Source organism: Aegilops tauschii, chromosome 7 (assembly GCF_002575655.3).
Source record: "Aegilops tauschii subsp. strangulata cultivar AL8/78 chromosome 7, Aet v6.0, whole genome shotgun sequence".
Lineage (NCBI taxonomy): Eukaryota > Viridiplantae > Streptophyta > Magnoliopsida > Poales > Poaceae > Aegilops > Aegilops tauschii.
The window spans coordinates 63,376,997-63,521,175 of NC_053041.3; the positions used below are offsets into that span (position 1 = coordinate 63,376,997).

At 47.0% G+C, this 144,179-nt stretch overlaps 7 protein-coding genes, 1 long non-coding RNA gene and 4 pseudogenes across 8 annotated transcripts; 4 read left to right on the forward strand and 8 right to left on the reverse strand.

Annotated features, from left to right (window-relative positions):
• Window positions 1-14,273: 14,273 nt before the first annotated feature.
• On the reverse strand, window positions 14,274-19,428 carry LOC123494838 (uncharacterized; annotated as a pseudogene).
• Window positions 19,429-30,847: 11,419 nt separating this feature from the next.
• LOC123494839 (uncharacterized) lies at window positions 30,848-31,358 on the forward strand. Its single transcript, XM_045231291.2, has one exon. It carries the CDS (start codon window positions 30,848-30,850, stop codon window positions 31,283-31,285), a length of 438 nt encoding a protein of 145 aa, XP_045087226.1. The 3' UTR covers window positions 31,286-31,358.
• A 566-nt stretch (window positions 31,359-31,924) lies between these two features.
• Window positions 31,925-35,090, reverse strand: LOC109735828 (uncharacterized; annotated as a pseudogene).
• Window positions 35,091-35,969: 879 nt separating this feature from the next.
• LOC141026819 (uncharacterized) lies at window positions 35,970-36,542 on the reverse strand. Its single transcript, XM_073503672.1, has one exon. The coding sequence runs from the start codon at window positions 36,540-36,542 to the stop codon at window positions 35,970-35,972; it is 573 nt and encodes a 190-aa protein (XP_073359773.1).
• A 1,263-nt stretch (window positions 36,543-37,805) lies between these two features.
• LOC120970053 (U4 spliceosomal RNA) lies at window positions 37,806-37,956 on the forward strand (annotated as a pseudogene).
• A 3,179-nt stretch (window positions 37,957-41,135) lies between these two features.
• Window positions 41,136-41,286, forward strand: LOC120970050 (U4 spliceosomal RNA; annotated as a pseudogene).
• Window positions 41,287-42,875: 1,589 nt separating this feature from the next.
• On the reverse strand, window positions 42,876-44,545 carry LOC123493382 (probable F-box protein At4g22030). The gene has a single exon (XM_045231292.2). It carries the CDS (start codon window positions 44,514-44,516, stop codon window positions 43,026-43,028), a length of 1,491 nt encoding a protein of 496 aa, XP_045087227.2. The 5' UTR covers window positions 44,517-44,545; the 3' UTR covers window positions 42,876-43,025.
• A 2,046-nt stretch (window positions 44,546-46,591) lies between these two features.
• LOC123493408 (polyubiquitin-like) lies at window positions 46,592-56,030 on the reverse strand. Its single transcript, XM_045231293.1, has 2 exons — window positions 55,496-56,030; window positions 46,592-46,797 (listed from the first exon to the last, which is right to left on the reverse strand). Exons 1-2 carry the CDS (start codon window positions 56,028-56,030, stop codon window positions 46,592-46,594), a joined length of 741 nt encoding a protein of 246 aa, XP_045087228.1.
• A 1,219-nt stretch (window positions 56,031-57,249) lies between these two features.
• Window positions 57,250-66,808, forward strand: LOC109735835 (sodium/calcium exchanger NCL1). The gene is made up of 7 exons (XM_020295039.4): window positions 57,250-57,632; window positions 58,940-59,131; window positions 61,381-61,562; window positions 61,682-61,827; window positions 61,914-62,181; window positions 65,972-66,271; window positions 66,383-66,808. The coding sequence occupies exons 1-7, from the start codon at window positions 57,368-57,370 to the stop codon at window positions 66,629-66,631; spliced, it is 1,602 nt and encodes a 533-aa protein (XP_020150628.1). The 5' UTR covers window positions 57,250-57,367; the 3' UTR covers window positions 66,632-66,808.
• Window positions 66,809-70,044: 3,236 nt separating this feature from the next.
• LOC120969268 (uncharacterized) lies at window positions 70,045-96,284 on the reverse strand. The gene is made up of 3 exons (XR_005763291.2): window positions 95,974-96,284; window positions 95,155-95,227; window positions 70,045-70,444 (listed from the first exon to the last, which is right to left on the reverse strand). It is a non-coding gene; the product is annotated as an uncharacterized lncRNA (long non-coding RNA).
• Window positions 96,285-102,385: 6,101 nt separating this feature from the next.
• LOC123494840 (polyubiquitin-like) lies at window positions 102,386-102,928 on the reverse strand. The gene has a single exon (XM_045231294.1). It carries the CDS (start codon window positions 102,926-102,928, stop codon window positions 102,386-102,388), a length of 543 nt encoding a protein of 180 aa, XP_045087229.1.
• A 21,183-nt stretch (window positions 102,929-124,111) lies between these two features.
• Window positions 124,112-126,113, reverse strand: LOC109735824 (coniferyl alcohol acyltransferase). The gene has a single exon (XM_020295029.4). It carries the CDS (start codon window positions 125,935-125,937, stop codon window positions 124,504-124,506), a length of 1,434 nt encoding a protein of 477 aa, XP_020150618.1. The 5' UTR covers window positions 125,938-126,113; the 3' UTR covers window positions 124,112-124,503.
• Between the last annotated feature and the right edge of the window lie 18,066 nt (window positions 126,114-144,179).

Consider the following 144,179-nt stretch of genomic DNA (forward strand, 5'->3'; position numbering starts at 1 on the left):
GGTTTATGAGCCACACATGGCGCCCCGGGTCCAGACCAAAAGCATGCTTAGCGAGGCTATGTGCCTCTTGATTGGTTTTCCGTCCTTCAAAGATGACGGAACATTGATGGAAAAGCTCCATCGTCTCTCTAATCTCCTTCACAATAATTGCATACATTCCACCAATGCCTAACTTGATCTCCTGCACCACACCCTTTGAGTCAGAGGCAACTATAACATGAGATAACGATAGATCTTGGGCAGGTGCAAGAGCCTCCCGACAAGCAAGTGCCTCGAGCGTAGTAGGATCAGTGATGCTGGTGCATCTGATCGCAGACGAGCCCAAGAAAGTGCCGTCTCCATCTCTGCACACTGCACTGAATGAGCCTTCATCGTTTGCTCTATTAACAGCCCCATCAACACGCATTTTTGCAAAGTTCTCCGGTGGCCTTATCCACCTAGGCTTCCTCACGCTGGAACGAACAACTGGAGTGTTCTTCACCACAATTGGCTTACAGTCATTGAGTTCCCGGATGTACTTCATGATGAATTGGTGGGTTGACATCGGACTCTGAAAAATGTGCTCGTGTAGGGCTTGGCGTCGAGAGAACCAGATGGCCCAGAGAGTAACCAATACTTGAGTAAACTCCGCCGACGGAAGCGTGTCCAGCAGGGAGAAGATCCAGCGTTTTGCATCTGGTTCGTTCATTTCCGATAGAACCCGAAAGATCTCCGGAGCTTGTAATGCCCAGACCGAACGAGCAACATGGCAATGCAGGAGGGAGTGTTGCCAGGAATCTGTTGCTCCACAAAGACCGCAGCTATCCACCGTCGACATATTTCGGTGATGTAACACATCCGCCGTCGGGATCGACTGTTGAGCTAGTCTCCAAAGAAAAATATTAACCTTTGACGGCACATCTACTTTCCATAGCTTGGACCACGACCTATGTTCACCTTCAGAGTTGGAAGAATCTGAACGCCCCTCCAACCAAGCTTCTCGGCTGTGTTTTGTGGTGACAAGCATGCGATACGCCGATCGGACTGAGAATACTCCGTTCTTCTCATGAGCCCAAGACCAGAAATCATCAATATGTTTTGTGCATAGAGGGATTGAGAAGATAGCCGCTACATCAGTAGGTAAAAAAACTTGCATAATAGTTTGTCGGTCCCAGGAGGCATCCGGCTGTATCAATTCACCAACTAGCTGCGGCGGGTTAGGAACCCTGCTCGTGATCGGCCTCATGTTATGGGCACGTGGCTGCCAGTTATGTTGCCATATCTCCGTGGTCTGACCGTCACCGATCCGGCGTATGAGGCCTCGTGACAAAGTGTCCCTCCCATTTAGTATAGCTGTCCACACTTGTGATGGAGAAGATCCAAGTTCGGCATGAAGAAAATCTCCCGTAGGGAAATATTTGGCCTTTAGAATCCTTGCACTTAGGGTATTTGGGACCGACAAAATTCGCCACGCCTGTCTTGCAAGAAGAGCGAGGTTAAACAGTTCAATTTCATGAAAACCAAGGCCCCCACATTGCTTGGGCCTAGTCATGGTACTCCAAGACACACAGTGTGGCTTCCTCTTGCCATCCTTGCTGCCCCACCAAAATTTCCTTATGAGAGAATTCAAGTGCTCACATAGCCTCCGGGGAAGTTTGAAACATGACATCGAGTATACCGGAATAGTCTGTGCCACTGATTTAATTAGAACTTCTTTCCCTCCCACCGAGAGAATTTTTTCGAGCCAACCTTTGACTTTGTTCCAAACTCTATCCTTCAGAAACTTGAAAGTACCATTTTTATTGTTGCCCACATCAGATGGCATTCCCAAATATCTTTCTGAAAGAGACTCATTAGTTATATTGAGTGCCTGCTTCATTTCGGTTTTGAGATTGTTTGGGCACCCCTTGCTGAAGAAAATCGATGATTCACTTTGGTTCTGAATCGATTGATGGAGAGGTAAAGTGGGGATCGATGTGTTTATAGCGTCACGGCCCACCCCACTCCCACGGGTAGGGTTAAATCTGCTGGTTCCTTCCAAGGCAAGGCGCGCGACGGCGTAAGGCGATTTTGTCTCCGGAATCAGCGCTTTCCATTTTTTAGGTTACTCTTCGTCCTCAACTCGTGATACACCGGGGTTTGGGTTGATTTTTTAAGCTGGACAGAACCTGGACCCGGACCCGACATGCATGCCGGCTTTGTTTATTCTATATCAGATATCAGATACGAACCAAGAGTTGTCACAATGTACACCAGGAGAGATTAATCAGAGCATCAAACTAGCAAGGATATATCGGTTCAAAGGGAAGACGTACCTTTGGAGACGCCCCACAAATTTATAGTGTTTTTTTTCTCGAATTTTTGGAACTTGTTTTTTCGCCTATTTATATTCATGGGATCCGTTTGTACGGCAACAGCATCAACAACCTACTTTTTTTTGCGAGGTAATAGAGTTTTATTCCATTAATATAGGATTACAGTCGCGAGGCCAAATATTTGTACTAATTTCAAAATTCTCATCCAAATGACCACGCACAAAATTAGACCTTCCTGGCCTTATCATTTCTTTTTTGCGAAAGGGCCCAATGCCATATATTAAGTATCACAATTCCTTAAAAACACACACATTAAAAGAGATTAAGAAAATACATTTAGAGCAAAGCTCAGTGCCGCCTCTGGGCCTCCGCCTCGGCGGAGCAAACTTTTTCAATCCCAGGATCTTGCAGAAGTAGAAGCCGAGAAGTCGTCGGACCAGATGCGGAGACGTCGGCCATTGAAGAAAACGCCAATAAGGTTGGGCCCGGGCTCATTGGCCTCCAGGAAAAAGGAAGGAACCCCCGCCACCTCAAGGTCCGGATCCATCTTTTACTCTTCCGCTGCATGGAGCCAGGCCTCAGACAGCGAAGGCAGCTTAACGACATCTCTACGGCGGCTTGCCAGACAGTGACTTCAGTGAGAGCATGGTGGAACGGCAACTTTCAGATTCGCCTTTGATCCCCTAAGGCGCTCGCCTCCCTTGTGATGGTTATCTCATGGGAGATATGGACGGAGCGTAATGCCAGGGTCTTCAGAAACATGGTTATACCTTCCACGGTTCTAATCAGTAAGATCAAAGCGGAGGTATCTCTTTGGGTGATAGCTGGTGCGAAGCACATGAGTGTTGTAATGCCGCGAGAGTAGACCCCTATTGTTTTTTTAGCCGCTTTGAGGCATTTGTTTCAAAAAAAAATCTTAATCAATGAAATGGCAAATCTTTTGCCTGGGCAAAAAAAAGGCAGCTTAACGATCTTGGCCTGCAGCCGAACGACAACAACGCTCACAGCAAACTCCACCACCTTCTTCACGGTGGGCTTGGGCGGCACCACCGCCGCAGACACCACCACGGGCTCCACTACAGACCCCACAATGGGTGGAGTGGCAGCCTTGGGAGGCAAAAACAACAAATTTGACCTATGGACGAAAAAAATTCACAAACTAAACTGTTGATGAAAAAATTTCACATAGCTGACCTTTTTGTGTAACGCCCGACAGTTAGGCGTCACACTAGGCTGTGCAACGCCTAATTCAAAGGCATTACACGCCTGACCAGCGTCGCGCACCGGACTGACTGAAAATTGCTAAGTCAGTGTGCAACGCCTGAGAGCTAGGCGCTGCACGATACAGTGCAGCGCCTGGCCTCTAGGCGCTGCGCTAGTGGCCACTCAAGCATATGCGTAGGGTTCGCGTTATCTGGTGCATTGGTTCGTAGCACTGAATCTCGGAATGGGTGGTGGGCTAGTTAGATTAAGCAGTACCATTACGAGCTAGTGCATGCATGGGTTCCTAGCTATGATCTATGGGGCTACTTCTGATATGTCCCTATCAAGAATTAGCTTTTTTTCTAGTTGGATCTTCTGTATCCGTGTGCTGTTGAAATACCTCGAATCAACCACGAAAAATCCGTGAAGTTTTATCTCGCACTGCACACCTAACCCCACATGCGTGAGACATATTCTTGTGTCCTTGTTCGGTATTACTACACTCTTTCCCCATCATGCAGATGTGTATACAAATGACGCAAATAATTTCTACCAAGTGTTTAAAAACAATAAGTTGTAAATCATGAATTTCTATTAGCAAGTGTCACTTGGTGAAGACACAGGAGAGAGAGATTCAGGCGCCCAAGTCGGAATTGTGGTACAGTGTGTCATGGGTTCCTGAGATTTTTGTCTGGCATTGTTGTCTCCTTGTGTGCTGTGTAAAGCTGCGGGGAACAGTGTCCTAGGGCCTCATAGGTATATCACATGTGCATGTGCCAATTAACCAATGCATACAAACTGATGGTACACGTAAACGTTTTTGGCTAGGCATAGCGGGGCACCGGCGCATATGGACTAGTGCAACGCCTAGACATTAGGCGCTGCACTATATAGTGCAGCGCCTAACTCTTAGGCGTTGCACGCTGACTTAGCAATTTTTAGGCAGCCTGAGGTGTGACGCTCGTCAGCATGTAACGCCTGTCAGTTAGGCGCTGCATAATGTAGTGTGGCGCCTAGCTGTCGGGTGTTAAACAAAAAGTCAGCGGAGTGAAAAAATTTCAATATCAGTTCACTTTGTGAATTCTTTTCGTCCATAGGTTAAATTTGTCATTTTTGCCGCCTTGGGATCATGAGGCGAAATTGATGTACACACGAAATTGTATGGCCGATGTACAGCCGACATAGACTCTACACCGTGAGATTGGTGTGGATCTAATTTACAAACGGCCTGATGGGCATAGTCGTCTTGAGTATCGTGCGAAAAGCATCGGCTGAATAGCAATGCTCATCATGAGGCTCCTCCACGATCGCAGCGTCGCCATCTGGCGGCTCCTCGAGTGTGGTGCCTGCCAAGCTCACTGTTTTCTCAACGGTGGGCGGGTTGAGTGGACTAGCATTAGAAGCAGCGGAAGAGTAAAAGATGGATCCTGCAAGTTAGTTCAACATGATCAAGCCCATGAAGGAAAGGAGGGGCAGGCGCCCTTTACCTGCATTAGAAGCAGCGGCCTCCGTGTCAGTGTCCACACATCCGTCCGCAAGGCAGAAAATGCACTAACCATTGTTACTTTAATATTTAATAATCTTGTTAGGCTTAATTCTCATCAGGCGGACATTCTTGGACTCATGGACGCCGTTCACCTGTATGCCTGGGTCAGCGATTTCGGTATTCAAGGTGAACTCAATATAAAAGCATCTCCTCCAACAACTCACATAAAAACTCCCATAATAACCACTTATTGGGACACCAATAACACTTTTCTAGTTATAGGCGATTGATGCTCCACTAGATCTCCAATAACACCCCGCACCGCTCCCCCAACCAATAACAAACCCGACATATATATGGGTCCCACTTGTCAACCTGAAATACGAGGATACACGTTGCTAGCAGTGCGGCGGTGGGGATGATGTGCAGGAGGCAGTGTGGCGTGGCGCGGGTGACCATCGATAGCAGGGGCGGTGACGTGCCGTGGTGCAAAGACGGTGGCGCCCCCCCCCCCCCCCCCCCCCCCAACTTTCCTTTTAGCTCCGCCACTGCTCTTGGGCTAGCACTAGTAGAAAAAGGGTCAAATGTCAAGCACATTAGTGCCGGTTTGCTTTTGAGCCGGCACTAATATGTACATTAGTGCCGGTTCCAACGGCTAGCCAGCCGCTTTCATTAGTACCGGTTCGTGGCCGACCTTTAGCACCGGTTCGTGCCACGGACCGGTACTAAAGTGAGTGGTGGCAGGATGTTGTCAGTCCGGGGCCCCTCCAGCACCTTTAGTACCGGTTCATGGCACGAACCGGTGCTAAAGGTCGTCCTACATAAGCCCTTCGTCCACCCGAGCTCGCTCTGTTCTTCCCCTTTCCCCTCTCCTCTCTGTTCTTCCCCTCTTCCTCTCGAGCTCATCACACATTTTGCCCAAAATTTGTCAAGATTTGAAGGCCCCCATCCATTCAAATGATCACAAAGGTTAGCAACTTTGTCCTTTCATCTCTCATTGCTAGATTAGCTCTTGCAATGCTTTGTATAGTGATTAATTTATGAGTTTAGTAATTTGGTAGAAAATATATGTGCTAGTATTTGATTTATATGCAATTTGTGGTCAAAACTAACACTTAGTTTGCATATGTAGGTGTGGTTTACTTAGTGCCTTCTAAATCTCCGTCGTAAACACAGTCGATCGCCCGCACCGTTCCGTCGCCGGCACCACCTTGTGGTGAGCCTCTTGTTCATGAATGTTTTACATTACCAAATTGATGTTTGTGTGATTTGGATATATAGTTACTCGTATAATTATCTTACCCGTACGTTGTTTGTTATACATAGTGCCATGGTTTTGATATCCGTCCCCGTCGGCCCTCGTCCTTGTTATGATTCGGATGTGGTATATTCTCTTTTAAAACTAGTTGTTGCATTTCGTGTTTATGACAAATTATGCCCATCAAGTTGACATAGATATTTTTGTCTAGGAGGTTTGTGAACCGGAAATTTCAGCCGACCCTATTGTCGAGAGGTTAAATTTAGTTGAAAGAGAAAACGAGTATTTGAAAGAAAAATTGAAAAGAATTGAGGGGGAGAAGATGGAATTGGAGTTGCATGTTGCCGATGTCGTCGATGATCACAAGATCAAGATGGAGAAAATGCGCTTGAAGATTAGAAAGATTAGAAAATATGCCATTGATAGTGAGGCTTGGTATCATTATGTTGTTGGATCAATTGTTACCTTAGTTGCGATCTTGATCGCATTTGTTGTTGCATTTAAATTCTTTAGTTAGAGAGTTATTTGTTTGTTGCATTTAAGTCTTGTATGAACTTTATGTATGAACTTGTATTAATTTGGTCTATTCGGTGTTGTGTAATGAAGATGAGCCGACAATGGATGTACGATGACCGATGCTCTCCCGAGTTCATTAATGGCGTGCAAACTTTTCTGCTTGCGGCTGAGGCAAACAAGGGGGCGGATGGTTTTATGCCTTGTCCATGTTTAGTCTGTAAGAATGATCACAATTACTCTACGTCAAGAACCATTCACGTCCACCTGTTTAAGTCTGGTTTCATGCCCCACTATAATGTTTGGACCAAGCACGGAGAAAGAGGGGTTATGATGGAAGACAATGAAGAAGAAGAGGACGGCAACAACTATCCTGGCCATGGGTTCCTTGAATACGATGATACAACAATGGGGGGAGAAGCTGAGCCGGCAATGCGGGAAGAAGCTGAAGAGGCATCAGATGAGCCCGCTGATGATCTAGGTCGGGCCATTGCCGATGCAAAGAGAAACTGGGCAAGTGATTTGGAGAAGAAGAAGTTGCAGCGCATGTTAGAGGATCACAAGAAATTGTTGTACCTGAATTGCGAAGCTGACAAGAAAAGGTTGGGCACCACACTGGAATTGCTGCAATGGAAGGCAGAGAATGGTGTATCTGACAAGGGATTTGGAAAGTTGCTGGTAATGATAAAGAATATGCTTCCAAAGGACAACGAATTGCCCGAGAGTACGTATGAAGCAAAGAAGGTTGTCTGCCCTCTAGGGTTAGAGGTGCAGAAGATACATGCATACCCTAATGACTGCATCCTCTACCGCGGTGAGTACGAGGATTTGAACGCTTGCCCGGTATGCGGTGCATTGCGCTATAAGATCAGGCGCGATGACCCTGGTGATGTCGAGGGCGAGCGCCCCAGGAAGAAGATTCCTGCCAAGGTGATGTGGTATGCTCCTATAATACCACGGTTGAAACGTTTGTTCCAAAACAAAGAGCATGCCAAGGCGATGCGATGGCACAAAGAAGACCGTAAGAAAGACGGAAAGTTGAGAGTACCCGCTGACGGGTCGCAGTGGAGAAAAATTGAGAGAAAGTACGGGAAGGAGTTTGCAGATGACGCAAGGAACGTATGGTTTGGTCTAAGCGCAGATGGCATTAATCCTTTTGGGGAGCAGAGCAGCAACCATAGCACCTGGCCTGTGACTCTATGTTTGTATAACCTTCCTCCTTGGTTGTGCATGAAGCGGAAGTTCATTATGATGCCAGTGCTCATCCAAGGCCCTAAGCAACCCGGCAACGACATTGATGTGTACCTAAGGCCATTAGTTGAAGAACTCTTACAGCTGTGGAATGGAACTGGTGTATGTGCGTGGGATGAGCACATGGGGGAAGAATTTGACCTAAAGGCCTTGCTGTTCGCGACCATCAATGATTGGCCTACTCTCAGTAACCTTTCAGGACAGACAAACAAGGGATACCCCGCATGCATGCACTGTTTGGATGATACCGACAGTATATATTTGGACAATTGTAGGAAGAATGTGTACCTGGGACATCGTCCATTTCTTCCGAGCAGGCATCCCGTAAGAAAGAAAGGCAAGCATTTCAAAGGTGAGGCGGATCACCGGACGAAGCCTCGCCACCGTACTGGTGCTGATGTACATGATATGGTCAAGGATTTGAAGGTAGTCTTTGGAAAGGGTCCTGGCGGACAACCTGTTCCGAATGACGCTGACGAACGCGCACCCATGTGGAAGAAGAAATCTATATTTTGGGACCTGCCCTATTGGAAAGATCTAGAGGTCCGCTCTGCAATCGACGTGATGCACGTGACGAAGAATCTTTGCGTGACCCTGCCTGGCTTCTTGGGCGTGTATGGGAAGACAAAAGATACACCTGAGGCACGGGAGGACCAGCAACGTCTGCATGGAAAGACGGCATACATCAGGGTCATGCCAGCTACGCTCTTACCAAAGAAGAGAAGGAAATCTTCTTTGAATGCCTGCTCAGTATTAAGGTACCGTCTGGCTTCTCGTCGAATATAAAGGGAATAATAAACATGGCAGAGAAAAAGTTCCAGAACCTAAAGTCTCATGACTGCCACGTGATTATGAGGCAACTGCTTCCGGTTGCATTGAGGGGGCTTCTACCGGATAACGTTCGATTAGCCATTGTGAAGCTATGTGCATTCCTCAATGCAATCTCTCAGAAGGTAATCGATCCAGAAATCATACCAAGGTTAGAGAATGATTTGGTGCAATGTCTTGTCAGTTTCGAGTTGGTGTTCCCACCATCCTTCTTCAACATCATGACGCACGTCCTAGTTCACCTATGCGAAGAGATTAGCGTTTTGGGTCCTGTATTTCTACACCATATGTTCCCCTTTGAGAGGTTCATGGGAGTCTTAAAGAAATATGTTCATAACCGTGCTAGGCCAGAAGGAAGCATCTCCAAGGGCCATGAAAATGAGGAGGTCATTGAGTTTTGTATTGACTTTATTCCTGACCTTAAGCCCATTGGTGTTCCCGAATCACGGCATAAGGGCAGACTGGATGGAAAAGGCACGCTAGGAGGGAATCAAAAAATATGTATGGACGGACATTCTCTCACTGAAGCACACTACACAGTTATACAGAATTCCTCCTTGGTGGCTCCGTATATGGACGAACACAAGAATTTTCTACGCTCCAAACACCCGGAGCGGTCTGATGACTGGATTACACGTGAACAAACCAGGAGTTTCGCCGGCTGGTTGCAGACACGTACCATGCATGACGCCTCTATTGAAGATGACCTGTACTCGCTGTCCCAGTTACCATCTTCGAATATAATGACTTTCAAAGGGTACGAGATAAATGGTAATACATTTTACACGATCGCCCAAGATAAGAAGAGCACCAACCAAAACAGTGGTGTCCGCTTTGATGCAACAACCAAGACGGGAAAGGATGCATATTATGGTTACATAGAGGAGATATGGGAACTTGACTATGGACGTGATTTGAAGGTTCCTTTGTTTCAGTGCAAATGGGTCAATATGACACGATATGGGGTAACGGAAGACCCGCAGTATGGAATGACAACAGTGGATCTCAACAATCTTGCGTATGCAGACGAACCATTCGTCCTAGCTAATGATGTGGCACAGGTTTTCTATGTGAAGGATATGTCTACCAAGCCGAGAAAAAGAAAAGATAAGGAAGCGAATGCATCATACGATGAGCCAAAGCGCCACATAGTTCTTTCTGGGAAGAGAAACATCGTGGGAGTGGATGACAAGACAGACATGTCAGAATATTATGAAAAGTTTGATGAAATTGCTCCATTCACAGTGAATATTGACCCGAGCATCCAGTTAAATGATGAAGATTTTCCATGGCTACGGCGCAAAGGGACATACGCGAAGAAAAAGTTTCACACCCAAAGATCTGGGATGTGATCGGATTCACTATCATCACTTTCTTCTGTGTTTCACACCCAGGAGGGAATCTCTGTAATAGTTAGGGTAGTTATGTGTTTTGGCATTTGAAACGCGAAGCAATTTTATGTGCAAACAAATTCTTTCATGCATTTACTGATTTTTTCAGCTAAATGACCCTGAAATTGAAAAGCATTTCAAATGAACTCAGAAAAGGTTGAAAGTTGGCATGGTATCATAATTTCACCCACATAGCATGTGCAAAAAAGTAGAGAGGGTTACCGCAAAAACTGGATGCACTTCGTGTATAAAATGGAGAATCTCTTTCGAAGTATCAGGATTTCGGACAAAAACTCATCCGTTACAAAGGGATTTCATTTTTTAAATAACCTAAGCATTACCAAATTGAATATAGTGATAAAACATACTAATATTAAACATAAGAAAAAAGAATCACTGAAAATCTATTTTCAAAGTTAAGTTATTCACAAACTAGTGATTCACACAAATTTCAAATAATTCAAAATGTAAACTATTCAAATTTGTAAACTACCGGCACTAACAGAAAGTTTGTAATTTTTTATACCTAAAGCAAAAATATTCCCAAAAAAACTCTAAATACAGCAAAAAACAACTCAAAAATAAATAAACCAAAAATAAATAAAGCAAAAAAAATAAGAAAATAAAAAAGCCCACCTACTGGGCCAGAGCGGCCTGCATACGACTAGAAACCCAACCTGTAGTTGGGCCAGGATGCAGGCCCGCAAGCCCAGTAGGCCCACAGGCAGAGTAGGAGAGGTAGGCCCAGAAGGCCTGGTATTGAGAGTAGCTCGATGCAGTGCCCGCGTCGGGGCTTATAAACTGGTCCTGACGCTCCTCAACTAGCGAGGTGGGACTAAACTTCTGCGTCCCTCGCCTGGCAGTGCACACCCTTTAGTACCGGGTGGTGGCACCAACCGGTACTAAAGGGTGGGCCTTTAGTATCGGTTGGTGCCACCACCCGGTACTAAAGGTGGGCGCTTCCCGCCGCTTGGCCTGGCCAAAATCGACCTTTAGTACCGGTTGGTGTCTCCAACCAGTACTAAAGGACCATCCTATATAAGAAACACTTACGAAAATTTCGTCAGTTTCCTCCCACTTCTCTCTGCTTCATCGCCGCCGCCCCATCCCGCGCCGTCTCCACCGCCGTCGCGCCGTCCCCGTCGACTCCGCGCCGCCCCTGTCCTCGTCGCGCCGTCCGCGTCGCCGGCCCGTCCCCATCCCTGCACCGGGCCCGCGTCGCCGTCGCTGTCGCCGTCGCCTCGACCTCGCCTGCGCTGTGAGCCACTGTCCCCCCTCTCCTCTCCCTCCAATCGAAGCCGCCGCGCGCGCCGCCGGCGCCGTCGCCTTGGCTCGCCGTCGCCGTCGCCTACACACACAACACATACACACACATACACACACACACACCATACACACACATACACAATTTTTGTTCTGTTTTTAGTTTTTAGTTTTTCTGTTTTTAGTTTTTAGTTTTTCTGTTATTAGTTATTAGTTATTAGTTTTTTTAGTTTTTTCTGTATTAATGTTATAGAAATGTTAGTTATATATAGAAATGTTAGTTTTTTCTGTATTAATGTTATAGAAATTATTGTTATATAGAAATGTTAAAGAAAAATTAGTTATACAATTTTAGTTATAGAAATGTTAGAAATGTTAGTTTTAGATATGGTCGATGTTTTTTTAGTTTATTATATTTTTAGTTATAAAATTTAGAATGTGCATATAAGATATCACAATCCAATCATTTAAAAAATGTTACTTTACTTTTGCGGCATATAGTATTTGTTGTCGACATGCCCGGCCCGCATCCTCGCCGTCGACCCGTTCGCGACGACGTCCTGCTTCAGAGGACCCTTGTCCGGGATTGGGCTCCGCCGGGCTGGCACTGGGAGGTGCTACCTGGAGGGGCGCGACGCTTGGTGAGGAACCCGGCCTCGGGTCCCGTCGTCGACCCTAATCTCCTTTGGTGGCGTTCGCGTGGGCCACATTCGGTGCAGAGGGAGCCGGCCCCGCCGGAGGTGGTGCGTCGTCGTGTCAGGGAGGAGGACGAGCACGTCCATCGCTACATGGCTGCTATGGACGTCAGGTTCTCCAATACCTGGCAGGTTCTTTGGGCAGATGACCGGAGATATGATCCTGTGATGGTTCCTTGTCTTTGGGCGTCCACCGCCCGCGCCCCAGGAACCGCGAGTGGCCTAGATTCTTCTATAGTATTCGATCTTTATTAGCTACCTAGCCAGTGATGTATTCGAGATTATATATTATTTGAGACGATGTATTCGAGATTATATATTATTCGATGTATTCGAGATTATATATTATTCGAGACGATGTATTCGAGATTATATATTATTCGAGACGATGCATATTATGTACTATATGATTCAGTTTTTCCTTATTGATTGCATCCATGCATTGTAATTTGAATACTAAATTGTTTTATATTTCTTCTGTATTAGTTAAATAAAAGCTATGGCGGACAATACCGGCAAAGAGGGAGAAGAGGCCATGTTCGAGATCATACGCAGCCCTAGCAGGCCAGATGATCTGAATGAAGCAAATGACGGCTCCCAATATCTGAACAATACCGGGGAGGGTGATGATAAGATATTCGATCTCGACGACCGAGCTGATGAAGTCATGAACTATGATTATGATTATGATGACGCAGACAATGATTATGATGATGAATACAATGTTGATCTTGAAATAACAAAGACTACCGACGAGGTATATTTATATAAGCAGGCATCTAGTGATCATCACATGTTTTTTTATTTGAAGATATATTAACGAATCGATCTTTCTTCTTTCAGCCCTCCAGATCGAGCAAATCTGCTTCTACAGACAGCAGGACAAAGCGCGGCCCGAGCAAAAAGTTGAAGGAGGGTGTAAAGTACAACATCGATTCCATCAAAGCTAGTGGCGAACCCCTCACGCCTAAGAACATTGCGAGCAAGTTCGTTCGTCAGTGCGGAGTTATTGTGAAGGACCAACTCCCGATCTCCATTCCAGAATGGAAAGTGCCAAAAACTAAACGCCCAGATGTTACTTGGGTCGACGACATAGCAAAACAAAAGCTTTGGAAATCTCTGATGGAACATTTCACCCTACCAGATTATTTCACTGATGCAGATGTGCAGAAAGTCAAGGACGCTGCTCTTAAGAAGATGGCAATTGCATTCAACACCCACAAGAAAACTGTATGGGCCAACTACCTCGCTGCAGAAAGGAAGACTCCAGAATTCAAGGGAACACTGGAGAAGCAAAGAGAACACTGGCCCGCTTTCGTGAAATTCAAGGAATCAAAATTATCTAAGGAACGGTCGAAAAAAACAAGGCCAATGCCGCAAAAAAGACGCAGTTCCATAGGCTGGGTCCAGGTGGCTACGCGGTGGCAATGCCTAAGTGGGATAAGTCTGAGCAAGAGATGGAGGATGCAGGGGTCACTCCGGTTACTAGGAGCTGGCCCCCCAGGTGCAGAACTTGGTTCTATGCGCAGGGGGGGCGTTGGACCCGAAGACAGGCCTGGTTTTGAAGAAGGCAAGTCTAAACGGAGCAGAACAAAAGTTACTTGACGCAATAGAAGATGCTCGAAAGGGGGTGTTCACGCCCAACAGAGAGAACGACGAGCTTACGCGCGCCCTGGGAAATCCTGAACACCCGGGAAGAACACAAGGCAAGGGTGTTATTCCCTGGTATGAGGGCTTTTCGGAATAGAACGACGACTACAGGACACGTGCAAGAAAGAAGATGGAGGAGGAGAAGAAGAGGAAGCTGGAGGAGGAGCAGAGGAAGCAGGACGCGGAACGCCTTCAAGGCCTAGAAGCAAGGCACGCGGACTTGGCACTCAAATTCCAGCAGCAGCAGCAGATCGACTCACTTAGCCAGGAAAGGGGGTCTCAGCAGCGGCAGCAGCAAGCGGATGATCATCCAGCATTGGATAGCACCGTCCCATCCATGCCGAGAAGCAGCGTTGGTTCCGCCCCGGGCGACGCTGGTAGGACTAGGGTTCCTACTAGGCCTCCGGCGTAGATTGTATGGACAATGGGGAGGAGGACGAGGGCTGGAGCGGGCGCGCCGGCGATGAGGCGCCGTCGCGGCTAGGGTTAGGTGCGGCGGCTAGGGTTCCGGCTCCTTGAGGAGCCGGGCAACAGAAGATTATAATATCTTTATTGCTTGCCTCAAACGGTGTCTTACAACTAGTATTTATAACTTTAGCCTAAGATAACTTGCCTAAGATAACTTGTGGGTCAAGCCCCTAATACTAATGCCCGGTGGGCCTCTTTCTGGTATAGACCAAACCGGTCATAACATCTCTCCCCGCCTGCGCAAATAGCTCGTCCTCGAGCTGAAAGTCTGGATAGTGTTGGCGGAATTCGTCACGCTGCTCCCAAGTAGCCTCCTCCTCCGGAAGGTCTGCCCACTAAACGAGGACGAACCAGACGCCACGACGGAGCTGCGCCTGCAACACCTTTGCCGGCTCGGGAAGAATGCGACCATCGGCGAGTGGAGGAAGCGCCGGAGGAGCCGCCGGTGGCTCGCCACGGAAAGGCTTGAGCAGCCCAACATGGAAGACGTCGTGGATGCGAGCGCGGGCTGGAAGCTGAAGACGATATGCCACCTTACCAATGCGCTCCAAGATAGGGAAGGGCCTGGCGTAGCGAGGGCCGAGCTTGCGCTTCTTGCGCGGGTCGAGTGACTGCGTAGAGCGGTGGAGGAGACGCAGCCACACCCAATCACCCACCGCGAACTCCGCCTCGCGATGATGATCGTCGTAGTAGTGCTTGGCCAGCTGCTGTGCCTGAAGGAGACGCTGACGAACCTCAGCAAGCATCTCATCACGAGTGCGGATAAGGTCACCCGCAACCTCCGTCCGAGCCGTCTCCGGGTCCACGGAAAGTATAGGCGGGGGTTGTCGACCATAGACCACCTCAAACGGCGTCGCGCGCAGGGCGGAGTGATAAGAGGTATTGTAGAAGTACTCTGCCCAAGAGAGCCAATCCACCCAAGCGCGAGGCCGATCACCTGTCACGCAACGCAAATACATGGCAATGACCTTGTTAACCACCTCGGACTGACCATCTGTGTGAGGATGGAACGCCGTACTCAGGCGGAGTTGGACACCCGCCATCCTGAAGAGATCGCGCCAGACATGGCCCGTGAACACTGGGTCCCGAGCACTGATGATCGAAGCAGGGAACCCGTGGAGACGGACGATGTCGTCGAAGAAGGCCCGGGCCACTGATGCCGCCGTGTACGGATGGCCGAGCGCGATGAAGTGGGCATACTTGGAGAAGCGGTCGACCACCGTGAGAATGACCGACTTGCCGCCCACCTTGGGAAGGCCCTCGATGAAGTCCATGGAGATATCCGCCCAAACCTGAGACGGCACCTCCAAAGGCTGAAGTAAGCCAGCCTCAGGGTCTCCGTCTTATTGCGCTGGCATGTCTGACAAGACCGAACCTAGTCGCGGACCAGGGCGCGATCGCCAAGGATGTAGAAGTCGGCGCGAAGACGATGGAGGGTTTTCTGCACACCCTCATGACCCGCCGAGTGGGCGAGCTGTAACACCTGGTGACGGAGATCATCATGCGCCGGAACAAAGATCCGGCGCCCATGGAGAAGCAGTCCGTCAGAGAAGCGCCAAGGCTCCTCCAGGTCGCCGGCCGTGAGCTGCTGCTGAAGAAGGACGGCGTCGTCGGCCGTCGCAGTGGCGCGGTGAATGTCGGCGAAGAGACCAAACGTCGGCCCGAAGCGGATGCACAGGGCCGCCCCGGCGGACTCGTCGGTGGAGGAAGCAAGGTCGGAGTCGCGACGGGACAGCGCGTCGGCCACGATGTTAAGACGGCCCGGCCGATACTCGACGGAGAAGTCAAAGTCGAAGAGCTTGCTGATCCACTGGTGTTGCGGCACGGTCGACAACCATTGGTCCAGCAAGAACTTCAGGCTGTAGTGGTCCGTGCGAATGTGGAAGGACCGTCCCCACAAGTACGGCCGCCAATGACGAACGGCCTGTACAAGGCCAATGACGAAGGGCCTGTACAAGGCCAATGAGCTCCCGCTCGTATGCTGCCAGCTTAAGATGGCGTGGAGCGAAAGGCCGGCTGAAGAAAGCGAGGGGCCCATCGCCCTGATGAAGCACGGCGCCGAACCCGGCGCCCGAGGCGTCATAGTCCACCACGAACGGGCGGTCGAAGTCGGGCATCTGGAGGACGGGGCCCGTCGTGAGGGCCCCCTTGAGGGCCTCGAACGCTGTTGTCCCCTCGTCGTCCCAGGCGAAAGCATCGCGGCGAAGCAACCGCGTGAGGGGCGCCGCGATGAGCCCGAACTCCCGGATAAATTTCCGGTAGTAGCCGGCGAGGCCGAGGAACCCACGGAGAGCCCGCGGCGAGTGAGGAGTCGGCCATGCAGAGACGGCCGCCACCTTGTCGGCGTCCATAGCCACCCCGTCGGCCGAGATGACACGGCCGAGGTAGGCGACGGTAGGTGTCCCGAACGAGCACTTCGAGCGCTTAAGGTGGAGGTGGTGCACCCGAAGCTCGTTGAAGACGATGGTGACGTGCTGGAGGTGCTCGGCCCAGGTGGCGCTGTAGATAAGAATGTCATCAAAGAAAACAAGCACAAACCGCCGTAAGTAGGGTCGAAGGACGTTGTTCATCAGGGCCTGGAAAGTCGCCGGGGCGTTGGCGAGGCCGAAGGGCATCACCAAGAGCTCGAAGTGGCCATGGTGGGTGCGAAACGCCGTCTTGGCGATGTCATCTGGATGCATGCGCACCTGATGATAGCCCGACCGGAGATCGAGCTTGGTGAAGAAGCGCGCCCCATGGAGCTCATCCAAGAGCTCGTCGACCACCGGTATAGGGAACTTGTCCTTGAGCGTGAGCGCGTTGAGGGCGCGATAGTCGATGCAGAAACGCCACGTGCCGTCCGACTTACGGACGAGAAGCACCGGCGCGGAGAAGGGCGACGTGGAGATCCGGATGATGCCTGCCGCAAGCATAAGGGCACACTGTCGCTCCAACTTATCCTTCTGCAGCTGTGGGTAGCGGTAGGGCCGAACCGCCACGGGGGTGGAGCCCGGTACAAGGTGAATATGATGGTCGTACACCTGGGCGGGTGGAAGACCCCGTGGCTCATCGAAGATGTCGCTGTGCTGCTGCAGAAGGGGATCCAGCAGGGGGTGCTCGGCCTCCTGGGACGCGGCGGCCAGCTGGAGGTGTGGCACGGCTGGCGCGGCGCCCCCAAGGCGGTCCCACCGGATGCGGCGGCCCAGCCGCCAGAACGTCATCAAGAGTGCGTCGAAGTCCCACAGGATGGGCCCGAGGGTCCGGAGAAAATCCACCCCGAGGATGAAGTCGAAGCAGCCGAGGTCGATGCCTGCACATGTAATGGAGAAGTGCTCGCCACCGATGGAGATGGGAACGTCGCGGGCGAGCGCATGGCACCGGAGGCGATCGCCGTTTGCCACCGTGATCCGCAGGCGCTCCCCGTCCGTGGTCGGCAGTGCTAGCCGACGCATAGTCGCCGCGGGCAGGAAGTTATGGGTGGAGCCAGTATCCAGCAGGGCCACCAGCCGCTCGCCATGGACCGTCACCGGTAACAACATGGTCTGCTCGCCACGGATGCCGGCAAGAGCGTGGAGGGAGACGACGCACGCCGTCGCCGTGGAATCCGCGGGCGTGTCTACGGCCGCCGCGGGTGGTGGCTCGTCGGTCGAGTCGTCCGCCTCGGTGTAGTCGACCGTCTCCAAGTAAAATAGGCGGGGGCAGACATGGGTCGGCGTGTAGGGCTCATCACAGTTGAAGCAGAGGCCTTGACGGCGACGCTCCTCCTGCTCGGCCGGTGACAACCGACGGAAGGTCCGGGTGGTGGCCGGAGGTGCGGTCGTCGTGGCTGGAGGAAGCCGGCCCGGTGATGGTGGAGTCGGCGCTGGTCGACTGGGATGGCGGCCGCCCCGGCCGGCCGGTTGCTGCAGCGCCTGAGCCCGCTGTTCGAAGGCCCGGGCGTAGTACATGGCCGTCTGGAGGTCGGGGGGATCCCGGAGCTCGACGTCCACGCGAATATGGTCCGGTAATCCACCCACAAATAACTCGGCGCGCTGAGTCGCGGAGACGCCCGGCGCATGGCATGCCAGGGCCTGGAAGCGGTCGGCGTAGTCCTGCACCGTGGATGTGAAAGGCAAGCGGCCGAGGGCCGCCAGTCGGCTCCCGCGGATAGGAGGCCCGAACCGGAGGAGACAAAGCTCCCGGAAGCGCTCCCATGGTGGCATGCCGCCCTCGTCCTGCTCGAGGGCGTAGTACCAAGTCTGCGCCGCGCCTCGGAGATGATAGGACGCGAGCCAGGTACGATCCGAAGCGAGCGTCCGCTGCCCTCGAAAGAACCGCTCGCACTGGTTGAGCCAGTTAAGGGGGTCCTCCATGCCGTCGTAAGTGGCGAAGTCCAGTTTGGCGAAGCGAGGGGGTGTCGGGCCACCGTGCCCGGGAGCTGCAGTCAACGGTAGTGCGTGTGCCGGGTCGGGGATCTCTGGGGCGTAGTTCGCCGAGCTGGAGGGACGGTCAAATCGGAGGGAGGGCATCGGGTGTTCCGGCGCCGTAGTATACACCGGGTCCGGAGACGAGCCGGCCGCCCACGCGGGAATCGGCGATGGCGAGGGCGGAAATTGCACCTGGTGAAGGGGCCGGCTAGTAGGTCGGGACGCGGGTGGTGGTGCTGTCGATGGCAGCGGCGCCTGGTGGTGCTGCTGCACCGTCGCCTGCGTCGTGGGGGCCGGCGGTGGCGCTGGGAGGAACTACTGAGGCGGGCCCCCAGCGATGCGGTGGCGGTCGGCCACGCTGGCCAAGGCGTTCCTGCGGCCGGGTAGTGCGGCAGCAGGAGCGGTGGCGGAGGCGCCCCTCCGTAGGGCGCCTGGAAGGCCGGGGTGGGCCACTGTAGCAGCGGCGGCCCATAGGCGGTGGTGGCGGCGCTCGGCGGCAGGGGCTGGTTCCCGGCGAGGTAGAGGGTGATGCCCCGGACGGCTTGGACGAGCTCTCGCAGGGTGCCCGACACCTCCTCGGGCGTAAGGAGCGGGGGCGGATCCGCCGTGGTGGTGGTTGTTGCTGGCGCAGTGGTGGTGATGGTCCCGGACATGATCGCCGTCATCGGCGAGGAGGTGGCCGGCGGCAGCGGTGGTGGGGCGGAGGTGGATGGCAGCGGCGGCGGTGATGGAGAAAGCGACATGATCGGCCTTGTGTCTCTGGATACCAAATTGGTAGGACTAGGGTTCCTACCGGGACTCCGGCGTAGATTGTATGGACAAGGGGGAGGAGGACGAGGGCTGGAGCGGGCGCGCCGGCGATGAGGCGCCGTCGCGGCTAGGGTTAGGTGCGGCGGCTAGGGTTCCGGCTCCTTGAGGTGCCGGGCAACAGAAGATTATAATATCTTTATTGCTTGCCTCAAACGGTGTCTTACAACTAGTATTTATAACTTTAGCCTAAGATAACTTGCCTAATATAACTTGCCTAAGATAACTTGCGGGTCAAGCCCCTAATACTAATGCCCGGTGGGCCTCTTTCTGGTATAGACCAAACCGGTCATAACAGACGCACTGCTGGATACATACCCTATGGATGACATCATATAGAACACTAACTGTGAGCTACACTTCAAAATGAAGAACATATCCATGAAGGTGGCGAACGCCGTTGCTTTTACAATTACCCCCGAAGCAACCTTCCATTGCGCCCCGATTCCAGTGGGCTATGCTCGTGTCTTGGTTGATGAGGTGGTGGGCCCATATTCGGGGCTAGAGCTTGACATTCCTGGAGGTGACGACGAGCAAACACTGGGAGAGGCCATACATCGTTTCATCCTATGGAAAAAGGATTGCATCATCTTTCGAAGTCCACCGACACCGCGTCTGCCGACTCCTCCTCGAAGTCCGCCACCGTGTCAGCACACTCCCGCTCCTGCAAGTCCACGAACGCGTGAGCAGACTCCTGCTTCAAGTCTGGCACAGCGTCAGGCCACTCCTCCTGTTTCAAGTCTGACACCGTGTCAGGCCACACCTCCTGCTTCAAGTCCGGCACAGCGTCAGGCCACACCTCCTGCTTCAAATCCGACACCGTGTCAGGCCACACCTCCTGCTTCAAGTCCGGCACAACGTCAGGCCACTCCTCCTGCTCCAACTAAGCCACGTCAGCCGTCTCCGCCGCCTAAGCAATCGCAGAAGAGACACGCCACAGCTATGGTGCGTAGCGGTACGAGTCGAGGTAGTCCAGAAAGTACAGGCGGTGACAAGCGATATAAATATGGTCCAAGCAGCCTCGCTCTCTTCCTCAGAGGCCTTACGACATGACCGAGGAGCAAAACGATGCAATAGTGCAGGCCGAAGTGGACGCTCATTTTCGACCGAAACCGGCAACGCCGCCGAGGGAGAAAGTGCTTGAGGAAAAGATTGACCACTTCATTCGTATGGCTAGACCACCAGCTCCCAAGCCTGTTGACTCAGACTATGAGCGCCAAATCAGGAAGGCACATCGAGCACGACTACAGAAAGAAGCGAGCTCGAGCTCGAGCCAACAAGCAGCTGTCAAAAAATGTGGGAAAACCGTTCCCCAGCTGGGAGAACAGGCGGCGCAATCGACCCCCCCCCCCCCCCCCCCCGCTTATTGTGCCAACAACACATGAGAGTACGCGCGCCCAATATTATTGTGGGCAAACCGTTTACGTTCCCGAGCTGGGCGATGTGGTAATAACCGAGGAGCATATAATGCAGGCTGAAATGCTCAAGATCACTGTTGGACAACTCCTCGAGATCGAGCCCATGTCTCTGCTTAGAGAGGAGGAAATAAAACGGAAATATGTCCGGGGCCAACCTTTGGTCGAGCCCGAGGAGGTCAAGAACCTCCCAACGAGAATGTATGAATTGCATGATTGGTACATGAAAATTACCAAGATTTCCAATCGAGAGTCCCTCATGGTGCAAGTCGAGGAAGATCATTACTTCCATAAGAAAGCTCTGGCCGTTGAGTATTCAGAACTATTTCAGTTATTCAATCAAGATGCACTCGACAAATCTATCGTCAGTTGCTATTGCCTGTAAGTGATTTCTTTCTGTAATTTAAGTCTCAAGCTAGCTCTAGTACTCATTGATTGATCATTAATTACCTGTAATTATATATCCTCACTATATATTCTTTTCTGTGGTATTATGCAGGATGAAGATGTATGAAATGGAAAAAGCTGGACGCTATGGCATTGGGTTCATTGACCCAAATACCGTTAATGAATACACATGGAAATTGGAATGGTGTAGACAAGATGTAGAGAACTGCATGCTAGAGTTCTTGAAGCGCCTCAATAGCAATGAAGATATACTACTTCCTTACAACATCGAGTGAGTCACACTGTCTTTGTACTACAAATTCTGTTTTTGCTTACTAGCTAGATGTTAATAAGTGTATAGGGTTTAGGGTTATAGTTGATTAGTGTTATGCACATGACCTCTTAATTTATACATGCAAACGTATGCGCATGCAGCTTCCACTGGATCTTGTTAGACATTAAAGTTGACGAAGGAAAAGTTGAAGTACTGGATTCACTACTTAAAAAAATAGTGACTACAGCATCGTGAAGGGGATAGTCGACAGGTTATTTCAATCATTATTAACTATATCTCGGCCTATTTAGTTCGTCATTTCCTGATATGAACTATTTTTAATAACTCCTTTATTAATTTTCTTTGCCGGCGGGTAGGGCTTGAGCAAAGTACATCAAGGTGACTCCAGGAAAATGGCGACAAAAGCTAAGTTGGTATCGACCCAAGGTAAGTAATTAAGTAGTACTAGCTAGCTAGCTACCATCTCTTTAATTCTTGTTTCAATACCATTAATTAATTAACATGCTTGATTAATTATTATCTGGTTAAATTCTATTGTCATAAAGGCCCTGAAGCAGGCGCCGGGGACTGAAGTGTGTGCATACTACGTTTGCGAGAACATTCGCATGATGGCGTCCGAAAGGAGCAGATCTGATAGACAGGACTGGGTACGTTTGCCAGAACACTATTCACAAATCTTACATGATTGTCGATATCTAGTCACACAACTAATACACATGCATATTGATCTCCTTCTTAACAGTTCAAAGAGGTGCGGGACAAGCTCCTATCAGAGGAGTGCATACGAGCACTTCAAGAGAAAATAACGGGATTTTTGCTCGACCAGGTCATAGATCCCAAAGGAGAATACTATTACCCGCTACCGCCCCCATGAACCACTTGTCATCGTGCTCCAAAGGCACCATGGCAACATGTAGGAGAAATTGTATATATATACATGTGTATGTGTGAATAATTAATGGTGGTTGTGAGACATTCGATTTTATATATATGATCGGTTCTACGAGAAAATCTATTTATATATATGCATAACGTGTACAATATGTAGTATCGTAAAATACCAGCAAACAAAAAAGAATTAAATGGAAAACACAAAATTAATGGAAAAATAAAAATTAAAACCAAACCCCCCCCCCAAACATTTAGTACCGGTTGGTGCTACCAACCGGTACTAATGGTCTACCAGCACCTGGGCCTGGCTCGTGCCACGTGGTGGCACTTTAGCGCCGGTTCGTGCTGAACCGGTACTAAAGAGGGGGCCTTTAGTCTCCACTCCATAGTGCCGGTTGCAGAACCGGCACTAAAGGCCCTTACGAACCAGTGATAAAGGCCTGTTCTGCACTAGTGTAGGTATTCACTTTAGTCTGTCAGACCCACGACAAGAGCTTGATGAGGAACAGTCTATCTCTATTGCCGGAAGCGTTTCAACCATCGATCTGCCATCCAACGGCTGCCAGAGTCGCGTACCGCTTCGTGGACTGCCGTTGCCTGTGAGCCGCTGATCTTCAGATGGACGGACCACGGCGTGTGCGTTGTGCCTAAGCTACTGAACTTTTCCTGAACCTGTCATTTTCACCTTTTTCACTTTCTGTTGCTTTCTTAAGCCGCTCCGCCTGTGGAGAGGAGGCAGATTATTGTAACTCCGGGCTGTGCCCTTGAAGCAGCTGTGTTCCGGCTTGCTAAACCTAGCTCGAGTTTCCTCCGATCTGGAATGAAAATCCTACTATTTCTCCGAGTAATTCAGCGTTCCTCTGTTTTTCTGAATTCGAGCGACAGTCCATACCTTGGGTCTGTCAAGTGGTATTCAGAGCAAGGTTCTTGACCTCGGCGGTGGCGAATTGGAGCCAGATCCGATCTGGATGCGGTCTGTAGGTGGCGGTGAGCAGCAGGGAGGCGTACGGCGGCGGTAGATCATTCGGTAGCAAGAAGGTTTGCGGCGGAGGTTTCTGAAGAACACTTCTTCAGAGTAAAATTCCACCCAACCCACCCTTCTAGTGCTACTCTCCGGTGGCGTACAGGTTGCGGCGACGGGAGATCTGGTTGGTGAGGCTTGGCTGCCGGGGTACCGGTCGTAAAATCCCTCCTCTCCCACCCAGTGAGCGGCAGCCGTAGTGCTCTACTGCGGGTTCGTCAGCATGTCAAAACCTGAAGACACTATTGATACTAGCGCTCTGGAACTGGAATCCTTGCAGTTGGACATCAAGGCACTGCGCCAAGATCGGGAAGAGGACAAGAAAGAATTCTATGAATTCACGGCGTCAGTCAACAAGAACTTTGCCAGCATCCAGCGCAACTTTCAGAAAATTCAGGCCAGTTTGCAAAAGATTACTGACAGCAATTGCATTGAACAAGATGAAGAGGAGGAAGAACCTCCATCTGCTCAAGCCAGCAATCATGCTACTCCTCAGGCTGCACCTCCAGGAAGACCCAAGCAACTGCCAAGTAATCACTTAGCAACAGACAGAGTTGCTGGTTCTGCAGTTTTAGTGGATAAGGTGACTGGCAAAGAGCTCAACTTGGATGGAACGCCGAAAGGACCCTACAGGCACCCCAATCATGCTACCAACAAACAAGAGATGCTCACTCCACAAAACCAGCAGGAAAACTGTTGCCAGACAAATGCTAACTGTTGAAGAACTACCTGAAGAAGCAGTTTTCAGAAGAGAAACTGTTAGAACCAGGCCTCATACTCCTGATGTCAGAAGGAACATCCTTTCTGTCAAACCTGCAAAACTGAACATTGCTGAATTTGAAGGAAACCATGCTGACTCTTGGATACAGAATGTTGAACAGTATTTCTCATCGGCCAGAACTCCCATTGAGCAGAGGACAGAAATTGCTGTCTCATACCTGAAAGGAGAAGCAATGCAGTGGTGGAGAGGTACTGGTTTTCTGGTACACAATATGCCCTGGCATAGATTCTGCAAACATCTGACTGAAAGATTTGCTACCACCTCAATTTGTGAGAATGTGAAAGCATTTCACCAACTGTCACAAACTGGTACTGTAACACAGTACATCACTTCCTTTGAGCAGCAAATGAACTTAATGAGAAGGGACAATCCTGCACTCCCAGATGATTACTACATGCATAGTTTCATTTCTGGGCTGCACCCTTACATCCAAAGCCACCTAGAATGTTTGGAACCAACAACTTTGCAGAAGGCAATGTGGTTTGCCAGAAGAATGGAATAATATGTGCCTCCTCCTACTACTTCCAGAATTGTTCCTTCCTTCTACAAGAAGCAGACAGTGGGGGAGCCTGCAAAACCTCATACAACAAGCAGCAATACTGCTGCCACTGTAATTCAACAAGCAAGAGAGAAGGGGATCTGCTATAAGTGCAGGGAACCTTGGTTTCCAGGACATAAACATGTTTGTAAGATGTCACAAAGAGCTCAAATCCAAGCTTTACAACAACAAACTGAAGTAAATCCTGAAGTGATATATATTATGGATGCTGACGAAGAACATTCAGAGAATGAAGAGGAAGAGTCAGACAATGCTCCACTGAAAATCTCCATGCATGCTGCCCAAGGACAACCTGAGGATAAACCTACACACACTTTCTCTCTTCTAGTACAACTTGGCAATACTACTGCCCTGGCACTAGTTGATAGTGGGAGCACAACTACATTTCTGTCACCAGAAATTGCACTAAAAGCTGGCTGTGTGATCTCACCAGTAAAACATGTGCAAGTGACTGTAGCCAATGGGGGAAAACTTGCCAGTGATTTTGCATGTTTTAAAACAGAATATTCCATACAAGGACACAACTTTTCTTCAGACTTCAGAATTCTCAAGCTGTGTGGTTATGATATGATCTTAGGGGCTGATTGGATGTATAAACACAGCCCAATCACATTTGATCTCCCTAAAAAGGAACTAACAATACAGGAGATCTCTGGACAAAGGATCACATTCCATGACGAAACACTACCCACCAGTCCTTGTACTCCTATTCTTCAAGATATGGAACATATCCTAGAAGATATGTTGTATGGAGCATTAATGTGGATGCAACCAGTACAATTGTTTGAGAACAAAGAACAACTGCATAAACCAGAGGTGAAAAAATTACTAGAAACATTCCAAGACATTTTCCAAGAATCCACAACTCTCCCTCCCAAGAGAGACTGTGACCATGCAATTAACTTGGAACCTGGAGCTCCTGTAGTCAATCAGAGAAATTACATAATGCCATACAATCAGAAAAATGCTCTAGAGAACATCATCAAGGAACTGATTGAAAAAGGAATAATAAGATTGAGCAACAGCCCATATTCTTCACCTGCTATTCTAGTAAGGAAGAGAGATATGACATGGAGATTGTGTATTGATTACAGGAAGCTCAACCTGCACACCATCAAAAACAAATACCCAATTCCTATGATTGAGGATTTGTTAGATGAACTCCATGGAGCATGTATCTTCACAAAGATTGACTTGAGAAGTGAATATCATCAAATAAGAATGAAAGAGGGAGATATTGAGAAGACTGCATTCAATACTCACATTGGATTATTTGAGTTTCTGGTTATGCCATTTGGAGTTACCAATGGACCACCAACTTTCCACCAACTAATGCACTCTGTCTTAGGGCCATTACTAAGAAAGTGTGTTATGTATTTCTTTGATGACATCCTCATTTTCAGCAAGTCATACAAGGAACACTTGGAACATTTGCAGTTAGTATTGGAAGCTTTGAGGAAGCACCAACTATATGCAAAGATTTCTAAATGCACCTTTGCTACAGACAGAGTAGAGTATTTGGGCTATGTGATTACTGCTGATGGAGTTTCTACAGACCCAGCAAAGATAGAAGCAATAGTTAAATGGCCCACTCCTGAAAATGTCACACATTTAAGGAGTTTTCTGGGACTGGCTGGTTACTACAGGAGGTTTATCAAAAACTATGGCATCACCTGTAAACCACTCTTTGAAGCATTAAAGAAGGATGGTTTCAAATGGGAAGCAGCTCAAGAAAATGCTTTCAAACAACTGAAAACACACATGACCACTGCTCCTGTGCTAGCAATGCCTGACTTCTCCATTCCTTTTGTCCTGGAAGCTGATGCTTCAGGTTATGGAATTGGAGCTGTGTTGATGCAAAGAGGGCAGCCCATTGCTTTCTTAAGCAAAGTAATTGGACCCAAAGCTGCAGGCTGGTCCACCCATGACAAAGAAGCTCTGGCAATAATTGAAGCAATCAAACAATGGAAGCACTACTTTGCTGCATCCTCAATAATCATTAGAACAGATCAACAGAGCCTGAAACATATTCAAGAGCAGAAACTCACAGAGGGAATACAACACAAGTTGCTCATCAAACTTCTAGGATATAAATTTAGAGTGGAATACAAAAAAGGAAAAGAAAACAAAGTTGCTGATGCTCTCTCTAGAGTAAAATATGTTGTTTCTACTCTCATTTCCAGTGCTGCCATTCCTGCTTGGATTACTGAGGTAGTCAAAAGCTACAAAGAAGATCCAAAATGCTCTGAATTAACTACCCAACTGGCCATTGCCCCAACAGGACACCCACCTTATACCCTTACTAGTGGAGTTCTCAGGTACAAAGGGAAAATCCTTGTTGGCAATCATACTGATCTAAGGAAATCCCTCCTAACTTCTTTCCATGCTTCTGAACTGGGAGGACACTCAGGAGAAAGAGCTACTTATCACAGGCTAAAAAACTTATTCACCTGGCCAGGAATGAGACAAAATGTGAAATCTTTTGTGCAGCAATGCCCTGTCTGTCAACTGAACAAAGCTCATCACAGTCCATACCCAGGGTTGCTGCAACCTTTGCCAGTACCTGATTTTGCTTGGACACACATCAGTATGGATTTTGTAGAAGGGCTTCCCATGTCTCACCACAAAAACCTCATCCTAGTAGTGGTGGACAGGTTTACCAAATATTCTCACTTCATAGCTATGCAACACCCCATCTCTGTTCAGACAGTAGCTCAAGCTTTCACTGATAATGTTTTTAAGTTGCATGGCCTGTCAATAGTGATTGTAACTGACAGAGATAAAATCTTCACAAGCAATTTATGGCAAAGGTTATTCACAAAGATGGGAGTTAAACTACATCTCAGCACTTCATACCATCCTCAGACTGATGGTCAGACTGAACGAGTGAACCAATGCCTGGAAAATTACTTGAGGTGCATGGCTTTCTCTCAACCAACTAAGTGGTACAAGTGGCTGTCCATGGCTGAGTGGTGGTATAATTCCAGTTTTCACACTTCTCTGAAGATGACACATTTTCAAGCTCTTTATGCAAAACCCCCACCACAAATAGCAGAACTAATGCTACCACCAGCAGAAGGAGAGGATCAACAAGCAGAAATGGACAGAGATTCCATTGCTGCTCAAAGCAAGGACAACCTCCTACGAGCCCAAGAAAGAATGAAGTTCTATGCTGATAAAAAGAGGTCTGATAGACAGTTGGAAGTTGGTGACATGGTATATGTGAAGCTGCAACCTTATAGGCACACCAGCCTGAGCATCCATAGGTTCCTCAAGCTACATTCCAAGTACTATGGCCCCTTCAAAGTTCTACAGAAAATTTGTCAAGTTGCTTACAAACTGCTGCTTCCTGATGATTGTCACTTACACCCAACTTTTCACATCAGTCAACTGAAGAAGCATATCGGACTAGATGCAGTGCCTAACCCCAAGCTGCCACTCTTGGATGATCAGGGCCACATCTTGATCAAACCTGAAGCTCTTCTGGAAAGGAAACTCATTCCACGCGTCCAAGGTGATATCAGTATTCCAGTGGTGCAATGGAGAATTAAGTGGGTCAACTTACCAGTGGAGAACGCTACATGGGAAGACGCAGCTTTCATTCAAAAGGTTTTTCCTGATTTTCAGCCTTGAGGGCAAGTCTGTTCTCATCCGGGGGGAATTGTCAGACCCACGACAAGAGCTTGATGAGGAACAGTCTATCTCTATTGCCGGAAGCGTTTCAACCATCGATCTGCCATCCAACGGCTGCCAGAGTCGCGTACCGCTTCGTGGACTGCCGTTGCCTGTGAGCCGCTGATCTTCAGATGGACGGACCACGGCGTGTGCGTTGTGCCTAAGCTACTGAACTTTTCCTGAACCTGTCGTTTTCACCTTTTTCACTTTCTGTTGCTTTCTTAAGCCGCTCTGCCTGTGGAGAGGAGGCAGATTATTGTAACTCCGGGTTGTGCCCTTGAAGCAGCCGTGTTCCGGCTTGCTAAACCTAGCTCGAGTTTCCTCCGATCTGGAATGAAAATCCTACTATTTCTCCGAGTAATTCAGCGTTTTCCTCTGTTTTTCTGAATTCGAGCGACAGTCCATACCTTGGGTCTGTCATAGTCATACATGGCACGACCGGCGACGGCGAGTTAGATCAATGGTGGTCTCTTTCGTCATGCCATAGTACCCCATGGTGTGACCACTCACTACCAGATTATCGCCATAGACCAGGCTCTCCTAGTCGACGGCAACACCCTCCTTGAACTGGATCATGTCCTTGACGCTTTCGGCGGTATCCGAGTCCTCAAACTCAAGGACAGTGGAACCGCGAGCAAACCCGTTGACAAATATTTGATACTTGTCTCGTATTTCTATGTCAATATAATTTGGTTATTGGAGTTGGAGCTGATTGGAGCTCCTGACGTTATTTTTAGCTGAGCTTTCGTGGCATTAGAAAACGCGCAGCAGCCAATCTTGCGGACTGATCCAATGGCTATCGAGCCGGCGGCCGGCGGGCGCCTATTGCTCTTGTAAAAATAACGAAGCAGCTAAGCTCACCCAATCGCACCCACCCACACCCTTGTTCTTGCAGGCCCTCAAATCCATCGCCATGGCCTCCGAATCCCCGAGATCTCCTCGTCAACATGCGCCCGCATAGCCCCTAGATCCACCACCCCGCTCTCCTATCTCGCCTCACGCAGCGCAGTCGACGCCTGACCCGCCTACGAGACTGCAGGCAGTGCTGCTCGCACGGTTTCCGGCGCTGCGGTGTTCGTCCGGCGCCTTCGGCCCCAGATCCACCTCCTCCCTTTCGCTGATTATAAGAGAACCACCTTCTGTCCGCCTCCAGCCTGTCTGGTGTAAGCAGTCCCCCTTTAGGCTAAATATATACATAGTTTGATTTACCCAAGGCGTCTATTTTGTGTCTGTCATGTTGCCACTGATATGTTATGCTTATCGTCTTGTTAACTCATTTGTGCTCTGCTATGGACTTGTGAGAAAGCAGTCTAGTCCTCAATCCTCATAAACTTTTTCATTATGTTTGTTTCTGAATGGGAATTTGGTAAAAAAAAAAACTGTCCTTTTATCCGAAATAAAGGTGAGGAAACATGTTACTAGAGGTTTTATACTATGTGCAGTTGCCTGTATATATACAACATTTCCAGAGCTTCTTATGTAAAGTATCACCCTAGTCTTTCATATATCCATTGATTTAGTAGCCATCCAATAAGGAGTGTGATCTGTTTCCTATGTGGTTATGATTTTGGTTGTAATTTTCTGCTGTAGTGCATTATAGAATATGCTCCGACCCATTTAATTTGCTGTCAGTATGGCAAGATGACCTGTAAGCACTAAGTAAATTATTTATGCATTAGGAAATAGAAATTGGCTTGCTTGAAAGCAGCTTGAGACAATTTCATAGCCGGTGCATCCTTCCTTGTAACCACTGAACTATCTTTGGGCAGGATGTACTTGTATGTATTATTGTTGGCAGCGTGGTGAACCTCCCACTGATAAATAGTTGAAGCCAACACAGAATTTATATAATCTATAGAACATCCATGTTTCTTTCTCTTTTATTTGCTGTCGTGATTTTCAGATCTTAAAATTAGTTAGATCAGGTGGATAATGATATCATTAATCTTTTGGTTTGTTTCTGAAAAGAAAAAGATATCTAACCCGTAGGTCTGTTGTGCAGTATGCAGCTCTGTCTGTCGTGTAATCAAACAGAGTTTGTGTTAAGATAGCTAGTTCATTTTTTTTGTTCCGCATTTATTATCAATGGTAACATAAACAAAGAGATTGTGAATTTTAATATTGATTTTGTATCTGTTCTTAGTCCACGGTACTACAGGTAGTAGTATCCATTCAGATATGAACAAAGATTTCTCACCAGGTCACCCTTGTTAATTAGTCTTTGTAATTAATAGTATGAACGAGATTTCTTATTCTGCAACGACAACTGTTCTCACTGGTTCTACTCTCCACCCATTGAAATTACTAATGTTTGGAATTCTCATTCAACAGATGGAGATCTTTGTTAAGACCCTCAGTGGCAACACGATCACCGTCAAGGTAGATCCATCGGACACCATCTACATTGTAATGGCGAAGATTCAGGATCAGCAGTGTCTTATGTTTGGCAGGGAGGAGCTCGAGGACCGATTGACTCTGGCCGATTACGACATTCAGGATAAATCCACTCTTCAACTTGATTTGCGCCCCCAAAGAAGGAAGATGCTAATCATACTTAAAGCATTGACTTGCAAGGACATCGCCCTTGAGGTTGAGAACTTGGACACCGTCGACAATGTCAAGGCCAAGATCCAGGTCGAGTTGAACATTCCCGTGGACCTACAAAGGCTCATCTTTGCCTCGAGACAGATGGAGGACTTCCGCACCATGGAGGAGTATGGCGTCAAGCAGCAGGACATCATTCACCTCGTGCTCCGCATCCGCGGCTGACTAAGGAGTGCTTCCCAGATTTCTTCTCAGCATGCTACAATTTGTCTAGTCGTGTAAAAACCTAGCGCACCAGTGTGTGCTACTATTTGCTACACAATCAATATGTTCGAAATGTGTATTATGTGCCATTTGTCTAATCCTGTGGTACATGCCAGTGAAAACATAAGCCAAATGCAAGAGGCCTGGTTAATGCTGTTTGAAATATTTGCCACGAGCAGTCTGTTTTCAAGATCGGACTATTTGCTACTACACGCGCTACGTTTTCCAGTATCTGTTACTCTGTTAGATTTGTAGTAACGACTAGTAATTAACAACAAGCATGGCTTGGTGAGGAACCTTGTTCAGATCAGTATGGATACATACTAGTATACTCCCTAGTCAAACGGCACATAATATACTATATAAAAAGCCAATCAAAATATACTAAACCGGAGTGGAGTTGAACACGAACAAACTCCATCCAACAACTAATGATTCTGAAATACATACGGTGAGTCGGTGACAGCCCAGCGAGAAATATCGCTTCTTAAGATGAATGCTCTTAAGATGAATGCAGGGAGAACATATCTTATCAGCCATGCATGCACCGCATACACTGCACTATCGGAAATTGCTAATTTCCCTAATACATACACCACACTATCGGAGGCGGAGCAGCAGGTGAATGGTGGACAACTTCTGGATACCACAGTCCTCCATGGTCTGACCATCCACTAGCTGTTTCCCGCCATAGATCAACCTTTGTTCGTCCACGGGAGCACCCTCCTTTTTGTGGATCATTTCCTTTACACTTTCGACGGTACTCGAGTCCTCAACATCATAGGTAGTGATTTTGCCGGTAAGCCCGTTGACAAAGATTTGGTATATTTTTCTCTTCTTTTTCGCTAATTTGGGTTGCACACCACGTACAACACGTGGCTGCTTCCTCTTTCTATCATATCGCAGATCGAGGTGAAGAGTGGATCCATCCTGAATATCGCAGTCAGCCAGAGTGCGCCTGCCTTTTAGCCCCTTCTTGCCATAGATAAGGCGCTGCTGATCCTGAATCTTCGTCATGACAACGTTGATGGTGTCCGAGGGGTCGACCATGATGGTGATCGGCTTGCCAGCGTGGGTCTGGACGGAGATCTTCATCTGTTGAATGAGAGTACAGAGCAACAGCAATTTAGAGGGGACGTACAAATAGTAGAACAATTACTAGGGAGAACAGTTGTTGCACGAGCAAGAATCTTGTTCCGACTAATCACAATGAACGATAAGCATGGCTTGGTGAGGAACATTGTTTAGATCAGTACGGACGTACTATATTGTAAGCAAAGTTAATTAAAGACTAAACCGGAGCGGAGAGAACACGAACAAAGCTCCATCCAACTACTAATGATTCTGAAAAATACGTGCTGGGACAGATCGGCGAGAGATCTCGTCTCTCAAGATGAACCCAGCCACCCAGGAAGAACAGATCTTATCAGTCATGCGCATCGCAACCTCCTCAAATTTATCCCATCGATTCATGGATGTAGCGTACTAGGTAGGGTTTAGAGATGAGAGTGAGACCAATGACGAGTTTAGGCAGAGAGATGAGAAGATCAACTGCTAGCGTACCTTGAAGTCTTGAACTCGGTGACGCCGGAGAGGAGGAAGGAACCGATGGTTAATTAGTTTGCTCGAAACGATGGATCCTGGGGATTTATATGTCACGGATAGGGCTTCTGCAGGTAAATCATCTGGGTTTCTTCCAAAGGAAGGCTCTTGACGGCGCAGAATTACCTGAATTCTGTTTTCCCTTTCGGAAGCTACAGCCAACGAAATCGTCCAGTTCAAGAATCAACGGTCGAGATGCGCTGGTGAACCGTCACCCGCTCAAATGAAGCAGATGATGTAGCCCGTGTCAGATCTCTATCCGACGGCTATGATTTAATTGCCCCTTTAGGCGCCAACTACTGTACCTCCACCCAAGAGATGCTCTGAGCGTAGCTGGGAATCTGCAACCCTACTCTGATGTCTATCTATTTTCACGATCTTCAGCTCCCTCACTTCAACGAATGGATCCTTCAACTCTTTAACGAGCTAGCCTAGCCGTGACTTGTTTTGGCTCGGATTATTCAGTATCTTTATGAGATTTGAGTATTCCGTTTGGAGGACAAACGACCCTGCTACATATGTGTGCGCCGCAAGCACTCCTTCCGTGGCAGCCAGTAGCTCTCCTTGAAGAGGATCTCCACACCTAGCCATGTATTTACAGGCTGCAAGGCCAAGGTCGCCAGCCGAGTCGCGGATGGATAACCACCTCTGCTCCTTTCTCATTTGCGCAAAAAGCTCCATCCACTGATATCGCCAAGATGCCCTCCACTGGTGGAGGCCATGGGGCATGGGCGGTAACAATCACCTTATGCATGGACCGACCGCATCCTCCATCAGCTACTCCTTTCCCCTTCATAGGGTCATGGCCATCCTTGCACTGATTTTGAGACAAAGAGCTCATGTAACTAGACGGAAAAAAAAAATCTTTGTTCTCTCTATCAATGCAATGATACGCTGTAAAGCATATTTGCGAAAAAAATTCTTTGTTATTATTGTCATTGGTGGCACTGGTTTATCATGCAACTGATCATTCCTTAGCTGCCAAATCCTCCAGATTATCGTAATCACATTCCTCCTTTCCTTCACATTAGTGAATGAATACCAAAAAATTAAGAGTACGGGGATTCTTCTGTAATTCTGTGGGCCTCTTTGCGAGTGGCGGTGTCGGGCCAAAGCATTAGAGGCAAGTCAAACAAATTTGTTCATGCTTGCTGTACTTGTTGGTTGTTTATATTTTCTACACAAAGATCTAAAATGTCTCCCAAGTTTCCTGTAAGAAATACTCCCTGTCCAATATACAACTGTGATGAATATGGTTGTCAAAATTTAGAAAAAATATGCAATGCTCTTGTGTGTTTCTGAATTTCTGAGTAAATCTGGTAATGTACGCGGACCATTACCGCAGGGTTGTGTAAATTCATGAAATACCCTCAAGCAAAATAAGAAAGCCAAGGAAGCCACTTCATGCTATGAAGACATTTAGCAGGCCAAATTTCAGCAATGCAGTAGCAAATGCTTTGATTCTTGATAACAGAGTGCTCGTAGCAAATACTTCGAACAACATTAACCCGCGCTCTTTGGCCACGTCTGCTTTTTCACTGGCACCACAGGGCGAGACAGAAAGGCACATGACGTACATTTCGACCATACTGATTGTAGCCTGTAGGTAGCAAATACGTCTGACATACTAGCGCACGCTCTTACGCAGGTTTCCGCATGGCTGGACAATTTGCAAACAGAAAGAGTCTGAAGCATACTGGGAAGAAAGTCTTGGTAGCACTCGCTAGTCAGGCGCGGAGGCGGAGCACCAGGTGAATCATGTCCTGGTGCTTGATGCCATACTCCCCCAAGGTGCGAAAGTCTTCCATCTGTTTCCCAGCAAAGATGAGCCTATGCTGGTCCACATGAATGCCCTCCTCAACCTGGATCTTATCCTTGACACTGCCGACTGTTTCCAAGTTATCGACCTCAAGAGCAAAGATCTTGGCTGTCAACGTTTTAATCAAGATTAGCATCTTCCTTCTCTGGGGCCGCAGATCAAAGTGAAGGGTGCCTCCATCCTCAATGGGGTAATCAGCCAGAGTTAATCCATCATCCAGCTCCTCCTGCCAAACATACGGCGCTGCTGATCCTGAATCTTTGCCTTGACAATGTAGATGGTGTCCCCTGGATCGACCTTGACGGTGATCGTCTTGCCCGCGAGGGTCTTGACAAAGATCTGCATCTGTTGAATGGGAGCACCAAACATCAGCAATTTTGATGGACGCATAGTAGGACCATGGGGAAAACTGTTGTTGTTGCACGAGTAAGAAACCTTGTTCACCAGATTAATTATACAAAGACTAATAAACGACGTGTGTGACTTGGTGAGGAATCTTGTTCAGGTCTGAACAGATATTAGCTGTAGCAGTCTGGCAGTGTGGGCCTAAGAATATATACAAAATCAATATGAACATCCAAACTATCTTTATTTATACTCCCATCGATATATACAAAATCAATATGGAGGTTTGCCGGGGCAAAATGCTTAGAGACACCTCTAGGTGACCCAGGCTGGGATAGTGCACTGTCTCTCTTTTTTGGATGCTTCGGCATCAAAACTTTTGTAATCCACCATGATCACTTGATCATGAACGTTTTTTGTCGCCCTCTATCTTCTTAATATATTAAGGCGAGCAATTGCTGGGTTTTTTTTAAAAAAAAAGGGATGCATCAGCTATAAAATTGTCTCAGGCCACTCTCAAGCAAGCTACATTAACAGGTTTTACCAATGCCAACTTCTCATTTGCCAATGCACAGATACTGTACTCAGTACTTACAAATCATCTTCTCATGCTAACTGGTAGAACCAGGGGTCCTACCGGACCTGCTCCGGAGGTTGTAGGGGAAGGATGGAGTGGGACGGGGCGATGATCGGGCGCGCCGGCGGCGGGGCACCGTCGCGTCGGAGGGAGATGGCGGCGGCGGCTAGGGTTCCGGCTCCTCTGGGAGCCGGGCAATAGGGATAATAATATTCTTATTGCTTAATCTGAAAAAGAGTCTTACAACATATATTTATAACCTAGATAACTTGCACACGAATTAACCTAAGATAACTTGTGGGCTAAGATTGCCCGGTGGGCCTTCTACGGCCATAAGCCAGGCCGGTCATAACATCTCTCCCCGCCTGCACAAACAACTCGTCCTCGAGCTGAAAGTCTGGATAGTGTTGGCGGAACTCATCACGCTGCTCCCAAGTGGCCTCGTCCTCCGGAAGTCCAGCCCACTGAATCAGCACGTACCACACCCCGCGACGGAGCTGAGCCTTCAAGACCTTCTCCGGGCCCGGAAGGATGCGCCCATCGAAGGTCGGAGGGAGCGCTGGAGGGGTCGCAGGTGGCTCCCCACGGTAAGGCTTCAGCAGCCCCACATGGAAGACGTTGTGGATGCGGGCCCCGGCAGGAAGCTGAAGGCGGTAGGCCACCTTCCCGATGCGCTCCAAAACAGCAAAGGGCCCCACGTAACGAGGGCCCAGCTTGCGCTTCGCGTGTGGGTCCAGTGACTGCGTAGAGCGGTGAAGAAGACGCAGCCACACCCAATCACCCACGGCGTACTCCGCCTCGCGATGGTGGTCGTCGTAGTAGTGTTTGGCCAGCTGCTGGGCCTGAAGAAGACGTTGCCGAACTTCGGCCAACATGTCGTCACGGCGCCGTAGAAGCTCACCGGCCACCTCCGTCCGAGCAGTCGTAGGATCCACCGGAAGGATGGGCGGTGGCGGCCGGCCATAGACCACCTCAAAAGGAGTGGCGCGCAGGGCGGAGTGGTAGGAGGTGTTGTAGCAGTACTCCGCTCAGGAGAGCCAATCGACCCAAGCGCGAGGACGATCACCTGTGACACAACGCAAAATACATGGCAATCACCTTGTTGACGACCTCGGACTGGCCGTCCGTCTGAGGATGGAATGCTGTGCTCAGGCGGAGTTTCACGCCCGCCAACCGGAAGAGATCGCACCAAACATGACCGGTGAACACTGGGCAGCGGAAGCGTGGTGGGCCCATAACCCACAGGTCCCAGGATCGAAACCTGGCTCTAATACCAAATTGGTAGAACCAGGGGTCCTACCGGACCTGCTCCGGAGGTTGTAGGGGAAGGATGGAGTGGGACGGGGCGATGATCGGGCGCGCCGGCGGCTGGGCGCCGTCGCGTCGGAGGGAGATGGCGGCGGCTAGGGTTAGAGGCGGCTAGGGTTCCGGCTCCTCTGGGAGCCGGGCAATAGGGATATTAATATTCTTATTGCTTAATCTGAAAAAGAGTCTTACAGCATATATTTAAAACCTAGATAACTTGCACGCGAATTAACCTAAGATAACTTGTGGGCTAAGATTGCCCGGTGGGCCTTCTACGGCCATAAGCCAGGCCGGTCATAACACTAACACCAAATCAAATGAGTCAGGTATATATCGATAATGTAGTAGAGCAGAAAATTACAACAAACATCAAAATCACATAAGAAACAGATCACACTCCTTGAGACTATTTGGCTACCACATCGCAGAATATATCACAGTCGCAATGTTGCAGAAACAAAATAGACGCTTTGGCTAAATCAAACTAGCAAGGGAGGGCTACTTACACCAGCGAACGGGAGGCGGAGGATCTGGGGAGTGGGGAGGCGCCGGATTCCATGCGAGCAACACTGCTTGTACCAATGTAGACCAGGGGCAGGCGCGGACTGCACTGCAGGAGGCGAGGGAGGAGAGTGGGATGGTGGATCTAGTCTAGGGGTCCTGCTCTGGTGTATTGGGAGAGTGCTGCTCTGGTGTATTTTCGCACTTCGGCCCTGTATTTCGCAGCGCCAATTTGTTTGCTGGTAGCCTGATTAGTCTCACCTCGGTAACTGAGGCAGATCGCAAGGGGGGAGCTGGGTATAAGAAGGGGCCGTGGGTGAACGGAAGAAGGCATCTTTGCGCTTGGAGCAATGACGCAGCTAGTGAGGTTATACCGAGGCGCGTCAATTGCTGGTTGAAAACTATTTCCAAACCCCCTCTTTGGCCCTCATGGGTCACTGAGAATTTCTGGAAGGGCTCCTTCTCCTTGGAGAAGGCAAGGCCCTACAAATTCAATCTCAAAAATTTAAATTTTGGTCCGTGGAAGATATCATGAATTTCTTCTATTCATAAGTACGCACTGGGTATGTTGGCCCCAATGATAGTCAGCTCATGGTGGCTTTTTGCTGCAACCACAATGGTGTTTTTTGCTGGTACCAAATGATTTTCCGTTGGAATCGTCAATTTGCTGGTGCGGAGACTGGCGGGTGTTTCTTTAGCTGTGACCGGGGCCGACGCCGTTTTTGTTGCTAGCACTGGTGTTTTTTTGTTCTGTTGGGAAAAAAAATTGTTGTTGTTGCCGAAATCAACAATGGAGTGGTGCTGGGACTGGCGTTGCTTTTTCTTGTTGCGAGAGTCCCAGTGCTTCTCAAGCCGGATCCTGGCTGAATATGTGTCCTTAGTTCTCTGTGTTTGAGCCTATATATGGTGATGTTAAGATGTGTCTTGTATCTTGTATCTTGTTGTCCACAGAATTTATAGCAGCCACTCGAGTGGGTCAGGCTCTACTTTCCTCTTCGCTTAATTAGGGGTAAATCTGATCTGCTATCCTCCATGCTGGGCTGCCCCGCTGTTCCTTTCCCGTGCAAATATCTGGGACTGCCCTTGACGTTGAGAAAGCAAAGTGCAGCCCAGCTGCAACCTCTGCTGGATCGGGTAGGCGACTGCTTGCCCCGGTGGAAAGCGGCCATGATGCCGAAAAGTGGGAGATTGCTCCTCATTCGTCAGTGCTATGTGCGATCCCGGTGCACTCCATGTTGGCACTTGATCTCCCGGTTAAGACGCTCGCCGCCCTTGCCAAGATCTGTCGTGGCTTCTTGTGGTGTGGTAAGAAGGATGCCAAAGGGGGCAATTGTTCCGTTGCTTGGGATGCGGTGTGTAGGCCTAAATGGGCTGGTGGCTTAGGGATCCCGAACTTGCATTGGCTCAACAAGGCCCTGCGGGCTCGCCGGGCTTGGTTGCAAAGGTCAGACACAACTAGGCCGTGGTCTGAGTTTCGCATCTCGGTCCTGCCTGAGGCATTGCAATTGGTTCAGGCTGCGACCCGTACTTCGGTGGGCAATGGCAGCAACACTCTCTTCTGGGACGCAAGATGGATCAATGGCTGGAGGATTCAGGAGATCGCTCCAATGGTGCACAATCTGATACCAGACCGGGTCAGGAGGACGAAGCTGGTATGTGACGCACTACAAAACAACAACTGGGCTTGTGACATTGACCCAAACCTTTCTCCCCAGGCGCTGCATGAGTTTCTTAGACTGTGGCAGCTGATCGACGGCTGTCAGTTGACCCCCGGCATCGACGACGCCGTCTCCTGTTCATGGGAGCAGAATGGCCAATACTCGGCCAAATCAGCATACGAGGCACGATTCATGGGGCTTGAGGTCTCACCTTCGGCGGCTTTCACCTTGAAGTCGAGAGCACCACTTCAGTGTCGACTTTTTGCTTGGCTGGCGCTCAAGAACCGTTGTTGGACGTCCGATCGTTTGACACGCCGCGGATTGCCGCATCAAGACACATGCCCTCTTTGCAATCAACATGAAGAAACCATCGAGCATCTTCTAGTGGGTTGTGTCTTTGCTAAGCAAGTTTGGCATTGGATGGGAGAAATCACAGGCAGGCAGGAATTTGAACCTCGCTTGGATGAAGGCCTTGCCGGTTGGTGCTTCAGGCAAGATCTATGCTCTGTGGACCGCAAATCAACTCGGGCAAAATGCCTCCTTGGGATGTGGATGCTGTGGAAACACCGCAATGACATTGTGTTTAATGGTGCAACGCCATCTCTACCTATGATTATTCTTAAGATGACAGAGGAGGGGACCCTGTGGGCTAGAGCTGGCCTCATGAAAAGCAATGTGTTGGGTTTCCAGGTGGGCATTGGTAGGATAGATCGTGAGGAGTAGCGGCTAGGCTTGATAGGTGGTGTCGGGCAAACTCGGCATGTAAATATTGTTGTGACTTGGGAGTCTTCCCGCTTCTTCTTTAATGAATGATACGCACACTCGTGCGTATTTGAGAAAAAAAATTAGGGGTAAATCTCTGTGGATTTCTGAATTTTGCTCACCTCTGAACCCCTGTATGTTCAGAGTTTGACATATCATCATTATCCATCTGATCTAACTAATTTTAAAATCTGGAAACTCTCTGCAGCAAATAAAAGAGAAAGAAACACGTTCTAGAGATTATAAATTCTGTGGTGGGTTTAACTATTTGTCAGTGGGAGGTTCACCACGCGATTCAACAACTATACATGCAAGAACAGTCTGCCAAAAGGTAGTTTGATGGTTAAAATAAAAGGATGCACTGGCTATAAAATAGTCTCAAGCCACTCTCAAGCAAGCTACGTTAACAGGTTTTACCAAAGCCAACTTCTCATTTCCTAATGCACACATACTGTACACAGTACTCACAGGTGACCAAATTAAATGAGTCAGGTATATTTTTACAATGTAGTACATCAGAAAATTACAACCAAAACAAAATCTCATAAGAAACAGATCACACTCCTTGTTAGATGGCTACTACATCACAGAATATATCAAAGACTAGGGTGATTTCACATAGGAAAATGTGGAAACGTTGTATACCAGCACCTGCACTAGTATAAGAACTATAGTATAAAATGTTTGCCCCCTTTTATTTCAAGTAAGAGACAGTTTTTACCAAATCTTCATTCAGCTTATAACACAATAAAAAAGTCTAAGAGGCCTAATCTGCTTTCTCGCAAGTCCATAGCTGAGCACAAACGAGTGTAAGTTGACAAGAAAACATATTACAGTCGCCATGGCATAAAAGGGGGCTGCTTACACCAGACAGATGGAGACAGAGAGAAAGTGATGCTCTTGATCAGCGAAAGGGAGGCCGTGGATCTGGGGCGGAAGGCACCGGACGTACACTGTAGCGTCGGATTCCCTGCTTGTACCAATGTAGACGGGGAGGCCAGGGAGGAGAGCGGGTGGTGGATCTAGCCTAGCGGTCTATGAGGGCACATATGGACGGGGAGAGGTCCGGGATTCAGAGGCCACGGCAACGGATCTTGGGGAAACGAGGAAGGATCTGGGAGTATTTGACAGCTTCGGTTTGTTTGCTGGTAGTAGTCTGATTAGTCCCACCTCGGTCATGGAGGGAGGTGGCAGGGATGGAGCTGGGTATAAAGACGGGACCGTGGGCGACCAGGAGAAGGCATCTTTGCGCTTGGGGCAATGACGCAGCTAGTGAGGTAATACCGAGGCGCGTCAATTGCTGGTTGAAAACTATTTCCAAACCCCCTCTTTGGCCCTCATGGGTCACTGAGAATTTCTGAAAGGGCCCCCTCTCCTTGGAGAGGGCAAGGCCCTACAAATTCAATATCAAAAATTTAAAATTTCTACTAAAAATGAGAGTTTGCTTGGTTTTGCTCATTTCTGCAACTTATGCTTCTGATTTGTCCATGAGTCATATTTCGGCACAACTTTGCTTGGACCAGATAAAAGTGATCTTTGTTCACATGAATCATATTTGGGTTCGAAATTCAGGACTGCTGGCCAAGGCCAATCAGTCTTCAAAGTTGTAGAGACCAACTGAAGGCCTCGTGCTTAAAATGGAATTAGGAATTCTGATGTTTTTTCATTCAGAAGTTTGCATGTCAGACTAATCTTCATGGTCACTGAGAGAGGCATCGAGTCGTAATAGGTATAAACCCTAGTCGCCATTGGAGTGGGTCGGGCTTAATACAAACCCTAGCAACCCCCCTCTGAATTAGGGGCTAATTCTCTGAAGATTTCTGAATTTTAATCATGTCTGAATCCCTCTCTAAGTTCAGAGCTTGACATATCATTATCCATCTGATCTGAAAATCTCCGCAGCAAATAAACGAGAAGGAAACACATTCTAGCCCTCATAAGCGAGAGATGGAGGTCGGGGTTTTCAGAGATTTTCAGATCATATGGATAATGATATGTGCTCGTATGTATACTTGTTGGCAGCGTGGCCATGGCGACGAGTTTGGGTTGTATGTTCTGGCATGTTGATCTCATGTTTGACCAGCACATGTGCTTCTCTGGTCAATCCATAATAGAGGGTTTAGACTTTACTATTCAAAAAAAAATCCACATGGTCGTACGAACGAACTGAGTCTTGGTTTTTTCTTTGCTGCCTGCTACAAACATGAGATCAACATGACGAAATGCCTGAAATCTGACCGACGTTTTGTGTCGAAACACCCAGGATCTGAATCTGGTTTGCTATTTCCGGTATGGTGGAGTGGTATGGCAGCCATGCATGTTCAGCCGTCAACTTCCAAATGTTGAAGTTGAAAACTTCTTGGCCTTGAATTGACCCTCCCGTGCCATACGTCGACTCTGAACAATTCCAAGTCCAACATGCTGATCATTGGGTCGTTAGATTAGCTTCCCTTTCTTTTGTTTTCTGGGAGGACGTAGAATACATTTTTTTTGTATTTCTTATTATTCATGGGACTAGGAAGCCGTAGAATATTTCTTGGCTGTCGATCGCTTTCTGAAGGAAAAGAAGTTGCATGGCTCCTGCTCATCTGCCGGCCGGACGTTATTATAGCAGAGAATTAGTCCAGTGAGCTATTATCACTCTTTGCTAGTGTCCTGATCAGAGTTATTGTTTTCTTTCTATAGTAAGAAAGAGACCTGTCTAACTAGATAGAATCACAATTTCAGAGATGGATAACCATCTCCGTTCATGCACCGACGGAAATGAGTTACTTAAATTTTGTATGACAGAAACAAGCCTACAACTACAATACGACCTCAAGGTTAGGTGGTGCCGCTCAAACTTTCGGCATTTAGCTTGGGCTTCTGCAACCCCGTCCGTTCTTGTGCGTGTGGACCGCATCTTTTCCGGTCAGACCATCGCATAAAATGTAGTCTCGGTCCAAACTTCAAACTCGACAGTTTATATTGTGCAAATTGGGATTGAAAACATAATAATGAATGAATCAAATAATTGTGACCTCAGTTTCTACCTTTACAAAAGAATTAGTAATGGAACCGGGAATTCCTATACAGATTTCATGAATTCATCAGTCGGCTATTCTAGGGTGAGTAAGTGGGTGGATGGGTCCACTAGAAGAGTTTCCCGGCAAATTCCTTGATGTCCTCGTCTCTCACGGACGGCGAGGCCATCTTCCTGAACTGCTTCAGGTCCGACATGCTCCGCCCAAGCTTGAGCGCCACCTTGGTCGCAAACACCTCACCGCCCTCCCTCCGCTCCACGTCGGGCTCGCCGAGGTTGGCCTCGATGTCCTCCTGGATCTTGCGGTAGAACCCGGCGCAGTTGCGGAGCAGCTCGAACAGCATGCCCATCTGCCCGCCGTGCTCCACCGTGTTCACCGCCGCCGCGAGCGCCCCGCCGAACACGGCCGCGCTCGAAGCCCACGTCCCGGCCTCGCCGGAGCCGATGAACACCGTGGCGAGCGCCGCAGTGCCGGCCAGCGCCGGGCCGGCTACGGCGAGGCCCCTGTTTAGGTTGAGCACCAGCTTGCCCACCGTGAGGAACTCCTGCTCGTCCTTGGCCTTGATGACCCTGAGGATGCCTCGCATCTCGTCCTCAAGATCCTGGGTCCAGCCGTTGCCGGAAGCGCCGCCACGACGGCCGAAGCTCTTTGAGTTCATGGGCTGCTTCGAGGGGCGACGGCGCGGCCACCAGCGCGCGGGCTCGACGGCCTTGGGGAACTTCTCGAGCATGGCGGGGAGCAGCGGCAGCGGGTAGGCGGCGTCGAGCGCGAGCACCCGGTCCATGGCCTCCTGCACGTCCGCCCTGGTCGTCGGCGCGCCGAGCGCGAGCGCGGCGCGGACGTCGCGCTCGAGCTCCCGCCACAGCCTGGTGGAGTTGCGCTGCTCCTCGGCGAGCTGCGAGGGCTGGATCTTGTTGACGGCCGCCATGGTGACGGCCGCGGAGGCGAGGAGCACCCCCGCGGACGCCTTGAGCGCGGGCGCGGCGGGCGCGAGCGCGGCCATGACGGAGGCGGCGAGCGTGAGGGAGTTGGTGGAGTGGAGCAGCAGGTGGTTCCAGTTGTCGCGCTGCTTGCCGATGATGTCGTGCATCTCGGCGCGGTCCGCCGCCGCGTCCGCGATGGCGCGGAGCTTCTCGACGGACACGTCCGCCGACGGGGAGGCCGGGGCGCGCGGCGCCTGCGGCTCGATCCATTCAAGCTTGAGGCTGAGGTTATCCTCCGCGGTGCGAATGCCTGAAGGCACGCGCAGGGCGGCGCGGCATGTAGCGGCCCCGCTCCGTCGTGGATGAGGCCGTGGGCGCGCTGTGGAAGTGGAAGGGGAGGAGGAAGACTGGAGCAAGAAGAGGCGCTGGGCCCGGAGTGCCGCCATGCTTTCTTTGGGTTGCTGGTTCGATGTTGTCGCTTCCTTGGAGAGTGGAGACTGGAGCTGGCTTGGAAGGCGAAGTGGCTCCAAGCTTTTGCTGCTTCCCGTGTGGTGTTGATGAACTGACGGAGGTGGTTGGGGATGGAAGCGATGGACCGACGAAGTAGGGTATTTATAGGGCGGAGGAGGAGTGGGTGATGAATCATGATGGGTGTTACTATAAGTTTGACCCAGCATGGGTTTGGGTTGGGCTTGGTCTGGGTCAATTCCCTTGCCAAGAATTGTGGTTTGAAGTGTGTGCGTGTTCCTGTTTGACCCAGACGAGAGACTGTTTCTGGCAACTGGTCAAGAGATGGCAGATTGACAAAGTATTTTATTTCGTTCCAAATATTTTAAGTCCAGACAGATTCATTTTTCCAAAATTTTGGAAGGGGGATTTGACTATTCTGAGAGGGTGTTGAGCTTCCTGAACCCTCTCCCGCTCCCCTCCCCCTTATGCCGCCCGCCACTCCGGCCGCGGCGGCCACAAGCCCCTTGTTGCCATATGTTCCGATGACAGTGCCACCCATCTCCTGCCCCATGGGCCCACCTTCTTTGTCTTCCACAGCCTCGCGGTCGCCATCTGTTGGTAGTGATGACTGGACCTCCCTATCCACCTTGCCAGATTTAGTGTTGCTTTCCGGTTTGTCCACGGTATCAGACTCTCTTCAACGCGCCTATTTTTTGCCGCCTCAGCGACCCTAACCACCTCTAACTCTATGGAGAGGTCTTCTCCCACAGCTTTCTCGCTCCATAACTTGGAACAACAAATATGAAATAATAGTCATTACTTTGGAATGAATTTATATGGTCTGTTTGGAACTTTGGATAGATCCTTGCTAAAAGTGTTTTTAACCTTGCACTTCACTCTAGCTACCATCTACTCCCTCCGTTCCCAAATATTTGTCTTTCTAAAGATTTCAACAAGTGACTACATACGAAGCAAAATAAGTGAATCTACACTCTAAAATATGTCTACATACATCTGTATGTTGTAGTCCATTTGAAATGTCTAGAAAGAAAATATTTGGGAACGGAGGGAGTACCTCAGTAGTCTTGGCCACTTTGCCGCTACATGTGTCTATCCTGTGCGCGCAGCAATGTATGCAACTGGTGCAATGCTCTCCTTATAACTTCTGAAAAATGGGAAAGTTGTAAATGTGATCCATGGTAGGGACACCTTCTATCTAGGCCTTCCGTGTTTGTGTTGATATTCATGCATATAATTTTCTTTTTTTGTTTTCTCCCAAACAGAAAAAAGATTTGAACATGAAACTTTGCAGGTCAATGCCGCATGAGTATTACATTAATGTGTCAATGTGCATAAATGTTTCTCGATTTTGTTGGTGCATCAGAAATGTCTAAAATGACGAGTATTATAATAAATTATATCAATTTAGATGTTTTTGTGGAAAAATTGAAACAATTTCTCTATAGTGTTGTATTTGTGTGTTGTTGACTTGGAAAGTTTCAACTTCAAATGTTGTTTTGTTTGGTAGAAACAAGGTGAAACTTCTAGAGTGGTTGAGCACAGATATTAATGCAAAACTGGATGGCCTATAGATAGAAGGTGTGGCTACATGGGAGCATAGAAAATCCACTCCTAAGAACTTCAGAAAATAACAGTGCAAAGAGACACCATCATGTGACAAAAACCCACATTCAATCAAAACACAAGAAATAAAACAAAAAATATCCAACTAAAAAACACAATAATATTAGTGGTAGTGTTAATCGGCCAAATGAAAAGTGCGGTTTAAATTTAGCTACTATAGATTGGTCTTGTTTATTATCTACGGATGGGGTCAAACATAAAACAAAAAACTGTGGCATGATGGATATACTCCTCTAGCTCTTGTCTAGATGAAAATTAGTTAACTATTTTTTTCAGAAACACCTATAATTTTATTCATACTCACAATCATTACCGGTATATTTCTTTTGATTCAATATCCAACAAATTACAATTATAAAATCCTACAACTAAAAATTACAATAATATCTCTTGGAGTGATTCTGCGTGGTATAAATCTTCGTAAGATGAAATACCACAAAGATTTCAGTAAAGAGAGCCCGCAATTGAACTAGACAAGTGATACTACACTACTCGCTTTAGTCTATTAAAAAAAATCTCAACAAATACTTGACAAAGACCCTGCGCAACAGATCATACTTAGCTACTCAGCAACTTACTCTTCACTGCTAAAGATGAGAAGGCTTCAAAAGCGTATACCAATAGACAAGAGTTTTAAGCTTCAGGCAACTTCTTCCCCTCACTGCCGCGCAATGCTCGTTGCACAACCAGGGCAATTTGTACCACGCAGACGGAGGATCACATCGAGGAGCAAGTTCTTCACCACGCCACAGTCCGCTAGGGTGAGACCATCCTTCAGCTGGCTTCCGCGGAAGATGATGCGCTGCTCGGACGCGGTAATCCCCTTCAATTCCTGGAGCTTCTCCCTAAATATGTCAACGGTATCTGAACTTTGGACCATAAGAGGAATTTGTTGGGGAACGTAGCAGAAATTCAAAATTTTCTACGCATCACCAAGATCAATCTATGGAGTAATCTAGCAACGAGGGGAAGGGGAGTGCATCTACATACCCTTGTAGATCGCGAGCGGAAGCGTTCAAGAGAACGGGGTTGATGGAGTCGTACTCGTCGTGATCCAAATCACCGATGATCCTAGCGCCGAACGGACGGCACCTCCACGTTCAACACACGTACGGAGCAACGACGTCTCCTCCTTCTTGATCCAGCAAGGGGGGAGGAGAGGTTGATGGAGATCCAGCAGCACGACGGCGTGGTGGTGGAAGTAGCGGGATCCCAACAGGGCTTCGCCAAGCGCTGCGGGAGGAGGGAGATGTGTCACGGGAGGGAGAGGGAGGCGCCAGGGCTTAAATTGCTGCTGCCCTCCCTCCCCCCCCCCACTATATATAGGGCCAAGGGAGAGGGGGGGCGCAGCCTTGGCCCTTCCTCCAAGGAAGGGTGCGGCCATGGAGGAGTCCTTCCTCCCCAAGGCACCTCGGAGGTGCCTTCCCCCTTTAGGACTCTCCGTTTATCTTATCTCTTGGCGCATGGGCCTCTTGGGGCTGGTTCCCTTGGCCCATATAGGCCAAGGCGCACCCCCCACAGCCCATGTGCCCCCCCCGGGGCTGGTGGACCCCTTGGTGGACCCCCGGACCCCTTTCGGCACTCCCGGTACAATACCGATAAAGTGCGAAACTTTTCCGGCGACCAAAATAAGACTTCCCATATATAAATCTTTACCTCCGGACCATTCCGGAACTCCTCGTGACGTCCGGGATCTCATCCGGGACTCCGAACAACATTCGGTAACCACGTACATACTTTCCCTATAACCCTAGCGTCATCGAACCTTAAGTGTGTAGACCCTACGGGTTCGGGAACCATGCAGATATGACCGAGACGTTCTTCGGTCAATAACCAACAGCGGGATCTGGATACCCATGTTGGCTCCCACATGTTCCACGATGATCTCATCGGATGAACCACGATGTCGGGGATTCAATCAATCCCGTATACAATTCCCTTTGTCTATCGGTATGTTACTTGCCCGAGATTCGATCGTCGGTATCCCTATACCTTGTTCAATCTCGTTACCGGCAAGTCTCTTTACTCGTTCCGTAACTCACATCATCCCGTGATCAACTCCTTGGTCACATTGTGCACATTATGATGATGTCCTACCGAGTGGGCCCAGAGATACCTCTCCGTTTACACGGAGTGACAAATCCCAGTCTCGATTCGTGCCAACCCAACAGACACTTTCGGAGATACCTGTAGTGCACCTTTATAGCCACCCAGTTACGTTGTGACGTTTGGTACACCCAAAGCATTCCTACGGTATCAGGGAGTTGCACAATCTCATGGTCTAAGGAACTGATACTTGACATTAGAAAAGCTCCGAGCAAACGAACTACACGATCTTGTGCTAGGCTTAGGATTGGGTCTCGTCCATCACATCATTCTCCTAATGATGTGATCCCGTTATCAACGACATCCAATGTCCATGGTCAGGAAACCGTAACCATCTATTGATCAATGAGCTAGTGAACTAGAGGCTTACTAGGGACATGGTGTTGTCTATGTATCCACACATGTATCTGAGTTTCCTATCAATACAATTCTAGCATGGATAATAAACGATTATCATGAACAAGGAAATATAATAATAACCTATTTATTATTGCCTCTAGGGCATATTTCCAGCAGTCTCCCACTTGCACTAGAGTCAATAATCTAGTCCACATCACCATGTGATTAACACTCACAGGTCACATCACCATGTGACCAACATCCAAAGAGTTTACTACAGTCAACAATCTAGTTCACATCACTATGTGATTAACACTCAATGAGTTCTGGTTTGATCATGTTATGCTTGCGAGAGATGTTATTAGTCAACGGGTCTGAACCTTTCAGATCCGTGTGTGCTTTACGAATATCTATGTCATCTTGTGGATGCTACCACGCGCTATTTGGAGCCATTTCAAATAATTGCTCTACTATACGGAAAAATAAAATTCAATGAGAATTTGGTTCACCCCACACGTACCCGTCATGGGCAGCTAACTTTATCTTTAAGAAGTTTTAGTATTTTTTTATTTTTATAAGTATAAAATCAAATTTAGAACTAGTTAATAGCTAAGATTAATACGCAGAGACCTAGGATGTAGAAGATCATAACATGAGCGATTCGGCAGATTTGGAAATCCGGTTTTTCTCCTCAGAGTCATCCGGATTAGTGTCAAAGTTCGCATCGACGTAACCCTTTACGACGAACTCCTTTTCACCTCCATAATCGAGAAAATTCCTTAGTCCACTAGATACTAAGGATAAGTTCGACCGCTGTCATGTGATCCATTCCCGGATCACTATTGTACCCCTTGACCAACTCATGGCAAGGCACACTTCATGTGCGGTACACAGCATAGCATACTGTAGAGCCTATGTCTAGAGCATAGGGGACGACCTTCGTCCTTTGTCTCTCTTCTGCTATGGTCAGGTCTTGAGTCTTACTCAATACTCACACCTTGTAACACAGCCAAGAACTCCTTCTTTGCTGATCTATTTTGAACCCCTTCAAAAATCATGTCAAGGTGTGCGTTCTTTGAAAGTATCATTAGGCGTCTTGATCTATCTCTTTAGATCTTGATGCCCAATATGTAAGCAGCTTTATCCATGTCTTCCTTTGAAAAACTCCTTTCAAACAACCCTTTATGCTTTTCAGAAATTTTACATCATTTCGGATCAACAATATGTCATTCACATATACTTATCAGAAATGTTGTAGCGCTCCCACTCACTTTATTGTAAATACAAGTTTCTAACAAACTTTGTATAAACCCAAAAACTTTGATCACTCCATCAAAGCGTATATTCTGACTCCGAGATGCTTGCTCTAATCCATGGAAGGATCACTGGAGCTAGCATACCTTTTAGCATCCTTAGGATCGACAAAACCTTTCTGATCGTATCACATACAACCTTTCCTTACGAAAACTGGTAAGGAAACTTGTTTTGACATCCATCTGCCAGATTTCATAAATGCAGCTAATGCTAACATGATTCCGACGGACTTAAGCATCGCTACGGATGAGAAAATCTCATCGTAGTCAACTCCTTGAACTTGTGGAAATACTCTTTGCCACAAGTCGAGCTTCATAGACGGTAACATTACCGTCCACGTCCGTCTTCTTCTCAAAGATCCATTTATCTCGGATTTCATGGCTTCTAACCATTTATCGGAATATGGGCCCACCATCGCTTCTCCATAGCTCGTAGGTTCAGTATTGTCCAACAACATGATATCTCAGACAGGATCACGTACCACTCTGAAGTAGCACGCATCCTCGTCGTCCTACGAGGTTTGGTGGTGACTTGATCCGAAGTTTCATGATCACTATCATAAGCTTCCACTTCAATTGGTATAGGTGCCACAGGAACAACTTCCTGTGCCCTGCTACACACTAGTTGAAGTGACGGTTCAATAACCTTATCAAGTCTCCACCATCCTCCCACTCAATTCTTTCGAGAGAAACTTTTCCTCCAGAAAGGACTCGTTTCTAGAAGCAATTACTTTTGCTTCCAGATATGAAATAGGAGGTATACCCAACTGTTTTGGGTATTCTTATGAAGATGTATTTATCCGCTTTGGGTTCGAGCTTATCAGCCTGAAACTTTTTCACATAAGCTTCGCAGCCCCAAACTTTTAAGAAACGACAACTTAGGTTTTTCTAAACGGTGTCGTCTCAACGGAATTGCGTGGTGCCCCTTTTAAAGTGAATGCGGTTATCTCTAATGCCTAACCCATAAACGATAGTGGTAATTCGATAAGAGACATCATGGTATGCACCATATTAAATAGGGTGCAGTTATGATGTTCGGACACACCATCACACTATGGTGTTCCAGGCGGTATTAATTGTGAAACACTTTCCACAATGTCTTAATTGTGTGCCAAACTCGTAACTCAGATACTCATCTCTATGATCATATCACAGACATTTTATCCTCTTGTCACGACAATCTTCAACTTCACTCTGAAATTACTTGAACCTTTCAATAATTCAGACTTCTGTTTCATCAAGTAAATACACTCAGCATCTACTCAAATCATCTGTGAAGTAAGAACATAACGATATCCACTGCATGCCTCAGCACTCATTGGACTGCATACATCAAAATGTATTACTTCCAATAAGTTGCTCTCTTGTTCCATCTTACTGAAAACGAGGACTTTCAGTCATCTTGCCCATGTGGTATGATTTGCATGTCGCAAGTGATTCAAAATCAAGTGAGTCCAAACGATCCATATGCATGGAGTTTCTTCATGCATATATACCAATAGACATGGTTCGCATGTCTCCATCTTTTCAAAAATGAGTGAGTCCAAAGATCCATCTACATGGAGCTTCTTCATGCGTTCTATACCAATATGACTCAAATGGCAGTGCCACAAGTATGTGGTACTATCATTACTATTTTATATCTTTTGGCACGGACATGTGTATCACTACGATCGAGATTCATTTTAGGTGCAAGACCATTGAAGGTATTATTCAAATAAACAGAGTAACCATTATTCTCCTTAAATGAATAACAGTATTGCGATAAACATGATCCAATCATGCTCAACGCAAACACCAAATCTCGATGGTAGAGGGAGCATGCGATGCTTGATCACATCAACCTTGGAAACACTTGCAACACATATCGTCATCTCACCTTTAGCTAGTCTCCGTTTATTCCGCAGCTTTTATTTCGAGTTACTAACACTTAGCAACCGAACCGGTATCTAATACCCTGGTGCTGCTAGGAGTACTAGTAAATACACATTCATATAACGTATATCCAATATACTTCAGTCGACCTTGCCTGCCTTCTCATCTACCAAGTATCTAGGGTAGTACTGCTTCAGTGACCGTTCCTCTCATTACAGAAGCACTTAGTCTCGGGTTTGGGTTCAACCTTGGGATTCTTCACTAGAGCAGCAAATGACTTGCTGTTTCATGAAGTATCCCTTTTGCCCTTGCCCTTCTTAAACTAGTGGTTTTACTAACCATCAACAATTGATGCTCCTTCTTGATTTCTACTCTCGCGGTGTCAAACATCGCGAATAGCTCAAGGATCATCATAACTATCCCTGATATGTTATAGTTCATCACGAAGCTCTACTAGCTTGGTGGCAGTGACTATGGAGAACCATCACTATCTCATCTGGGAGATTAACTCCCACTCGATTCAAGCGATTGTGGTACTTAGACAATCTGAGCACATGCTCAACGATTGAGCTTTTCTCCCTTAGTTTGCAGGCTTAAGAAACTTGTCAGAGGTCTCATACCTCTTGACATGGGCACTAGTCTGAAATCCCAATTTCAGTCTTCGGAACATCTCATATGTTCTGCGACGTTTCAAAAAATGTCTTTGGTGCCAGAATTCTAAACCGTATGCACTGAACTATCACGTAGTCATCAGAACGTGTATGTCAGATGTTTCGCAACATCTACAGACGACGCTGAGGTTTAGCACACCGAGCGGTGCATTAAGGACATAAGCCTTCTGTGCAGAAATGAGGACAATCCTCACTTTACGGACCCAGTCCGCATAATTGTTACTACCAACTTTCAACTAAATTTTCTCTAGGAACATATCTTAAACAGTAGAACTAAAGCGTATGACATAATTTGCAAAGACCTTTTGACTATGTTCATGATAATGAAGTTCATCTGATTATTTAATGAACTCCCACTCAGATAGACATCCCTCTAGTCATCTAAGTGATACATGATCCGAGTCAAACTAGGCCGTGTCCGATCATCACGTGAGACGGACTAGTCATCATCGGTGAACATCTCCATGTTGATCGTATCTGCTATACGACTCATGTTTGACCTTTCGGTCTCTTGTGTTCTGAGGCCATGTCTGTACATGCTAGGCTCGTCAAGTCAACCTAAGTGTTTCGCATGTGTTCCGAGGCCATGTCTGTACATGCTAGGCTCGTCAACACCCGTTGTATTCGAACGTTAGAATCTATCACACCCGATCATCACGTGGTGCTTCGAAACAACGAACCTTCGCAACGGTGCGCAGTTAGGGGGAACACGTCTCTTGAAATTTTAGTGAGGGATCATCTTACTTACTACCGTTGTTATCAGCAAATAAGATGCAAAACATGATAAACATCACATGCAATCAAATAGTGACATGATATGGCCCATATCATTTTGCTCCTTTGATCTCCATCTTCGGGGCACCATGATCATCTTCGTCACCGGCATGACACCATGATCTCCATCATCATGATCTCCATCATTGTGTCTTCATGAAGTTGTCACGCCAACGATTACTTCTACTTCTATGGCTAACGCGCTTAGCAATAAAGTAAATTAATTTACATGGCGTTATTCAATGACACGCAGGTCATACAAAAAATAAAGACAACTCCTATGGCTCCTGCCGGTTGTCATACTCATCGACATGCAAGTCGTGATTCCTATTACAAGAATATGACCAATCTCATACATCACATATATCATTCATCACATCTTCTGGCCATATCACATCACATAGCACATGCTGCAAAAACAAGTTAGACGTCCTCTAATTGTTGTTGCAAGTTTTTACGTGGCTTGTATAGGTTTCTAGCAAGAACGTTTCTTACCTACGTAAAACCACAACGTGATATGCCAATTTCTATTTACCCTTCATAAGGACCTTTTCATCGAAGCCGTTCCGACTAAAGTGGGAGAGACAGACACCCTCTAGCCACCTTATGCAACTAGCGTACGTGTAAGGTCGGTCCGGGCCGCTTCATCCCACAATGCCGCCGAAACAAGATAAGACTAGTAGCGGCAAGAAGAATTGGCAACATCTACGCCCACAACTGCTTTGTGTTCTACTCCTGCATAGAAACTACGCATAGACCTAGCTCATGATGCCACTGTTGGGGAACGTAGCAGAAATTCAAAATTTTCTACGCATCACCAAGATCAACTATGGAGTAATCTAGCAACGAGGGGAAGGGGAGTGCATCTACATACCCTTGTAGATCGCGAGCGGAAGCGTTCAAGAGAACGGGGTTGATGGAGTCGTACTCGTCGTGATCCAAATCACCGATGATCCTAGCGCCGAACGGACGGCACCTCCGCGTTCAACACACGTACGGAGCAGCGACGTCTCCTCCTTCTTGATCCAGCAAGGGGGGAGGAGAGGTTGATGGAGATCCAGCAGCACGACGGCGTGGTGGTGGAAGTAGCGGGATCCCAACAGGGCTTCGCCAAGCGCTGCGGGAGGAGGGAGATGTGTCACGGGAGGGAGAGGGAGGCGCCAGGGCTTAAATTGCTGCTGCCCTCCCTCCCCCCCCCCCCACTATATATAGGGCCAAGGGAGAGGGGGGGCGCAGCCTTGGCCCTTCCTCCAAGGAAGGGTGCGGCCATGGAGGAGTCCTTCCTCCCCAAGGCACCTCGGAGGTGCCTTCCCCCTTTAGGACTCTCCGTTTATCTTATCTCTTGGCGCATGGGCCTCTTGGGGCTGGTTCCCTTGGCCCATATAGGCCAAGGCGCACCCCCCATAGCCCATGTGCCCCCCGGGGCTGGTGGACCCCTTGGTGGACCCCCGGACCCCTTTCGGCACTCCCGGTACAATACCGATAAAGTGCGAAACTTTTCCGGCGACCAAAATAAGACTTCCCATATATAAATTTTTACCTCCGGACCATTCCGGAACTCCTCGTGACGTCCGGGATCTCATCCGGGACTCCGAACAACATTCGGTAACCACGTACATACTTTCCCTATAACCCTAGCGTCATCGAACCTTAAGTGTGTAGACCCTACGGGTTCGGGAACCATGCAGACATGACCGAGACGTTCTCCGGTCAATAACCAACAGCGGGATCTGGATACCCATGTTGGCTCCCACATGTTCCACGATGATCTCATCGGATGAACCACGATGTCGGGGATTCAATCAATCCCGTATACAATTCCCTTTGTCTATCGGTATGTTACTTGCCCGAGATTCGATCGTCGGTATCCCTATACCTTGTTCAATCTCGTTACCGGCAAGTCTCTTTACTCGTTCCGTAACTCACATCATCCCGTGATCAACTCCTTGGTCACATTCTGCATATTATGATGATGTCCTACCGAGTGGGCCCAGAGATACCTCTCCGTTTACACGGAGTGACAAATCCCAGTCTCGATTCGTGCCAACCCAACAGACACTTTCGGAGATACCTGTAGTGCACCTTTATAGCCACCCAGTTACGTTGTGACGTTTGGTACACCCAAAGCATTCCTACGGTATCCGGGAGTTGCACAATCTCATGGTCTAAGGAACTGATACTTGACATTAGAAAAGCTCTGAGCAAACGAACTACACGATCTTGTGCTAGGCTTAGGATTGGGTCTCGTCCATCACATCATTCTCCTAATGATGTGATCCTGTTATCAACGACATCCAATGTCCATGGTCAGGAAACCGTAACCATCTATTGATCAATGAGCTAGTGAACTAGAGGCTTACTAGGGACATGGTGTTGTCTATGTATCCACACATGTATCTGAGTTTCCTATCAATACAATTCTAGCATGGATAATAAACGATTATCATGAACAAGGAAATATAATAATAACATATTTATTATTGCCTCTAGGGCATATTTCCAGCAGAATTATGGGGTTCTTGCAGGCAATAGGCAGCCTGACAGAGATGAGCATCCACCCTGACCCATGAAGGGTTAGGTGGAGGGTGGATCCCATGCAGACGCCGTAGCCATCCAGTCCATGCCCGTCCTCTAGCTGCCTCCCGTCGAAGACGAGGGCCAGCTGGGATTGCGGAGGGATGCCCCACGTGCCATGGATCCTTTTCTTGACGTCCTCTATGGTGTCTGCGCTCTCTACCTCGATGGGGAGCCGAATGTTGGGCGCCTTCAGAAAGATTTGCATCACTTCCGGTGGCCACTTCGGGAGAAGGGCGAGCTGGACGGTCGAATCCTCCTCAATGTTGTAGTCCGCTATGGTGCATCCATCCTCCAGCTCCTTGCCATCAAACATGAGGCACTGCTGGGACCGGGGATCGCAAAGCTCGCCGTCAATCCTCGTCTTGACGTTGTAGATTGTGTCCGATACATCTGCGTTGACCAGGATGGTCTCGTCGGCGAGGGTCTTCACAAAGATCTGCATCTGCACAAACAAAATAATTTCACAGGTGATCGAGATCGTCTAGTTTAATGCCTGCCACGCTGCAACCGCCGGCCGTAGTAGTGCCGTTGCGGCCTAATTAACATCGCTCAAATTAGTCCACTTGTCACCCGCAAAAGAAAAAACAAATTGGTCCACTTGTCTTTTATTTCCATTATAAGTGTAATCTTGCAACAGATCCGCGGAAGTGATCAGAAGATCGATTTTAACGTACGCTTGACGCATGCATGGATTGAAACACAATAGGCAGATACGTAGTATGCTATACTCCCACAAAATCAACAAAACAGAACACAAAATCGTCCCAGATGGATGCATCATGCATGGTCATGTTCATGGGCACGAACGAATGATTGTATGTAGAGACAAGAGATCACACCTTAAGGAACGGGCGACTCCTTGGGGCGGCAAAGAAAGTTCAAGGGGTATTGAGGAAGGAGATACGAGGGGAATTATAGCTAGCGCCACAATCACAAAGCGCCCGTCGTGTTCATCTAGTCTAGTTTTTTTTTTTTTTTTTTTTTTTTTTTTTTTTTTTTTGGAGAATTCTAGTCTAGGTCAAATTGAAGGCGAACGTAGTTTTAGAACCAAAATCAACTTAGGGTTGTTGGTTTGGACACGATGATTACGAATCACGAGTCGTCGGCCACCTATAGGGTTAAACATGCAAATAAGTTTTTGAAGAGGCTAGATGTGCAATTAAGGGCTAATGAAGGTTGCTTAGAACAAATCAACAAATTATACCTCAGCTCCGCAAGGTCGATGATAGAAAAAAAGAAGGGTGCATATGGGCCAAAGCGTAACCCAATGCCTACAAGAAAAGAACAATTCTTGCTTTATTCAAAGCACCTCCAAATGATTCTCAAAAAAAAAAAACCTCCAAATGGCAAAAGGGGAGTTGGGGGTCGGTGCATCTCACTCCCAAAGAGAGCTCCCTGCAAATTTGCAACCAGAGTTGCTCGTCTCAGGGAGGAAAACTAACACCGCCACTGTTATCACACATATATTATGAAATCCTGGACACAAGTACGTACGTCGGGGGATCGGTATCCGACCATGAATCACAAGTACGTACGTCGGGTGATCGGTATCCGACCATGAACCACAAGAAAAGGTGCATATGGGCCAAAGCGTAACCCTATGCCTACAAGTAAAGAACAATTCTTGCTTTATTCAAAGCACCTCCAAAAGAGAGCTCCCTGCAGATTTGTAACCAGCGTTGAGTTGCTCATCTCCGGGAGGAAAAATAACACCGCCACTGTTATCACACATATTATGAAATCCTAGACACAAGTACGTAGGTGGATCGGTATCCGACCATGAACCACATACGCTCATCCTCCACGGCGGAGACATGCGCGCAGACGTACAGCTTCCTCCCCTGCACCACCACTGCGCTTGGCAACCTCTTCCTGGTTCTTGCCTACGGCTTCCTGAATTACAAGGTGCGAGTTACCTTCTTGACGGCTGGGAGCGACTTGCTGCTGGAGACCATCGGCCCCGGCTATGCCGGTGGCCATGGCCACGTCGTCACACTCCTGCTCCCGATGCTTGGCGCCCTCCCCGACGCGCTCCTCGTGCTCGGTACGTCCCTGTTTTGCTTTCGCTTGCTTATGAATGGATCTGGTTGGTTCCGTTGAACAAGATGAAGCACACATCTCACCACTGTTTTTTTTGTCGGTGCCAATGCTGAATAGTGTGTCTTCACCTTTTCTTTTCTTTTTGAACCGGGCATTAACCCCTTTCCGTTAATTTCTTCAACGGAAAAACAAAGTTCCCAGCCAAGAGTAAAGGGGACAGGAAAGGAGCTAAGCGAGTTCTGCACTAGCAGGAAACACTCTTCTTTATTTTGAAAACTTTCAATCTATTCATCTTCAATCATAACAATAAAACGAACATCAGAAATAATAATAAAATACATCCAGATTCGTAGACCACCTACCAGTGGCGGAGCTTGATGCAAAAGGTTGGGCGGGCCATGCTAGCTAAGATAGTAGAAGATTACTCTTGGGCTGATGTTGCACGGCCCAAACTGAGTGTACAATGAAGAGAATTCTTCTGGGATGGGCGGGCCGGGGCACTGTTGGCCCTCACGTAGTTCCGCCCCTGGCGATGACTACAATCACTGAAGCGAGCCGAAGGTGCACCGCCGTCATCGTTCCTCACTTACCGGAGCCGGGCACAACTTATTATAGTAGACAGTCGGGAAATCGTCGTGCTAATACCTCATAGGACCAACGCACCAGAACAGCAACCACTGCCTATGAAGAGAAGTTTAGATCGAAAGGATCCAACCTGAAGACACACGAACAAAGACAAACAAAGACCGGATCCGAGCAGATCCGCCAAAGACAATCACCAACCGAATCCCTCGAGATCCGCCGGAGACACTTCTCCACACGTCATCCGACGATGCTAGATGCACCACCAGGACGGAGGCTAGATGGGGAGAATCTTATTCCATCTTCAGAAAGTTGCCGCCGTCTCGTCTTCCAGAGCAGGACACAAACCTAACAAAACCTGAACAAGCACCTAAAAACGGAGCCCTCCTGCCGACTAGGGCGGGAATCCACCGCACACCCATGGTCCTAAGGCCACAAGAGACGTGGCAGATTGGCGGCGCCACCCAAGGAAGGCAGAATCCCTAGCCACCTTTCCTTGGTAGGAGAGACGAAGCACCCTGTCTGGCTTTCCCCTGGCTCTGGCACATGGGTCTAGTCGAAACGCAAGCAATTGGACTATAACATGTTAGCACCTAGATAGAACTATCCTACCACGTTCACCAGCTCCAATGCTGAATAGTGTATCTTTGCCTTTTCTAAAGAAAAAACATTGCGTGTGTTTAAACCAAGATTCTGAATTAGTCTCAATTCTATTTCATGTATAAACAGCATCTGGCCTCTCGGGGAGCGGAGAAAAGGCACAAAATCAGGTGCTAGTCGGCATGGGTCTGCTTGCCGGCTCCACCATCTTTCTTCTCACCGTCGTTTGGGGGACTTGTGTGTTTGCTGGCAAGTGTGACATTGGGCCCAATGGTGTTGCCATTGATTCAAAAGACACTAAAGGGTGGTTCCGTTTTACTGGTATGTTATCTTCCACTACTCTTATACTTACTCTGTTTTCATTAGAAGTGAAGCTAATATCTTATTTTTGTAGTCATATATGTAGTTAATTTGTTTTACTATAAGCTGGTGTGTCACTCTTGTTGATTGAGTTTGCATTGTCCATGTTTCTTTTTTCCTTTGTATAAACCGAGGCAAAAGATTTGCCTCATATATTAATTAAACGGAGAACAATGATCCGGGTGGGGGATCTTTCATGGAGGAAGACCCGAGCGTTTCTCTCATTACAAATCAACCAAGAGACAAGCATGGTTAGGGAGGCCGTGATCTTCCGCACGTCTGCGACATTGTGCTCAAGGTGCCACAATGATGTGTCCATGCTCTCAAGTTGTAGTTCGTCTATAACCAAATTCCAAAGTCAGCGAGTGGACCCACACTTGAAGAAGACTTGGTTGTCAGATTCTTGCACCCTCTTGCAAAGTGGGCAAAGGTGACAATTTGACCACCCTCACTTGGCCAGTCTATCGGTTGTCCAAATTCGGTCTTGAATTGACAACCATGAGAAAAACTTAACTTTGGCGGTGCCCAAACCTTCCACACGGCATGCTCCATTGGAGATAGAATCTTCCCTAAGAATGGAGCCCTCTTTGCGGAAGCCAAAAGTAGTACCCACTAGCCATGTGCTTCCAAACGATGTCATATTGGGTGTATTTATCAAGTTGCACATCATGGAGAAGCATCCAAAGCATGGAAATTTCACGAATGTGTTGGATAGAGACAATGGTGAAAGGCTTGATCTTGAAGGTCCAAACATTGCATCGGAGAGCCTCTCTAACTTTCCAATTCTTTCATGAGGAAGCCTCAAAGATAAGAGGTGCAATATCCATGGATTCACGTGCCAAGGGGACCTACAAAAAGGTGTCCTCGCTCCATTACCAACAGTAATGGAGGTGGAGGCATAGAAGAAGTTGTGGACATCCTCATCACATGGATTTTACATCCTCACCCATACCATGGAAGGCTCCTTCCACTCATACCAATGCCATCGAAGCCTAAGAGCGCACACAAATTTGTTGGTGTTGAGCACACCTAGCACACCATACTCTGTAGGACAACAAACCGCTTCCCAATTGACCTTGCATTTAGCACCGGTCGTCTTGTCCGAAACAGACCAAATGAAAGATCATTCAAGTTAGTTGACATCATGAAGAATACACATTGGCATGACCAGCGGTGTGATGAAGTAAATAGCTTGGGAGGTGATCAAGGACCTGACAAGAGCCATGCGTCCAATGGAGGTTATGTTTTGGCCCTCCCAAGTAACTAGCATTCTGGCAACCTTATCCACAAGGTATTGAAGATACCATGTCTTTGATTTAGCCTACATTGTTCCGTGCATCCCCATTCTCTAACCATCATGCTGAAAATGGAAATCTAAGATGCACATAAGTTGCAATCGATTAGTATAATCTTATTCTTATCAAACATATTATCATTTAGACATGATCAAGTCGGCAAGCATAATGCAGTAGCCCCAGTAAGAACATACATCTATATGTTTGTTAGCCACGTCTCCCATAAATCAATCTCCAAACATCCGAGGTATGTTAGTTGGTGCTAAATTAGATACAATGTGAATGGTTTGCCACTATGTGCAAAGGGGAAATTGACGAACCATTGTTGAATAAGAAATTGTTTTACATCCAGTGGTGGCGTACATAGCCTTCGTAGTGCCTAACTATGCTCCCTAAACATATGACAATAAATTTTGCAGATTAACTGTGATTGAACCAAATCATAGTGCTTGCTTGGTTAGTTTCAGATCAAATGTCCTCGAAACCAAATCATAGTGTTGCTTGGTTATTTTGTAGATCAAATGCCATCAAACCAAATCATAGTGCTTTGTTTAGTTGGTGAATAACTTTGCCCTAGTTTGCCACATATTTTTATACCAAAATTGCCAAACTTTAGGTGAGCAGATTCTTAGCCACACTTTGGCCTGCCTAAGGGGATCTTATCACAATGTTTTTTCTATGTGACATGCGGCGCTCATTTTCACAAATCGTATTTGTCCATAGGTGTGGCTAGAATCAAACACATATCTAACTTGGCCAAGTTTCCATTACTCGAGGTGTAGGATGTTGCAAAGTGTGGCAAAGTAATTAATCTAAGAATAGTGATGTTCTTACCAGCCCTCCTTTGCATGCACTTCACGAACTGCATGGTTAGCCGTTAATCTTTGGTTGCATACACATTGTTTCGCTTCGCAGGCAGTGGTATTTCAACTGACAATGAAACCAGTTGGACCGCACGGATCATGGCAATTTGTGTTATTCCTTTCGCCATTGCACTTTTCCCGAAAATGTTGAGAATCCAGCCCGGGCATCGCCTGCCCATCTTGTTGGCAACCATTATATCATTCTTTCTTGCACTATCCTACTGCTTGTTTCAGGTACATCCATTCCATCTGATATTGTTTGCATTTTTAAATAATGATGGCTAGATTGGCACGTGTGTGTACATCTAGGTTACAAACATCAATTTGATAGCGATGATTCCCTCAAATTGTAGATCTACCTCCCCTGGATCCAGCGGAGGCGACTTGCATTTGCAAAACATAGGCATGTAATCTCTGGGATACTACAACATGCCCAAATGCAAGCACTCGGCCATCTGCTAAATGACGATGGCACGCCTAACGAAAATGTCATAAGAAAGTATGATGCATCAACTTCATTTTGTTATTCATATGCCAAGGAACACTCATGAACATGACGTGCTCCTTCTCTATGCCAACACGCAGATTGTTCTACAAGATTGACAATGATGATAACCACGACCTATCACGAGCCGAGCTGCATGCCCTTATCATTGGAATCAACTTTGAGGAGCTTGACTTTGACAAGAATGATGCCGTGGACAAAATCATGGATGACTTCGACACATCAGGCAATGACACAATAGATGAGGGAGAGTTCGTCGAGGGAATGAAGATATGGCTCAATGAGGCCAAGAGAAAGGTGCAGGCTTCGGGTGCCTACACTAACAAGTTCATCAATGACTACCATGAGGTATCCTTGGAATTTTCTAGATAGGGAATAGGGCACACCAAATGGGTTTTGTGCACTAAATTACTACGAGCCAATGATTCTCACGCACAAACGGAATTATTTAGAAAATCAAATGACGCCTTTACTAAAATGGTTAAATAATGTTTTAATAATTGTCCAACCAAATTTTCACTAATCATTTTTTTCGATAAAGGGTTCGTGTATTAACTCAAAACGTAGCATCATGGGGATGATGAGTCTAAACGCAGGACATAACTACGATGCACACATGCAACACGAACTTACACACACATAACAAATAAAACTCAGGCAACAGTAAAGTCTTAAAAGATCAAACCATGCATAAGGCATGGAGGGCAGAAGGCCTACCCGTAGCCTATGCCGCCACCTATTTGATCAAAAACCCTCATTTTGGTCACCCGCTCCAACCGCGTACATGGCACTATAAACAATGGTCGGTGCTCCATCCGATGTACCATATACCACGAATGAAGCTACTGCGTACAACAAAAGATAACCTACATCTGGGGTGGGGTTTTACCATGAAAAATAGTTTAGTACGTTAATAACAGCGGGATCATCTGCCTTGCTATGGTCGCTCTGATTATATAGAAATGAATTTAAAATTCCATCTTTGGATCGGTGTTCGATCAACGGCCGACCTTTGCCACACGTTCTTAATAATATCTGCGACACCATCCCGATGTAGCCATCCTATTTCGAATTTGAATGTTCGGCGTGTAGTGGAGGAAATTTCAATCAGGAATGATCGGTGCATGGCCCGAAAGTGACTCAATACGCTCGAGAGCGCGCACAGTCACCATAGTTCACATTTGTTGTCCATGAGCACACGGTCAAGTTTTCCCTATCTTGGCACTGAGTGATTATTAGCCAAGTGGACTGACGACCTGACGAACTAGCCTCTCTAAGGTCCAAATTGTCAACAACAAAGTTCAACAAAAGCGGCTAATGTGTGTCAAAAAGGTCATTATTTTTTTCTTGTTGGTATCACAGGATATTGAAACCCCCCCCCCCCCCCCCAATGAGGTTGGGGTACGGGTTATCCTTTGCAAGATTAACCAATTCACAAAGGAAGGTAGAATTGTGTCCATCTTGGGCAGCCCCCATAGATTGCAACCAGAGTCCAGGAAAATTGGTAGGGCATGTTCCAAGGTGGAATTTTATATGAAACACACCAACCGAAAGGGCTAACAAATTCAGCCTCGTGGTCCGAACCCCAAGTAAAATCCAAAACCTCCCACGATTAGGTAGACAATGTCAAGTGAAGTCGAAACCCCCTAAAAGGTGGTCGAGCACATGCATCAGGAAATCACGTCGGCCAACCTCGACGATGGCGATGAAGTTCAGACACTCAATTAGTAATGTGTTTATGTTCAGCCAAGTCAGTGCGACATCTCCTATTACAAAGCATAGACCCTAAGTCATACATGCGTCATCCAGTCCCTACTTAGCCTAGTTTCCAACCCACATTACATTGGGATATCTATAAGCTCTATGCAATCTATATATTACAATGTTTTATGAGCCAACAAAAACATTTATTTAGGCTCGGTTGCAAAATGAAATTTGCTAAAATAACATATAAAAGAGATGTAGTGGTATAAGAAAGAGCGGTAGAGGGAAACATAAGGAAAATGATCTTCTATCAATTACTAGAGATGATATAGAAAATACTTTTAATAACAAATGTTGTACAAACAGAAAGATTGCAGGAAAACAGTTTACCAATTCTAAACTCCTGCATTTGATTGCCAAGTTTAATTATGTTTTCAATTGTGGCATTTTCAGAATATTTATAATTGCGAATATAAATTAGGGAAATTTCGTTCATGATTCTTTGGCTACGAATTTGTACTATATTTGAACTCGTACCAACGTTTTCGCTACTGGGCGGTAAATTCGGTAACCGGACATTACCATATTTCCTAACACCCCCGCAGTTAACATGTTTACCAAGATAAAAATAATGAAAACTTTGAATTCAATCACTTAGTGAAAACTAAACAAGTTGGTCTCTCCACAACAATATATGAGACGGTTCAGTCGTAACTATGTTGTCTTCACTCCTCGAGGTAGACTGATTGATATCCTTGCCATTTTTATGAGTTCGGGACCTACTATTTGTGCCGTATTTAACTGGTTATGGTGTGTAGCTGTAGATCTCAGTCCCCTATGTAAATATTGACTATTCGGTGACCAAACATTGACTTCTACTCCCTTCGGTTCAAAAAGGATCGCATCTTAGTTTCCCCCCACATTGGAACGCGTTTTAGAAAACTGAAGTGCATCGAGCCAGTGGATGCATGGCTATATATATGAAATTGTCATGTCATATATAGTTATCATTTATAGTTACTCATACCATAAGGTTAGTTATAAGGTTGGCTATAAGAGTACTACTTTTTTTCACTTTCTCTCTATCTATCTCTTCATATTTATTACAATTTTCTAGGAGTATGCATATAGCTAAGCTTTTGCATGAGAGTCCACTCCTACTCCCTCCGTTCCTAAATATTTGTCTTTCTAGACATTTCAAATGACTACCTCACACGGATGTATGTAGACATATTTTAAAGTGTAGATTCACTCATTTTGCTCCGTATGTTGTCACTTGTTGAAATATCTAGAATGACAAATATTGAGGAACGGAGGGAGTACTATTTTTCCATGTCTCTCTCCTCCATATAGTCACAAGTGCCATAGTCAAAAGTGCCACGTAAGCGGGGTACAAGTCCATTATTGTACTTACTCTAATAGGGACGAAGCTAGAAACAAAACCCAATGGTGTAAGCTATGTAGTAATAATGGTGTCATCTATGCCATTTAGCACTGATTAGTACGAAATTAGTGAAGAAAAATAAAAAATTACTGGTCTCAGCTCACACCAGTGCCTCTATGCCAGCTACATCTCCATTTCTTAACTCCTTATTATGCGAGCTGTCGTTTTTTTTCTTGAAAATGATGCTTTTATTAACTTGATATCGCATCAGGGGGATATAAGCAAAATTTGTTCAGGTCACATCTCACTCAGTCACTCTCACCTTTGCATAGCTAGGAGCCTAGAAAGCGCATGGCCAAAACACATTCGAGTTGTTGCTAAGATGTTCCTTTCTAAAAACGAAGTTTCTGAAAACATATACTAATGGGATGTTTTAAATTAAAACACATGCCTTCTTGGTTTCTTTTATGAAATATTTCCGGACGTAACCATTTGAGCAGTATTTTATGGTTACCGTGTGTAACTGCAAATTCCAGCCCCTTAGTAGAGTTGACTACTCGGTAACCAAAACACTGACTCCTACCATAGCTGTGGACCTTTTGTCAAGTTTACATTTTCTCTCCTTAATATCATAGTAGTAATAAGGGCAATTCGAATGCCATGCATCAAAATAGACACACCAAATATCTGTAGACACGTTCAAACTTGACCTCGGACAGCCATACGAGAGCCGGCCATTCAACCATATCCGCCAAATATACTTCCATTGCCCAAAGAAAAGAGGAGAGAGAATGGAGGAGGAGAAAAAGTGGGGTTGTGATAGGGTCCAAGGCTAAGCTAGTGTGTCCGAACTGGGCCGTGAATGTTTGATGCATGACGTTGGATGCCACCATTTTTCCAAATAAAGAACGAATGAGCCGTCTTATTAAGGAAAATCCAGCTATAGCCTTCCAAGCCATTCTCATTTCAAAAGTAAAAGATCAGCATCGCAGATTTGCCCTAACTTCTGAGAAAGAAATGCACTTCCAACAAGCGGTCTTGATCCTGCAGAGAACACGGGAGGAACACGATCAGCTGGCGGTAAGCGATGAAGAGGTGGAGCCTGTGGAAAACCCCGGAAGAATGATTGTCAAGGCCGTGGGTCTGATGCTTGTGGGTGCTGCCATCCCTGCTGCGTTTGCGGACCCACTTGTCGACGCCATCTACAGCCTGTCCAAGGCTACACACGTGTCGTCCTTCTTCGTCTCCTTCGTTGTGCTCCCGCTGGTGAACAACTCCAGCGAGGTCGTCTCTGCCGTCCGGTCCATGAGAAAGAAGAGGCGAAGGAGCGCTTCCCTCGCTTTATCGGAGGTGCCTCACCTTCACCATGAAATCACCATGATGCATGCACGCATGCAACCTTTGTAAACTGGACACTAATTGGGGTAATATTTATTATCACCGTACTTTGTTAATTTTCAGGTGTACTGTGTTGTGACTGTGAACAACCTGATGTGCTTGGGCATGTTCTTGGCGCTGGTCTATGCCCGGGACATAACGTGGGACTTCTCCTCTGAGCTGCTCATCATTTTGCTTGTCTGCGTCGTCATGGGCCTCTTCACGAGCTTCCGGACCAACTTCCCTCTCTGGACGTGCCTGGTGGCATACTCGCTCTACCCACTGTCTCTCGTCCTCGTTCACATTCTCGACTCAGTCTTCCATTGGTCGTAAAACGAACGTCTTTGTCCAAGAAACCAACCGCGATATGTACTCTTGCCTTATTGTGACATTGACTCCTTATTTGTTTATCACGGCTGGATTCAGAGTTTTACTGAAGCTCAGCAACACTCAGCTGTAGGTGTGATCAACCGGTTACATAATGAGTAGTATTTTAAGAAGATAACTTGAGTTAATCTTCACTTTAAGTCATGTTATCGATCATAAATTTCTTATCTAACTTGTGCTTTTTTGTATGCTTGTTGACGATGACTTGCTGTTCCAAATGGACCATCTATATGTGCTTCTATGACTCTATTTGGTTATGTGCTAGCACGTACTACATCAGATATTTTCTTAAGATTCTTATATATGGTAGTTACTTTAATTTGATATGTGGTGCTTCCTAGAACGTATTGCTGTCTGAATTGCTGGCAATGTATTGCTATCGTTCTTCATTATATGTGGTAGTTACACACACACACACACACACACACACACACACACACACACACACACACACACTTCCAGCGCTCATTCTGTCATTCTTCATTCTTCATTATGTCCGTTGATAGGATTATTTAACTAGCATCAGTTAGTCGTACCGGTTTTTAGTAAGTTATTAGGAAATTTATAATTTATTTGTTTAAAGAAAAAATGAAACTCTGTTTCTATCGCTACGAAACAACAGTAGTCTTAGGTCAATAGTTTGAAAATTTTCATATAAGCACAAAGATAACAACTTTGTAAAGGGTTGCAAAGGCATGCACATTGTATTGGCAAACTGCAACCTTGGGCAACTAAATTTGGGTTGAACCGCTTGTCCTAGTGGGCCGATGACAACCGGCTCCACTTACCCAATTTTCTGATGAAGCCGATACAGAAGACCCATTGTTCTTGAAACTACGGGCCGAACCAGTGTTCCAATGGGTAACGTCGATCGGCGCATTCCCATCATGAGTTGGTTTTACAGGGCAAAGAAGGCTTCGGTGCCCAATAAACATGAACGCATGGCAAATCGAAGAAATTACAGAAAATTTCTCTTCTTCTATTGCATGATGGTAGAAAATAATTATTTTTTATTTTAATATATCTTTTCTTAATTTTCCATTAAACGTACAAGCAAACCAAAACAAGAAGTGGATCAAACCACAAATATCAACAGGCCTAATGCGAATAAAAGGTCCCAGTTGCACCAAGTTTCAAGGCCTTGAGAATCAAAATATGCATACATCCGCAGATCCACTACCGAGACACGCGACGAACAGGAGACTAGGCGAGAAGAGCTGGAGAAAGAATGAAGGTTTGGATGTGGTTTTGGTAAGAATTTTTGGTTAGATTTTTGTTACCAGTTCATGATGGTCTCAACTATTAAGACGGAGAGTCCTCTTTCTAGTGTGGCTGACACGATTGGATAGCCTGAGGTGTTTTGGTCCTATCCATCTTTCTCTCTATCTAGGTGTGACGGATTGTCGTCTACCGCTTCTTGTTGTGTTGATGATTGTGTGCTGAGTTTTGTTTGCGAAGTGATTGACCCATTTTTTTTCTTGTCAAACTCCTTGTTTTCGTACATGGCAATGATGCACTGGTTTGAAAAAATGTTTAGTATTGTGTTCATTTTGGCGATTTGGAGAATAAAAAAGATGAAGCCAACTTCGAAGAGTTTCAATGTAACTTCTGGTTTCATCAAAAAATCTTTGTTGTCCATGTGCGTTTTAGCTTCTTCGATTTATATACTCTGTTTTTGATAAAGGGTGGATTTTATTGACTCATTATGAAGCATCAAGAGGATACAAACATAATGAGCACACATCCAACCTCTGCATAGCTAGGATGCACACAGCCAACATCAACACACGCAAGAAAAAACACATCAGCAAATAACAAAGTCGTACAAGCGCAGACCAAAGCTATGCCTATGCATGAAAAAAAAACAAAGCGATCAAATCCGCAATGGACAAACTATGACAATGACCTTATCTGCACCAACTGTCTCATGACACCACAAGGACGACAAGATTCTCCTACATCAACGCCTTTAAGAAGGGAGCGGCAATCAAGCACCGCCATCACCGGATCCAACCATTAAAGCACAGATTCTACGTTTTCACCCTGAAGAATCGGTCTAAGCGTATTCTAGATTTATATACTCTGTATTGTCCACTACTTATTTGTCACATGCTTCATATTCTATTCAAAAAATCACAAGGAAAACTTGACATAAAATGCAACAGATCATACTTAGCTACTCAGTAAATTACTCGTCACTGCCAGAGAAGAGAAGACCTCAGAAGCGTATCTCAATCCACCAGAGGTCAAAACTTGAATTAACTTCTCCTCGCTGCCATGCAATCCTCCTCGCGCAACCAGGGCAACTAGCACCCCGTTGTCCAGGCAAGTGGATAACCACGGAGAGGAACAATCCCTCCACCACCCCGTAGTCCGCTAGGGTGCAGCCGTCTTCCAACTCCCTTCCCCAGAAAATGATGGTCTGATGGGACGGGGAATGTTCTTCATGTACCCAATCATATATCTGAGTCTGTCAACTTTGTCAGATCCTTGGACCATGAGGTCAAGCTTAGTGTCCTTGTCGATAGTCGGCGCCCTAAAAAAGATCAACATCCATCCAGACCGAAGAAGGGCGAGGTGAAGGGTGGACCCCACGTACCGTAGCCCTCTAAGGCTGGTCACAATGGGCAGGAACATAAACTAATAACCTACACACTTCCCTAGACTATGTTACTACCTCCATAGTGGGTAGGAACATGTATGTAGTGTCATGCAACTATATATTTATTAGGTCATAGACTCATTGTTTCTTGAAGTGTGTGATGTTCCGGTAACTTAGCTAGTTACCACAAGCAGCTCTCTCTTCATTAAATATGTGCCACATAAGCAAAGTTGCATTGGAGTGTGTGATGTTACTCCTAAGTTCCTACCCATTATGACCAGCCTAATTTGTGTCCGTCCTTTAGTTGCTTCCCGTCGAAGACAATGGCCTGCTGGGACGGCACGATGCTCCGCATATCATGGACCTTTCTCTTGACACTACTAGAAAAAAAGTTGTTAGTGGCGCACCAGTTTTTGCTATTAATGGCGCACTATAGGTGCGCCACTATTAACACGTCACTAGTAACAAATAGTAATGGCGCACCTCTGGTGCGCCATTAATATCCCAGATAATAGTGGCGCACCACATAGTGCGCCATTACTATTCCTTCTAGGGGGCCATACTTACCTTCACATATGCTCCCAAGTGCGCCATTACTATGCCCCATAATGCGCCACTGGTATTTAGCCTTGGTACGCCACTAATGCTCAATATGGTGCGCCACTACTATGAATATTAAGAATTATTATTTTTTTGTTTTCTGATATTTGCACAGGTTACAAAATACGTTATATCATAGAATATAAACATCACACGATAGAATTCATCATATTAGTCTCCAAATTCGAAATAGCGAACAAAGTTCAAACATTAGCCAAGTTTAGGTCTCGAGACATTAGCAAAGTTCATCATATTAGCCGAGTTTGTCGTCACATTACAAAGTCGATATCGATCATCTAAACTACCATCACATAGAAGAGAGCTGCGGTCACGATGAGCATCATCGCAATGAAACTGGTCTTCATCCGGTTCCTCCTCCGCTCCCTCCTCTCTCCCGCTAGATAGCGCGCGTATCTAGCTTCTGCCTCCGCCCTAGTGGTGTACCCTTTGTAATTGTTACCGCTGAAACGGTGAACCTGTCTCCGACACTCCTCCCAGTCGTCGTAGACTCCGGGAACCTTACCCTTGTACACGACATACGACGGCATCTCTATGCACTAGACAAATAAAACGTTAGTAGCAATTCACAGATAATATATAAGCAATATATAAGTATGCAACAAAAGGATCGGAAGAGAAAAGAAACACATTAATAGCACGATTCATGGTCCTACTAATAAATAGCATCGATTACATATAAGTTTAACGACTGTCCAAACTAAAGAGACATACAAGTTCATTAAAGTTTAATTACGACATGAGCTAATCGATATTTCAGAACTACATAGCATCATTACTTTCGACTCAACTCAGGGACCGGAGTGTGGATGAAGCCGCCGTCTTTCGTGATGGTCATGAATGTGCGGTCGTTGTCAGCCAACATTTGTAGCGTTGTTTCTATTTCACTGTTGGACGGTTGATATTTGAGGTAGAACTGCCCCGAGGTACGAAGGACATCTTGATAGATGATTTCCGCAAACTCCGACTGGATGCGAAAGAATTCTTGTCTGATGTCTTCGTCCTGGATTGCCGACAAGCGTGCGGCCCAATATTTGAGATTATTTGGTAGCATAAGGTGATTATGGTCCCGTACGACCGCCCGCATGTGATGGAGGGCGTAGTAGGCATCCTTCTGACTGCCAGGCGGCTGCTTGACGCAGGGGAACGTCGTTACGTGGGTGAACACGTGCTTGGCGTACCTACAAATTGGCCTCCTGAAGGTGCCTCCAGATTTGGCGTAGCCGGGGAGAGCATCATCAAGAAATTTCTTCATATTTGTGTAGTCTTTCTTCGACTGACGGTCCGAGTCGAAATACGTGGCCATGGAATATTTCGGGCTTAAGAGGATGAGTGTGCAATATGTGTCACTGCACAAAACATGGAATGTTAGAAAAAAAAGAACGATCGAAATCTAAGAAATCATATGTTACGGGGCGGTGAGGGGATGACTTACTCGGAAAAGTAAGGCACGAGGAAGTTATCCTTATCTGGGTTCGCCAGAATGACGCCTTCGAGGTATGAAGTCGCGACTTGCCAGTCCCCAGCGCTGCCCAAGATCTTGGCACGCATGTAGAAGGGGTCGACTATCACGATGTCCGGGGTCTTGTCTCTAATGATCCGCATCTCCATACTGAGCGAAAATAGCCGAATGAAGGTGTAGTGCAGCGGATGAAGGTTAAACATAGCGAAGATGTCATCAAACCGCAGGACGATCATACGCCTGATGGTGTTATCGACAAAGCCCTTGCCCTCTGGCACCTTGGCCACGAAAACCGGGTATGCCACATCATTCTCGGAGAGACGCCGCTTCTCCATAGAAAGAACACTGTCATGTAGACTCCGCATAGCACCGGTTGCAGCATTGAGCAGATTAGTCGGTAGCATCGGCCTACCCGCCACATGCACCCTCCTCGAGATATCCTTAGGTATTGGTGGCCCGTCCTGAGCACGGATCGTACTCGGTGCCGGCTGGCTCGCACCCTTGTTATTTTTCTTTTCCATCCCTTCTGCTTCTTCTGCTGTAATGGGATCGAGTTCTGCTCAGAGACCACCTTCTTGAGTGTGCTGGGGCTGATAATATTTCGCACCTCGGCTATTTGATGCTCAGTGAAGGAGGCAGCTGGAGGCGTCTCCTGAGAACTGAACGCCAGACGACGCCTGTTGCAATTGGGTTTCTCCGCGGTACCAGCTAGATGGCGATCGTCTTTTGCAGGGTTGGGTTCTTAAGAAGGAGGCCCCAAGAATTCGTCACCGTACCCATGTTCGTTGAAGTACTTATCGATGTTGGAAAATGTACCGTCGTCGTCGTCCGGATCCTGTGCCATATGCATGTCCGGATCAGCTGACGGCGGTAGCGTTGCGGCGGTCTTGCCATGGCTTGGCGCTGGCACGACTGGCGGTGTTGTCTGTGGGGTGGTGTCCCCCGCCCCCAAACGAATCTGGCTCTTCGGCCAAAGCATGGACCAGCTTATGCAGGCGCTGAGGGTCATCACATCATCTTCGTCAGCCCCAGGGGGTCGATACGGAGGCAACAAGTCGTCGTAGTCCCGCAGCACGTGAACCAGTTGAACCCTATACACGGTGGGTGGCATCGGATTACCGTGGAACATGCAGTTGCCCGGTTGAACGATTCTGGCCTTGGCGACATCGATCAACTCGCCGTCCACCAAGTGCAGGAGAGTGCATGGAACATCGGCGGCGCCCTGCGAAAACATGTAGGGCGTCAGGGATGCCCAGTCAAAGGCAAGGAGATGAAGTCATCGGCCGAGGCTTAGTTACCGTGATGGCATCGAGCTCGGCTAATGTCGAGGCACCGCCAACGGCGGGCGTGCAAGTGACGGAGGGGCCGCTTGCTGCCGAGGTGCCGGCCGGCGTATTCTTCCCACACCCGGGTGCATTAAGCTCCAATGCCGGCGCCGACGCCGGAGACACCAATGCCGCCTCCGCCGGAGACACCAATGGCGCTGGCGCGTTGTGCGAGTTGCTGCCCGTGAAGCTGGGAATCAGGGGCGGCCCCTATTGGTCGCCCGCAATCCACGCCTGCAGCCCCTCAAGCAAGGTAGGCATAATGGCGGTGATCCTCGCTCCCAGTTGGTCTCGCACTTGCTCTTCGACTATCTCCGGAATCCGCGCCACTTGTGCGTTGAGTTCTTTAACCTTGCGCTCCTGGATTTCCGAGCTGGTCTTTCTCTCCTTTTGCCCAGCCTTATAGTATTCCAACCATTTCGTGGACAAGTCTTTGCCGGCCACACGACCAGCTGACGACGACTTACTGAACTTATCATTGTGTTTCATTACGTTCAACGCCCTATTTAAAGTGGTGTCCCAAGGGGAGCTCTGAGACCCCGCACTACTGCTTTCAGTGTCCTGCGGAAGGAACGTGAACCATTTAGAAATTTGGCTTCATTAATTAGAATGCAACCATATGGAGCTAATTACGCGGGGGTGTATTCCTTACCAGAACAAGCTCAAGCACCTTGGTCTTCGGATCCGTGTAAAGCTCCTTTGTTACCGGGTCCACCTTGTACCGGGCCCTGACATAGTTCCTGGTCTGCTTGCCACGGTATTTATCGAAGAGGGGCGGTAGGCCTTGCTCGGCACGCTCCGCGTCCTCCTTGTCCCATATAGGTTCCGCCACTCTGTAACCGCCGGGACCGAGTGTGTGGTGTCCTAAGTTCAAGTCCCACATATCTTTCCCTCACTGACTTGATTCCACGGATGCGTTGCTCTCGCACTTGATCTTGAACTCCAGGTAGTCAGCTTCACTGATCGAAGGATTTGTCTCCTTGATCTTCTCATAACTATCACCACTTAGAATCCTTCTCTTCACCGCGGCTCTCCAAGTAGCCAGGGCCGTGCTCATCTTCGTGAGGGCGGCACTGTTCACTTTATTTCCTGAGAGGCGTGTGTTTGCGAAGTCACCGGGGAACATGTATCGTTCGTGCAGCTTCATGAAGAGGAGGTTGCGCAAATTCCCTCGGTCACGATGCCTTAGGTTCTCGGTGTTGATCGAGACGGCGTTCCGGAGAATGCACCCGAGTTGTCCCGCGTACCCACTAACTAATTCTTTCGGCGTCGTTGGATGCCCACTGGAGGACACTTCAGTAAATTCCTCCTTGACGGTGCCGAGCACGTTCGGGCGCCGGTCCTTTCGTTGCCTCTTCGGTTGGCTACCATCTGTGCGTGCGCTGCCATCATCAGTGGTGGCATCCCTGAAGGAAATATGCCCTAGAGGCAATAATAAAGTTATTATTTATTTCCTTATATCATGATAAATGTTTATTATTCATGCTAGAATTGTATTAACCGGAAACATAATACATGTGTGAATACATAGACGAACAGAGTGTCACTAGTTTGCCTCTACTTGACTAGCTCGTTAATTAAAGATGGTTATGTTTCCTAACCATAGACATGAGTTGTCATTTGATTAACGGGATCACATCATTAGGAGAATGATGTGATTGACTTGACCCATTCCGTTAGCTTAGTACTCGATCGTTTAGTATGTTGCTATTGCTTTCTTCATGACTTATCCATGTTCCTATGACTATGAGATTATGCAACTCCCGTTTACCGGAGGAACACTTTGTGTGCTACCAAACGTCACAACGTAACTGGGTGATTATAAAGGTGCTCTACAGGTGTCTCCGAAGGTACTTGTTGGGTTGGCGTATTTCGAGATTAGGATTTGTCACTCCGATTGTCGGAGAGGTATCTCGGGCCCACTCGGTAATGCACATCACTTAAGCCTTGCAAGCATTGCAACTGATGAGTTAGTTGTGGGATGATGTATTACGGAACGAGTAAAGAGACTTGCCGGTAACGAGATTGAACTAGGTATTGAGATAGCGACGATCAAATCTCGGGCAAGTAACATACCGATGACAAAGGGAACAACGTATCTTGTTATGCGGTCTGACCGATAAAGATCTTCGTAGAATATTTGGGAGCCAATATGAGCATCCAGGTTCCGCTATTGGTTATTGACCGGAGACGTGTACTCGGTCATGTCTACATAGTTCTCGAACTTTAGTTGTCACACTTTGGTTCGGCGGTATTGTTGGATGAAGCGGCCCGGACCGACATTATGCGTACGCTTACGCGAGACGGGTTCTACCAACGTGCTTTGCGCACAGGTGGCTGGCGGGTGTCAGTTTCTCTAACTTTAGTTGAACCGAGTGTGGCTACGCCCGGTCCTTGAGAAGGTTAAAAAAGCACTAACTTGACAAACTATCGTTGTGGTTTTGATGCGTACGTAAGAACGGTTCTTGCTCAGCCCATAGCAGCCACATAAAACTTGCAACAACAAAGTAGATGACGTCTAACTTGTTTTTGCAGGGCATGTTGTGATGTGATATGGTCAAGACATGATGCTATATTTTATTGTATGAGATGATCATGTTTTGTAACCGAGTTATCGGCAACTGGCAGGAGCCATATGGTTGTCGCTTTATTGTATGCAATGCAAATGCCCTGTAATGCTTTACTTCATCACTAAGCGGTAGCGATAGTCGTAGAAGCATAAGTTGGTGAGACGACAACGATGCTGTCGCGCCGATGACGATGGTGATCATGACGGTGCTTCGGAGATGGAGATCACAAGCACAAGATGATGATGGCCATATCATATCACTTATATTGATTGCATGTGATGTTTATCTTTTATGCATCTTATCTTGCTTTGATTGACGGTAGCATTATAAGATGATCTCTCTAAATTATCAAGGTATAAGTGTTCTCCCTGAGTATGCACCGTTGCGAAAGTTCTTTGTGCTGAGACATCACGTGATGACCGGGTGTGATAGGCTCTACGTTCAAATACAACGGGTGCAAAACAGTTGCACACGCGGAATACTCAGGTTAAACTTGATGAGCCTAGCATATAACAGATATGGCCTCGGAACACTGAGACCGAAAGGTCGAGCGTGAATCATATAGTAGATATGATCAACATAGTGATGTTCACCATTGAAACTACTCCATATCATGTGATGATCGGACGTGGTTTAGTTGATATGGATCACGTGATCACTTAGAGGATTAGAGGGATGTCTATCTAAGTGGGAGTTCTTTAATAATTTGATTAACTGAACTTTACTTTATCATGAACTTAGTCCTGGTAGTATTAGCATATCTATGTTGTAGATCAATAGATCGCGTTTAGCTGCCCTGTTTTATATTTGATATGTTCCTAGAGAAAACTAATTTGAAAGATGTTAGTAGCAATGATGCGGATTGAATCCGTGATCTGAGGATTATCCTCATTGCTGCACAGAAGAATTATGTCCTTGATGCACCGCTAGGTGACAGACCTATTGCAAGAGCAGATGCAGACGTTATGAACGTTTTGACAAAAGCTTGGTATGATGACTACTTGATAGTTAGTGCACCATGCTTTACGGCTTAGAACTGGGACTTCAAAAATGTTTTGAACGCCACAGAGCATATAAGATGTTCCAAGAGTTGAAATTTGTATTTCATACTCATGCCCGTGTCGAGAGGTATGAGACCTCTGACAGTACTTTGCCCACAAGATGGAGGAGAATTGCTCAGCTAGTGAGCGTGTGCTCAGAATGTCTGAGTACTACAATCACTTGAATCAAGTGGGAGTTAATCTTCCAGATAATATAGTGATTGACAGAGTTCTCTAGTCACTATCACCAAGTTACTAGAACTTCGTGATGAACTATAATATGCAAGGGATAAATGGAAACGATTCCCAAGCTCTTCGTGATGCTGAAATCGACGAAGGTAGAAATCAAGAAAAGCATCAAGTGTTGATGGTTGACAAGACCACTAAGTTTCAAGAAAAGGGCAAAGGGAAGAAGGGGAACTTCAAAGAAGAATGGCAAGCAAGTTGCTACTCAAGTGAAGAAGCCCAAGTCTGTACCTAAGCCTGAGACTAAGTGCTTCTACTGCAAAGGGACTGGTCACTGGAAGGGGAACTACCCCAAGTATTTGGCGGATAAGAAGGATGGCTAGGTGAACAAAGGTATATTTGATATACAGATTATTGATGTGTATTTTACTAGTGTTCGTAGCAACCCCTCGGTATTTGATACGGGTTCAGTTGCTAAGAGTAGTAACTCGAAACGGGAGTTGCAGAATGAACAGAGACTAGTTAAGGGTGAAGTGACGATGTGTGTTGGAAGTGGTTCCAAGATTGATATGATCATCATCGCACGCTCCCTACACTTTTGGGATTAGTGTTGAACCTAAATAAGTGTTATTTGGTGTTTGCGTTGAGCATGAATATGATTTGATCATGTTTATGGCAATGCGGTTATTCATTTAAGTTAGAGAATAATTGTTGTTCTATTTACATGAATAAAACCTTCTATGGTCATACACCCAATGAAAATGGTTTGTTGGATCTCGATCGTAGTGATACACATATTCATAATATTGAAGCCAAAAAAAAATGCAAAGTTAATAATGATAGTGCAACTCATTTGTGGCACTGCCGTTTAGGTCATATTGGTGTAAAGCGCATGAAGAAACTCCATGCTGGTGGGATTTTGGAATCACTTGATGCTTGCGAACCATGCCTTATGGGCAAGATGACTAAAGACTCCGTTCTCCGGAACAATGGAGGGAGCAGCTGACTTATTGGAAATAATACATACTGATGTATGCTATCTGATGATTGTTGAGGCTCGCGGCGGGTATCGTTATTTTCTGACCCTCACAGATGATTTGAGCAGATATGGGTATATCTACTTGATGAAACATAAGTCTGAAACATTTGAAAAGTTCATATAATTTCAGAGTGAAGTGGAAAATCATCGTAACAAGAAAATAAAGTTTCTACGATCTGATCGTGGAGGAGAATATTTGAGTTACGAGTTTGGTCCTCATTTGAAACAATGCAGAATAGTTTCGCAACTCACGCCACCTGGAACACCATAGCGTAATGGTGTGTCCGAACATCGTAACCGTACTTTATTAGATATGGTGCAATCTATGATGTCTCTTACCGATTTACCACTATCGTTTTGGGGTTATGCATTAGAGACACCTACATTCACGTTAAATAGGGCACCATCTAAATCCGTTGAGACGACACCTTATGAACTTTGGTTTGGCAAGAAACCAAAAGTTGTTGTTTCTTAAAGTTTGGGGTTGCGATACTTATGTGAAAAAGTTTCATCCTGATAAGCTCAAACCCAAATCAGAAAATATGTCTTCATAGAATACCCAAAGGAGGCAGTTGGGTACACCTTCTATCACAGATCCAAAGGCAAGATATTCGTTGCTTATAATGGATCCTTTCTAGAGAAGGAGTTTCCCTCGGAAGAAGTGAGTGGGAGGAAAGTAGAACTTGATGAGGTAACTGTACCTGCTCCCTTATTGGAAAGTAGTTCATCACAGAAATCTGTTCCTGTGACTCCTACACCAATTAGTGAGGAAGCTAATGATGATGATCATGTAACTTCAGATCAAGTTACTACCGAACCTTGTAGGTCAACCAGAGTGAGATCCGCACCAGAGTGGTACGGTAATCCTGTTCTGGAGGTCATGTTACTTTACCATGACGAACCTACGAACTATGAGGAAGCGATGATGAGCCCAGATTCCGCAAAATGGCTTGAGGCCATGAAATCTGAGATGGGATCCATGTATGAGAACAAAGTATGGACTTTGATTGACTTGCCCGATGATTGGTGAGCCATTGAGATTAAATGGATCTTCAAGAGGAAGACGGACTCTGATAGTAGTGTTACTATCTACAAAGCTAGAATTGTCGCAAAAAGGTTTTCAACAAGTTCAAGGTGTTGACTACGATGAGAGTTTCTCACTCGTATCTATGCTTAAGTCTGTCCGAATCATGTTAGCAATTGCTGCAATTTATGAAATCTGGCAAATGGATAAACAAAACTGCATTCCTTAATGGATTTATTAAAGAAGAGTTGTATATGATGCAACCAGAAGGTTTTTTCAATCCTAAAGGTGCTACCAAAATGTGCAAGCTCCAGCGATCTATCTATGGACTGGTGCAAGCATCTCGGAGTCGGAATATACGCTTTGATGAGTTGATCAATGCATATAGTTTTATACAGACTTGCGGTGAAGCCTGTATTTACAAGAAAGTGAGTGGGATCACTACAACATTTCTGATAAGTATATGTGAATGACATATTGTTGATCAGAAATAATATAGAATTATTCTGCAAAGCATAAAGGAGTGTTTAAAAGGAGTTTTTCAAAGAAAGACCTCGGTGAAGCTGCTTACATATTCAGCATCAAGATCTATAGAGATAGATCAAGACGCTTGATATGTTTTTTCAATGAGTACATACCTTGACAAGATTTTGAAGTAGTCCAAAAGGAGCAGTCAAAGAAAGAGTTCTTGCCTGTGTTACAAGGTGTGAAATTGAGTAAGACTCAAAGCCCGACCACGACAGAAGATAGAAAGAGAATGAAAGTCATTCCCTATGCATCAGCCACAGGTTCTATAAAGTATGCCATGCTGTGTACCAGATCTATTGTATACCCTACATTGATTTTGGCAAGGGAGTACAATAGTGATCTAGGAGTAGATCACTGGACAGCGGTCAAAATTATCCTTAGTGGAATAAGGATATGTTTCTCGATTATGGAGGTGACAAAAGGTCCGTCGTAAAGGGTTACGTCGATACAAGTTTTTGACACTGATCCAGATGACTCTAAGTCTCACCCTGGATACATATTGAAAGTGGGAGCAATTAGCTAAAGTAGCTTCGTGCAGAGTATTGTAGACATAGAAATTTGCAAAATACATACGGATCTGAATTTTGGCAGACCCGTCGACTAAGCTTCTCTCACAAGCAAAACATGATCACACCTTAGTACTCTTTGGGTGTTAATCACATAGAGATGTGAACTAGATTACTGACTCTAGTAAACCCTTTGAGTGTTGGTCACATAACGATGTGAACTATGGGTATGAATCATATGGTGATGTGAACTATTGATGTTAAATCACACGGCGATGTGATCTAGATTATTGACTCTAGTGCAAGTGGGAGACTGAAGGAAATATGCCCTAGAGGCAATAATAAAGTTCTTATTTAGTTCCTTATATCATGATAAATGTTTATTATTCATGCTAGAATTGTATTAACCGGAAACATAATACATGTGTGAATACATAGACGAACAGAGTGTCACTAGTTTGCCTCTACTTGACTAGCTCGTTAATTAAAGATGGTTATGTTTCCTAACCATAGACATGAGTTGTCATTTGATTAACGGGATCACATCATTAGGAGAATGATGTGATTGACTTGACCCATTCCGTTAGCTTAGCACTCGATCGTTTAGTATGTTGCTATTGCTTTCTTCATGACTTATACATGTTCCTATGACTATGAGATTATGCAACTCCCATTTACCGGAAGAACACTTTGTGTGCTACCAAACGTCACAACGTAACTGGGTGATTATAAAGGTGCTCTACAGGTGTCTCCGAAGGTACTTGTTGGGTTAGCGTATTTCGAGATTAGGATTTGTCACTCTGATTGTCGGAGAGGTATCTCTAGGCCCACTCGGTAATGCACATCACTTAAGCCTTGCAAGCATTGCAACTAATGAGTTAGTTGCGGGATGATGTTGTGACACCCGGATAATTAAGCTACAGTAACTTTCTGCTAATGATGCCACGTCACCTCGATTACTTTTGCTAATCTCGCGTTAGTTCGAAACTGAATCAAATTCAAATTCAAAATCAAGCAAACAATAAAAGTTTTCAAATATTAAAACTAAAATGTTCGGGGTGAGCCAAAAACCCATACTAAATATTGTTGTAGAAACCACACTCCTCTAAAGTATTTAAATGCACCATAGTAATTAAAACAACGGCAAAACTGTTATTTAATAAATACTTTTAAATAATAAATAATTACAAAACTATTTTATTTAGGTGCCAAAGTTAATGTGGCAGTAGTATATTTATAAATACAAATTTAGGTGCAAGTGTATATTTTTCTAAAACTACAATAAATTTAACTAAAATAAATCATGAAAGAATACATATAAAGAAAAGAAATAAAACAAAGTAGAACAAACAAAAGGAAGGAAAAGAACCCCCCCCCCTCTGGGCCTCGGCCCAACTGGCCGTCGACCCACCCTAGCCGGCCCACTCCCCCTCCCCGGTCGGTTCTCTGTTCCCCCGACCCCGTCGCTAGAGGAGGCTGGTCGCCGCCGAACCCCCTCGCCGGCGATGAACCCCGCGAGAGAATAAGGCCGCCACGCCCCGACTCCTCGATCCCCTCTCCAATACCCCTGGTGTCCCCATCCATTCCCCCTCCTCGCGCCGCTTTCGCTCTCCAGATCCACCGCACCACCGCCATGACCGCCGACGCCGACAAGCTCTCCGCCGTTCCCGTCACCTAGGACCGTGCCAGGGCCTTCGCCGCCCTCCGCCTCGTCGCCTTCGACTACGAGGCGAGCCGAGGAGCACCACTACGGCGCCCCTGACCCTACTTCCTCGTCGGACGCCGCCTCCCTCGTCGTCGTCAACGTCACCGTCGTCCATCGTCGAACCTGCTGCCTTCTGCTGCTCCTAAGAAATCACGGGGCCTCCTTGTGCCTACGCGGTGAGCCCGCTTTCGAACCCCCACCTTCCCCCTTCATTTCCCCGCTCGTAGCACCACCGCCCACAAGACCGAGCCCTGGTCGCCACCAAGGCCGCGAGCTCGACGTAGCTGAGCTCGGCCAGGGCCAGCCCGCCTCACCTTTGAGCTCTCAGGACGCGGCCACACCGCGCGTGCCCCCTGACCCCGCACATCATCGCGCGCGTCCACTCGGGGCCTCCCGCTGCCTTCCCGCGTTCTCCATCGCCGCATCTGGAGCTCTGCTCCGGCGTGCGCTCACCACCCTGCTGTCGCGCCCTGGGCCACTCTGCTCCGCGCCCCGGCTCATGTCGCCCTCTTTGCTCGCGCGCCCTCGCGCCTACGGCGCCTGCGCGCCTCGCCGTGCGACCACCGAGCTCCGTCGCCGCCATTGCCGTTGTTCTGCTCCTCACCGACATCCCCCGCTCGCGCAGTTGCCCCCGGTCGGCGCGCCACGCCGAGCCCGATCGGACGCGCCTGCCTGTGCAGCGAACGGCTGCCGGAATCCGCCGGCCGGAGTTCCTCCCCCGCCGCGCTGGAGTTAGCCGCCGACGTGGCCGGCTTATTTAGCACTAACCTAGCCCTTAATCCCCAATGACAGCCGGGCCCTGCACGTTTAATTCTTGCTAATAAAAATGTTTTGATTAAATAAACAACTGACAGGTAGGGCCCACGTTTTACTGTTCAAATGGCGCTGAGTCAGCATGCTGACTCAGCACCTGGGCCCACCAGTCAGCCTCTGGTTGACTAGTCTGTCGACCCTGTCAACAGGGCCCACCAGTCAGCCCTTGTGTGTGCTGGCTGGGTACAATTCTGGGTGCACATAGCAATTTTTCTATTTATTTTGGAGTTAATAGAAATTTCAGAATATGTTTAAAACTTTGATAAATCATATAAAATAAACCGTAGCTCGGATGAAAATACTTTCTACATGAAAGTTGCTCAGAACGACAAGACGAATCCAGATACGCAGCCCGTTCGTCCACCACACGTCCCTAATATATCAAACTCGCAACTTTTCCCCTGCGATTCAACTTTTCCACACGTCTCTATACTGCTTGCATTAGAAGAGTGTAGCATGTTACTGCTTTCGATAAATCCTATTCTGTTGCATAGCCTGTCATTGTTGCTACAGTTGTTACCCTTACCTGCTATCCTACTGCTTGCTATAGGATGCTAGTGTTCCATCAGTGGCCCTACATTCTTGTCCGTCTGCCATGCTATACTACTGGGCCGTGATCACTTTGGGAGGTGATCACGGGTATATAATATATACATTATATACATGACACATGTGGTGACTAAAGTCGGGTCGGCTCGAGGAGTACCCGCAAGTGATTCTGATGAGGGGGCTGAAAGGACAGGTGGCTCCATCCCGGTAGAGGTGGGCCTGGGTTCCTGACGGCCCCCGACTGTTACTTTATGGCGGAGCGACAGGGCAGGTTGAGACCACCCAAAAGAGAGGTGGGCCTGGCCCTGGTCGGCGTTCGCGGATACTTAACCCGCTTAACGAGATCTTGGTATTTGATCTGAGTCTGGCCATTTGGTCTATACGCACTAACCATCTACGCGGGAGTAGTTATGGGTATCCCGGCGTCGTGGTATCAGCCGAAGCCTTCGTGACGTCAGCGACTGAGTGGCGCGCGCCGGATTGGACTGGAACGCCACTAGGCTAGGTCTGCTTCCGGCCGCGTATGCAACGTGCAGGTGTGCATAGGGCGATGGGCCCAGACCCCTGCGCGCATAGGGTTAGACCGGCGTGTTGTCCTCTCTGTTGTGCTTAGGTGGGGCTGCGACGTGTTGATCTTCCGAGGCCGGGCATGACCCAGAAAAGTGTGTCCGGCCAAATGGGATCGAGCGTGTTGGGTTATGTGGTGCACCCCTGCAGGGAAGTTTATCTATTCGAATAGCCGTGTCCCTCGGTAAAAGGACGACCCGGAGTTGTACCTTGACCTTATGACAACTAGAACTGGATACTTAATAAAACACACCCTTCCAAGTGCCAGATATAACCCGGTGATCGCTCTTTAACAGGGCGACGAGGAGGGGATCGCCGGGTAGGATTATGCTATACGATGCTACTTGGAGGACTTCAATCTACTCTCTTCTACATGCTGCAAGATGGAGGTTGCCAGAAGCGTAGTCTTCGACATGATTAGCTATCCCCCTCTTATTCTGGCATTCTACAGTTCAGTCCACTGATATGGCCCTTTACACTTATACCCATTGCATATGTAGTGTAGCTCCTTGCTTGCGAGTACTTTGGATGAGTACTCACGGTTGCTTTTCTCCCTCTTTTCCCCTTTCTATACCTGATTATCGCAACCAGATGCTGGAGTCCAGGAGCTAGAGATCCCGAGGATGATTCTACATGGAGTTCGGCTTCGAGGAGTAGTTAGGAGGTCCCAGGCAGGAGGCCTTGCCTTTTCGATCGTTGCTACTTTTGTGCTAGCCTTCTTAAGGCAGACTTGTTTAACTTATGTCTGTACTCAGATATTGTTGCTTTCGCTGACTCATCTATGATCGAGCACTTGTATTCGAGCCCTCGAGGACCCTGGCTTGTATTATGATGCTTGTATGACTTATTTATGTTGTAGAGTTGTGTTGTGATATCTTCCCGTGAGTCCCTGATCTTGATCGTACACATTTGCGTGCATGATTAGTGTACGGTCAAATCGGGGGCGTCACAAGTTGGTATCAGAGCCAACTGCCTGTAGGAATCCCCCCTTCCAGACTCCTTGGCCGAAGTCGAGTCTAGTCATTGAAAAACTTTTACTAACATGGCTGTGTGTCTTACGGGCCCACGTCGCCATTGGGTGGTAGTAGGCTCTTTTATTCCTCGACCTTTACTCTGGGACTCTGAACTCTCTCCTATCCGGGTTAAATGATTTTGCTAAAAAGACTAACTGTAGGTTCTCGTAAATACTTTCTCCCGGAGAGCCCCTTCCGGCCAGATGATCGCCTGCTGCACCAGAAGATTCTGAAGACACTCTCTGATGCTTTCCCGAGACCCTTGTGCCCTTCGCCATTGCGATCCCTACCACCGATAAATCTTTATGGATAACTACATACTTTTATCGTTCATACCTTCATCCCCAGTTGTCCTTGTTATTACAAGGTGCCCTCAAATATTCTCCGATGTTCTCGAGACTTTGTGCTCGTTGCTTTTGCAATTCCCTACCACTGATCTATGGATAAATACTTACACCCGTCGTTCTTAATTTTATTCCAAGTTGATCTTGTTGATACAAGATGCCCCGAACCGCTCTCCGTGGTTCCAAGAATCCTTTGAGCTTACTGCTATACAGTTCTTTGTCACCTGAATACCCCTACGGATAATTCTCGCACTTACTGAGTATCCGCTCATCCCCAGTTGATTCAAGTATTTCACAAAAGTGTTCAAAATATCATTCGATCTTCGAAAATCCTCAGGAGCCTATTGCTCTTGAAATTCTTGTTTGCTTGCATTATGGTTAATCCCATAAGTCTCGTAATCTTATTGGCATCTTTTGTCATTATCATTTTGAGTCCGTTGATTCAATTTGTTGCGAATGCTCGCAATCCTCGGTCATATCCTAGAATTCGTCCTTCCGGCTCAGACGTCATTTTAAACGTGAGCTGGATCTCGACCTATCAAATTGCCATCGATTGTACCCCTAAGCCTACTCAACTTATCCATCCTTGATCAGAGCGTTGCTTCTGACCCCCTGTTTTGGAAATCATAATTCTTTTGCATTTGAACTTTGAGTTAGTCAGTTGTTTCTATAATCAGATCTCCTTGCATTCTTCTTCCTCTGGTTGAGTACCGATGCTCACATCAGATCCCTTGTGGACCATCGGTTCCTTTGTTGGATTTTATCCGACAGTGTCCTTCCTATTGAATAACCTTGTGAGCCTTTCCATGGGTATATAATGCCTTTGGTAAATTGTATCCTCTGTTTTCTCAACCATGCTCTGTTTTTGAGCTGGTGGTATTTACTATTGAAGCTGGTGGTATATGTTTCCACGATACCCTGACGGGTTAAACCTATGCCTTCCTTAATATGTGTGAACTCAGAAGTTTTCACGAGTCATACTCATCTGGTATTTCACCAGGTAAAACTTTCAACACTAATGCCTTTATCAAAGCGAGGAGTGAATGGAAGGTTATACATTGAAGAAGTGGGAGTCGACCTTGAACCTTGCGTTCATGCCCATGGACACGATGTATAACTTATCATGGAAGCTGCTTGTAAACATAATTACCCCCTTGTTATAAGTTCATCTTGTATCCGTGGTTCGATCATTTATGATCGTGGTTTCTGACCATGTTCTCCTTTAAATACCATTTCTCGTGCAAGTTTAAGCACTTGTCTTCTGCAGAGTAATACCCCAGTCCAACCTCTACTTTGATTTGTCGTCGAGTATTACCCCCCTGGTATCTCAAGATTATCACGGAACTGCATAACTTCTTATGAGTTCTTCATCAAGTGCTACATTCTCACTTATTCCAATTTTCCACGGGCTCTGAGTTATTAATCACGCAAAGACACCGATAACTGAACCGAGTCCGCACTACGGTTCAACAACTCTTAGTAATCTTCTTTAAGTACGAGTTTGTACCCGATCACGCCATTCCTAGCCTGTTTGGCTATATCATTATCTTGATGATTTTAACTGTGCTACCTGGACCTTCCCAGCGCACAAATTTCGACAGTGAGCTAATCTTGCGTCGATCTTCCTCGTCATATCACTTCTCCTTGAATAGCAAACTTGATTTCGAGTGTGTGCCCTACCCGTGGTTCCAATAACCTTTCGCTTTCATCATTCCTTTGACTTGATGTCATCATCGATCAATTACATCTTCTTGAAAACCTCTCGACAAATTTGTCGTGGTCATTGTCAACAATTTGACTTCTTCCAAGTTGTGTGTCGAAATTCAGGATGAGAAATACCATCCTTGCCCCTCGATGAATTGTGTCATCATCGACAACATTCTTGCCTCCCCTCAACACAAACTTGTTCATATTGTGTGTTGTATCTTGATTTCCCTGCTATCCAACCTATGTTATGTTCTACCGTGGAGTATTACCATCTTCGATGTCAAGAATGTCGTGAGCATTACTCCACCTCTTAAGAATTCTTGGTACAGTGATACTTCTCACCATCACCATTCATTCTTGGTCCCCATGTTGTTTCTAAACGAAATACCGACAAATGGTCTGTGACGTGTAAATTCTAAACTTTTAGCAACCCTATTGCTTTGAAGTTATTGGTCTATAGTTTCATTCTATGTCTATGGCTTAATGAATCATCATTCGAACATTGATCGTGCTACCTAGCCCATATTTCGGGTGCACATTTCAACCAATGTTTAACTGTGTATGTTTTCCTCGAGCATACATCATTAAGTCATTCGATCTAGCTAATGTTATCTGCTTGTTCACATAGTTGTGGAAATCCATCTTTTGGAAATCTCAATGGAATGTCGCTGAGTCCATCAGCCACCTCCTCACCCTCTCTTTGGTTTAATGATGAACTCTGGTTTCGGAACTTGCTTTCATAGCTCATTTCCCGAGAATCTTACAATGTCATACCATCAATTTGTGTTGCACTTTTCTTCTCGGACATCCTGAGTCTGAGGTATCCTGACACCAATCAGATCTGAATCTCGGTCGGATATGATGGTTGGAACATATTTCCAAGAGTTGTAACATTGGTCTATTTATGACCCGATAAAGTGATGTCATGCCTAACACACCTGGCCGCAGGACCTATTGTTATAAGTTTTCCTTTTTAGCAAGGTTGGCTATTCTTCCATGAGGAAATTGTAAGACTTATTCTATAAGTTGTTCCTGATGGATCCTTTTTGTTTCCAAATTCTGATCTTCACCTGTTGACCATGTCAATGCTATCTCAAAGCATGTCTATGGTACTCCGATTTTCAACAAGAACATTTGAAGCCCAATACTAAATGTTTCTTACTCAATTAGCCAAACACCGCTGTATGGGTTATGTCGTGAAATTCCTCTCCCCTTACCTAAATGGTTTTCTACTTTCTATCCTGTCATGGATATGATACGCTGCTTGTCCTTGGGAAGGATATACCCTTGAAATATGTGTTTAAACACATTTTCCTTTCCATTCTTCTGTTTAATCTGATAATCATATTTTCCTTTCCATTGTTTGGTTTAACCTTTCTGGTGATCTATATGATCTAAGCAGTAATATTCTCCTGCTTATGTAAACACCTCGGTGTACAACTCTGTCAGTAAGACCCTGTTACTATTGTTGGTGACATTTCGGTAGCCACCGATGGATGAGAACTTTGCCTATTGGTTCGCCTCGTTCAACGAGCAGGAAAGTGGTTCTCTTTGTCCCTCGCCCTCGGTACCAACGTTGTTGCCAACATAACTGACAGGCTACCCTCTGACATGTCTTGCTATCATGACTGTATAAGATGCCAACGGCCTTCCTACTTTTAACCACATGGTGGGCCCATAACCCATAGTTCCACAGGATCGAAACCTGACTCTCCTGTACCCCCATGTTGCCAAAGTTATTCCTCGCGCTTGATTTCGTACATAATTCATGGGTCATCTTCCTAGTAATATACTTTGGTATTAGACGCTATACTTATTCTCGTTTCCCTGAACCCCTTTCACCTTCTGATAGGCATCGAACGCTTGCCTATCGGTTTGAAACTTCTCATGGTACCTTCTTACTTTGCTCTCGACATCTTCTTAAGTTTCAATTCGAGAGATACTTATGCTTCTTCCCCTGAGTTAACCGTCTGATGCTCGATCTTGTTAGAATCCGTCCTTATAGGCTTTTCCCTTCTCACCCTTTCGTAAGTACGGTGAAGATCCTGAAGGAAGGACGACAAACTTCATCATGATGACTGAAGCATAGGAATGAACCTCTTCGAGAAGAACAACCAAGACCAAGAAGGATCGTTAGAATTTCGTAACCTATTCTTCCCCCTTACTCCCCTCTTAAATCTCGGGACGAGATTTCTTGTAGTGGAGGAGAATTGTGACGCCCGGATAATTAAGCTACAGTAACTTTCTGCTAATGATGCCACGTCACCTCGATTACTGTTGCTAATCTCGCGTTAGTTCGAAACTGAATCAAATTCAAATTCAAAATCAAGCAAACAATAAAAGTTTTCAAATATTAAAACTAAAATGTTCGGGGTGAGCCAAATAAATCCATAAAAAATATTGGTGTAGAAACCACACTCCTCTAAAGTATTTAAATGCACCATAGTAATTAAAACAACGGCAAAACTGTTATTTAATAAATACTTTTAAATAATAAATAATTACAAAACTATTTTATTTAGGTGCCAAAGTTAATGTGGCAGTAGTATATTTATAAATACAAATTTAGGTGCAAGTGTATATTTTTCTAAAACTAAAATAAATGTAACTAAAATAAATCATGAAAGAATAAATATAAAGAAAAGAAATAAAACAAAGTAGAACAAGCAAAAGGAAGGAAAAGAACCCCCCCTCCCCGCTGGGCCTCGGCCCAGCTGGCCATCGACCCACCCTAGCCGGCCCACTCCCCCTCCCCGGTCGGTTCTCTGTTCCCCCGACCCCGTCGCTACAGGAGGCTGGTCGCCGCCGAACCCCCTCGCCGGCGATGAACCCCGCGAGAGAATAAGGCCGCCACGCCCCGACTCCTCGATCCCCTCTCCAATCCCCCTGGCGTCCCCATCCATTCCCCCTCCTCGCGCCGCTTTCGCTCTCCAGATCCACCGCGCCACCGCACCACCGCCATGACCGCCGACGCCGAGGAGCTCTCCGACGTCCCCGTCACCTAGGACCGTGCCAGGGCCTTCGCCGCCCTCCGCCTCGTCGCCTTCGACTACGAGCCGAGCCGAGGAGCACACTACGGCGCCGCTGACCCTACATCCTCGTCGGACGCCGCCTCCCTCGTCGTCGTCTCCATCACCGTCGTCCGTCGTCGAACCTGCCGCCTTCTGCTGCTCCTAAGAAATCACGGGGCCTCCTTGTGCCTACGCGGTGAGCCCGCTTTCGAACCCCCTCCTTCCCCCTTCATTTCCCCGCTCGTAGCACCACCGCCCACAAGACAGAGCCCTGGTCGCCACCAAGGCCGCGAGCTCGACGTAGCTGAGCTCGGCCAGGGCCAGCCCGCCTCACCTTTGAGCTCTCCGGACGCGGCCGCACCGCGCGTGCCCCCTGACCCCGCACATCCTCGCGCGCGTCCACTCGGGGCCTCCCGCTGCCTTCCCGCGTTCGCCGTCGCCGCATCTGGAGCTCTGCTCCGCCATGCGCTCACCACCCTGCTGTCGCGCCCTGGGCCACTCTGCTCCGCGCCCCGGCTCGTGTCGCCCTCTCTGCTCGCGCGCCCTCGCGCCTACGGCGCCTGCGCGCCTCGCCGTGCGACCACCGAGCTCCGCCGCCGCCGTTGCCGTTGTTCTGCTCCTCACCGACCTCGCCCGCTCGCACAGTTGCCCCCGGTCGGCGCGCCACGCCGAGCCCGATCGGACGCGCCTGCCTGCGCAGCGAACGGCTGCCGGAATCCGCCGGCCGTAGTTCCTCCCCCGCCGCGCCGGAGTTAGCCGCCGACGTGGCCGGCTTATTTAGCACTAACCTAGCCCTTAATCCCCAATGACAGCCGGGCCCTGCACGTTTAATTTTTGCTAATAAAAATGTTTTGATTAAATAAACAACTGACAAGTAGGGCCCGCGTTTTACCGTTCAATTGGATAAGATCCGCTGACTCAGCATGCTGACTCAGCACCTGGGCCCACCAGTCAGCCTCTGGTTGACTAGTCTGTCGACCCTGTCAACAGGGCCCACCAGTCAGCCCTTGTGTGTGCTGGCTGGGTACAATTCTGGGTGCACATAGCAATTTGTCTATTTATTTTGGAGTTAATAGAAATTTCAGAATATGTTTAAAACTTTGATAAATCATATAAAATAAACCGTAGCTCGGATGAAAATACTTTCTACATGAAAGTTGCTCAGAACGACGAGACGAATCCGGATACGCAGCCCGTTCGTCCACCACACGTCCCTAACATATCAAACTCGCAACTTTTCCCCTCCGATTCATCTGTCCGAAAACGCGAAACACCGGGGATATTTTCCCGGATGTTTGCCCCCTTCACCGGTATCACCTCATACCGTGTTAGAACACGTCTAGCTCTGCCTGTTGTCCTGTTATGCACTTGCTTGCTATGTATTTACTGTTTCTCCCCCTCTTCTCTTCGGTAGACCCGGTGACGATGCTGATGCCCCTGTGGTCGACAACGTCACCGACGACCCCTCCTTCTTGTCTGAGCAACCAGGCAAGCCCCCCCCCCTTGATCACCAGATATCGCCTACTCTTCTCTATACTGCTTGCATTAGAAGAGTATAGCATGTTACTGCTTTTGATAAATCTTATTCTGTTGCATAGCCTGTCAGTGTTGCTACAGTTGTTACCCTTACCTACTATCCTACTGCTTACTATAGGATGCTAGTGTTCCATCAGTGGCCCTACACTCTTGTCCGTCTGGCATGCTATACTACTGGGCCGTGATCACTTTGGGAGGTGATCACGGGTATATACTATATACATTATATACATGACACATGTGGTGACTAAAGTCGGGTCGGCTCGAGGAGTACCCGCAAGTGATTCTGATGAGGGGGCTGAAAGGACAGGTGGCTCCATCCCGGTAGAGGTGGGCCTGGGTTCCTGACGGCCCCCGACTGTTACTTTATGGCGGAGCGACAGGGCAGGTTGAGACCACCCAGGAGATAGGTGGGCCTGGCCCTGGTCGGCGTTCGCGGATACTTAACCCGCTTAACGAGATCTTGGTATTTGATCTGAGTCTGGCCATTTGGTCTATACGCACTAACCATCTACGCGGGAGTAGTTATGGGTATCCCGGCGTCGTGGTATCAGCCGAAGCCTTCGTGACATCAGCGACTGAGTGGCGCACGCCGGATTGGACTGGAACGCCACTAGGCTAGGTCTGCTTCCGGCCGCGTACGCAACGTGCAGGTGTGCATAGGGCGATGGGCCCAGACCCCTGCGCGCATAGGGTTAGACCGGCGTGCTGACCTCTCTGTTGTGCTTAGGTGGGGCTGCGACGTGTTGATCTTCCGAGGCCGGGCATGACCCAGAAAAGTGTGTCCGGCCAAATGGGATCGAGCGTGTTGGGTTATGTGGTGCACCCCTGCAGGGAAGTTTATCTATTCGAATAGCCGTGTCCCTCGGTAAAAGGACGACCCGGAGTTGTACCTTGACCTTATGACAACTAGAACTGGATACTTAATAAAACACACCCTTCCAAGTGCCAGATATAACCCGGTGATCGCTCTCTAACAGGGCGACGAGGAGGGGATCGCCGGGTAGGATTATGCTATACGATGCTACTTGGAGGACTTCAATCTACTCTCTTCTACATGCTGCAAGATGGAGGTTGCCAAAAGCGTAGTCTTCGACAGGATTAGCTATCCCCCTCTTATTCTGGCATTCTACAGTTCAGTCCACTGATATGGCCCTTTACACTTATACCCATTGCATATGTAGTGTAGCTCCTTGCTTGCGAGTACTTTGGATGAGTACTCACGGTTGCTTTTCTCCCTCTTTTCCCCTTTCTATACCTGATTGTCGCAACCAGATGCTGGAGTCCAGGAGCTAGAGATCCCGAGGATGATTCTACATGGAGTTCGGCTTCGAGGAGTAGTTAGGAGGTCCCAGGCAGGAGGCCTTGCCTTTTCGATCGTTGCTACTTTTGTGCTAGCCTTCTTAAGGCAGACTTGTTTAACTTATGTCTGTACTCAGATATTGTTGCTTTCGCTGACTCATCTATGATCGAGCACTTGTATTCGAGCCCTCGAGGCCCCTGGCTTGTATTATGATGCTTGTATGACTTATTTATGTTGTAGAGTTGTGTTGTGATATCTTCCCGTGAGTCCCTGATCTTGATCGTACACATTTGCGTGCATGATTAGTGTACGGTCAAATCGGGGGCGTCACAGATGTATTACGGAATGAGTAAAGAGACTTGCCGGTAACGAGATTGAACTAGGTATTGAGATACCGATGATCGAATCTCGGGCAAGTAACATACCGATGACAAAGGGAACAACGTATGTTGTTATGCGGTCTGACTGATAAAGATCTTCGTAGAATATGTGGGAGCCAATATGAGCATCCAGGTTCCGCTATTGGTTATTGACCGGAGACGTGTCTCGGTCATGTCTACATAGTTCTCGAACCCGTAGGGTCCGCACGCTTAACGTTTCGATGACAGTTATATTATGAGTTTATATGTTTTGATGTACCGAAGGTTGTTTGGAGTCCCGGATGTGATCACGGACATGACGAGGAGTCTCGAAATGGTCGAGACATAAAGATTGACATATTGGAAGCCTATGTTTGGATATCGGAAGTTTTCCGAGTGAAATCGGGATTTTACCGGAGTACGGGAGGGGTTACCGAAACCCCCCGGGGGTTACTGGGCCATAGTGGGCCTTAGTTGAGAAGAGGAGAGGCGGCCAGGGCAAGGGCCGCGTGCCCCTCCCCCTAGTCCGAATAGGACAAGGAGAAGGGGGCGGCGCCCCCCCTCCTTCCTTCTTCTCCTCCACCTCTTTCCCCCTCTTCTCCTAATCCTACAAGGAATAGGGAGGGAGTGCTACTCTCGGTGGGAGTAGGACTCCTCCTGGCGCGCCCCCTCCTGGCCGGCTTCACCTCCCCCCTTGCTCCTTCATATACGGGGGAAAGGGGGCACCCTAGAGACACAACAATTGATCGTTTGATCTTTTAGCCGTGTGCGGTGCCCCCCTCCACCATAGTCCACCTCGATAATAATGTAGTGGTGCTTCGGCGAAGCCCTGCGTCGGTAGAACATCATCATCGTCACCACGCCGTCATGCTGACGAAACTCTCCCTCAACACTCGGCTGGATCGGAGTTCGAGGGACGTCATCGGGCTGAACGTGGGCTGAACTCGGAGGTGCCGTGCGTTCGGTACTTGATCGGTTGGATCGTGAAGACGTATGACTACATCAACCGCGTTATGCTAACGCTTCCGCTTTCGGTCTACGAGGGTACGTGGACAACACTCTCCCCTCTCGTTGCTATGCATCACCATGATCTTGCGTGTGCGTAGGAAATATTTTGAAATTACTACGTTCTCCAACAATCCCCGGCGGCACCATCAGTGGTGTCATCCCCGACGCCACTAGGGGTTGTGTAGTCGGGATCGGTGTCTTCCGCGGCGTCCTCATAGCGGTGAGGTTCTTCCTCCATCTCCTGGGACAGCTCCCAGAATTACTTGCCCGAACCGCCGGCCTCATCATTGTCGGCCATGTTCGCTCTAAATAGGAAAAAAGGCTACTAGAGTTATTGGATGAGATCAAGGTAGTATCTATTCTTCTATCCTATATATTTTCACATTACAGGTTATAAACACCCCTTTACCCAAAAGATTGTTCCAAGTGCACTATTGCTATCCTACTAAGTGCACTATTGCAGGTTATATATTTTCTATCCTACTAAGTGCACTATTGCTAAACCTGACTCAACTTAAAGTAGCATTCATGATGAAAGGAAACATGAAACCATGCTTTCAGCAAACTCTCAGAAGAAATCAAAGAATGGCCAATACCAAGTATCATTTACTTTAGTTGTATATTAATACTCTGCTAATCAACATTGAAGGAGTTTGGACATTTTGTGTATAACAAACATTACTTCATTCATATAGCATGATGATGCTTTTACCCCTTGAACTGCAGCATAGACCATGCATTTAATCACTTTGCCACATACACAACAGACAAAGTACCCTAGGCCGTACTAGATACTAGCAAATATAAGGGCAAAAATCAAATCATTTGGTCTACAGACTGCACATTAGCAGTCCAAGGCGCAAACAAACCAAAAAAGGTGAATAGACTTAACAAAGCAGCAAAAGGAGCAGGAACACAAGGCCATCAACAGTAGGTTGCAGATGACATTACACTACAGCTGACCAGCCTATCCAGATATCATTTTAAACACCACACCACAGGAGCTCCCCTGGGTCAAGTGGCCAGGTTACTACAATTTTTAGCAACTGTCAAAGTTTACAGGTGATTACACATAACAGACAAAGCTGTGATCCTTTACTCCTATTTGACTATAGACAAGCACCAAACTACCATCATCAGAAGAATACATGGTGTTGTAGTAACAACAAATAGACCATATGCGCAGATATAAGCAATTTTGAACAATGCTCCCAGGTAAAAGCCATTCATGCTGATTAATTTTTGTTTCGTTTGAGAATCGGGCACCTTCTAGGTCAAGAAAATTGGGCATAACCTTTGCTAATTTTCTTGACCTAGGAGTGCCCCATTCTCAACCGAAACAGAAATTAATCAACATTTCAGGAGAAAGGGGCAACTATTTGTCCCTGCAAACCACAGCATTGGAATAGTACCAAACTGGTTCATGTAATCCACTTAATATCAAAACAGTAGCTTAAAGGTTCAAGCTTTCGCCAAATCAATCAATAGAACTACAATCCAGGCTTCTGTCAGCAGTTCAAAAAAACTATAAACCAAGCAAGGGCTGACTACCACCAGGCAGCTAGTAGGAACAACTGCAGCTGGCACTACCACGCATAAGCACTAATAGATCCAATGATTGCAGTAGGTGCAGGCATATCATACACTTTCTTACCTTGTCCTGAAGTTGCAACCACCAGACCAGAGAGAAGTCGCTCCTCCTCTTCTTCCCTCAGCCCCAAATTCGCCTGCAATAACAACCACGATTCCGGTCAGGGTAAATTCATCACAGCATGTATGGATATTAACCACTGCACATCACATTCGCATCAGTACGTATACTTGCCACTGAAGGAGCCTCAGTTCAGTTCAGTTTGACACTCGGACAGTAGCAAAACTCAGGGGAAATGGTTCGGCATAATGCTCTCTAATCACACAACAGCGATGGCGGTTCTGAATCTAAGATACTTTGTGTCTCCGTGGAGATTGCTTTCCATGGGACACAGCTAGTTGCTGTTACTTGATAAACAACTGCATCTGGCTAACTGAAATATGGCACGCTCTGAACCTAAGCTACTCTGCTTCTTGGCGAACATGTGAACCTTCGTCCAGAAAAGGAAATCCCCTTTTCATCTATTTGATTCAAAGACCGGAACTTATGTTTGAGGAGTAAGCAGTAACTATAACATAACTGGATAAGAAATTGAGATTAAAAAAAAACATAACTATAAGAAAACAGAGCCAGAGCAGATACATTCTTGCACCACTTGACAGAATGCATTGGCAAGTGTATGCATCATACTGTAATTTCGCTATCACTATGAATGGCTAGTGCAAGAGTCAAGCAATGCTCGACGGATCCGGCGTTTGCGGGCACGACGATGCGCACGGGCTAGCGCGTTGGGGTCTACAGCGGTGAGTTCGGCCCCAACGAGCACGATGGCTACGGGCGCGGCAAGTCGAGAAGGAAGAGGGGAGAGGAGGCGGAGCTCACCGGGGAGGCACAAGGAGGCCCTGCGAGAGCTTAGTAGCAGTAGAGGTGGCCGGAGTTGAGGAAGACGGCGGCGACCCGAGGAAGAAGACAAGGTGGATCCGGTGCTGTGCGGCTCCTCGGCTCACGCGCGTCGACGTAGAGGTAGCAGCGGATGCCGGTGGAGTGGTTGGACCAGTCGAAGGAGCACGGGGGAAGGTGGTCGCCGCGGTGGTGGGCGACGAACGGCGTCGGAGGCGATCGGGCGCATGGATCTGGCGAGGGAGGGAGAGAGGCCAGAGGGAGAGGGGAGCAAGTGGGAGTGGATGGGGTTATTTTAGTGGGGGAGGGTTAGCAATGGCACACCTTTTAGGGGTGCGCCATAAAAGTTGGTATACCAATGGCGCACCATTTAGGGGTGCGCCGTAAACACCGTGATAGCAATGGCGCACCTTCTCCTGGTGCGCCATTACTAACTTTTTTTTTGGATTTTTAATTGCATGTAATAATTTTTTAGAAAATGACCATAAATTTTAAAATGTTACGATATAAGTTACTAATTTTCAAATACTTGCGTTGCAAAACATTTGTGAATTGGTAAAACATTTATGAATATGAAAAATATTATCAAATTTAAAAAAATATTCATGAATTCAAAAAGTGCCCATGAAATTTAAAAATATTCATGAGTTCAAAAAATATTAACAAATTCAATACTTTTTGCGAGTTAGAAAAATGTTCGCATTGTCAATTTTTTTTGCAAATTTAAGCAGGAAAAGGAACACTGAAAAATAAAATACCAGAATAAACATAAATAAAAATTGGTATATCAATGGCGCACCTTCTAGGGGTGCGCCATAAACACCGTGATAGCAATGGCGCACCTTCTCCTGGTGCGCCATTACTAACTTTTTTTATTTTACCAGAATAAATATAAATAAAAACAATTAAAATACCAGAAGAAAACACAAAGAAGCCCAAGGTGCCTGTAAATGATGATTTGCGACAAAACAAGAGGGAGAAGAACAAAAATTCCAAATCCAAGAAGAAGGTGGTCAATACTTCAACTTGGTGATGGAGAAGTTACAAAAGGAAGGTAAGTACATACAACATTAATCCCCACTATTTTGAACAAAAGAGGTTACTGGATAGAGGACTAGAACAGAAGAAATGCCATTTCCATATGTCGAAATACAATCGAGAAATGAAGACAACAATTTAAATCATTGTGCAAAGATTTAGAATTAGATGACATGGTTGAGATCAAGTGATACATGTAATAATTTAGTTGCATGTAATAATTGAGCTTGCCACTGACACACACCCACGCGGCCGACACGTCGTGATTCGATCTTAGCTATCTTTTCACAATCTTCTTGCCCTTCTTTTTCGCAAATGGAGTTCTTCTCTTGAACGGACGTCCTTTAGGTAGGGTGGTCCTGCTTCTTCTTGTGGTGTGTGGTACTTCATCGTCATCGTCATCTTCCATCTTCGGGTCGCCGTACTTGTCTAAGTCTTGCTCATTGGCGACTCCATCCATTCCGATGATGTTCCTTTTGTCTCTCCTCACGACAACACGACTGGACTTTGACGGGTCGGTAATGAAGAAGCATTGGTCCACTTGGGAAGCCAGTACCCATGGCTCATTTTTAATGGTGACGTTTGCGCCCGCGGTCTTGGATTTGGCTTCGGGTATAACCATGGTGGTGAAATACAGGTCTTCTTTTAGGACGCTCTTGGCCCATCTGACACGGAACATCGGGACCTTCTCTCCAGCGTAGCTCAGCTCCCAGATCTCCTCGATCCTTCCGTAGTATCTGTCCTTGTCGTTACCGGTGTAGGATTCCATCGTTACCCCGGAGTTCTGATAATCATCGCTCTTCATGTCCTTTTCCTCGATGTAGAATGTGTAGCCGTTGATATCGTACGCCTCATAGGTCATCAGGTTGTGCTCGGCGCCCTGTGACAAGGCGAATATGAGTTTTTCTTGCGCGGAAGAATCCTCATGTAAAGGGTACGACAGAAGCTTGTCCTTGAACCAACGCGTGAAACATGAGTTGTGCTCTTTGATTATATCTTCATCCGTCCTCTGTTGCCCTCGGTCATTGTACGTCTTCTCAATAAAGGTTTTGTGCTCTACCACCCAAGGATCGACCACGTCTATGTGTTGTAGTGCAACTAGGTTTGCTCTTTCAAAGTCGACGAGTCAACCCTTGAAGTCGACATGCATTTCGCGGCGACCCTCGCGGTGAACCCATCCAGCGAGCCTGCCGAGGTGCCTGTTGACGGGCAGACCAACGGGGTTCTCGATGCCTAGATAATTCGTGCAGTAGGAGATGCACTCTTCGGTCAGAAAGCCCTTGGCTATGCTTTCATCTGGACGTGCCCTGTTGCGAACGTATCCTTTGATGACATCATTCATCCTTTCGAACGGCATCATGCTGTGCAGGAACGTCGACCCGAGTTGGATGATTTCCCCCAAGATATGAACCAGCAGATGCACCATAACGTCGAAGAATGCGGGCGGGAAGTACATCTCAAGCTCGCATAGTATCACCACGATCTCTTCATGTAGCCTTCTGAGTTGCCTCACGCCAACCGACCTCCGAGAGATGACGTCGAAAAAGTTGCATAGGCCAAATAGCGTTTCACGGACGTGCGCGTCCATGATCCCACGGATTGCAACTGGAAGTATTTGCGTCATCAGCACGTGACAGTCGTGAGACTTCATCCCGCCGAACTTCTGCTTCGCTGAGTCTAGGTATCTGCTTATCTTCCCCGCGTAACCGTAAGGAAGTTTTACTCCTACGAGGCAGGTGAAAAACTGCTCGATCTCCTCCTGACTTAGAGTGAAGCACGCGGGAGGGCAGTCATATTCGATCTTCTTGGCCTTTTTGCCTTTGCGACGACCTTCCGTGTCCTTCGCCTCATCATCATCATTAGGGCGTTTTGCGTGAAGCTCCTCCCTGATGCCCATTGATTGCAAGTCTGCCCTTGCTTTCGGCCCATCTTTGGTCCTCTCTGGCATGTTGAGCAGGGTACCAAGCAGACTCTCGCACACGTTCTTCGTGATATGCATGACATCAAGGCTGTGAGGCACACGGAGGATCTTCCAGTACGGCAAGTCCCAGAAAACAGACCTCGTTTTCCATACCTTCAACAGCGGCTCTGGCGCCTTTCGCTTCTTTCCCAGCGGTGGGCACTCTTTCCAATTTTTCAACAGCTCGCCTATTTCCTCGCCGCTCCTCGTACGCGGGTGTCTTCGGGGTTCGGTTTCACCATCGAACAGATCCTTGCGTTTTCTCCATGCGTCATCGTCGCGAAGCCACCTTTGATGTCCCATGAACACGGTTTTCGAAGACCCGGGATCTCTATCTAGCTGGCGATACGTTGTGTCATCCATGCACCTGACGCATGCACAAAATCCGTGGACCACCTGCCCCGCGACATATCCGTAACCGAGATAGTCGTGCACCGTCGTGAGCAGTGCGGCTCTCATAGGGAAATATTCTTTCGCTGCGGCGTCCCACGTATTGGCTGGCGTTTTCCACAGTGTGTCTAGCTCCTCTTTCAGCAGCCCCAGATACAGATTGATGTCGCTCCCTGGTTGTTTCGGCCCTTTAATTAGCATACTCATGTGAATGTACTTCCTCTTCATGCACAACCAGGGGGGAAGGTTGTACATCCACACAAACACAGGCCAGGTGCTATGTGTGCTTCTCTGGCTGTCGAACGGATTGACTCCATCGGTGCTCGCGCCTAGCACGATGTTCCTTGGATCGTCCCCAAATTCTGGGTGTTCGAAGTTCAACGCTTGCCACTGGCTCGCATCCTTAAGGTGACTCAGCATCTTGTCTTTTTTATTTATCTCCGGATCATTTCCGTCATCTTCTCGCTTCTTCTCATCCCTATCCGCGTGCCAACGCAGGAGCTTTGCTAGCTTAGGGTCCGCGAAATACCGCTGCAGACGAGGAGTGATCGGAAAGTACCACACCACTTTTCGAGGAGCTTTCTTCCTCTTCTTGTATCGAGTGACGCCGCACACCGGACATATGGTAGACTCCACGTGCTCGTCCCAATAAAATGATGCAATCGTTCATGCACACATGGTATTTCACGTGCGGTAAATCCAGAGGACACACGATTTTCTTCGCCTCCTCGAAACTGGTCGGGCACTTGTTCCCCTTGGGAAGACGTTCGTGCCAGAATGACATGTTCTCGTCGAAGCATGTGTCGGTCATTTTGTGTTTTACCTTCATCTCCAGAGCCATGAGCGTTACTTTCAGGCGGGTATCCTCGGGCCTGCATCCTTCATAAAATGGAGTAACCGCGTCTATCTCCAGTTGATCCAGCTTGGCTTTCTCTCGGACGGCAGCTCTTGCGTTACCCGTCTGCTTGAGAAGCAGCTCTTGAATATGAGGGTCCTGCACCCAGCCCATCGATGGTCCATCGTCGTCTGCTCCGGCATCTTCATCTTCATGATCATTCCCTTCGTCTTGATCTTCCTCATCATCATGTCCGGCATCTTCTACATGATGACTGTGTCCTGCATCTACTTCATGATCATGTCCTGGAGATTCTTCGTCTTCTCGCCCGCCCTCGCCGTGGTTGTCTTGGTGCCCTTCCTTATTTCTTGCCCGGCCCCCATGGACGACTTCATAATCATCTTCATCACCTTGCCACCGATAGTCATCCATGAAACCACGCAAGAGCAGGTGGTCCCGCACCTGTCCGGAATCCGGGTCCATAAGGCTCTTCAGCTTGCATCTTCGACACGGACATCTTATCTCCGTCTCGTTCTTTTGAAGCATCTCGGCCTTCGCGGAGCTCAAAAACCTATTCACGATGCCTTCAGTCATTGTGCGGACCATGGTTGCCTGCGGGGTAGAGCAAAACGATATTTTAGAACAAAAAAAAATTGGCATGACTTTGCCTAAAAATAGGACAAAAAAGAATGCATAGTGCCAAATTCTCGCCGAAACGGAAATGAATCAACATTCCGGCAAAATATTGGCAACTATCGCATTTCAAATACCGGTACCTGCAAACACAAACATATGCAACACCACAAACATACGTAGATCTAGGCCATAAAAAGTGTGTACGTTGTTGGAGGGAGAAAAAAGTAGGTCTAGAACATAAAGAAAGCTTTTCCCTTACTTACCTTAAAAAAGGAAATTTAACCACTTAATTTGGGTGAATCTATGGTGCAAATGAGGTGAGGAGGAGGAGGCAGCCGAGACCAAGCTTGGTAGAGGTGGAGAGAATGAAGTGGGGAAAGTGAGTGTGGTAGGTGGCTGTCAAAAATATCTAGCTGCTCCCAGGTTACCAATGGCGCACCTCCTAAGAATGCGCCATTGGTAACCAGGGTTACTAATGACGCACCTGGTGTGTGGTGCGACATTAGTAGTTTTGAAAAAAAAATGTTAGTAGTGGCGCACCGTGGGTGTGGTGCGCCATTATACTAGTTAAAACTAGTAATGGCGCACTATCCCCTGGTGCGCCACTGCTAAGTCTGGGGAGTGGTGTGGGGCCAGGACAAAACTAGTAATGGCGCACCACATACCAGGTGCGCCATTAGTAATAGCAGTGGCGCACCATATACATGGTGCGTTATTAATGTCCATATTAGCTATAGCCGTTTTTCTAGTAGTGTGACATCATTGACATTGTCCGAGCTCGAAAGACTCAAAGAGAGCACCTTAAGGAAGGGGCGGGAATTCCTTCACTTGGCCGGAAGAGACGAGAGAAATGTCAATCAAGGGGAATTGAAGGAACACGGTGAATTGTCAATTTTTGTAACTCGAACTCTGTCCGTCCAGATCTTAGGCAAATTTGAAGGCAACATGATTTTAGAACCAAAGTCTACGTACTACTACAGTTGTTGGTTTGGATGTGGTGAGTACGAAGCATGAGGAGTCGGTTACCTAGAGATCGCCATTTTTTTATGTCTACTAGTAAGAGTTAAGGAGCACGCTACAACCAGCTGGAACAAGAAAAAAAAAATCTCTTTCAAATTACGGGGAGGTCCCTCGGAGAAACAAAACCACTAACAAGCCCACAGGTCTGGTTATAGTGGCCTAGGTCGATGTGAGGCTTGCAACTTTCCCCTTTGAAGCTCGTCGTCAAAATCAAAGTTGCCGTGTATTCTCGACGCTTCGGCCGACTGTTTAGCAGGGGGGAGGCGTCCGGGCGTGGTGGCGCTGCCCACACGAGGCAGGATGAGGTGGAGCGGAAAGGGTGAGGTGCTGGGTTTCGGGTGAGGGGTGAGCGGCAAATTCCAGACGAATGATGGGCCGCCAGACGACATTTGCCTGTACATATAGCGTCCATGGTCCAGAATTATCAAATGAATTCCTAAATCGATTCGGCGGCAGCCAAACAAATCATTCTCAGGTTCTGTCAAACTTGGTGCAGAGACAGCTGACCAGGATGCCTATCTATGTCCATGGCAGTTGCTTCTCCCAGCAAAATCAGTGCACTTGTGAGGGCCACCGAGACGGAGGATGACGCAAAGCGTCGACTCCATCACGTTGTACTCCGCCAAGGTGCGACCGTCCTCCAGCTGCTTCCCGGCGTAGACGACGCGCTGCCGGTCCAGCGGCACGCCCTCCTTCTCACGGACCTTCTCCATGACGCTCCCGACGGTGTCCGATCGCTCGACCATGACGCTGAGGGTCCTGCCGCTCGGCACCTTCACGAAGATCTCCATCCATCCGGGACCCCAGCGGCGGACGGCGAGGTGGAGGCGGCAGCTGGAGGATCCCGCCTTCCCGGCGGCGCCGACGCCGTAGGACGCCAGGGTGCGCCCGTCCTGCAGCACCATCCCGTCGAGGACCAGGCGCTGCCGGGCCGGGGACACGCCCAGCTCGCGGTGGATGTTTTTCTTGACGTGGCCGCCGGTGTCCGTGGTCCGCACGTCCAGCGCCAGGACCTTGCCGGCCATCGTCATGACGGAGATCTGGACACGACGGCTCATGGCGACAGCGTTACCCATGGATAGAATATGGGTCTGTCAATATCTTATCTAGATGATGTCATTCTTTTTTGTTAATTGTCCAGCCAACCTGCTGTTTTATTGTTTTTTTTAATCCGGCTCAGTTTCTGAAAAGAAAAGGAAACAATAGAGCGCACGTACCAGGTGTTGAACTTCCTACCTCCTACTCTTAAACACTCACTTATAGCCGCTAGAACTAAGAGCTGTTCTTGCATAATAATAAACACAAACAGTTAATAACTTGGTTAGCGTCAGATCTGGCCACTAGCTCCCTAAAAAAATCTGGTTGCTAGCTTTTTCCAGAAAAAACTGCTCGCTAGTCCAAACGTCGATTTGTTAGCTTTTGCGTCTGATCGTTATACATTTACAAGTACATCTCTAATTGCTAGCTTGTAGGCTACCAACGGTTTTTTTCTTTTTGCCTTTTGGTTTTGCGTTTTTCACTCTTATTATTTCATATTTAATTTTCTGTAAGGAACAAAGTTTGGTCAAAACATATTTCAAAAAACATGTTCATGAATTTACATATTTTTTAAAAATATAAAAAATGTTAATGAATACCCAAAAATTCTAATATATGGTGAACAATCCTTTAATATATGATGATCATTTTCTGAATACACACATTTTTTTTGCAATATACAGTGAACATTCTTTTTTGATACATGATGAACTTTTTTATATATGATGAACTAAAAGCGAACTTTTTTATATACATTGTACAAAACGCAAACAAGAGAAAACAAAAAAGAAAGGGAAACCCAAATAGAGAAAATAGATAAATAAGAAGAGAACAAAAAAGGAACACATTTTGATTTGTTCTAAAAAATTGATAAACACGAACAATTTTAGAAAAATGAACAAATTTACATATTTGAAACATTTATTGAAACTTGTGAATTTATGAGAAAAAGAAAAAAGTATCATAGAAAATGAGATCCATTTTTTTAAATAGAAAAAATAAAAGCAGAGCAAAACCAATGAAGAAAAATGATAAATAAATAAACATGGAGAAAACAAAACAAAAAATGTATCCTAGCTACTTGGGCCGGCTCTTCTGCAGTTTGTTTGCTGACGAGGGTGGACTTGCAGCTAGGACAAAAAAAGGTTGAACCCCTACTGGAAGTCGAGGGTGGACTCTCAACTGGGAACGAAAAAGGTCGGGCCCTAGTTGCGAGTCGAGTTTGGACTTGCATCTAGGACCAAAAAGGTTGGACCATACTTGCGAGTCGAGGGGTGGAGTTGCAACTAGGAAAGAAAAGGTCGAGTCCCAGTTGCGAGTCCACGGTGGAATTGCAATTGGGAAAAAAGATCGGGTCCTAGTTGCGAATTGAGGGTGGACTCGCAATTGGGACGTAAAAAGGTCGGGCCCCACTTGCGAGCCGAGGGTCGACTTACAACTCAGACAAAAAAGGTTGGGCCCCAGTTGCGAGTCGAGGGTGGACTTGCAACTCGGACAAAAAAAAGTTTGGGCCCTAGTTGCGAAAAAGGGTGGACTTGCAACTCGGACGCAAAAGGTTGGACCCTAGTTGCGAGTCGAGGGTGGACTTGCAACTCAGATAAAAAAGGTTGTGCCCTAGTTGCGAGTAAAGGGTGAACTTGCAACTCAGACAAAAAAGTTTGTTCCCCAGTTGCGAGTCGAGGGTGGCTGTGCAACTTGCGAAAAAAAAAGTCTACCCCCATTTTGTGTCGAGAGTGAACTTGTAACTAGGTCAAAAATGATTGAGGCCTGGTTAAGAATCGAGGGTGGACTTTCAACTAGGACAAAAAAGGCCGGAGCCCCGTCGCGATTCAGGGGAGACTTACAATTAGGACCAAAAGTGTCGAGACCCGGTTGTGAGTCATGAGTGCAATTGCAACCGGGAAAAAAAGGCCAGGCCTCAGTTGCGACTCGAGAGTGGACTTGGAAATCGGGCAAAAAAGGTCGGACCCCAATTGCGAGTTGAGGGTGGACTTGCAACTGGAAAAAAGGCATGTCGTAGTTACAAGTCGAGGGGTTTTTTGCAACTGGGATAAAAAAGTTCGAGCCCCGATTGCGAGTCGAGGGTGCACTTACAATTAGAAAAAACAAGTCGGACCCCAGTTGCGAGTCGACGATGGACTTGCAACTAGGAAAAAAAATTGGGTCCCAGTTGCGAGACTAGAGCGGACTTGCAACTCGGACAAAAAACGTTGAGCTCCAGATGCGAGTCGAGGACGTACTTGCAACTGGGACAAAGCAATGTCAGGCATCACTTGTGAGTCGAAGACCGACAAAAGCGAAGCCAAACAGGCCTAGACAGCAACATGATATGTAATAAACAAAAAGTAACAAACGAGGCGGAAGGTAGAGAGAGCGCTTGCATGGAAATTACAGGAAATAAATTAAATGGTGAATTTATTTATTTATTGAAAATTATGAATTTAAAAGACCAAAAAGAGAAAATAGAAAAACAAAAGTTGAAAAACAAATGAGGAAAAACAAACAAGGGAAAACAAAACAAAAATCTTATAACAAAGGGTTATCCTACAATAATGCACTTAGATGTGAGGTATTATTTCACATATAGATGTGAAATAGCAAACCCGAAAAGCAAAAACAAAAACATAGGCTCCAGTAGCGAGTTGGGGTGGGCTTGGGACTCCGACAACTACGTGCCCAGTTGCGAGTCGAGGGATGGACTTGCAACTAGGACAACTATGAAATTACGAGACAAGTTACGAGTCAAGGGTTGGCTTGCAACTGGGATGAAACAAACTGTGGTCCTAGTTGCGAGTCAAGGATGGACTTGCAGCTGGGATTAAAACGAGAGGAAAACCAATGAAAGAAAAAATGATAAAATATAAAAATAAAAAATCATGAAGAAAAAACAAAAAAAGATCAGACCCCTATTGGCGAGTCGAGGGTGGACTCGCAACTGGGACAAAAAAGGTTGGGCCCCAGTTGCGACTCGATGGTGGACTTGCAGCTGTAAAAAAAGGTCAATTACCCACGAGAACGTAAATTCCGCAGCCCAACCCAGCCACGCCTAGTTGCATTAGCATTGAAGGCGTGAAATGTAGTGGGGGACAAGACCAGTAATTGCGAATTGAGGGTGGGATGAAACAAACTATGAGCCCAGTTGAGAGTCAAAGGTGGACTTGTAACTTGGATGAAAAAAATAGACATGGCTAGTTGCGAGTCGAGGGTGCGCTTGCAAGTGAGAGAACTATGAGTTGAGTTGCGACTCGAGGATGCACATAAAACTGGGACAACCAGAAACTACGAGCCCAGTTGCGAGTCAATGGTCGACTTGCAACTAGGATAAAACAAACTATGGTCCAGTTGCGAGTCAAAGATGGACTTGCAATTGGGATGAAAGACCAAACACGGGCCCAGTTGCGAGTCAGGGGTGGGCTTGCAACTGGGATAAAACAAACTATGGGCCTAGTTGTGAGTCGAGGTAGGACTTGTAACTAGGATAACAAAAACTATGAGCTCAGTTGCGACTCACGGGTGGACTTGCAACTGAGATGAAAAACATAACACATACCGAGTTGCGAGTCGAGAGTGGACTTGCAACTAGGACAACAACAAAAATATGGGCCCATTCGCAAGTTGAGGGTGGACTTGCAACTACGACAACAACAAAACTGTGATCCCAGTTGCGAGTCGAGGATGGACTTGAAATTAAGACAACTACGAAACAACGAGCCAAGTTGCGAGTCAAGGGTAGACTTGCAACTGGGATGAAAAACAAAAACATGCCTAGTTGCAAGTTGAGGGTGGGCTTGCAAATGGGAGAAATACAAACCCAGTTGCGAATGGAAGATTGACTTGCAACTAGGACAACTTCGAAACTACAAGCCCAATTGCAAGTCAATTGTCGACTTGTAATTGGGATGAAAGACGAAACACATGCCCAGTTACGAGTCAAAAATGGGCTTGTAGGGGTGGACTTGCATGTCAGGGGTGGACTTGCTGCTGGGACAAAAGTGGTTGGATCCCCAGTTACGTGTTGAGGGTGGAGTTACAACTGGGACAAAAAATGGGCCAGGCCAAGTTGCGTATGAACAGTGCACTCACAAAGTAGGACAAGAAAATATCGGGCTTCTTACATATTAGGGCTAGACTTGCCAAAAAAAGGTTGTTGCCTGTCATTGTAGTGTTTAAAAGCACATCCATCCTCGGGTTACCTCTGCTCCAAAGACAAAGAGGAGAGAGAGAGAGAGATGAGAAGAAGAGCCAGCGGTCAGCTCATCTCTTCGACTTATACAAACAACTTGTCTTTTCAACTACAACACAGAAAAACAAACCACAAAGAATGGCCCAACAAAAAAAACGCAAGGTGTGATGAGCCGCAAAATGGACAATGGGCGAGTGATACCGGGCGCGTGGTACTAGACAACCCCAATCAAAAATTGCACGATATTAATAGCGACGGGTCAAATGGACTGGAACTTAGATGAAACATTGTTGAAACTCATCTATATGAGTTTTAGCAATTCGATACATGATTTACTTAAATGAACACAAAAATCGAAACAACAACAAAAAAACATGCATCAACAATCGTACGGTATATACACGCACAAAGGAGATGCATGCACGCAACATAGGACATATATGCACTAGTAGAAAAAGGGTCATCTGTCCCGGTTGGTAAGGGCCTTTTGTCCCGGTTTTTGAACCGGGACTAAAGGGTTGTTACTAATGCCCTAGCCCTTTAGTCCCGGTTCTTACACGAACCGGGACAGATGGGCCTCCACGTGGCCGGTGCGGCGAGCCCAGGCAGGAGGGCCATTGGTCCCGGTTGGTGGCACTAACCGGGACCAATAGGCATCCACGCGTCAGCATTTCAGGAACTGGGGTTTTTGTTTTTTTTGAAGGGGGCGGGTTGGGGGTTTTGGGGGGTTAATTTAGGTGTTTCGTATATTGTGTTAGCTAGCTAATTAATAGAGAGAAGTGTCCTCTCTTATCTCCGTGCTTGGTCGACGCTACGTACTATATACGTATAGAGAGGACTAGACACGCTAGCTAGTAAGAAAATGAAGGAAACAGAAGATCGTCATGAACATATGCATACAGAGAGAAGTGATATCGACCACCTCTCCATCTCCGAGAGATTGGTCGAACAACAAGTTCTCGTATATCTATCTGACACTACTGGATACATATATACAATAATTATCTCTTACAATATAATCTCCTAATTATATACGAAGTCAAGGTCCACATGGTATTCTCCGTCTTCAGCGATCACGTGGTCAAGGAAGAATGCCGCGAATTCCTCTTGAATTGCTCGCATACGATCTGGTGCTATGAGTTCATCTCGCATCCGAAAGATCTAATTTGAAGAAGGGGGTCAATACATATATATATGAATAAATGAAACTCAACACAAATGATGGTAATAAAATAAAATTGTGAATATTATTGCTTACGCACTTCATATTGTTCGTCAGAGTAGCCCCGCTCACAGGTCGTGTGGCGGATGGACTCGCAAACGTAGTATCCACAGAAATCATTCCCTTGTTCCTGCCACAACCACTTTACAAGAAATAGAGGTCAATCAAACTGATAAGCAAGCATGCTAAATAGTATTGATGAAACTAGCGCTTGAATCACTAGGAGATGCGCGGAACATGCTACTATAGTACTTACTTTCGGGTGTCTAAATTGCAGCTTCTTCGGCAGTCCCGGAGCTTTTTTGGTGAATTTTCTCCAAACCCTACAGACAAAGAAAACAATTATTTGATATCAGGAAATGAACAAAGTTGCTGATATGGTGGATAATGATCGATTAACTTACTTCTCGAGCATTTGAGTCATGTTCGCATAGTCCTGGGGATCTTTTCGTCTCGAGTCTAAGACGGTTACTACTCCCGGCTCAAGCTTAATCTCTAGGAGAATATAGTGGAAGCTGCGCACGCATGCAAAAGTCATCAATTACATTACTGTAACATGGACTAATAAGGGAAAACCGAATATGCACAAGACAGTAACACTCACTTGAAGTTGTAAGGAAAGAGTATTATATCTTTGTTTTCATTTATTACCAACGATCGTAGCAAGTTGGCCTCGGTATTTTTGGCATGATATTTAACCTCAGTTGCATCTATGAGATTTGTGTTAATGAATCCAATATCACTGATTTGTCTTTTCTTCAATTCGGCGATCTTCAATCTGCATAATATAGTGAGGATAATTATAAATACATGCAATGAAAGAGCTGACCTATATAGAGAGACTTAATGACAGAAGTAGTACTACGTACAGACAGTAGCAAGTGACCGTTGATTTATCGAGGGCCTTTTGATTGAAAAACTGGAAGAACTCCTCAAATGGAACATTCAATAGTTCAATTCCAACGAGGTCATGCTCCTCTTCAACTCTCAGCATCAAAGTATCCCTCCCCCAGACTCTCTGCAGGTTTTCATGTACCAATCATGTAATCTTCGCATCATAGTTGTTAGAGATCTTTCATCTTTGACGAGAGGCTTCCCGTAATGGTATTTGTGTTCGTCCACCTCCAAGAAATCATAATGTACATCGTCGGGCAGGTAATCTCCAAGATTGCTATAACCGGCCACCATCCTCGGATCATTAGCGACGATGTCGCTAGACACCTTGAGCGAGGAGCACGATTGGTTCGCTTGTTCGCCGAGCTGGGCAATTCTTTTCCCAGCTCGTCGTTCTTTTAACCTTTGATCACTGACAGTACTTCCCGACCGCTCCGCTTCGGCAAATGTCTTTCCAATAATGCGCTCATAGTTGCCTTTTGGCGGAGACTTTGGTGGTTTTGTCAGGGCAGCCAGAGTGCGCTTCGCTTTCACCGAATCTACCTTCTCCTCCGGAGGTGGATGTTTCTTTGCTTTCACCCCTTCAAAGAAGTTCTTCACTTCGGCTCGCACGATCTTCGTGGTTTCCTCCTCGGTCCTCTCGTATGGTAACTTCTCTGGAGTCTTCAGAGAAGGACCGAATCTGTATTGCCTCCCGCCTCTGGCTGTACTGCTAGACGTCGGCAGAGCAGACGGAGCGGCTGCGGCTGTCTTCTTTCCTTGCTTACGAGGCGGAGGAGAAGGACTACGACGCACCGGAGCAGCCGGAGCGGCGGCGGGTCTCTTCCGCCCTTGCTGACGAGGCGGAGAAGGAGGAGGCTGGCTGCTCCGGCGCGCCGGTGCAGGCGGAGAAGGAGGCCGAGTGCCGCCACGTGCCGGAGAAGGAGGCTGAGTGCCCTGATCACTCGCCGGAGGAGGAGGCGGAGGAGGAGGCAGAGTGCCGCCACGCGCCGGAGAAGGAGGCTGAGTGCCCTGATCACTCGCCGGAGGTGGAGGCGGAGGAGGAGGCGGAGTGCCCTTACTCGCCGGAGGCGTCCAGTTCGGAAGGTTGATGAGCTCCTTCCGCCATAGGCATGGAGTCTTCAGAGCAGAACCCAGCCGAGTCTCCCCTTCACAGGTAGGGTGGTCAAGCTGGAGGTCCTCAAATCCCTACGTTATTTCGTCCACCGTCACCCTAGCATATCCTTCTGGAATCGGACGACAGTGAAAAGTTGCGCCGGGTTCAGGAGGTCGAACAGAGCCGACAGCCGCCTTGACTTTGAAGTTCTCCCATCGCGTCATAAGGTGGCAATGTTGAGACTCCGTGATAGCATCCACGGGGTAGCTAGCAGGAGCCGTCAAGACATGCTCCGACTGAAGCGGCTCGGTGGAAGCCACGCTGCTTCTCCGCTGAGATGGCGGGGTAGCTTCGGGGGTAGTTTCGGTAGGTCGATTGCTGCGAGCTACGTCTCGTTCCTCTAGCGCTTGAACCCTTTCGTGCAACTTCTGAATTTGGGTCTGCTGTACTTTTTTCCTCCTCTCCTGGCATTTGTAACCGCCTGCATCCGGAAAACCAGCCTTCCACGGAACAGAGCCTGGCGTGCCTCGTGTCCATCCAGGGTGCTCAGGATTCCCGAGGGCCATTGTGAGCTCGTCGTTCTCTCTGTCTGGAACGAACGTCCCTTGGTGCGCTGCATCGATATAGTGCTGAAGCCTCTTGACTAGTATTCTCATTTGCTCGTCCGTCCAAACGCACTTCCCTGATACAGGGTCCAAGGTTCCGCCAGCCCCGAAGAACCAAGTCCGGCAACGGTCTGGCCAGTTCATTGTCTCTGGTTCGATCCCTTTATCAAGCAGATCATTCTCAGCCTTGGCCCACTTAGGCCGGGCTTTGAGGTAGCCACTTGACCCCGTGCGATGGTGAAGCTTCTTCTTCGCAGCATTTTTCTTGTTTGTCGCTGACAACTTCTTACTCTTTTCCGATGTCTTGTGGGCCACAAATGCGGGCTAGTGATCTCTGATCTTCTCATATTTGCCGATGAATTCTGGTGTCTCTTCTTTGTCGACAAATGTTTTCAGCTCATTCTTCCACCTCCTGAATAGGTCTGCCATCTTCTTAAGAGCATGAGACTTGATTAATTAATCTTTAACTGGCTTCTCCGGATCCTCCTCTGTCGGTAGGGTGAAATTTGCCTTCAGCTCAGTCCAAAGATCATCTTTCTGCATATCATTGACATAAGACACCTCAGGGTCTTCCTTCTTAGGCTTATACCATTGGTGGATGCTGATCGGGATCTTGTCCCTAACAAGAACCCCGCACTGAGCAGCAAATGCTTCCTTTGTCCGGATGGGTTCAATCGGTTGGCCGTCGCGCGCGATTGCTGTGATCTCAAACCTTTCATCCGAGCGCAGCTTTCTCTTCGGACCTCGTCTCTTTACCGAAGTTGTGCTTGATCCGGAGGGCTAGAAAAAAGAAGAAAGACGAGAGTTAATTAATATGTGTGCATACCAAAACAATGAATGCATTAATTAGCTAGTCAGCACAGGCTTAACTAATATATTTACCTGGCCGGACTCTGTGCAGTCACCGGAGCCGTCACCACGGGCTCCTTCTTGCACCAGCATTGGGTCACCGGAGCCATCATAATCATGTCTTTCCTCCTCCACTCTTCGATCACCGTAGCCTGCTTCTTCACCCTGTTCTTCCAGACCATCATTGTCGTTAAGATATGACAAGACATCACCTCCGGCTAAGATTATGTCCCCCAACACCTCTTCTGCTTCCTCGTCTCGTCCGTGCTCCATTGTTTCTGCAAATATTACAACATGGCAATTATTACACAAACATGACAACAGGTGGATATATTAGTGCAAACGTAGACCTAGCTTATTCCGGGTTTGGGGTGGCCTCGGCAACGCTTCAAGGGTAGGGGCGCGGCGGGAGGGGGTAGGAGACCGACATCGTTTTTTTTTCTAGGGTTTGGGTGTCCTCGAGAGTTTTGATCGAGCGAGAGGGCCGCGGGGTGCTCCCGTGGTATAAGTTATCACGGTCGAAGTTATCCGGGAGGGGGTTATATCGACAACGACGACATACATACATGGGAAAATAATGTTATCGGGGAGGGGGTAGGTCGAACCCCCCCCCCCTCGTGTTGAAGTTATCGGGACACGGGCTATATCGACAGTGACATATCCGATAAAAAATAAGAAGACGAAGAAGAAATAAAAAGAGGAGAAGAAGATATTAATAGAGGAGAAGATTGAAGAAAAAAAAGAAAAAAAGAAGAAAAAAAAGAGGAGAAGAAGAAAGGAATAGAGGAGAAGAAGAGAAAATAGACTATTTTCTCTTCTTCTCCTCTATTCCTTTCTTCTTCTCCTCTTCTTTTTCTTCTTTTTTCTTCTTCTTATTTTCCTTTTTCCTCTCCTTCTTTTTCTTCTTCTTCATTATCTTCCTAGCTAGATATATAATACTTTTCTAAAAATGTAACTTTTGCATATATAAAACTTTTTCTTCTTCTTCTTCCTTCTTCCTTCTCTTCCTTCTTTTCCTAAATATATAAAACTTTTCTAAAAATGAAACTAACCTAAAATGTACCCAAATGTACTAAAAATCTAACTTTTATATGCACAGAGAACATACATACATATATACATTTTTATAAAAATGCAAAAAACAAATCATCATATATATGAACAGAGAGGAAAGCCGGCGACCGAACCGAACATGGCGGCGGCGTGCGGTCGGGGCAGGCCGGGGGCGTGTGGCGGCGTCGGGGTAGGGGCTCGGGCCGGGGCGGCGCGTCAGGCCAGGGGCGCGCGGGCCGGGGCGGCGCGTCGGGGCAGGGACACAGGCCGGGGCGGCGCGTCGGGGCAGGGCAACGGCGACGAGGAGTGGGCGGTGACGAGGAGCGGGCGGCGGGGGGGCGACGGCGAGCACGGGCAGCCTGGCGGCGTCGGCGAGCACGAGCAGCAAGGGCGCGGGGTGGCGACGGCGAGCGCGGGCAGCCTGGCGGCGTCGATGAGTTCGGCGTCGTCGGGGGGCAAATGTTCGATGGAACTGGAAAATTTACAAGTCCTGCTTATATACGGAGAGCATTGATACCGGTTCATGGCAGCAACCGAGACCAATGCCCCTTTTAGTCCCGGTTGGTGCCACCAACCGGGACCAAAGGTCTCTTTTCAGCAGCCCAAAGGGCGGGAAGCGGCGGCCTTTGGTCCTGGTTGGTGGCACCAACCGGGACTAAAGGGGGGCATTGGTACAGGTTAGTGCCACCAACCGGTACCAATGCACCCCTTTAGTCCCGTTTGGTGCCACCAACCGGGACCAAAGGCCTTGTGCTGCTGCGCCCATGTCGAAAGTTTAGTCCAACCTCGCTAGTTGAGAGGGGCGCGCATTGGTTTATAAGCCCCACTGCCGCACCCCTCTCGAGCCCCTCTCCATTGCAGGCTTACGGGCCTAATTGTCACTGCTATGCCTGATGGGCCTACTGGGCCTTCTGCGGGCTTGAATCCTGGCCCATCGATGGGTTTCTTGTCGTATTCAGGCCATGGTGGCCCAGTAGGTGGCATATTTTTTATTTTTTGCCTGTTTTTTTGTTTTCTTTTTTGCTTTATTTATTTTGTTTTGTTTCTACTTACAACAAAAAACTTAGTTATTTTATTTTATTTTGTTTCTAATTACTTATTTATTTTACTTTATGATAATTCTTTTTGCTATTAAAGTTTCTAACAAAACAAGTTCTTTATGAAAATTCTTTTTGCTTTCAATGATTTTGAACAGAAAATACTTCGAAAATTTTAGTTGCATCAATTTTATATAATTTTAGTTTCAATAATACTAGAGGTTGCTTATAATGTTTTGAACAGAAAATACTTTGATAATTTTAGTTTCATAAATTTTATTTATGTTATTAAAGTTTATTTTATTTTGTTTGTACTTATATATTTTATTAAAGTTTACATTATTTTATTTCTAAGTACATATTTATTTTATTTGTTATTTTTCATGCACCATTTTTCATGCATTTACTGATTATTTTGAGCTATAAGACCCTGAAATTGAAAAGCATTTCAAATAAACTCTGAAAAGGTTGAAAGTTGGCATGGTATCATCATTTCATGTACATAGCATGTGCAAGAAAGTTGAGAGGGTTACGGCAAAAACTGGATGCACTTCGTGTACAAAACGGACAATCTCTTTCGAAGTATCAGGATTTCATACGGAAACTGGTCTGTTACAAAGGGATTTTATTTTTTAAAACTTATTTAAACTCCTGACTTTTTGTGTGTTCAAAATGCACCATTCAAAGCCACATCATCAATTTTCAACCCTTTCTGACTTCATTTCTTATTTTTCATGCATTTATTGATTATTTTGAGCTATAAGACCCTAAAATTGAAAAGCATTTCAAATGAACTCTGAAAAGGTTAAAAGTTGGCATGGTATCATCATTTCATCCACATAGCATGTGCAAGAAAGTTGAGAGGGTTACGGTAAAAACTGGATGCACTTCGTGTACAAAACGGACAATGGTATCATACTCGTCTGTTACAAAGTTGGCATGGTATCATCATAATAGTTGCGGGAGAAAGTCTTCACTTTTTCTTCGCTTGTGTCTTTTGCTTATTACGCCGTAACCGTGGATAATCTTCATCGTTTATCAGGATGCTTGGGTCAGCCTTGACTTTGAAGGGAGGAATTTCATGAAACTTTTCATAATCTTCAGACATGTCTGTCTTGCCCTCCACTCCCACGATGTCCCTTTTTCCTAAAAGAACTATGTGGCGCTTTGGCTCATCGTATGATGTATTCGCTTCCTTATCTTTTCTTTTTCTCGGTTTGGTAGACATGTCCTTCACATAGATAACCTGTGCCACATCATTGGGTAGGACGAACGGTTCGTCAGTGTACCCAAGATTTCTCAGATCCACTGTTGTCATTCCGTACTGTGGGTCTACCTGTACCCCGCCTCCTGACAGATTGACCCATTTGCACTTAAACAAAGGGACCTTAAAATCATGTCCGTAGTTCAAGTTCCCATATGTCCACTATGTAACCATAATATGTGTCCTTTCCCCTCTCGGTTGCTGCATCAAAGCGGACACCGCTGTTTTGGTTGGTGCTCTTTTGATCTTGGGTGATCGTGTAAAATGTATTCCCATTTATCTCGTATCCTTTGTAAGTCAATACAGTCAAAGATGGTCCCCTGGACAACGAGTACAGCTCATCACAAATAGTGTTGTCACCTCTGAGACGTGTTTCCAACCAACTACTGAAAGTCCTGATGTGTTCACATGTAATCCAGTCGTCGCACTGCTCTGGGTGTTTGGAGCGCAGACTGTTCTTGTGTTCATCGACATACGGGGTCACCAAGGTAGAGTTCTGTAGAACTGTGTTGTGTGCTTGAGACCAAGAATGCCCGTCCCTGCATATTATTGAGTCCGCTCCTAGCGTTTCTTTTCCAGTCAGTCTCCCCTCATACCGCGATTTAGGGAGACCTATCTTCTTAAGGCCAGGAATGAAGTCAACACAAAACCCAATGACATCCTCTGTTTGATGCACATGGAGATGCTTCCTTCTGGCCTAGCGCGGTTACGGACATATTTCTTTAGGACTCCCATGAACCTCTCAAAGGGGAACATATTGTGTAGAAATACGGGCCCCAGAATGACAATCTCGTCGACTAGATGAACTAGGACGTGCGTCATGATATTGAAGAAGGATGGTGGGAACACAAGCTCGAAACTGACAAGACATTGCGCCACATCACTCCTCAGCCTTGGTATGATTGCTGGATCGATCACCTTCTGAGAGATTGCATTAACGAATGCACATAGCTTCATAATGGCTAATCGGACGTTTTCCGGTAGAAGCCCCCTCAATGCAACCAGAAGCAGTTGCGTCATAATCACGTGACAATCATGAGACTTTAGGTTCTGGAACTTTTTCTCTGGCATATTTATTATTCCCTTTATATTCGACGAGAAGCCAGTCGGGACCTTCATACTGAATAGGCATTCAAAGAAGATTTCCTTCTCGTCTTTCGTAAGAGCGTAGCTGGCAGGACCTTCATACTGCTTCGGAGGCATGCCGTCTTTTTCGTGCAAACGTTGCAGGTCCTCCCGTGCCTCAGGTGTATCTTTTTTCTTCCCATACACGCCCAAGAAGCCTAGCAGGTTCACGCAAAGGTTCTTCGTCACGTGCATCACGTCGATTGAAGAGCGGACCTCTAGGTCTTTCCAGTAGGGTAGGTCCCAAAATATATATTTCTTCCACATGGGTGCGTGTCCCTCAGCGTCATTCGGAACAGCTAGTCCGCCGGGACCCTTTCCAAAGATTACGTGTAAATCATTGACCATAGCAAGTACGTGATCACCGGTACGCATGGCGGGCTTCTTCCGGTGATCTGCCTCGCCTTTGAAATGCTTGCCTTTCTTTCGACATTGATGGTTGGTCGGAAGAAATCGACGATGGCCCAGGTACACATTCTTCCTGCATTTGTCCAGGTATATACTTTCAGTGTCATCTAAACAGTGCGTGCATGCGTGGTATCCCTTGTTTGTCTGTCCTGAAAGGTTACTGGAGCGGGCCAATCGTTGATGGTTACAAACAGCAACGCGTGCAAGTTAAATTCCTCCTGTTTGTGCTCATCCCACGTACGTACACCGTTTCCATTCCACAGCTGTAAAAGTTCTTCAACTAATGGCCTTAGGTACACATCAATGTCGTTGCCGGGTTGCTTAGGGCCTTGGATGAGAACTGGCATCATAATGAACTTCCGCTTCATGCACATCCAAGGAGGAAGGTTATACATACATAGAGTCATGGGCCAGGTGATGTGATTGCTGCTCTGCTCCCCGAAAGGATTAATGCCATCCGTGCTTAAACCAAACCATACGTTCCTTGGGTCAGCTGCAAACTTAGCCCAATACTTTCTCTCGATTTTTCTCCACTGCGACCCGTCAGCGGGTGCTCTCAACTTCCCGTCTTTCTTACGGTCCTCACTGTGCCGTCGCATCAACTTGGCATGCTCTTCGTTTCTGAACAGACGTTTCAACCGTGGTATTATAGGAGCATACCACATCACCTTCGCAGGAACCCTCTTCCTGGGGGGCTCGCCGTCAACATCACCAGGGTTATCTCGTCTGATCTTATACCGCAATGCACCGCATACCGGGCATGCGTTCAGATCCTTGTACGCACCGCGGTAGAGGATGCAGTCATTAGGGCATGCATGTATCTTCTGCACCTCCAATCCTAGAGGGCATACAGCCTTCTTTGCTGCGTATATACTGTCGGGCAATTCGTTATTCTTGGGAAGCTTCTTCTTCAATATTTTTAATAGCTTCTCAAATCCTTTGTCAGGCACAGCATTCTCTGCCTTCCACTGCAGTAATTCCAGTACGGTACCGAGCTTTGTGTTGCCATCTACGCAATTGGGGTACAACCCTTTTTTGTGATCCTCTAACATGCGATCGAACTTCAGCTTCTCCTTTTGACTTTCGCATTGCGTCCTTGCATCGACAATGACCCGGCGGAGATCATCATCATCGGGCACTGGTTCCTCTTGATCTTCAGCAGCTTCCCCCGTTGCAGCATCATTGGGCACATCGTCTGGTTCCTCTTGATCTTCAGCAGCTTCCCCCGTTGCAGCATCACCGTATTCAGGGGACACATAGTTGTCATCGTCCTCTTCTTCTTCGCCGTCTTCCATCATAACCCCTATTTCTCCGTGCCTCGTCCAAACATTATAGTGTGGCATGAAACCCTTGCAAAGCAGGTGGGTGTGAAGGATTTTTCGGTCAGAGTAAGACTTCGTATTCCCACATTTAGGGCATGGACAACACATAAAACCATTCTGCTTGTTTGCCTCAGCCACTTCGAGAAAATCATGCACGCCCTTAATGTACTCGGAGGTGTGTCTGTCACCGTACATCCATTGCCGGTTCATCTGCGTGCATTATATATAATTAAGTGTGTCAAAAACCATTACAGAACATCATGAATAGATAATTAAGTGACCAAATTAATAGAAGTTCATCATCACATTAAAACCAAAGTACATACATAGTACTCATCTAACAACATATAGCTCTCCAGAGCATCTAATTAATTAAACCATACATTGAAACTATGTAAAACATTTCAATGCGAAAACAAATGCGATCATAATCGCAACCAAGGTAACAATTGATCTAACGGCATAATGATACCAAGCCTTGGTATGAATGGCATATTTTCTAATCTTTCTAATATTCAAGCGCATTGCATCAATCTTGATCTTGTGATCATCGACGACATCCGCAACATGCAACTCCAATATCATCTTCTCCTCTTCAATTTTTTTATTTTTTCCTTCAAGAAATTGTTTTCTTCTTCAACTAAATTTAACCTCTCGACAATAGGGTCGGTTGGAATTTCCGGTTCACATACCTCCTAGATAAATAAAATCTATGTCACGTTTGTCGGCATAATTTTCATAAACAATAAATGAACCAATAGTTATAAAGATAATATATACCACATCCGAATCATAGACAGGACGAGGGCCGACGGGGGCGGATACCAAAACCATCGCACTATATAATAACAAGCAATAAAATAGTAAGAAAATTAGACAAGTATCTATCTAAAGTAATAATTTTTTTCTTTCAGAAAGAAGATGAGAACAAGAGGCTCACCACGGTGGTGCCGGCGACGAGATCGGCGCGGACGATTGACGGCGGTGAAGACGGGAATGGGATGTGACGGACCGCTAAACCTAGACAAATCTCGAGGAAAATGGAGCTTTGAGGTCGAGCTTCGAGAGGAGAAAGCTTAACTAGTGTGGCTCGGGCATTTCATCGAACACCTCATGTGCATAGGATGTGAGCTAGAGCACCACAAAGCCCTCCCCTCGCCGGCTAGAGAAAAACAGAGCACTAGAGTGCTCTACTCGCGGGCGAGGGGTATATATAGGCACCTCATTGGTCCCGGTTCGTGGCATGAACCGGGACTAAAGGGCAGCCTGTGGTCCCGGTTCAAGCCACCAACCGGGACCAATGATGGTGGGCCAGGAGTGAGGCCCATTGGTCCCGGTTCGTCCCACCAACCGGGACCAAAGGGGCCAGACGAACCGGGACCAATGCCCCACGAGGCCCGGCAGGCCCCTGGCCTCACGAATCGGGACCAGTGCCCCATTGGTCCCGGTTCTGGACTGAACCGGAACTAATGGGCTGACCCGGCCTGAACCAAAGCCCTCTTTTCTACTAGTGATGCATTCGTAGCATCGCAGTGGGAGAAAAAAAGAAAGATAAAAGGCCTCAGAAAATGCAAAGGATGTAGCGAACGGAGACAGTTCAGAAAATAGACAAAAAAACAGACAAAGACAGGCCACGCTGCCACACACATGGGCCAGCCCAAGCTGCCACGATGCACGCACGTTAGGCTTCAGGCTGCGCGAGCACAGCACACTCGAGCCCGAACGCGGACAACCGCGAGATTAGCCTATGCGTGAATTTTTGGGACAAAACAAATCAATGAGAGACTTTAAAAGAAAAAAAAATCAAGGATGGGGAGTTAGATGTGAGATAATATCTCACATCTAGATGTGAAATAGCAAACCCGACAGAATATAGATGGGCGTGAGTTGAGCTCGCGGAGCGGCTGGTGTCTCGCTCCAACTATCGGAGGGACGCGCGCCGGCCGACGACGAGTCGATCTGGACCGGTACGTGGAGCTGGGTGTCGTCGTTGCGTCGGGAGGTGTCCGTGCGACCGGTCGAGGATAAACCGCCGTGCGTACGTACTAGTACGTATCACGATTTTCTATCCATCTCGGAGGCAGACCAAGGCGATGGCAGGTGAATCCTGATACGAACTGCTGCTGCCTGGGATATCTGTCTGTCTGGCCATACCCTCCGTCACCGTGCGACGAAATACAGTGACTCGGTAGATCCGCCTAGATAGTTGTCAATTCCTGTGGTACTGTACTCTACCCTATCACATGCAGTGCAGGCACGGGAAGATGCAGGCCTTGATCGTGTAGATGAGAAACCATGCACGGGACGTCCCGTGCTGTCCCGTGCATGTGCATGGATCAACCGTGGACTCGATTTGAGATTAAGATGCATGCAAATTTACGTAGTATTTGTTATTCCCAGAAGAGTCAATTACACCGGTGGTGCCAGAACTTGGTGCAAACGGCCACTTTGGTGCTAGAACTTGCGGCATACATTAAAGTGGTGCAAAAACTTGGCTTCAACTTGCAAATACGGTGCAACTCTTGTTTGTATACGGCTGTGACGCTGATGAGGCATGACAGCATGGCATAGGGCCCACCGTAAGTGACTGCATGGTGAAAACTGGAAGTGTGGCGTGCTATTTTTGCAAAATACCTGGGTTTTTTTCTCACGAAAAGGCCCTGTCAGGTGCGTGGCATCCAGTCGGTCCCACTTGTTAGTGAAACATCACAAATTTATTCGAATGAAAAATATGCCGCCAATGGATTCGTATCGGCGAACTCGGTCTAAACTGGGTGCGTAGCCCATAGCTCACAACATGACATAGAAGCATACACACATTTTATATCTTGGAATTAAGTAACATAACTCAAGAATTTTTAATCCTAAAAAGGGTTACGCCCATAGGGTTTCGAGCCAGCTATCAAAGTAAAACAATTAGGAGGGCGTGCCACTGCAACAATGTACTCTCATGTGTAAATATAATTGTTACAGTTTATGTCTATAACAGTGCCTGCTCCTGGGCTACAATTTATGTTATTTTTTCACTTTTCAAAAGTTGTAAAGAAATGTAAATTGTAATTGTAAATAATATACATATAAATAAAATATATTAGACTAAAACAATGCTCATCTATTAATTTTTAAAAATCCATCAAATTGAATTATGAATTAATTGTATAATTACTTTTTTGCATATTAAATAAAATATCAAAGTAATTTTACAAAATATGTGAACCTAAAAAATTATTATATCAGTTAAAAAATTTACAATTTTTTAACAAAATATTCATGTTGTATATAAAATTGTGCAAGCTTTAATGATTTTATGTTTTTTAAAAGTGTTCATGCATTTTAATAAACTTTGTGTGTCTTCTAAAAACAGGTTATGTATTTTTAAATCAATATAAATATGTGCGTAAAAAATTAGCCTAGTATGCCTCAGACTGCAGGTTCTCATATGAATACGTATTGACAATTATATGTACAATTACAGTTTACAGTTTTTCGGGCTAAAAATAAGAAAAGAAAAAAAACTAACATATTTAAAATGAACCGCACTAACTGCAGTCTGTTTAGGCCAACGGACGTATTGTCTATTTTTTGCGGGTGAGCAGGGGTACTGTTGTAGACATAAAGGTTAACAATCCTATATTAAGGCATAAAATGGCATTTGTTGTATATTTGCTAGGTCCTCCTCGTGGTAATTGTCAGGTCGCTGGTACGAAATCCCATGGCGGTATCTTTTTTATTTGAATGAAAATTCTTATTTTACGTTATTTGGCGAAGATACAAAGACTGAGTATATTTATAGAACGTCAGTTGTTAACTGGTGTGTTTCCTAGCCACGCTCTCGGTTGACAATAGGTCACCGGTTCGAATCCTTGCCTGGCTTTTATTTTTCTTTCTAATACTAATAAAATTTGTGATGTTTGGCTGACAGGTGGGACCACCTGATGCCACACATATAATTTCTAGGTACACTTGACAGGGGCCTTTACCTGAGAAAAAACGAAAAATAAAAAAATTAAGGTTTTTTTGCAAAAAGAAAACACACGCCCAATCTGCACCATATTGTCACTGACAGCGGGCCTTGCGCCATGCTATCATGCCTCGTCAGCTTCGTCGGCGTATACAAACGAGATTTGCACCGTATTTGCACGTTCAAGTCAAGTTTTTGCACCACTTTAATGTATACCGCAAGTTCTAGCACTAAAGTGACCGCTTACGCCAAGTTCTAGCACCACCGATATAATTGACTCTTCCCAGAATAATATAGTCCTATATTTCTGACAATCAATCAATCAACTTTATGGCTTCTCTCTCCTCATTCCCTCTCACACGACACGCACACAGAGTGAGTTCTCTCTCGTACTCATTAGTACGCATTCATTTGTTTTCAATCTTAAACTTGGAACAACTATATATATGTTCAAATAAATTTAAGAAAAATATTCCGTCTGTACATGTGTTTTTCTTTCGATTTTATCTTCAAAACACGCCCAATTATTGAATATAATTTGACAAATTTGAAATTTGAAATTTGAACTAAAACCATGACAAAAATTATAAAATGGAGGGAGTATAATTTTGTTATAAATAATATGAAACATTTAATTTTTAAATAAAACTCCACTAGATGGAACTGACTAGGAAATATCACGTTATGATATACTCCCTCCGTCCCATGATACATCCGTACCTAAACAAATTTAAGACAAGAATTTTGGAATGGAGTATTAGGTGAGAGAAATCAATGTGCGTGATGTCAGGATGCCATATTTTACCAGTTAACTATTGTGATGGCACATATCCCAACGAAACAAGGGAATGGTGGATGCATGCACGATAGATACCGTGAATGGTAGAAAAACCAGTCTCTCAGGTAGATGTGTTGTACGACAGGCAAATTGAGGTCACCACGTGAGTGTGTTTCTTTTCGAACGTAGCTGTTCTGCACCGATCACTCACATGAGCTCCAGTGAACAGTAAAATTCAAAAAAATGTTAAAAAGTTTCAAAAAAATCTGAACTTCTTTTTGCAAGAAACATTGATGTTTTGTTTAACATGTGTACAAAATTTCGCTATGAAATCACATTTGTGTAGATGTGGACATATAGAAACAAAGCCGATACTCCAAAAACAAAATCATTGGCTGAGCTATGTTGAGGCCTAGAGGGGGTGCTGCCCCCCCCCCCCTTCCCCACCCTTAGACCAAACTCGAAGAAATGTTTTTGGGGAAGGTTTAGATGAGATTTTTTTAGCAATTTGAACCCCCCCCCCCCCCCAATACTCATGTTTTGCCCATGGTCCCCAATGGTTCCTACGAAGCTCCGCTGCTGCTCTCGTCCTTATGGGATGCATCTTCTCCAAGTTTATGTGTGGCTATCTAGGCCATCGCCCGGTCTACAAGGGAAACTTTAACGAGCCGATCCATTTCATCTGCTGCGTCTTTCGTGCGGATGAAAACCACAACCTAACGCGAGGATACAAACGAACGAATATCCGTTTTCTTATCCGCTTTGGTCCATTTCAGCCTAAATTTGATTTGGATTTGTGTTTGTGCGGACATGTTGCCGACACCCGTGGTGTCCTTACCTTGTGCTTCCCTAGCCCACTTGTAGGTGGCACACTTGCCACACCCCGCCACTCCCCCAAATTGATTTCGACCTCTTCGCCCTCGCTGTCGCCACCCCGACGGCCCACCGACCCAACCGCCAACGCCATCGACGCATCCACCACCAGCGTTGTTTTCACACTTGCAGCCGACGGTGTAGCTTGAAGTCTGCACCCTACCCATGAGGGTTGAAGAGTAGGCTATCCTTAGGAGCTGATAAAAAACCGAACCCCCTAGTAAGATTAGATCTGTTGTTGCGGCCCGATCTTTCATGACACTCTACCTTCAACAATAATGGGTGTTGTAACACAAACATTAAACTCGTTTCCCTCTTAATTAATGAATGAGGCAAGTATTTGGCCTCCTTTTACAAAAACATTGATCACAACATCATTTTATTTTTACGCTTAGGTCATCCAAGGAATTCGGAATATTAATTCCAAAAAGATCAGCAATTATCTTCCAGAAATTAGAAGAGACAACACATTTAAAAAAAAAATCAAATGTTTAACACATTCATCCCCAACACAGAAAACACAAGTTGGGTCATTTGGACAATTTATCTTGAGTTCAAACTTGTTATTAAAGAACAAACACAAGAAAACATACAAATTTGAAGGATTTTGAGGGGAGGGCGGGACGGTGCGCGGTAGCGCCCGTTGGCTGTGGGTGATGGAGGCCGGCGGTTGGGGCGGGTAGGCTGAAGCCTTGAGGAAGAAGAGAGATGGAGGTTGAAGAGGAATAGTGCGATCTATTTTGGGCCGTTTGATCAAGATCTGACGGCTCGGTGAGGAAAGTGACCGATAACTTAAACGTCTTGATGCACCTGACGAATATAGTCCCGATATTTTATTAAAAAATGAAAAAAGGAAAAATAGATACTACTCTAGTACTGAGAGAGAGGCTATGAAGTCAGCAGCCGTCCACGCAGCCAACGCAGCTCACATACGGCTCACGACGTGCTGCGCCGTGCCGGTGGCCCCCAGCTCGGCGCGGCGGGGCGGCGCAAACGCGAGCCGTTCGGGGGTGGCCGGCTTGAACACGGCCTCCGGGTCAGCGTCCACGGCGTCGGCGAGCCGAGGCCACATCCTGGCTGTGACCAGCCACGACCCGTCTCCCGCGGGGCTCCGGATCACCGTCATGGCGGCCGACCCGAGCCGGCCCGGACGCACCCACGGCATCACCAGCCGCGGCGGGCCGAACCCGAAGTCCCCCTCCACCTTGAACGGCACGAACGCCGACACCACCAGCGCCGGGCTGCCCGTTCCCAGCCCCACCGCCTCCGTCCACTTGCCGCCCTCCGCGAACACCCCCTTGTGCGCCTCCATCCAGTCCACCAGCTCCTCGTACCGCTCCTGCCGGAACACCTCCGCGATGGCTGTCGCGGCCATCGTCGCCACGTCGGCGAGCGGGGCGGAGCGCACCGTCTCCACGGCCGCCTCCCGCGACGCGTAGGTGACGACGTTGCCGAGGTAGTTGTTGACGTGGGTCTTATTGTACTTGGCGGGGTCGAGGCGCCGGCGACCATCGACGAGCCACGCCATGCGGCAGTGCGTGTCGGAGCCGCCCACGGCCGCGGCGAGCAGCTTCCAGACGTGCGCGGAGAGGGCCTCGAGCCGCGTGGCGCGGCGTGCGGGGCCGCTGGCAGCCGCGCGGAGGCGGTCGACGTCGGCGGCCTCCACGACGTAGTTGCGGCGCACGAGGGCCGCGGCAAGGAGAGCGTTGGGGAGGGTGCCGGGGTCGTAGCGCACGAACTCGGCGTCCAGCGACGGGCCGTACCGCGGCGGCAAGCGGGGCCGGAAGAGGGAGGCGCGGTCGTGGTGGGGCTCCCACGAGAGGCCGCCCCCGACGAGCATGTCGGCCCAGGCGTTGGGCAGCGTGGTGAGGCCGTGGCCGTCGACGAGCAGGTGGTCGGTGGCCCAGGTGAGCGAGAACCCGCCGCACGCGAACCGGACGAGCTGGAGCGACAGCGCGAGCCCGCGCTGGAACGGCACCTGGATGCGCCCCAGCGAGGCGTCGGCGTCGGCGAAGTCGACGTCCGCGAGCGCCGTGTCGGCGTACGCGACCACGAGCTCGGCCCCTTCGTTGCCGCACACGACCTCCGGCACGCCGGTGGAGGCGCTGGGCACGACGCGGCCGGCGAAGGGGTAGAAGCGGGAGAGGAAGGCCGGGAGCGCGGCGCGCGCGGCCGCGGCCACGGCCGGGAAGCCCGCGGCGGGCGCCGGGTAGACGGCGATGAAGAAGACGTGGAAGGAGCCGAGGATGAGGTCCAGGTTGGAGACCGGGAGCACCGCCGGGAATCCCCGCGGCGGGTCGGAGGCGCGCACCAGCGTCCGCGAGACGACCTCGACGGCGAAACTCTCGGCCGGCGGCATCCCGCGTGCGCACGGACGGACGCGGCGCAGGGAGGGACAACACGTAGACGTAGGTAGGAGCGAGCGGTGGAGAGAGCACGAGACGGCGGGATGATGTTGATCAGGCCGCAGTTGGAGTCGTCTTGTTTCGGCACGCGGCACTTTCGGGCAGAAGAAGATGAAATTGGCAAGCAGCACTTTTCCTTCTTGCTTTGGCCATTTTTCAATGCGAAAGTAGACTCACCGATGTGACAAGCCATCCAATACATTTCCCCAATGCAGAATCAGATGCGGGCCAAGTGCGCGGCCCATAGTTCTGGCACGTCGATGAAGGATGCTACTTCTACGAGCTAAACCCCAGATGACAAGTGTTTAGCTTGGGGACACGCCGGCTGAGGTCAGTCCAGTCCAAGAAGAGCGGCGGCCATTGCGAGCTACCTTCTCCTCGTCCTTGACCTGGCGTACCTGCAGATGGAGTCCAAAACCAGGTGCTATGTAAATGTAGGTGTCCAAACAAAGAATATGGCAAAAACAGGTAAACAGAGATTTTTTTTTTCTTTTCCACTTGACAATAATGGGCATAACAGTTCTATCCCCATAATAAGCAGAACAAAATGCAGCAGACCGTCCCCTCCAAAAAAACAAAAAATGTTAACTGGCAAATGTTCGCTTGAGGAAGGTCCTAGTGAACGCCACCAACAGCCACTGGATCCAGATCACGGGGATGATGAAAAAAATTTAAATCGCTGGGTATTTTTTTTGTGCTACGTGGCAACTTTGAATTTCAGATGTTTGTATACACAGTACGATCACACATGTTCATATACACAGACATACCACCGCCCTATGAACGCAACACACACCTTATCACTATGCGCACTTTCGAGATACTGAGCCGCCATCACATCTTCAGATTGAAAAAGACATCACAGATGCCTCGTAGTTAGCGGCATGATGTTGATCAGACCACAATTGGAGTCGTCACGTTTTGGCATGCGACACGTTGCGTCGCGTTACAAGCCATCGAGTACATTTGGTCATCTTCTCCAATGCGGAATTAGATGCGGGCCAAGTGCGCAGCCCCTGGTTCTGGCACGTCGATGAAGGAAACTAATAAAAAATGTTTTTAACACGGTATAATCACAGATGTTCATATACACGGACATACAACCGTCCTATGAACGCATCACACACACCCTATCACTAAGCACACCTCCGAGATACTGAGCTGACATCACATCTTCAGATTGAATAAGTCACCATACATGCCTCGTAGTCAATGAGAACGTCTTCTCCCACTGAACGAACATCACCGGAAAGCATGAAATAAATCCAAAAAAATGCGAGAATCGGTGCCAAATCTAGGACATGAGCCATGGTGGGCTGGTTTCATAACAAGAACCTAACCATCTAATTTATGCTCAGTTCACAACAGGTAAAGTTCATGAAAGACGTATCTAACGGACTAAACAACATGGTCGATAGATTAAGAAGTTTTCTACAGTGGAATGTGTTTTGGACCTTATGGTATTAAAATAAACCGACAAGAACAAGACTATAGAAGTGAAAAACTTTTGCCAAGCAAAGGAAAGGCCCTCGCGTTGCCTCGACTGGTGACTCGGGGGGCGACTAGGCTTCGCCTCCCGCCACCACCTCCCCCCCCTTCTTCCCCATCGCATCCACTAGAGACAGCCATCACGGAGTCTGTGCGGGCGCCGGGGATCTCGTCACTCCGGCCTTTGGTGGAGGACTGCGGACCCTAGGGTGGCGGCACTGGCGGGTGTCGCGGCGTCGTTTGGCTGCAGGTGGCACTCGTAGGAGGTGAAGTTGGTCGGAGGCTTGATCGCGAGGGCGGTGAGCCGTCGGCAGGAGTTGGTCGCGGCGCGGTGCTTCTCGGCTCAGATCTAGAGGTTCGAGCTCCTTTGCCCTCTCATCTCTCTCAGCTGGCCTCGACGGAAGGTGGCCTCTTACGTAGGCCCTGTTGCAGGTGGGTTCTTGTGGAGGTGGACAGGGACCCGGGGAAATCCTGGCCGGTCCGTCCAGTCTGGCCTAGTGGTGATGACGGCCAAGGTCACCGCTTTCCTCCACTACATAATTTGCTCTATTCCGCGATGTTTCATGTGTCACGTATAACCCTTTTTCGACGCGGAAAATACCCCCATGAAGTTTTTTGGCCGTCACCCCCATCGTCACGGAAGCGCCATCATTGAAAATAAAATTTTGACAGCACCACTTTTTATGTCACCTAAGATCGCATTTTAGGTGACGAAACAAATAATGCTACCGATGGCCGTTTTCAGTGACGGCCCAGAATGTCACCTATGATAGCCCAATCTGTCGCGTAAGATCATTTTGGCGACAATACTTCGTCACTGGTGATTGGTCCGAGGGGTTGACCAGTCAGTGATTCAGACAGGTGGGACCAACAGTTGCTGACGTGGCTTCTTCCATGTGGGTCCGTCGTGGGTTTTATCACCGACGGTGCCGTCAGTAATAATTGGGCGTCGGTTTTGACCGGTCAACGCTGCTGACATATGGGCCGAGAAGATGTTGACGTGGCTGCTTACAAATGGGACCACACATTGTTTTTTGCTGATGATGTGTCGTCTAACCGGTCAACGGTTCTGACATGTGGGCCCATTGTTGTGCTGACGTGGATGCTAGCAGGCGGGTCCATACATGGGTGACGTGGTTTCTTACATGTGGGACCGTACACCGGGGACGGCGTCCATAACCATCGCCGTCTGTAGGCACGGTCAATTTCTTATATATTTTTTTGACTGGGAACTGTAGGGGAAACCCCCACAGCATATCAAAACTTTATTGAGAAAATATATACAGTACAGGTATAGAAAAGGGGGGATTACAAGAGGTAATCAAAGAATCTAGGGGAAGAAGTAGAAAAACAGGTTAGAAGATACATATTAAAGGCCTCAAGGTGGCAGGAATGAAATCCAGCGTAGAAGATCATCTTTGTAGGCAGCTTTCACTCTATACTGCATTAAGCTGATGTCATGTATAAAAGCAGACCTCCATTTATTAAATCTAGCCCTCTCATGCCTGAAGACCTTAGCATTCCTGATGATCCAGATATTCCAGCAAGCAATGAACACCACTTCAGTGAAGAAGGGCTTCCTAAAACTCCTGCTAGCATTAAGGACCAAATGAGCCATGGAGTCACCAGAAGACCAGTCAATTTGTAGATAGTTCCAAATTCTGACACTAAAGTTGCAATTGAAGAACAAATGATCTCTTGTCTCCCTAGTCTGCAAAGGGCAAAGGACACAGCTCACTCCATCCTCCAAGTGCCAATGCCTCCTCTCCACCATGTCCTTGGTGTTCAACCTGTCCATAATAAGCATCCAAGCAAAAACTTTGATTTTCATTGTACAAGAGGACTTCCAGATCCAAGCTGTCAAAGGGTTGAAAGATGCAGAGACAAAAGTATGTGAGTAAAACAGCTTTGGTGAGTATCCCTTGGCAGTGCCCTTCCAAAACCAAATATCCTTGGACCCAGGTGCTCTAATAAGGCCACCCAACATAGACTGGAGAATAGTCAGTTCATCAAAAGCCTGGCTGGACAAAGGAAGGTGGAAATGCTGGAAAATGTCCTGAGAGCCCAAGAATTCCATAGCAGTAACCCAGGGGTCCTTAACATAGGAGTAGAGCCTGGGAAATCTGAGCTGAAGGCTAGACACCTGACCATCAAACTGCAAGTTATCTGACCACATGAGGGCAGTGTTCCCTGCATTAATCTGAACCCAAGCACACTCCCTAAAATGATGCATGACCTTGCAAATATCCTTCCACCAGAATGAGCCACAATCAGAAGTTCCCTGAGGGACCCTATTATGGTAGTAAGTATCCCAAATTAAAGAAACCCAAGGAAGATCCTTTTTATTAAGGAAATTATTGGCATGTTTGATCAAAAGTGCAACATTCTGGGAACCAAGGTTGAGGATGCCAAGACCTCCCCTGTTTTTTGGCCTGCAGATAAGGTCCCAAGCAGCTAGGGAGGGTGCAGGCTGACCCCTATTCCTCCTCCAGAGACATTGCCTCTGGATTCTTTCCAATTGTTTAAGAATTCCAGTTGGGACAGCCAAACTGCACAAGAAGAAAATGGGCATAGATGATAGAGCAGAATTAAGGAACTGCAGCCTTTCCCCCTGATTCAGAAAAGATGAACTAGCTGTCATTCTCCTCTCCATGCAATCAACCAGTGGCATAAAATCCAGCATTTTAGGCCTTGTAGTTCCCACTGGCAACCCAAGGTAGGTAAAAGGCATTTTCCCAATCTGGCATCCAAAAGCAGAAGCTAATTCAACCATGACAGCAGTGTCCACATTGATGGGAATAATAAAGGATTTATGATAGTTCACATCCAGACCAGTGGACTCAGAGAAGATCCTGAGCATATCCTTTAGAGCTAAGAGTTGATCCTTGTCAGCAGGCAAGATAATAAGAGTATCATCAGCATACTGAATTACAGGGTAATCCTGATCATGACAAGGAATAGGTAACTGAAGAATGCCCCTTCTGAACATATCATTAATTACAGTCTGCAGAAGATCAGCAGCTAGGACAAACAAGAGAGGAGAGACTGGATCACCCTGTCTGACACCCTTTTTGCACCTGAACTTCCTACCAGGGACACCATTAAGCAGAACAGAGGAGGTACCTGTGGAGAGAAGCTGCTTCATCCAAAGGATCCACTTCTCATTAAAGCCCTTATGTCTCAGAATTTGCACAATGGCCTCATGCTCGAGGGAGTCAAAAGCCTTTTCAAAATCCAACTTTAGAATCACAATAGGTTTCTTGGACTGATGACACTGGTGCAAATACTCAAAGGTCCACCCAATACAATCCTGAATTGTTCTACTTTTTATGAAACCATATTGGTTCTTGTGAACACACTGCATAATCACCTCTTGAAACCTATTGGCTGCCATCTTAGACAGAAACTTAATACCCATTCCTGTTAAAGATATAGGTCTGTAGTCACCCACCTCCTCAGGGGATGGCTTCTTGGGCACCAAAGTTATGTAAGAGTCATTGATATTCTCCAGATGGGCAGTACCCTGAAAGAAAGCCTGGGCCAGTTCATAGAAATCCTGAGAAATTATGTGCCAGCATCTTTTGAAGAAAAGACCATTAAAACCATCTGGACCTGGAGCTTTATCAACTGGCATGTGCTTGATAATCAAGTCCATTTCCTCCTTCTCAAAAGGCTTAGTGAGAACATCCAGCCCCACAACGGGTTCAATAAGGGAAGAAAGATCAAAGCCCATTTTAATTCCCCTGGAAGAACCCATTCTGTTCTTGAAACAATCCCAGATAATACCCTCCATTTGGGAATGATCAGTCACCACCGTACCATCATGCAGTTTTAAGCTAGCAATAGAATTTCTTCGGTATCTCTCCGTGGCCATAGCATGAAAGAACTTGGTGTTCTCACCACCCACTTTGATGTATCTGATAGTACATCGTTTCCTCCAATAAAGACATTGAAGGTGGAGCAATTTCTCAACATGGCATTTTACCACAATCCTGAAATTTGATTCCTGTCTGTAGAGTGTTCTATATTCCTCAAGCTCATCCAAGAGCAGGATAACACTATTGCATTTACAAATGAGAGTTTTCAGTTTAGAAATGCTCTTCTGCCACCTTTTGAGACACATTCTCAAGGACTTAAATTTGTCAGCTATCCTGGCAGTAATATGGCCCTTTCTGGATTGTTTCTGCCATGAGGAATCAACACAATCCATAAAACCCTCCAACTCCAACCAATAGTTCTCAAACCTAAAGATATTAGACTTGGGAATAGAAGTTTTAATTGTAACCATACAGGGCACATGGTCAGAAGCAGTCCTGGCAAGAGGTAACACCTCAGTCATGGGATAATCAGAGATCCAATCAACAGAAGTGAAGAACCAGTCAAGCTGCTCAAGAAGTGGATCATCCTGCATATTGGACCAAGTGTAGGACCTGCCTTTGATGGGCAACTCCAAAAGGCCGAGGTGTCCAATTATCTCATTAAAGATAAACATGTCATTCAGATCACCACCAGGTAGATTCCTGTTATCCATAGACCGTAAGAAGTTAAAATCCCCCTAATAACAGCCAATTCTCATCCACAGGAATGTTCAGGTGATATAACCAGTTTACAAAATTATCCCTGGCTTCCCCCTGACAAGGTCCATAGACCACCACAAGAGTCCAGCGCTCATTGTTGTGCCTAGAAACAAACTCAATTACCACAGCAAATTGTTGGACTTGCAATAAAGTCCCCCCAAATATAGAGGAATTCCGAACAACTAGAATTCCACCAGAGGCCCCCAAAGAAGGAGAGAAAGCAAAGCTGTCAAATCTCTTGGGGCAAAAACTTTTAATCATGCGGGAATCGAATGAAGCACATTTAGTTTCTTGTAGGCAGGCAATAGCACAGTGGCTTTCATCAATCTTTTGTCTAACAGCTCTTTGCCTAGCTTCAGAATTTAAACCCCTGACATTCCAGCACAGTACATTCCAGTTTCTACAGAGATTATTCATAAAGGAATAACATAAACAAGTCACCCATGCACATGACACACAGTGCCAGATGCCCAAAAGCACATAAGAGTTCCAAACCAGCATTATTACATAGCCCCGGATCAGAAAAAGAAAACCGAACACATAAAGCATATTTGTGGGCTCGCCAAACCCAACAGCATTGGAGCGCACTATTCATTGGAGTCTTGAGTTGTAGCAGCAGAGGGGTCCACCATAAGTGCATCCTCCGTGAGCAGAGCTGCATCAATCTCCAGCTCCTTGCAAATAGCTTGCAGGTGACTGATGGGAGTAGGCGGAGGGACATCTCCAAATGCAGGGTCTTCAGACTTCTCAGCAGAGAGGGGCTTGGCCTTGGGCTTCTTCTTCTTGGGCTGCAGAACCAGCTCATGGAAAGTGGGCTTAAACCCAGCCCGCTGGGCCGAACTTCTGGTACACCTACGAACAGAAGTTTCAACAAGTGGAGTAGGCGCCAAAACTTTGCGTGGCCTCCTTGCAGGTGCACGCTCAGGAGGAGGAGGGACAACAGTCACAACCCTGTCAGTTTCATCCACAAAAAGTGCTCTAGCCACAGGTCGAACAGGTACCGACTCCTTCCATGTCAGCAAAGGAAGGGCATCCTGCTGGAAAGCAAAGTCCCAGGTTCTCTTGCTCAAAATGACAGGCGACAGGGGCTGAGGCAGCAGAGGTTTAGGCACCTCAAACACCATTGGAGCAGTCAGCAAATTTTCAAACGAGCGCCTCCAAATCATCTCCGGCGGCAGAGGGGGACCAAAACGAATCGGAACCACAGGCTGCTCCAGAGTGCGGACATCAAAAGGGGGAGGTTGATACACCACAATGGCCCAATTATTAGCATCCTCCATATCCGGTGCTGCCATTTGACCATTCGAATTAGCAGGAGAAGCCCCATCAATAAGAACGATAGGAGCAGGGGGCACCTGGGGTTGATCTTCAGAGCTTTGGTGGGCCGAACTAGGTTGGGCCGAGGCATTCAAAACCACAGATTCTTGATCCTCCACAGCAGGCTCCGCAGCAGGTTCCTCCCAGTTGCCCCAATTGTCCTCATGCACCTCATTATACGCAGGTTCAGGCGGAGGTGGTGGCACATCGTTCCACCCCAAGGCCGGGAATGGAGGCAGAATAAAAGGTGGCATCTCCGGGAAGGGAACACCAGGCATGGGATGGGGATTGCCATTCATGGGCATCCAGTCTTCATCCTGGGGCATCTGTTCAGCAAAATTGGCCCCCAGGATATACAGAGGCACCTTCCAAGACACCCGGGCACCACCCCAAGCAGCATAATCCATGAACACCACATCTCTTGGTACTAAAATATCTTCTGGAAAAGACGCAAAAACCAAAGTGCGCACAAGGTAGGGATCCTCACTAATCCAATGCTGAAACTTCCCAAATGTGTTGACCGCTGCCCGAATATTCTCCTCATTGCGAAGATCGAGCGGAATCCCCAAGAACATGAGCAGACCCTGACGGAAACCCTGAGCACCTCGAAACGAATCACCCTCATCGTGCTTCATAAAACGCACAAAACGATCATTGCCGAGGGGTTGGGGCGGCATCTGAAGAAGAGAAAACCTGACTGCAGCATCCCGAAGCTCGAAAAGACCCACCGATCTAATCCAAGGCTGAGCAGACCTCAGCAATACCCCATGAGCTTGCAACCACTGGACCACTTCCTCCGTAGCAGCACCAATCTGATCGGGAGGGGGGATGGGCATTACCTCAGCAAGCATGAATTCCTCATGGCGGCGCACAAGTGGGGTATGTGGCGTCACATAGGTCCGAGGCAGACGAGCATCACCGCCGTCCACAATGTGATGGCCAGCCGGCACATACAGCATGGGGTTGAGAGGGAAGTTAGCCATCGGAGAGGAACAGCCCGGGCTGGAAGCAGGCGGCAAGAAGTCCGGCGGGGGAGGGGTTTCAGGCGGCCCTGTCGAAGGCGTTTTGGGACCAGGACTGATGGAACAAGGCGAAGCAGTAAATGCGGAAGTGCAAGAGGAGTCCAAGTTTGGTAAAAGCTGTGTCAGAGAGATATTCTCGGTGGGAGCTGAGCGATCCTCGGAAGTTGCAACGTTACCGGGTTTTGGTTTCCAAACCAAACCCAAAATGCTAGCAAACTTGTTACAATCCTTTTTACCATGCCCCATCCGCAGACAAGAGGTACAACGCAATTTAGATGTGCACGCCGCAGCAAAATGACCCTTAGATAAGCAAATCTGACACGTTAAAATTGCATCTACCATGCCCGTAACCAATTTATCAAAATCTTCGTCTGCTTGCTGAGAAGACGGAATGGAAAGCCCAGAGGATAGCACCGGCTCCACCTGGACCGTGGACCGTGAAGAAGACGGCCCAACATGGGAAGGCACGTCCACATTTGGAGAGCCAAAATTTCCGCCCGAGATAGACGGCGACCCATTCGCAGCTGGTTGAAGATCCCTAACCGTTCCAAAGGAAATGGAGGGGGTAGTTGTCGTCCACCGGAGCTCAGCCGGCGGCGAAGGGTGGATGACCACCCGTTCATGCGCAGAAAGCGTGTACCCCGCATCCTCAACAGTTTGAATGCAAGACTGCGTGGCTGGAAAACGATAACCACGACAAGCAGGATAATTATGGAACTGAGAAAATGAAAGCTTCTTGGCAGGGCCATGCGATGATTTTATCGAAGATTTACGGGGCTTGGTGTGCATAGCCAGCATGCCAAGGGTAGCTCGACGTTTAGAAGGACTAGCAATGATCCACTCAGCATCACATTCCAATTTCCAAAGCTTGAACTCACGGCCCCAATTTGGGCCACCATTACCCCAAAGGTGAAAGAAGCATTTAAAATGATCACAGGAGAAAGAACGGAGCCTGAGAATGAATAAAGCCACAGCCTTGCAAGAAACGTGAAAACCAAAAACCCTCTCCGTGATCATAAAAACCATGAACTCAATAGCAGAACCCCCGATGGCCGCCTCAAGCGCCGCTGCCACCGAATCCTCAGTCAGACGAAAATCATGTCGGCCAAAGGAAATTACCATGGTGAAGAAACCCGTGTCATCCATGGGGTGCACCGAAAAGCCCGTAGATTGAAAAACCTTCTCCGCAAAAACCAGACCCTTGGAGAAGTCCAAGCCAAGGGTGGATCCATCAGCAGAACCCATAACGATGGGTATAGAAACGTATATCTCAGTGCGCCAGAGAGTTCTATTGGAAATTTCTTATATATTGCAAAAATTGGCGGGCATATCTGACAAATTTGATATGAATTTGTGCAAAATTTGAATTTGAACGCAAATTGAGATGTAGCTTCTTTTATTAAACCGCAAACTCGACAATTATCAAACAGAGTCCCTCAGACTTTACAATAACCAACCATGGTAAAAAAATGCAGTATAAAATTAGACACATGAATCAGTTTCACGACATCCTGGCAGCAACCCTGACGATGTACCTAACCAGGGCATCAAGTTCATCAAGTCTCTTTTTGATAGCCGTAGTTTTCTCTTCATTCGCATTCTTGACGGCTGCAAATTTTTCCTGCTGCTCTTGGAGGCCATTATTGATAGATCGATGTAACATCCCAAATTTCCAATTTGGAATGTTATACATAGATCATCATTGCATATCATGTTTTATTGCATTTTGACAAATCCTCGATAAATCCTAAGCAACTCAAGGCCCTCGGAGAGAGTTGGGGATTTTCTCGAATTTTCAAATTTGATTTTCATCAAATAATAAGACGAGGATTTTGGTTTAAATTATTTTTCTCTCCGGAAAAATATTTCATTTTAAATAAACGAGAGGAGAAAATATGACTTCTCCAAAACAATTGAAATACTGGAGGAAAAAAAATGTTAAAATCATTATTTGGAAGTTATTTGGATGTTATTTGCAATTTTTAGTGCATTAAAAATATTGCATGTTTTCAAAATATTTATTTTGATTTAAAAAAATGTTCACCCTATTCTAGACTTTCTAACTAGACGGGGAAAATTTATTTCATATTTTTCTGATTTTTATTTATTTTTCAACGCAATATTTTTCGTGGAACTTATTAAAAAAAAATCCGCCCGCGCGCCGACTGGGCCAAAGGCCCAGCCCTGCCGCCCCGTCGTCTCCGCCCCGGAGACGGGATCGCTGCCGAGTCCCGGCCGGCTACGCCGCCCGCCGCCCTAGCCCCCTCCCCAAGGCACCGGACCCCCCCGTCTTAAATAACACCCTCTCTTTCTCTCACCACCGCCGCCGCCGGAGCCCTCACCGCCGAGCCCCGCCGCCGCCTGCAACACGCCTCGCCGCCGCCGCCGTAGCCTGCGCCGCCGCCGGGAGCCGCCGGCCCCGCCTCGCCCGCCCCTCGCCGAGCCCCGCACCCCGCCGCCCGAGCTCGCCGCCCCGCCGGAGCCCCTCGCCGGAGCCCGACGAGGTACTGCCGCCGCCCGTTGACTTTGCCGGTTTTCGTTTAAAAAAACCCTTCGTTAAAGAAAAACCCTAGATCGGTTTTTTTCGGTTTTATTATTTTACGAGCGTTCACCGAACCGTTCGTTTCGACGAACGCGTTCCTCGGTTTTTCTCTGTTAACGAACGTCCGTTCTTTAACCGTTCGTTCGTTTTTCTTTTTCGTCGGAGTTTTCTCGTTATTTTCTCAGATTCGATTTCTGATCGAATCTTCGATTCTGTTTAACTTCTCGCTCGTTTATCGGAATCAGGCGATTCAAGCGCCTAGAGTTTCGTCTCGAAATTCTCTTTCCGTTTAACCTACTCAAACAAGTTTTTGCTACAGTAAAATTTGACCTAGATCCAGATTAGTAAACAAAGTTTCTTTCTTTCGCTGTTTGACTTTCGTTGCTTCTTTCGAGTTGATTCTTTTTGCAAACCGGAGTTCTTAAGTTGGTCTTTCTGGTTGGATCTTTCATTCGAGTTTTACGTGTGCATTAGATGAGTACTGATTGTATGCTTGTTTGTTTGCGATAGAGTATCCGGAGTGTGCCGCTTGTTACTTCGAATCGCTAGGTTTTGGGGATCATCAGCAAGGCAAGTAACACTTTGATCATATCCCGTTCATACCCAGTTTTTATTGCATTAGATCTGTTTTCCTCAAACACTTGCATGATTAGGATCTAATTAAATTGTGGGTATTGGGAAGTAGTTGAGGTAGAACCTATTACCTGTTTCCATTCAAACCCTTGGGAGTTACTTCTACATTGCTTTTATTATTGCCATGCTATGCTCGTAGACGTGGATTAGGTTTGAGTGAAATTCATGACAGATGTGAGATTGTTAATTAATGGTTTACTTAAGGTGGCAACTTAAACTCACATCTGGGTGGATTGAGGTACCTGGGTATTCCAGGATTGCCTGTTTTTCTTTGGGACCGCCACCCAGGTTCAAAGGGATCATGAGATTATTCATGCTAGAAACTTCCGTGTGCAGCCGCAAGCTATTATGGGCTCTAGCATAGTTGACTAAGTTGTGTGAACTCTTACAGTGGTAGACTAGCAGATGTAGGGGAAAGTAGGTGTAACTGTCTACCCATACGTAAGGTGCAAACACTTCTGAAAGACTGTGTCTTGGTCATCCGTTACTCAAACACCATGTAGTGCGAGTAATCCAACGGAGGAGATCAAGTCTTGTGGGGAAAAGTGCACAAACCTCTGCAGAGTGTACAATCTAATCATGGTTAGCCGTGTCCCCGGTTATGGACAACTTGAGTATCTAGTACTTGGATTATCATGTGAATCTCATCACTATGTTACTTCTAATTAATTTTGTTGGGTTATTGATGACTTTTTAATTGGGATTGAGATGCTGTCAACCATCTCAATGTTTCACAACCACCATGATAGTTAAATAAAATTTATTCCTTTGAAGTAGGATAAAATTGGCTTTTTCGCAAAACTGTAACCATAGAGCTTTCCACCAGCCATATATGCATGTAGTATAGCATTGTTATCGTTCATTATTCTCTATGTGTTACATTGCCAGCATATTCTATGTGCTGACCCGTTTTCGGGCTGCAACGTTTCATGTTGCAGACTTTTCAGACGACGAGTAAGGTGCCTTAGGTCGTGGTCTTATACTCAGTGATGCCGCTGGAGTTGATGGACTCACTTATCTTCCAAGTCTTCCGCTGTTATCGTTTTAGATGGCCTTAAGCCATGTTTAACATACTTAATCTCTTCGGAGATATTCGATGTAATAAGTGTGTGATTGCTACTCTGTTATAAATCCTCCATTTGTACTGTGCGTGTCAGCATTACTGATCCAGGGATGACACTGGTGCACAGCAGCACAGACCATTTGAGGTCTGGTCGCTACAAAGTTGGTATCAGAGCACACGCTGACTGTAGGACACGACCACTAAGCTTAAGCCCTAGAAAGCTTCTCTCTTCTCATTTCTGACCCCTCTCCACTTTCTACTCTTTTAGGAATGGCGAATGCAAGGAGCAAGTTCATGCAACCAGATGAAGACACGCCGTTTGGTCGACATTTGAAGGAAGTCACCAAGTACTTGAACATAGGAATACCAAGCATCACCGGAACCTACAACGCCACATTACCTGAAGAGGAGAGCTGGAAGAATCAAGTTATCATCACAGGAAGGACGTTTGTGCCAATTACCGAACCCATAAGATTGGTTTTCGAAGCACCAACTTGGAGTTTAGGGAAGAGCACGGCCGCACACATCGCCATGGGACGCATTGGAGAAGTCTACCACCAGGAGCTTAAGGATACAATTTATCAGATTTGTGGACGTCGAGACGCGCAATGGGAGATGATCAGAACCAAGAAGGATGGATCAATTGCAGCTTTCATCCAGGAGCAAAACCAACATATTCGACGCCAGGAGAATCAGATGTGCACGGACAAGGAAGAACTGAAGAAGGCATTAACGAAGATCAAGGAACTCCAAGAAGAACTCAAGGCTACCCGCGAAGATTATTTGGAGGAAATCAACGCACTAGTAGGGAAGAATGACGACCTGGAGAAGAAGATTGGAGTATTCATGGGAAATCCAGTGCCAAAAGCAGAAGTCGACGAATGCACTTGTCCGGATAACTACATCATCATCGACGACACCGACTCGGAACCAAGTGAAGACGACTGGGTTGATGAAGCTAGAGCAGACATCATGCAGTCTTCAACGGATCAGAATTTTTAGTAGACCACCATATCAGTAGTAGTTTTCCCCCATTTAATAGTATAGTTCAAGCACTTTGTAACGCTAGTTAGATCGATTGTTTGGCCTTGTTTGAATTGATTGAGTGATATTGATTGAAATTGTCTCATGAGCATATGGGTAGTGTTTTCTCTCTAGACCTCATTCTATTCTTAACTCTCATCTTTTCTAAACCTATTAGATGCCTCCGAGACGCGACACCGGATTTGTTTTCCCGCCAGAGATCACCCAGTTGATTCAGCAACAGAATGCCCTGATGCAAGTGTTAGTTCAGAACCAAGGCAACAACAACAACAACAACAACAACAACCCACCGCCACCACCACCTGTTGATCACTTAGCCCGTTTCCTGAGGCTAAACCCGCCGGTGTTTTCCAGTAGCACCGAGCCGATTGTTGCAGATGATTGGCTCCGCAAAGTTGGAAGGGAGTTGACCACTGCAGGATGCACAGGTGCGGAAAGAGTGCGTTTTGCCGCACATCAGCTTGATGGACCCGCAGCATCATGGTGGGAGAATTATACAGCCACGCACCCTATTGACACTGTCACATGGGACCAGTTTCAGCAAGCTTTCCGTACAACTCATGTTTCAGCAGGAGCTATGGCTATGAAGAAGCATGAGTTTCGCAACCTACGCCAAGGAGGACGCACCGTAGGCCAGTATGTGGAGGAATTCAGTAAGTTAGCACGTTATGCACCAGATGACGTTGCTACAGATGCTGCCAAGCAGGAGAAGTTTTTGGAAGGACTGAATGATGAACTGAGTATGCAGTTGATGGTAGCAACCTTCAACAACTACCAGGAGTTGGTAGATAGAGCTCTCATGATTGAAGGGAAGCAACAGCAGATTGAAAACCGTAAGAGGAAGTATGGACAAGGGAAGTATAACTCAGGAGCTCAGCAGAAGCCCCGTTTTACCCCGAAGCCGGGAGGACAGTTTCAGCATACCCATGGAGGAGGTAGTTCGCACAACCATAATGGCTCCAAGAATGGTAATGGGAATGGAGGAAGCAACGGACAGAACCGCACCAACCCATCTACCCCAGCCAAGAGGGACCTGAGCCAAGTCACTTGCTTTAAGTGCCAGAAGAATGGACATTATGCCAATGAATGTCCTGAAGCCCAAAATGGAAATGGCAATGGAAGCTCTGGGAAGAAGCCGAACCCGTTCAACAAAGGACACGTGAACCACGTGAGCGTGGAGGAGGTTGAAGCTCAGCCTGATGCAGTAATAGGTAAGTTTTTGGTTAAGTCATTTATTGCAACCGTTCTTTTCGATACTGGTGCATCGCATTCATACATATCAAGGGGATTCGTGAATAAGTTTAAGATGTCCACCAAAGTTCTCAGAAACCCTATGTTAGTAACCTCGCCAGGAGCAGAGTATATGGCCACCCAAGGATGTTTTCAGATACCATTGGCCATTGGTAGGCATGTTTTCCCCTCAGACCTCATTGTTTTGGAATCGCAAGGTTTGGATGTGATTTTTGGAATGGATTGGCTATCGTTGTATGGAGGAAACATCGATTGTGCCAGCAAGACGATTTTGCTTACCACCCCGGAAGGAAAAAGGATCAAGTATGTATCTCGACATATGCCGAAGAGGACTCAAGTAAATTCCTTATCAGGAGTTGTACAGGAGGAAGTACCAGTGGTGAAAGATTATCCGGATGTATTTCCAGAAGAGTTGCCAGGCATGCCACCGGATAGAGACATTGAGTTCTTGATTGAACTTTTGCCAGACACAGGGCCAATATCTAAGAGACCGTACAGGATGCCCGCAAAGGATTTGGAGGAAATTAAGAAGTAGATCAAGGAGTTACTGGATAAAGGATATATTCGCCCAAGTTCGTCACCTTGGGGATCACCAGTACTTCTAGTGGAGAAGAAAGATGGATCGCTGAGGATGGTTGTTGATTACCGAGGATTGAATGAAGTGACCATCAAAAACAAGTACCCACTGCCGATGATCAATGATTTGTTTGACCGCCTACAAGGAGCTAAGGTATTTTCCAAGATCGATCTACGATCGGGATACCATCAGTTAAAGATTCGAGAGCAGGATATACCCAAGACGGCATTTACCACCAGATATGGATTGTATGAGTATACCGTTATGTCATTTGGACTGACTAACGCACCTGCCTATTTCATGAACCTGATGAACAAAGTGTTTATGGAGTTTTTGGATAAGTTCGTCATAGTGTTCATTGATGATATTTTAATCTTTTCCAAGGATGAGGAAGAGCATGAGGAGCATTTGCGATTGGTACTTGAAAAGCTCAGAGAACACCAGTTATATGCCAAGTTCAGCAAATGTGAGTTTTGGTTGAAGGAAGTTGGATTCCTTGGACATGTTATTTCTGGAGAAGGAATAGCAGTAGACCCTGCCAAGGTTGACACAGTGACAAGTTGGGAATCACCCACGACAGTTGGAGAAATCCGGAGTTTTCTTGGACTTGCAGGATACTACCAGAGATTCATCGAGAATTTCTCAAGGATTGCTAAGCCCATGACTGAGCTATTGAAGAAGGACACCAAATTCAATTGGACTGAGGAATGTGAAGCTAGTTTCCAAGAGTTGAAGAAACGATTGGTTACATCACCAGTGTTGATTCTGCCCGATCAACGCAAGGATTATGAAGTTTATTGCGACGCTTCTCGTCGAGGACTTGGAGCAGTGCTTATGCAGGAAGGAAGAGTTGTGTCATATGCTTCACGACAACTTAAACCCCATGAGAAGAATTATGCTACGCATGATTTGGAATTAGCAGCCGTGGTGCATGCATTGAAGACATGGAGACATTTTCTCATCGGAAACCATTGTGAGGTGTACACGGATCACAAGAGTTTGAAGTACATTTTCACGCAGAAGGAGTTAAATCTCAGACAGAGGAGATGGTTGGAGCTCATTAAGGATTATGATATGAGATTGAATTATCACCCTGGAAAGGCTAACGTAGTAGCAGACGCGTTGAGCCGCAAGAGTCGTGTCAACACCCTCATGACAGGAGAGTTACCTCAGGAGTTAGCCGAGGACCTACGCGAGCTATGTTTGGAGATAGTCCCAAGAGGCTATTTAGCGACATTGGAGATTCAGTCTACCTTGATGGAGAGGATCAGAGAAGCTCAGAAGACAGACAAGGAGATTGAAGAGGTAAAGGAGAAGATGAGCAAAGGAAAAGCCAAGGGATTTCGTGAGGATGAGCACGATACCTTATGGTTCGAGGACCGCGTATATGTGCCAAATGATCCGGAGATCAGGAAGTTGATTTTGCAGGAAGCTCATGATTCAGCGTACTCGATTCACCCAGGGAATACCAAGATGTATTTGGATTTGAAGAATACTTTCTGGTGGACCGGAATGAAGAAGGATATTGCAGAGTATGTAGCAGTTTGTGATGTATGTCAGAGAGTGAAGGCAGAGCATCAGAAGCCAGCAGGATTGCTACAGCCATTGCCGATACCCGAATGGAAGTGGGATAAAATAGGCATGGATTTTATCACGGGATTACCCAGGACTCGTTCAGGCTATGACTCGATATGGGTTGTAGTCGACCGTTTGACGAAAGTGGCTCATTTCATTCCAGTGAAGACCACTTACACCAGTGCTAAATTGGCAAAGATATACATGACCAGGATCGTATGTTTGCATGGAGTTCCGAGGACCATTGTATCAGACAGAGGAACCCAATTTACCTCGAAGTTTTGGAAGCAGTTACATGAAACGTTGGGAACCAGGCTGGAATTTAGTACAACATTTCACCCGCAGACAGATGGACAGACCGAGAGAGTCAACCAGATTTTGGAGGACATGTTGAGAGCATGTGCACTAGATTATGGATCTAGTTGGGACGACAATTTGCCATATGCGGAGTTTTCTTATAACAACAGTTATCAAACCAGTTTGAAGATGGCCCCTTTCGAAGCCTTGTATGGAAGGAGGTGTAGAACACCGTTGTTATGGGACGAAGTTGGAGACCGTCAGTTGTTTGGACCAGATTTGATTAAGGAGTCTGAACAGAAAGTGAGGTTGATTCGTGATAGGCTCAAAGTAGCCCAGTCCAGGCAGAAGAGTTATGCTAATTCTAAACGAAAGGAGACCGTTCACGAAGTCGGAGACAGAGTGTATCTTCGAGTATCACCCCTTCGAGGAGTGAAGCGCTCCGGAGTTAAGGGAAAGTTAGCGCCCCGTTTTATCGGACCATACAGAGTTGTGGAACGTATGGGAGAAGTTGCATACAAGTTGGAATTACCCGAAGGATTGTCTGGAGTACATGATGTATTTCACGTTTCGCAGTTGAAGAAGTGCCACGCAGAGATGGCTGAGATACCGCTGAGAGATACTGTGCCACTGGAAGCGATACAGTTGGAAAGTGATTTGACTTATGAGGAGAAACCAGTTAAGATTCTCGAGTATGCCAGCCGAGTTACCCGCAGCAAGGTTATCAAGTTTTGCAAAGTTCAGTGGAGTCACCACACGGAGGATGAAGCCACCTGGGAGCGAGAGGAAGATCTATAGAAAGACCACTCT

What these genes read in the sequence shown, in the direction of transcription:
- LOC141026819 (XM_073503672.1), bottom strand. Translation starts at nt 36,542, where the DNA reads ATGTTGGCCGAAGTTCGGCAACGTCTTCTTCAGGCCCAGCAGCTGGCC.
- LOC109735824 (XM_020295029.4), bottom strand. Translation starts at nt 125,937, where the DNA reads ATGCCGCCGGCCGAGAGTTTCGCCGTCGAGGTCGTCTCGCGGACGCTG.
- LOC123493408 (XM_045231293.1), bottom strand. Translation starts at nt 56,030, where the DNA reads ATGCAGATCTTTGTGAAGACCCTCGCCGACGAGACCATCCTGGTCAAC. An exon ending in GCTGGAAATATGCCCTAGAG is followed by an intron (nt 46,798 to 55,495) that starts GCAATAATAAAT and finishes TCCAAAGTTCAG; the next exon opens with ATACCGTTGACATATTTAGG.
- LOC123494840 (XM_045231294.1), bottom strand. Translation starts at nt 102,928, where the DNA reads ATGAGCCGTCGTGTCCAGATCTCCGTCATGACGATGGCCGGCAAGGTC.
- LOC123493382 (XM_045231292.2), bottom strand. Translation starts at nt 44,516, where the DNA reads ATGCTGGGTCAAACTTATAGTAACACCCATCATGATTCATCACCCACT.
- LOC123494839 (XM_045231291.2), top strand. Translation starts at nt 30,848, where the DNA reads ATGGAGATCTTTGTTAAGACCCTCAGTGGCAACACGATCACCGTCAAG.
- LOC109735835 (XM_020295039.4), top strand. Translation starts at nt 57,368, where the DNA reads ATGAACCACATACGCTCATCCTCCACGGCGGAGACATGCGCGCAGACG. An exon ending in AACGAAAATGTCATAAGAAA is followed by an intron (nt 61,828 to 61,913) that starts GTATGATGCATC and finishes GCCAACACGCAG; the next exon opens with ATTGTTCTACAAGATTGACA. An exon ending in CTTCCCTCGCTTTATCGGAG is followed by an intron (nt 66,272 to 66,382) that starts GTGCCTCACCTT and finishes GTTAATTTTCAG; the next exon opens with GTGTACTGTGTTGTGACTGT.